This window comes from Eptesicus fuscus, chromosome 2 (genome assembly GCF_027574615.1).
Source record: "Eptesicus fuscus isolate TK198812 chromosome 2, DD_ASM_mEF_20220401, whole genome shotgun sequence".
Taxonomy (NCBI): Eukaryota; Metazoa; Chordata; class Mammalia; order Chiroptera; family Vespertilionidae; genus Eptesicus; species Eptesicus fuscus.
The window spans coordinates 109,789,262-109,933,440 of NC_072474.1; the positions used below are offsets into that span (position 1 = coordinate 109,789,262).

A 144,179-nucleotide genomic window follows, 5' to 3' on the forward strand; every position below is an offset into this window, starting at 1 on the left:
TGGAAAATGGGCATGATGCCTCTATCATTGTGGTGATGGTGAGGATTAGATGAGAGCCTGCACATGCCTGGCAGTAAGTGTTGGTTAAATGAAAGAATGGATAAGTGAATGACAGGGAGGAAGTGGTTTGTTTAGTCCTGGGTTGGGAATTTGTCCTCTGTTCTCACATTCTTTATCAAGTGTGCAGCAACTGTAGCTGGACCTTTCCTGAATGAAGAGTCTTGTGGGGTGCGGGGAGGGAGAGTGTGAGTCCAAACACACCTACTAACAAAGGCAGAAATGAAGGACAAATAAAGATGTCCCCACAGAACTCACCATCTTCTATATTTTTAATTTTATCTTATTAAAAAATTTTTTAAATATATATTTTTATTGGTTTCAGAGAGGAAGGGAGAGGTCGAGAGAGATGCAAACATCAATGATGATAGAGAATCATTGATCAGCTGCCTCCTGCATGCCCCACACTAGGGATCAAGCCCGCAACATGGGCATGTGCCCTTGACTGGAATTGAACCCGGAACCCTTCAGTCCACAGGCTGACACTCTATCCACTCAGCCAAACCAGCTAGGGCCCATCTTCTATTGAATGTGATGTATTGGCATTTTATTGTTATGGGGAAATTTGACTATGGGTGACATAAAACCTAAAACAGCAGTAGCTTAAACCCCATGGAAGTTTATTTGTCATTGGTGATCACAGTGGCGGGAGGAAGCCACAGGAGGAGATGGAGAGGAGACACTTTAACACTTGATAAGTTCACTTTGAGGAAATTAACCCATTAGTGGTTATATCCCTCTAACAGAGGGTGTCACCAAGGCAAAAGAGAGACTCCCTCAGCTCTGAACCCCTCAGGGATGCACGTGGGACCGAGGGAGAATGGGGAGGAGGTGGAGAGTAAAAAGCTGGGATGGAGACAGGAGAAAGCAGGTGGGGTAGAGACCCCGAGAGTAACACGGAGGAGCAGCCTCGGAGAAGGGGGTCAGGAGGGAATATTCATGAGCACTAATGGTGTCCACTCATAACATCCTCACAATAACTGTAAAGCAAGTGCTGTTGTTCCCATTTCGTCCATGGCAAAACTGAAAGTCTGAGAAAACGTGCCCAAACCACACTGTAGATGTGGGCTTTGCGCGGAAGTCTGTTTGGCCACAAAACCCCCATTCTTCCTCCCATGCTGGCTACACCTTCACCTGGAGCTGACCCTGCAGGGACACACTTGTCATTAAAAAAAAAAAAAAAAAAAGGCTTCTGGAACCTGCTGCTGCAGAGCAATGCCTCCTGGATGCACCATTATTGCAAAGGCCTCTGAGACGCCAGAGTCCACGCCATGCGTGGTGTGGGCTGTTCCAAGGGGCATCCAGAGGGCTGGCGCAGAACCGAAGCTGACTCAGGAGGCAGGGAGGCGGGGAGCTTACCCTAAGCGCTCATGAGCCTCTTAATGACAGCCAGACATTAGCAATGAGTGACAGCACCGGTTTCCTGGCCTTCGTGTGAGACTCAGCATGGGCTGACTCCCTCCCGGAGCTGCCCAACGGCACGGCGGTGTGTCTGTCAACAAGTAACTTAACGGTTCTTTCCTAGAGTAAAATGTTAAGCTCCCTATGAATCACAGACTTGCTCAGACACAGAGCTGACCTCAGGGGAGTAAAACGAGTCACAGCCCGTGAGACAGCCGGACGACTCTCAGAGACCCCACTCTTTGGTCAGGAAACTGAGGCCGGAGGTATGAGTTGGCTCCCTAAGCCCATGTATCTGGTAGAAGGCAGAGTCCGTTCTAAAACATCCAGCTCTTGACCCCAGTTGGCACTTAGCATTGGTCCACAGGCCCAGAGCAAAAGAGATGTCTACTTAAATGAACATGGGGACACGACCTCAGAAACAAAGCCTCTCACCTCCCCAGTCATCCCCTTTGCTCGGTGTGTAGTTCTCAGCACCACTGGGAGCGATCTGCTCGGTTGACTTGCTTTCCAGTTTTTCTGTCTATCTCCCAAACGAGCCAGTAAGCTCTGCCTTCCTGTCGTGGTCCCTGCTGTGACCTGAACACTTGAGGTGACACCTGGCACAGGAAGAGGTACTCAATAAATATTTGTAGAAGGAAGGGTGGGAGAAAGAGAGAGACGAAAGAAGGAAGAGGAAATTAGCACCTACTAGGTATCAAGACCTCTGTACATGATCACATTTCATTTTCTCTGTGTATTAATTTTATACCTCACTTCTTTCTAAAACCCCTGGAGGCAGCTATAGGCACAGTGAGGCCCATTTCCTGTGAGGAAGCAGGTCCAGAGAGACAAAGTGATGGGTCTAAAGTGACTCAGCCAACAAGTAGCAAAGCAGGATTTGAACCCAGGGGAGGATGCTTATACCACATTATTCCCTCAGTGTGTATTGATTGAGTGCCCACTCTGTGCCAGGGGGTATTGTAATGAACAAAGCAGATAAAGACCCCACCCTTGCAGAACTTATAGTTTGTGGGAATCTAAAATTTCAGTGACGTGTAATAAAGGAAGGGGCATGGAGCCTTTCTGAGGTTGCCATCTGGGGCTGAGCCATGTACTGTCTCTGTGTCTGTCTCACATTTTACCCTAAGAAGCAGGGAGCTGGGGTCTTGAGGATGGAGAAGGAGGCATGGAGCCTCTTCCCTGGCTGCCTCCATGAGACATTTCAGGGTTTGAGTCCTTTTGATCAGAGGGGATTATCTTCAATGGTAAATGAAATATTTAGAGTGATGGTGGCTTTGATGAATGGTAACTGTTAGTCTTATTATGAGACTAATAAAGATCAGCCTGGGTCTGTGAAACTCAGTTTCCTTCTCTGGAAAATGGGGTAACAGTACTCCCTCAGGAGGGTTCAATTTAATAAGAGAATGTGTGGCAAGCACTCGGCTCATAGCTTGACAGATAGTAGACAGCCAAGGGATGGCAGCAGCAAGCACATCACACTGCCCTGGTACACTTCCTCTTTCAGCACTCTCCGGCTGTTAGCACATTTATTTGTCTCCTTCTAAACTTACAGTTTCATTTTATTCCCCTGTTTTCTTTAGAGATTTATGGAAGCCCTATTAGGTGCCAGGCACTTTCTCATGAGGCCATGGGAAATACAACTGCCAGTCTCTCTATTCTGTTTTCTGAATGCTTCTGTGCTCAAGCATAGCCAGGTGCTAGGCTCGACTCAGAACAAGCCCCCAGCACAGGATGCTGGTGAATGCCCCACTGGAGGAACACAGCGAGGGGGGCTCCTTTCCTGAAATGACTCACTTTGCAATTCTTCCAGGAAAGCTGTCATTGGGGGTGACGTGGCATCAATGTGGGGACAGGTAGACAACATAAGAAGGTCAGTTGGCTTAGATGCATCGGTATGCTTCAGATCTTGACCACAGTCCTCAGTCTTTGCAGAAACTGATCCCAGAGACATCTATTTAATATCTATAATAATAAAAGTGTAATATGCTAATTAGACTGGACAGCCAAACAACCTTCCGGACAACCTTCCCGACGAAGCCAAGACTGCGAGGGCCGGGGCAAGCCAACGAGGCTGCGAGGGCCGTGCCCCTTGCACAAATTTCATGCATTGGGCCTCTAGTATCTGATACCACGCACCCAAACTCAATAATGTCGCCTGTGACTTAAAAAAAAAAAATCAAACTCTAGATTTTGAATATTTTTGGTCATCACAGTTTGGGAGGGGGTGCTGCTTATATCTGGTGGGTAGAAGTCCGGGATGCTCTCGAACATCCTACAAGGCACCCCACAACACAAAGAATTATCCAGCCCAAAACGTCAAGAGAGCTAAGGCTAAAATTCCCTGGTCTGGAACAATTGTCTCATCTCATTTGTAATTTTCTTTCCTCCCATAATGAAAACCATTTTGGAAATCTCCTTCGGATTCGGATTTACCCAGATAATGGGAAGGAAGAGATTAGTCAGCCTCTCTGTTTTATCCATCTTCAAGTACAATTACGCACAAATACTCCACCCGCCAACCCTTCATCCATGTCCCTCTCCTCCCTGCCCGCCCCTTCCTTCCTGGGTAAGGTCATTCCTTATAAATTCTCAAGATGGAGGTGAGAACCACACCTTGTAAACATTTGAGCCTACATCCCAGCCACTATGCTTGATCTTTACCACCCTTAAGACTATTAATTAAAAGGAACAAACCACTGTGTGTTCTCAGCAGGCAAAAGGTGATTGTAACCTAACTTTTGAATTATCTCCCTTTGTCCCTGGCAGTTCTTTAGAGACTCTAGTCCCAGATTGTTCTTAGTGGGGAGGGGATTGGAAGAAAACTTAACAGGAACCTTTGGGGTGAGGCTTGCAGAATCTCAGTCCCAGTGAAGGGCAGGCTTAGAGGTAACTATGCATTTCCTACTTCCAGCACTTACTTGCATTTTAATTCAAAAAAATAATGTTTAAAATTTGCTGTTTGCCTTCCTAGAGATCATAAGCTCCACTAAGGCTTCTACATTATAATTTTCAAGGAAATGAAAACATGATTCCCATGCAAATATATAGTGGACACATATCAAAGATTTTACTCAATTCATTAGTTAATGATGAACCAGTAAGATGTTATGATCGGTTCAAAGGATCCTTTGAAGAACAGACATTTATATAGGCAATCAGAAATGCTGACATGATTTTTTTTTTTAATTAATTTTAGAGAAAGGAAGGGAGGAGAGAGAAACATCAATCAGCTGCCTCCTGCACATCCCTTTCTTGGGATTGAGCCCAAAACTTGGGCATGTCCCCTGATCAGGAATCAAACCAGTGACCTCTTGGTCTGTGGGATGATGCCCAACCAACTGAGCCACACAGGCCAGGCATGACATTTTGCTAACAGTTGCAAAACTTGTCACCATCCTATAGGGCAACAAAATTTTATGCTTGGGGTCATCTTTGACCCAGTGATAGAAATAAAATGAAATGATCTCTACTGGAGAACATTCATTTTGAAAAGCTTTTACATATAAAGTAACAGTTGAGAAAAGTTCACAGAAAAGATAAAATCTTTTTTTTTTAATTTTAAAATCTTTATTGTTGAAGGTATTACATATGTCCCCCTTTTTTCCCCATTGATCCCCTTCTGGCCTGCGTCCCTCTCTACCCCCCCCCCCCACCTTCATCACACTGTTGTATGTATCCATGAATTATGCATGTATGCATACAAGTTCTTTGGTTGATCTCTTCCCAACTACTAACCTACCCCCGCCTTCCCTCTGAGATTTGACAGTCTGTTCCATGCTTCTATGTCTCTGGATCTATTTTGTTCATCAGGTTATTTTGATCATTAGATTCCACATATGAGTGAGATCATGTGATACTTGTCTTTCTCTGACTGGCTTATTTCACTTAGCATAATACTCTCCAGGTCCTTCCATTCTCTCTCAAAGGGTAAGAGATCCTTTTTTTTTTTTTTTTTTACTGCTGCATAGTATTCCATGGTATAAATACCACAGCTTTTGTATCCACTTATCTACTGATGGGCACTTGGACTGTTTCCAGATCTGAGCGATTGTAAATTGTACTGCTGTGAACATAGGGGTGCATATATTCTTTCTAATTGGTGTTTCTGGTTTCTTAGACTATATTCTTAGCAATGGGATCACTGGGTCAAATGGCATTTCCATATTTAATTTTGTGAAGAAAAAGGTAAAATCTTATTGCTGTTATATCTATAGGAAAAGATGTTCAATCTTGCTCTAGGAGAAATACAAATTAGATTTAGGCAATAGTATTTTTACTTCTCATATTGTCAAAGATCAAAGAGTTTGATGACATAACATGTGGATGAGGATGTAGGAAAGCAGGAATTCCAATATATTGCAGATAGAAGTATAAAGTAGAGGATCCCTTAAAATTATGACAATAGCCATCAAAATTACAAATGCACATGCTTTTTAGTTCTACATTCTTTTTTTAAAATATTTTTTCTATTATAGTTTATATGCAATGTCATGTTAGTTTCAGGTGTACACCCCACTAATTAGACATCATATAACTTACTCAGTGATTGTTCCAATATATCTCATACCCATCTGACACCATACATGAGCTACAGAGCAATCTGCAGATGGCTACTACTTGTGCTGGGCATGGAGGTGCCCAGGAGAGGCCAAGCTGCGAACCAAGGCTGGCTGCCACTAGTGCCAGGCCTAGGGCCACGTAGGGGGAGGTACGGGCCATGCCAAGTCCAGATGCTGCTTGTGTGAAAGGTTTTAGGAAAGTCTGAAGCATGAGCCAAGACAAGCTATTTGTATGGAAAAGCCACTGAAAATAGTTTGGATGGGCCCACAAGTTGAGTGGTATGGGGTCTCAGGGAATCACCAGGGTGGGGCCAATAGTGTTAGCCAGGTTGATGGAGACTCAGATTTGGTGCCTGCCTGCCAGCTCTGTGGAGGGAGGGCTTAGAAAAGGAACAATGGCCTATGCCAGTGCACTTCTGACCCCAGGCCAGATCTGGTTCGAAAGCCTCCCCTTCAGCCCTCATCCTGATGCTGGATAATTCAATTCCTCCCCATATATCCCTGATGCCCTTCAAACTGCTGCCCCAGCATTGCAGGTCAGAGGATATGAGTCTGAGTAAGTCTTTGTGTAGCCCTTTAAGAGGAACGCCTGGGACTCTTGCAGCCCTCCTTCTCCCTCAGCCTCAATTCTCGCTGGTTTCTACTGGCAGCAGTTGTGGGGACTTTTCTTCCTGGCACTGGAACCTGGGCTGGGACTCTCACTCCTTAGGGGGGACCCCACAGCCAAGATATCCTTCCCAATTTGTATCCTCCACATGTGGGCATGGGCCCAGTCCTTCCAAGTCTCTGCACCTCCTACCAGTCTCCATGTGGCTTCTTTAAATCTGTAGTTGTAGGACTTTCATTCAGCTAGATTTCAGATGGTTCTGAATGATGGTTGTTCTGTAGTTTACCTGTAATTTTGCTCTGGTTGTGGGAGGATGAGGGTACCGCATTTACCTCCTGCCATCTTGACTGGAAGTCCCCCAATCCTGTTTTTCTAAAGGGTCATAAACTGCTATTTTTGTTGGTCATTTTTTTTTAACATAGTTGTTTGTGGTAGGAATTGTCAGATTAATACAGCACTGTTTTTCCCTCTCCCTTCCTCTTTAAAATCAATGAAAATGTATTTTAAAAAAATATTAATCAATGCAGAATCAAGGGAGGCAGACTGAGTCCCATGCTGTCATTCCCTTAGAGTAATTAATATACTTCTAACCTACTTTGTTTTAGTCTTAGTAACTCAGATAAAAATACCCAAAGTCCTTCATAAGAAACATCTTGTCAAAGACTTCATTCAGATTGTTGAATGACCAAGCGTTGACAATAATTCACCTCAATCAACACCTCATTTTCAGTGTCATAGAACCCTGATAACTTCGTTGAAACTCAATCTTCTCATCCCTGTGGTAGTGTAATTTTCCTTTACTGTGGTTCACTATTTGACCCAGCACTACCCAGCAGACTTGTCCGTGATGACAGAGACGTCCTCTATCTGCACTGTCCTAATGGAAGCCTCCAGCCCCAGGTGGTCATTGAGCCCGGGCTCCTGGTGCAGTGAGGAATGTGAAGGCCTGGGGGTCTGTAACACTGGCAGTTAGTGATGGAACTGGAATGAATCTCTTGCCTCTTTCTGGGATGCCATGGTGCCTCATGCTTAGATTTCATTTGGGCAGGAAGAATGAGGAGCAGTTTCAGAAGGGGAGACTTAATTTTTGCATCTAATGACTGCATGTGTGTATGGACATAACATCACCCCCTTTCATCCTTGCATAGAACAGATGGCATAGAAATTCAGATGCACTAAAAATGCAGGGCTGTAGGATGAGGGCCCCAAGCCAAACTGGAACCAAACAAATCATGGGGCCCGGTCACTGTCTGACCAAGACTGCTCAGACCAGATCTTAATATTTTGCCCTGTGTTTATTATTTATTCATTCACCAATTGAACACCTACGATGGCCTAGGTAGGGTAGGCTTTGGGGGTAATGAAAATGGATTAAAAACAGCTGGAGCATACTGTCTACTTGGGAGCACAGGACTTGAGGGTTTCACCTATCTTTGGGTGTCTCATGTGTTAGGGCTCTGCAGGCCAGATGTGGGTTCGAAATTAGTGCTTCACTTACCAGCTCTGGGACTTTGGACAAATGACTGAGATGATTTTAGCCTTCTCTTTAAGATGGAGAGAGAGTGTGCTGCCGCTGTTGCTAAGATCGCATGAAATAATGCACTTAAAGCACTTAGCACAGTGCCTCCTTCATAGCAAACACCCATTAAGCCTTAGCGCTCACTACCACTACTACTACTGTTGTGGGTATGACTATTATTACAAGTAGAAATAAAAATGAGCCTGGCTCATTCTTATTCTCTTCATTTTTCAGATGAGGAAACAGTGAGATGAAGCAGCCAAAGTCACAGTGGTGAAAAGGGTCGGGACCAAAATTTGAGGCAGGTCAGAGCTGGCTGCTCTCAGGAGGGAGAATTCACCTCTGGGCCCCATCCCCAGCGGCTGCCTCTGAGCCGGGGCGCTGGGGCCTCTGACGTAGGGCCTCTGAGAAGCCTCTGGTACCACCTACCCTGCCATGCCTGTGGTGTAACTTTCAGAAGTTTCCTGAACTAGTAGTTGTTGTCCTGGAAAGGTGCATTTTCAGGATGAGTTTAAACTTTAAATCCAAGTTGCCAGCACCTGTTGTGTGTTTGTGTGTGTGTGTGTGTGTGTGTGTGTGTTTAAATCCTCATTCAAGGATATTTTTTTCTATGGATTTTTAGAGAGAGTGGAAGGGAGGAAGGAAGAGAGAGAGAGAGAGAGAGAGAGAGAGAGAGAGAGAGAGAGAGGTGAAAGTGACACATGGATTGGTGCCCCCTCTCCCCCTGTCTCCCCTCCCTGGCTCCCTGGGCTGGACATCAGCCTGCCCCCTTCTATACGCTGGCCAACTCTCTAACCACTTGGGCACAAGGGCCAGGCACCAGCATTTGTTTTGGTAGATTCTGGGGAAAGTGAAAGAGCCCTGAGTTAATGTCCCTGTCCATCATTCAGTGGGCTGTCTGTTCGTCCATCTATCTGTCCATGTTACAAACATTAAACACCTCCAGTGAACTAGCCACATCTTGAAAGTGCTTTCCTTCATGCTTCTCATGTTTCCTATCAGACAGCATTCTCACTTCAAGACAGGGGGTGGGGAGTGAGCGGAGGGGCTCAGTGGGGAGTGGGAACCTCTTGGCGGAAGGTGCCCCAGGCGCAGCCAGGCAGCAGTGAGGGCTGTGGGGGTGGCGGGCAGCTCACAGGCCGGAGACCAGCCTGAAGTGATTGATTAGGGCGCGGTGTGCTTCCTATATGCCTACATGGGAGAATGAGGCTTTGTGCTGTTTTATGGCTCTGGCCACTAGCATTGTGATTGGTACATACTAAGGGACCCAAGGATTTGGGTGTTGTTTTGTTCTGGTAAATCATTTGTTAAAAGTCTGCCACGGCTGAGGGAGTCCACAGGGCAGAGTTGGAGCCAGACACAGGCGGAGTGTGGAGAAGGGCTGAGGTACCCCGAGCCCAGCCGAGGGCTCTGCCCGGTGGAGGAGGCGTGGGTGCTGAGCGCAGGGGGGCGGGTGAGCGCGACTCCCGCCTCAGGAAACCGATGCAGTCCACGTGCCGGGGCCTCACACCGTCTGGTCCAATGGGAGCGCGTCCAGAACCCCGGGAATAGTATCTTTAAACCCCCGCAGGGTCCCCACCAGGCACCTGGCCGCACGCGCTGTCCCGGTGCAGGTGAGATCCTTTAAGGAAACTTGGACTTGAAGGCGGACTTACGGGAGCAGGGCGGGCGGCAACAGGTCCCCAGACCCCCGGCCTCGCTAGCGCCCCCCGCCCCCTGGGGCAGACGTCTTTCCTGTCCTGCTGCCTCCTCCCTAGCCTCTCCGGAAGCCTCCCCGGTGGTCCCCACACAAACCATTCCTGAGCCGGCTGGAGAGCAGGGCGGAGGGGGCAGGGCGGCGCGGGCGGTGCTGGCTAAAGCGGAGCGGCCCGGGTGCCCGGTGAGTGGCCAAGTCCTTCACCGGAGCCTGGGAACCATCTGCGGACTGGGGGGGGGGGGGGGGGGGGGGTTCGGGTTGGGTTGGGGGTGGGTGGAGGGGTGCGCGCATCCCCTTCTAGAAAACTGGGGTGGAGAATGGGGAACTGAGCAGATCTTTCTGCGCCTCTCACCTCCCAGCTCCCCAAGACCCTGTGCCCTGACACCTAGGCAGGGGATGGGAACCCCCAAAGCGGCCAGGGAACCAGAGGGGCCACAAGGCGGGCGAGGTGGTCCTGGCACCCCGCCAGGGCGTGGACGCGCACAAACTTTGCAGCCTGCCTGGCGGGTCTTCTCTCCATCCCCGGAGGCAAGCCTGCAGCTGTGGTCCCTGGTCCGGGCGAGCAGGCGGGGGGAGCGTGAACAGAACCAGGACCCGGACCCCCAAGGCCACAGAGTGGATCTCGGGAGGGCAGCAGGCCCCGGGAGGCTCCTCAGGGGCTTGGGCGCTGTTCTGCGGCGAGGGGGTGCTGGGACGGGCGGGGAGGGGGGGCTCGGGGAGACGCGGGGCACTGATCCTTCTTGCGGGTACGGGAAGGGGTCACCTTTCTCTGGTTTGCCACTTGGAATGCGCTGTGCAAGCGCCCATAGCAGGGGGAGCTCTGGGGTGCAGTGGGACCCGTCTCCAGCCTCCGCGGGGAGCTCACTAACCCGGGACTTGCAGCCTCCCCCTGCCCCCCCTTGGGTTGCTCCACGCGCAGGGCCCCACAGCTGTCTGGGGATGGGAACGAGGTGCTGGGGCGCCCCCGGCGGTGTGGCGCGGCCGGGACAACAAAGGGACGCGTGGACGGAGGAAGCGCGCGGCGGTGAGGGAGAGGCGGAGAGTCGGGCGGAGGTCAGTTTCTCCGAAAGCCCACCTTCAGAGGGGCCAGGGATCCCATGCCTGGGCGGGGGGGGCGCACCGCTCCGGGCCCCTTTCTTCTTGGCGACCCCGATCTGTGCCAACCGGGGCTGCGGAGCCACGCGCTCGCTCGGGGCAGCCAAGTTACTCGGGCAACCCCCTCCCCCAGGAGGCGGCGGATTCCTGGAGTAGCTTCCCCAACGCGCCCTGCAGTCCTGTCTTTTGGGTCCTGCAGCCTAGTCTTCTGAGGCCCCCGGGGAGGCGGGAGCGGGACGCAGGGGGCCGGCCAGGCTGCGTTGGAGGGGGGCGCGGGGCCCCAGGCTTCCTGCAGAAACTGGTTGCGCCGGCAGCCCCCGGGCTGCTGACGGTCCCTGCCCTCCCTGCCCGGCTCCTATAAGGCTTTTCCAGGCTCCTGTGGACGGTGGGTGCCCTTGAAGGATAAGGTGTGCGATTGGGGTCCTTAAACCTACCCCTTGCCCTGTGCTGCAACAGACCCGTGGAGACTCACGCAACTGTGGTCATGCGTTCGGTTGAACTATATGAAATTGCATTTTGGGGTGTGTGTGTGTGTGTGTGTGTGTCTCCAAGACTGGAATATGGGCAACTTAATATTTATTTTTCTTTTCTCACTTACTTGGGAATGTTCTCGTTCAATATCCTTGGAGCTGCCCTGTCTTGTTAGGTGAGAGTCTTGATGCTGGCAGGAGCAGTACAGACCCACCACTGACTGCCAGCTGTGTGCCCGGTGCCAGGCCTGCTGTGTCTTTAACCCTCCGGCACCATTCCCAATCCTGTTTCACAGAGGAGCGAAGGGAGCCGCTGCTGAGAGGGTAAGCAGCCGCCTGGGAGCTAATAAGTCGGACTCCAGCCTCCAGCCCCACTGTCTCCTCAGCGGTGCCCTCTAATTTTGTTTTGTTTCCTTAATGCGTCTCATAATGTTTTTTATGAGCTTCCTTATGATTCCACGCTGGGCTGTTTTGTGAGTCTCGGGCAATGACGCAAACAAGTGCATCAGCGGGCAGGTTAAATAATAAAACTTTAAACCAAAGACTGTTTTGTTAACCATTTAAAATATGACGAAGATAGGTTTGGCTCCCTCGGAGATTTGCTTTGTTACAAATGATAGAAGCCACTCAGCCAGCGTGGCTCAGTGGTGGAGCATCGACCTATGAACCAGGAGGCCACAGTTCAATTCCCGGTCAGAACACATGCCCAGGTTGCAGGCTCGATCCCCAGTGTGGGGTGTGCGGGAGGCAGCCGATCAGTGATTCTCTCTCTTTGTTGATGTTTCTGTCTCTGTCTCCCTCTCCCTTCCTCTCTGATATCAATACAAATATATAGTTTTAAAAAATGATAGAAGCCAACTCTGGATAACTATATTGAGGGGATCTGAGAAGTGACATGAAGAGCCCCCGGTTGGTATATGGCCGTGGCTCTCACCACGATGAGGCTCTGAAGGTGGCTGCTGGCACTGCAGAATGGGCTAGAAACATCTCTGCCTCCATGCACCGCTCCATGTGCAAACCCAGGAGTAAGCATCTGGTTGGCTGAGCCTGACTGACGCGGGGGCCAGTGCACAGTTTGGGGGCCTCAGCTGGCCTTGCAGTGAGAGACTGGCAAAGGTGGGCTCAGAAGGTGGGCAGTTCCCACCACACCCGTTCCCACCCCCAAACCCCAGATGGCAAACATCTATACAGAGATCCTTTTAACAGACATCCCAGCAAACGTTCCAGCAAAAGAAAGAATGAAGCTGGATGGTCACCATGTCTGCTTTTATTTTGTTTTGTTTCCTTGTTAATCCTCGCCTGAGGATGCTTTCCCATTGATTTTTAGGGAGAACGGAAGAGAGAGGGAAAGACAGAAACATCTATGTGAGAGAAACATATCGATTGGTTGCCTCCTGCATGAGCCCTGGCCAGGTCCCAGGCCGGGGAGGAGCCTGCAACCAAGGTATGTGCCCTTGACCAGAATCGAACTTGGGACCCTTTTGGCCCACAGGCCGACGCTCTATCCACTAAGCAAAACCAGCTAGGGCCTTGCTTGCTTTTAAACCAGGGTTTGTGGTCGTGCCCAACTCTGGACGCCAGGCTCATAGTCATGGGAGGTGTTTGCTCAACATTCACATTCTGGGGCGCCTTCCCCAGTTTGCACTCAGTGCATTTGGAGTGAAAACTAGGAATCTCCAACCCGTTTATTGGTCAGCCTGGTGCCTAGGCAAGGAGAGAGCACCCCAGAGAGCAGTGCCCAAAGCCTGTAAAGGTGAGGATCCCAGCAGGAAGTATGGCCCCCAGGAGGGCAGACCAGTTCTCCCGTTGGTAACGCCAGTGAGGACACCGTGGCTGCCTGTGTTGCAGGAAGTAGCCACACGCAACCCAGCGCCTCCCTTCCAGAGGCCACAGGACTGCTCATAAGCAAGTGGTTGGCATGATTTCAAAACAGGGAAAACGATCATGTTGTGAGTCCATTTGATTTCAGCAGTCCTTATTGAGCACCTACTGTGTGCCTGACTCCATGGGTGGGCACAGAGATAAGGAAGTCAGACACCCCACACAGCAGCCGGTCAGTTCCATGCACTGTGAGCCGGGCGGTTGGGAGCTTTTGCCTTTTTTCCTGTTGTCCTGAGGTTGCGTTTGGGACAGAGGCAGGAATGAGCCAGGCAGCTGTCAGAGACAGTGCTGGCTTTCAAACCTGAGAGGTTTTAAGACTCGTTCGCCCGGGGAGCTTTTAAATATGCAGATCAATGGCCCCATCTCTAGGAATTAGTTCTGAACGTCTGCGTTTTGAATAAACACCCCCTTTATGTGGATGCAGCTGTTGGTCCATGGAGGTTTTCCTGGGTTTTCGGCGGGCAGTTCCGGGAGCTGCTCTCAGGCTACATGTGGTTTGATAGGCACGCACCGGGCCTCTTGGCACAGCTGATGAAAACGGGGGTGGAAACGTTTCCTCTTGAACTTGGCTTTTATCGGTTGTCTAGTGTTTCAGGCGTAGTGAGATTTTAATTTTATTTTTCTTCAAATGTATTCTGAACTTTAAGAGGAACCTCCACTTTGGATCAAGGAGTAAAGACACCCACCCACACCCCTACCTCCCAGCAGCGAGAAGCAGCTTCTCCTTTGGGACCTCCCTTTCCTGTGCTTCATGGACGGAGCCTGCAAGTCTGCTTATTCCTGGCTCTCCCACGGGCCCCCTGCCACTTCCCTCCTGCCGTGTCTCTCCCTGGCAGAGGCTGGTGGCATTACCAGGAAGCCAGCCTTTCTTAGCAGCTGAGCCCTTAATCCTTCCAGCTGCTCTGCTCCCTGCCTGTCCTTTAGCAGAAAACAAGATGCGATTGTGGGGGTGTGTGCGTAGTGTGTATATTGTGTGGTATGTGTCCATATGTGTACATGTGTTGTGTGCTAGTGTGTGCTGTGTGTATGGTGTGTTAGTATGTGTGGGGTCTGTGTATGTAGGGTGTTAATGTGTGGTGCATATGTACATGGTGTGTGTTAGTGTGTGTACATGTGTGGTGCGTGTGATATATGTATGTGGTGTGTGTATTCTGTGTGTCCATATCTGTATAGGGTAGGGCAAAAGTAGGTTTACAGTTGGTTATATGGAAAATAATACAATAATTCTATATAATAAAAAGCTAATATGCAAATCAACAGAACGGCAGAACGACTGGTCGCTATGATGTACACTGACCACCAGGGGGAAGATGCTCAATGCAGGAGCTGCCCCCTGGTGGTAAGTGCGCTCCCACAGGGGGAACACTGCTCAGCCAGAAGCTGGGCTCACGGCTGGCGAGTGCAGCGGCAGTGGTGGATGTCAGAAGCCTCTCCCACCTCCACGGCATCGCTAAGAATGTCCGACTGACGGCTTAGACCTAAGCTGTCAGTCGGACATCCCCTGCGGGCTCCTGGACTACGAGAGGGCACAGGCTGGGCTGAGGAACTCCCCCCCCCTCCCTGCCACCACCAAGTGCACAAATTTCTTGCACTGGGCCTCTAAGCAAGCGTTAAGACCGGACGATCAGCCGGTAGCTATGCCATGCACTGACCACCAGGGGGCAGATGCTCAATGCAGGAGCTGCCGCCTGGTGGTCAGTGCGCTCCCACAGCTAACCTGTGGCCAGCCAACCTCCCACGGTCCCTCCCCCTGGCCGGCCCCGATTGGCCAGGAGGGACCCCACCCATGCACAAATTCATGTACCAGGCCTCTAGTTAATAAATAATAATATAAGAATAAACTCTGTTTTATGTATTCACAACTGGAAACCTACTCTTGCCCACCCTGTATTTATGGGTATTGGTGTGTTCTGTGTGTACAGGTAGTGTGTCAGTGTGTGGTTTATGTGTACATGGTATGTGTGTGTGCAGTGTGTGTGGTGTGTGTGCATGTACACAGCTGCCTGCCTGCTTAGAGTAGCCCTTTCATGTCTGAATAACCACACACATCCCTTGTTTCATACTTTCTCCTGCCTTGTGCAACCCAGAGATTCCCAGACGAAAGGGACTTGCAAAAGCTGCCACTCTGTTTTCTTCATTCTCTCTGGAAAGGGTTTGAGGGCCAAGCAGAGCCCGGGTTCCTGTTGGAAGCAGTGCAGGCGGGGACACTGCGGAGCCTGAGGACAGGGGTTTGCAGCGGCCGTGCCTGGCAGGGAGATCGCCTTTGGGAAGCAGTTACCAGGTCCTGGTGTATCTGTGGGTGAGATGGGGAGCAGACATGGAAGCTTGGGGTTAACGAAGCTGGTACCAGAGCCACTGAGGATCTAGCAGCATTGCGTTGATAAAGGCGGAGTTTGGGGTCATTCTATTGGTGGCTCTTTGCAGAGTAATTGGAGTGGGACAGGACTTAGGCAATATCTAAGGGGGTTCCATAGGAATTCACATCTTCATTCAAATAGCTCATGAAATCCTACCTCCTCCTCTGACTTGGTGGGATGTAGGTAATGGGGCCACTGTTCGCTTGCACAGTGTGTCACGTTCTTGATGGGTGCTCTCACAGCGTGTGTTTCAAGAGCACCTGTGTGTGTCAACTGAAATGTTAAAGTCAGTGATGTGTGGGCAGGCTAAAGAGCCATCTCAGATGGTGGATAAAGAACAATTGAATTTATTTAAAGAAAAGGAGGTAGGGGATGGGAATATCTAAAGGGAAGGGCTACACTGAACTGAGCCAAAGGGTATTGGGTCCACGATGGCAGCAAAAACATACTTAGGGCAGTGAAACAAGGCATAGAAGCAGCAGCAGGAGAGCCTAGGCCAGCTGCTTTGGCTCACTGACAAGTCAGAGAAAAGGGGGCCTTGGAGACAGGTTCAGGGCAAGGACAAGCTGCCGCTGCCTGTTGCTCCCCTGGTTGCAAGTCATGTGGGGGTCCCTTAGAGGGAAGAAGGAGGAAGGGAATGGCGCTGGCATGCTCTCCTAGGGGAGAGCGTGTACTGGGTCCTTTGTCCTGAGCATATTTATCTCTCTCTTGCAGGTGGAAATCTTAGGGGAGCTCTCAGTCTTAATAGAATATTCACCAGCTTCCCAGGGGTGCTCTTTCAGGGTCACGGTCTCCACTGATTGGTCAGTGCCAGGGCAGGGGGTCATTAGTCAATGCAGCCGGTCCTGAGGCAGCCACGTGTCACTTGTCCTCAATTCTCTGGTTTTGCTGCTCTCCTGAGCCTGGAGCTGAAATATAACTGAGGCCTAGATATTATCTTTAGGGAGGAGAAGGTCAGGGGGTCTAAACTGCAGGACTGGAGATACGCTAGGGGAGGATAGGTTACCCTGAGGGTGAGGTTCTTGTTTTCCCACTTTTGCCCCTTGCTAGGCTCTCTGCCCTGGTGAGTTTCTGTACCTGGCTCCTCATCCTTGATCTAATCATGCCTATCTAACAGCTTCTATAGAAATAAAATCCGGCGTTCCTGACGCCAGAACAGAGGAGGCAAGTTCACCTGGTGGGTTCTGTTTTAGCTCACTAGCCTCACGCAATGATACAAGCAAGTCAGCTGTTCTGGCTTATTTATTTTATATTCAGCAGCACTCCCAGAGCCCCTACTGTGTGCCCTGCTTTGTGTTCAGTTCTGGGGACAGAAACAAGGAGAACAGGGGCCACACGAAGCATTGTCAGTAGACACTGGGTTGGTAGCAGCTTTTAGGATCCCTGTTTCTTTCTCCCTCTCCCAGGGGAGGGCAGGAGTCCCCTTCTGCCCTGCCTCTCATCGCCTGGACCCCTAGTTGATCAGGTGGTGATTTGGGGGCAAAGATCTCCATCAAGACTACCCGGTGAGCCTTTGAGACAGATAAATTCCAATGTCACCCAGCCTTGAAGAGTTTGGCCCATGCCCTTGAGACCCTGCTCTTCTAGTTTGGGTTGTAGGTGGACAGAGGGGGAATGTTTGAACTGAGATCAGTGAGCAAATAAGCAGAATAAAAGGCAGAGTAAGATTTATCTCCAGAGACCAGGAGAAAAAAGAAAGCATCCAGTCTGTTGCTGGGGCCTCAGCGTTTGGCTGGAGTCTGAGAGGGAGGGCTCTGTAGGGAGATCCTCGGAGTCTAGCCCAGTGGTCGGCAAACTCGTTACTCAACAGAGCCAAATATCAACAGTACAACGACTGAAGTTTCTTTTGAGAGCCAGACTTTTTAAACTTAAACTTTTTCTGACGCCACTTCTTCAAAATAGACTCGTCCAGGCCGTGGTATTTTGTGGAAGAGCCATACTCAAGGGGCCAAAGAGCCATGTGTGGCTCGAGAGCCGCAGTTTGCTTACCACTGGTCTAGCCCCTTGGGTTTAGCTGTGACCTCAGGCAAGTCACCAACGAAATCCTCAGTCAGTTTCCTTATCTGTAAAATGGGATAATGCCTTAAGCAAGATCTACCTCTAAAGCAAGGACAACAGTGTCTGGAATGTAGTAAGTGCTCAGATCTTTGCAGAGGAGGGACCTGCATGGAACTTTCAAGTCCCATGGCCCTGAGGCATCCTCTGAGCCCCGCCCCCATACAGATTAGGCTGATGGGCTTGCTCTAAAGCCTCACAGCCTCCTCCTGGGCAGCTTCTGGTGCAGGCCTGCCACTGTGTTAGTGACTGATGCCTCTTCTCCCTCTTCCAGGGATGCTGCTTTGAGTGACTGACCCCACTGGAGATTGCGCATGCCATCCAGGCCAGTCCTCCCCTCCTTGTGCCTCTTCTACGCAGAAACGCACACTCGTGGCTTATCCACGCTCCTGGCTTATCCACAGCTTCCAGAACCTCTGAGGCGAGAGGCCCCCACTTCTACCTCATGCGTGGAGCATCTGGCTAGCCATGACCCTGACACTCGGCGTCCTGCTGCTGCTGGGGCTCTGCCGGAGTACCATTTCAGAGGAGTCCTTGTCCTCCCCAGGCGGTTACGATGATGGTCTGACGTTTCTATTGCCCACGTCGAACTATGAGACCAAAGACTTTTCCTCATCTGGGTCCATCAACGATCTCTTTAAAATGGTGCGCATCTTCCTCCACGTGGTGCAGCCCTCCGCTTTCCCAAAGGGTAAGTGACCGCTGCGGGAAAGGTGGAACTGGTCTCCACACAGTGGGGTGCACACACTCAACGTTGTTCATTAATGACGAGATGACCAATATAGACTATAGTCATTTTCTATTTCTTTCCTTTTTGGCTGGATCAATGAGTTATTCTCAAGTACATACCAAAGGTAAAAATTAGGGTAAAAATGCAAATTCTCTGTCATCAACTGAGAAGTTAATAATTTCCTCGTGGCTTAAACGTTTAACTCTTCTCGGCCCACCACAAAATGCAAGTTTGGCCCTAGCCGGTTTGGCTCAGTGGATAGAGCATAGGCCTGCGGACTGAAGGGTCCCAGGTTTGATTCAGGTCAAGGGCAGGTATCTTGGTTGCAGGCTCCTCCCTGGATCCAGCCTTAGTCGGGGTACATGCATGAGGCAACCAATTGATGAGTTTCTCTCACATCTATGTTTCTTTCTGTCTTTCCCTCTCTCTTCCATTCTCTCTAAAATCCATGGAAAAATACCCTTGGGTGAGGATTAACAAAAAACAAAAAACAAAAAGCAATTTTGGTATTGCTTCAGGCAAGGAAAGGCCTGACCAAACCTTTGTACCTGAGAAAGTGTGTTTCAGTTCTAAGAGTTTGTGAGGAAAGAAGGGATGGTGCTTGCTGGGATGCTCATGGCATATAGTGCTGTTATTCTTTGTACATGTGACTACTTGGCCTTCTTACCACTGTTTACCCTCCTCGGCTATCCTCAAAGTCTTCGGGGTTTGTGTTTCCATACAAGATTATGAAAATTAAAACAGTCTGTGGAAAGAGTCTGTTACTAGGGTTTGGCAGTCTAAATTGTTATTGGCTTAATGTTAGATCTATCCTAAGCTTGTTCTTTAAACTACAAAGATGTGAACACTGTCATGATTACTAAAATTATAAAATATGCAGTAATCTTTATTGTCTTCCTTAGCTAGTCAGCTATTGTTCAAAAGAGATGAGAGAGGGAGAGAGAGAGAGAGAGAGAATGTATTTAGTAAACTTCAGCACTTGTTTATATTATGGGCAGTTTATGGATTTTCATTAAAATACATTTATATTAAAATGCTTTTACATTTATTTGTCTTAGATTAAACAAGTGAAACAGTTTTAAATGAAGCTCTCAATTTTTTGTTAAGTTTAAATTCCAATATGATGAAATAAATTAGTTTGAGCCCTATTGTCATTGAGGAGAGGTCTGAAGACTCCTTACTGTTTATGTCATTGCTCACAAGACTAAATTTGGAAATCCCAAAGACAGAAGTAGAAAATAAGCCAAGTTTATTTATTTACTTATAATACGAATTCACTGTTTTCAATAGACATCTCTTTATTTGTAGGCTTGATGTAAATATTACTGAATAAACAGTAACCTACTAGTGTTTCCACTGGCTTCCTTTTTATGTAAGAGACATAGAGTTGAGTTGTTATGAATTTGCAATGACTCCTTAAGAAAGATTGTAGGGCAGCGGTGTGTCATCATAAGACATATCATGTAATGAGTTAATCCTGTAATCTCTTTCCATATGTTATTTCATTTCACTTCCTCTAGATTTCAGAGGGAGGCTTCCTCATGCGTATTTTACAAGGGAAAGCAGTCTTTTAAGAGTCTTCATTCAAATGACCAGGTTAAAAGATACCCTATTTCCAGTGCATTCTAAGGGTCTGAACTCCAACATCGTTATTAGTCTAGAAGGAGGTGTCTGAAGAATTGAAATCCCAGTGTAATCTGAGGGAGTTAGCCTTGCTGGTCCCCTAGACCTTATTCAATACTTATGATTTCAGAGAAAGAAATTCTCAGACATTTCCACAGTAGACCAGAGCAGACCAGTACTACTCCTTTAAGAAATGGTTAGGGCTATTTAAAGAATACAATCTTGAATTTAGCAGGTAACTTCTTGGAGTGTTGATTTTTCTCCCCTACCACTCCATTATTTATATTCTTTCACCCAGTTACTAGAGTTTATAATAGTCTCAAAGTGTCCATCAGGTGCTTTGCAACATAAAGGACACACACCAGACCAGCCTGGCTTTTGCATTTGGGGCCAGTGCGTTTCGTGATTGCCAAATCATAGGTAAGTGTCGGTGTAATTGAAGATTAAAAATAATAAAGTAAAAAGAGATGGATTCCTATTTATAAACTGAACTAACTTAATATACTCACCGAAATAGAAGTCTTTAGGGTGAGGCTTCTATGGGGTAACAACTTCACGGAAGATATTATCCCATAGGTATATTCTTTCATTAGAAAGACAAGTGTTTTGAATGCCAAGTCCTAGTGCAGGAACGGAAAAGGAAGAGAGGGCCCTGGGGGCTGGCCTCCCTCTTTCTCTGCCGTCAGACTGGGGAGCTTTCTACTTTTACATCCTGTGTCCAACCAAAAGGTATACAATTTTTTTTATTTTTTATTTGGCATTTTGAACTCTCTAAATAGAAACACAATGCTATGTCCTTAAAATACAAGTTGGGAAGGTCTTTTTAGCTGGGACTTGAGACAAAGGCCTCCTTAACTTCCTGGGAGAAGAAAAGAGTAGCTTAGATAGACCAGGAAGACTTTATGTGAGGCAGAGTGTGCTCTAGAATCTGGTGTGGTTTTTTATAAAGACCTGCCCTGGTCTGAAGCTGCAAGAGTGATACAGTGTCCTGGGGGTGGCCTCACTAAGAAGAGAATCCTTTATCCACTCATTCAATTTAGAAAGGGTGTTGATGGCAGGAGGTCCGGGGGCGGGCGTTGAGGAAAAGGTATTCCAGGGAGGGAACAGCATGTCTGGAGAGTGGAGGAGACCGAGGCTCATGGTGGACCCAGGAGGTGGTTGTTCATGAAATAAGATTGGGGAGCCATAGCTGAAGGACTCTGACAGGCAGGTCATGGGGACCCCGGTGGTGCACCTGGCTGGGTGCTGTGAGCCAGGATTGAATCGGAATTGGGTTTGGGGAAAAGAATCTGACAGCTGCAGCTAGGATAGGTCACAGGGAGGTAAAGACTCCTACAGTGGGTCCAGAGGGAAGTAGTGACAAACTAACTAAAACGAGGTCAACACAATGGGGAAACGGAGGCCAGATCCGCTTTATGTTCGAATCCTAGCTCTTACCCTGTTACCTGCTGGGTGATCTGGACCAAGTTGTTTAATTCTCAGACACTGTTCTCATAGAAGTCAGGATGAGATTACACGTCCAAGGCATGCAACTAGCTAGTGGCGGACTGAGAAACCTGTCTCCAGGACTAGCTGTCTCTCCTATATTCCACAGCTTACCTTGTGGATAATTTATTTCCCTTTTATTTGATCATAGGGCTTGTAAACGGAGCATGGGTCACTGTGAAAAGAGAGTAATTTTTTGCACATTAAAAGTGTGCATTGCAGAAGATCACGTGCATGGGTGATGGCCAATGTCCTTTCCAATTGGATGTGTCTATGATGAGTTTGGCAGAAATCATGGCCCAGATCAGCCATTGTGGGCCCAGATCAGCCACTGTGGGCCCAGATCAGCCATTGTGATGAAACAAGCAAAAAAACTGTCTCATCTGCTTTGATTTTTATAGCAATTCTCTAAAATTATTCTCCACCTTGGTTTGGTATACTTTTAAATTAGATTATAGGATGGTTGGCCTGCTTCTAACTGAGTTTTAGGCTAATCTGATTTGCTTCTGGTATTTTGTGGGAGTGAGAGGAGAGCTGGGTAAGTAGGAGAGTGGAAGAGGGGAGAGGGAAGCTTGGTTTCTGTTGAATTTGAAATGCCACCAAGATGCTAGGCTACTTGGGAGCTCTCTCTGCTGCAGGTAACCGAAACCTATTAGCTAAGGCAATAAAAAGAAAAAAAAAAAAGAGTTTATCATCAGGACTGCAGCTATGTCATTCCTGCCCTCATTAAAAAGGGGTCAGCTGCCAGGGACTGGACTTCACGCTCTCTGGACTCTCCGCCTCCCACCTGGCTCCTCTCTGCATGCAGCCACTTCATCCCTCCTCCTCCTACCCCACCTCTAGGCTCCCCCACTCCTGCAGGCTCAGGTGGAGAACCAGATTGCCAGCATAAGTTTCAGGCCAGCTTCCTGGAGAGTGGCTGGGCATTTTTTTCTCTTGCAGTCCCAGTTCCCACTTCCAGTCCTTCCTGAGCCAGCCACCAGCCCCGGGCCCACTGAGTGCCTGTGGCCAAGGTCACAACTCCACATGGCATCACAGAGGGAGGTGGTTCCCAGGAAAGGATGGCCCCGGCCCACAGCCCAATAGGTGTGTCTATGCCAATATCCATGTAGAATCAGGATGTTATATTCTATCCAACACCTGTGTGCTCTTAATTCAGACAAAGCCAGCACTGTCCGCTAGACCATGTGACTCGTACTGGCATGTGACCCAGCCCGGCCATATAAGGTCACCGAGGGAAAGAACCAATATCTATCGCTGCCCCTCCCCAGGTCACTCATTATGCTGGGCAGGCCATAGTTGTCATCTCTTTTTATCCTACCGATTACAACAGCCAACAGCTATGAAGTGCTTACATTCAGGGATCTGAACACCTTAGCCCTCTATGAGCTAGGTACTGTTATTCCCATTTTACAGAAGAGAAAGTTCAGGCCGAGAGGCAGCTAAACCGGACCAGGGCCACTTGCTGTGCAGTGGCAGCGGCGGAGTTTAGAGGCCAAGCTCACAGCTGCCACTTTTATTTTGCTGAGATTCAGGGAGGTGAAGGGACTGTTCCAAAATCACACATGCTGCTGGCTAAGCGGCTGAGCCAGGTGTGACCGAGGCCCTGTGATGCCCACACGGCTCGTCCCCCAGCTCCACTCCATGTTGCCTCCCTGGAGACCTGCCCTATGGACGGCATTTACATGTCCCCAGGGACATTCTCTTAAATGAGGGACAATCTCAAATGTTCCATTCCTGAGTGGACCAGAGACCCATCGGCCAGGGACATTTTCTTTGCTTGTTCCATCACAATGGCTCTGATCTGGGTCACGATTTCTGCCAAATTCATCACAGACGCATCCAACTGGAAAGGACATTGGCCATCACCCATGCACGTGATCTTCTGCAATGCACACTTTTAATGTGCAAAAAAATTACTCTTTTTTCACAGTGACCCACGCTCAGTTTACAAGCACTATGATCAAATAAAAGGGAAATAAATTGTCCCCAAGGTAAGCCGGGGACTATAGGAGAGACAGCTAGTCCTGGAGACAGGTTTCTCAGTCCGCCACTAGCCTCGTGAGTGAGGGGTGGTGTTGCTTGAGAGGGGACAGATGTGTCAGCAGACTGTAACGGGGACTCCTCTGGTCCTCCTTACACACCTTCCACCTCACAGTACAGCTGCTTCAGCTAAACTAAGAAACTGGTCCTATCAGCTACGTTCCCTTAAGCTTGTCTGCAAGGTCCTGCTGAAGTGTGCTCCTGGCTTTTCCTTAGGTAAACAGGGCGGCAGGTGTGCCCTTCTGGGAAACGTGGGCCTGTCCCGAAAAAGACACCAGGAGAAAAGCTTCCTCTTTTCGTGGTCTCCAGCTATGTCCTTTCAGGAGGACTTCAAATACCTGCAGGAAATGAGAGATTAGTGCAAATGCAAATAAAGAGAGGCTACCCAGCAGCAGCTGGGTGAAGTCCACCGGGTATTAAATTTTGTTTGTCCTCGGTGGTTGAGTGGAGAGAAGTCCTAAAATCTGCACCTGGAGAAGTAGCTGGAAAGTGTGGTCAGCACAGGGCAGTTCTGGGTCAGAACCACAAAGGATGGACAGAACCAGGAGAAGGTGCACAGGGCAGGCCTGGCACCCTCAGCTTGGCTGGGGGCTAGATTCGGAAGTGAGCCTAACATCCCGGCCGTGGGGAGAGCTGCCTGGGTTTGAAGCCTGGCTCTGATGTTTGCTAGCCCTGTGACCTTGGGCAAGTTACTTAAACTCTTAGTGTTCTCTCTCTAAACTGGAAATAATAATAATAATTATAATAGTATTTTTTTGGTCATCATAATATTTAAATAAATATTTTTATAGAAAAATTACAACAGCATCTGATATATACAAAGTGCTATGTTAGTGCTTGTTAAATAAAATATGAATGAATACAATACATATTCATTTAAAAGACTTTACATTAACCTCTGGTCTTGGTGATCACATGGACTAAAGAATAAGTATTTCTTTGACCCCAGGCTCTATGGCTCAGTGGTTAGAGCACTGGTCTTGTATTTGACCCTCCCTGTATTGTCTTCCTAGGGCTGCCATAACAAATGATCACAAACTGGGTGATCACAAATAAATGATCACAGTTCCAAGGGCCAGAGTCCAGGGTCAAGGTTATTGGCAGGGCCATGCTCCCTTTGAGGGCTCCTGGGGAGAATCCTTCCTTGCTTCTCCCAGCCTCTGGTGGCTCCAGGAGTTCTGGTCTCTGCCTGTCGTCACAGGGCCACCGTCTGTGTCTCTGGCTCACATCTCCCCCTGCCTTTCTCTTACAGGGACAGCCGTCATTGGGTTTAGGGTCTTCCCTACATCCAGAATGATATTAATATCCTTCACTTAATTACATCTGCAAAGACCCTTTTTCCAAATCAGGTCACATTCCCAGGTTCCCAGGCTCAGGACTTAGACACATCATTTTGGGAGTCACGATTCAGCCCACCAAACCAATTACATGGCTCTTTAGTCTTCTCCAAGAGCTCGGAGGTGCTAAGTTATGTGCCCAAGGTCATGTTTCTGAAAAACAATGAAACCAGACTCAAACCTGACTGTCTAATTCCAAATGCTTGTATTTCAATCATGTAAACACGCAGTGAGCTCCCACCGAGTGCTTAGCCTGGTGCTGTTTGGCAGAGATGGCGTTGACTGGGTTTCTCTGTTCTCGAAAGGCTGACATGGAGTGAGGAGATTGTCACCTCAGCCGTGGGCTGTGATGCAGGGCAGGCTGGCCATGCTCACTATCAGGTCTGAACAGTGTGCCCAGGGCTGTCCAGAGGAAGGATTAATCACGATGGAGCAATCAAAGAAGGCAAATTTTAGGACTTCTCTTCCGCTCACCTCCAAATGCCATCACAGGTGATTAGGACTTCAACATGTGGATTTGGGAGAGACAAACATTTATTCCCCAAGAAGGGCCATTATGCATAGTGCTGCTATGAAGATTTTTGTATGTGTCTTTTGGGGACTATATATACTAATCAAATCCTTCAAACATTTAAAAAAAATTATTGAGAAGAGTTTGATTGAGTCCTCATTTACCCATCACCCAAGCTTCAGCAACTTTCAACTCAAGACAAATCTTGCTCCAGTTCTACTCCTACCCACTCCTCCTACTCACCCCCTTCATTTTGAAGCAAATCCCAGTCTTTCTATCATTCATCTGTAAATATTTCAGTATGTGTCTCTAAAAATAAAGACACAATACTATTCTACTATAGAAAGTTAACAGTAGTTCTTCAATATAGTCAAATATTCAGGTAGTGTTAATAAGTGCCATTTTTAAACAGTTTGTTTGAGTCAGGATCCAAATAATGCCCATACATTGCAATTGATTGATGTGTCTCCTATGTCTCTTTTGAATTTATAGGATGCTCCTCCACGTTTTTTCCCCTTGCAATTTATTTGTTGAAGAACCTAGTTACTTTTCCTGTAGCATTTCCTATAGACTGAACTTTGCTGATTGTATCACTGTGATGTTCTTAACATGTTCCTCTGTCCTTTGCATTTCCTGTAAATTAGTACTTAGAAAGATCAGACCTACGTTCATTTAGAGTCAAAACATAATATAGATGGTATTGCACATTTGCGTCAGGAGACATATGTTCTGGTTGTCTCTTCATAATGCAACAGCACTAATGACCACTCTACATTCATTCATTCATTCATTCATAACAGGTCTAATCCTTTGAAAATCATTTGCAAACATGCTTTCAAGTATATTGAAACTCTTCAGAAAAAGTGGGATAGTTTGCATATTCTATAACTTGAGTTTTTCACTTAGCATTATATTGTGGGCATCTCTCCAAGTCAGTTCCCATAAGGATGTTGACCAAAAATAAGCAGGTTTTTAGCAAGGACCCTAAGGCATTCTTTCACCAATCTTTTGATGTAGGGCCAAGGGCTTAAAATTATTTTTATTGTGAGTTAATTGTTTGAAGTTTTACGATTAATGTTTCTGATATAAACAGCACCCACCCAAAAGGCATCCTCTCTAATTTTGGCTTCTTTGTTTTGCTTTCTTTGAAATGCAGCAGAATACTTGGAGCTCAGTGTTCTAGATCTGTAGTCTGTTGCTTTCTCCCCGGGCTTTTACCATTTACCCACATGTAATTTCATCCAATTGACTGGCTTTTATTAAGTCTTAATAGACCATTTGACTTCATTTTCAATGCTCATTCTTTTTATGTTTTTATTTCTTCAGTTTGTGTAATATTTAATTACTTATTATACATAGAGAAGCAGGAAGAAGCCTGGGAACAAACCCAGAGTTATGGGTTGAATTGTTCCCCTTCCCATCCCTGAAATTCACATATTGAAATCCTAACCCCCAGTACCTTTGAACACGACCATATTTGGAGATAGGATTGTTGCAAATTCAATTAGTTAAGATGAGGTCATACTGGAGTAGGGCGGGCCCCTAATCTGATATGACTAGTGTCCTCATAAAAGAGGGAATTTGGAGAATGCCACAGCAACAGTGGAGTTAAGCTGCCACAATCCAAGGAACTACCAGAAGCTAGGAGAGACCCAGAACTTCCTTCCCTGGGGCCTTCAGCGGGAGCGTGGCTCTGTCAACACGTCAATCTTGGCCTTCGTGCCCCCAGGATTATGAGACAATAAATTTCTGTTGGTTAAGCCACTCCATTTGTGGTTCTCCATTAGGGCAGATCCAGCAAGTGAATCCATCCAGTAAGTGTACAATGAAAAGAAAACACGTGTAGACGGCCAAGGGCACATCCCATTAGGGACTGTGTGCAGCCATGTCTTCTAGGGAAGGAACTGGTGGCCAGGTAACCTGATCAGCTGGAAAGTAGAGTCTTTGCTGTAGTACATTTATATACCTGAGTCACGTCATCCATTCATTGAACTGATGGATTCAACTGTGTGTGCTGAAGAGTAAAATAAATGAGAAAGAAATAATACAAATGATTTTTTCCACCTTTCTACAATTGTATCATGTAGCCTTCCCCTTCATCAACACGCAAAAGGAAAAGTGCTTGACACTAGAGATTTCAGGGGTTTGCACGGACAATTCCTGGTTTTTGTTCACTGCAGTCCCTGTCTGATGTGAGGACCTAGGTTTGCTCAAGACGCGACTCCTTGTTCTGTTGCCTCTTGTCCTTCACTCTCCTCCTGGCAAACTGTTATTTCTGAAAACTTGGCTCATGTGACACATACTCTGGAAGTCTGGTCCCTCTTATCTCACTGTTTTGTCTGTACCATTTCAGTTTCATTTACACAGTTTTACTTCTGCATGCTTCACGCTGCCTTTCGATAGTTTGCAGTCTCAGCTTATCAACTTACTGGTGCCAGCCGTGCCTGGCACATCCCAGATCCTTCATAGTTGCTGGCTTTAGTTGTAGTATTTTTGAATTTTTATAGAGATTGACTCTCCCACTCCACCAAATTTCTCTCTCTATTACTCAACAAAGGTTGAGTATTTGCAGTGTGTGCCTTCCTGAAATACTGGTGTCACGATGATACCACTGAGCCATCAAAACAGTAACACCCTCAGGGCCGTGAGCCTTTCCAGAGCGTGTTGCTCTGCTTTTACATGTTCTTCTAAAACTTCCCTTACTGTCAGGTTTTCAATTACTTTTAATTTCCCTATTGTCAGCTGTCAGAGCATCTCTGCTTTCTTCAAATCCCAATGCTTCGTGTTACACCCTTCACTTTATACATCTGGGGCGCTGCCATGGGCGGCTCCATTTCTCCTGTAGAATTAAAAGTGTATGGAGTTTGTGATCGCTATTTATGTTTCCAAGACTTGAGATTTTATTTCCAAGATTATTGATTTTTTTTTTTTACTTTCATGGCAAAACTCAAGCTTATACTATTTTAGCCAACAAGATTCCTGGACTCCACAATAATTAAGTATCTGTGAGGAGCTCAGGGGCAGGAACAGCTGTGAGGTGAGGACCATCTGGTGGGCTCACAGGAAAGGGGACCAGCGCTCCTGAGGATGCCTGAACTGAGAAGGACTAAGTATTGAATTAAATACAAATCATCTCAATAGTTATAAAGATAACTAAGTTTTTAAATTTTTTAAAGTATGAAAGCAATACATGTACATAAAAGGCAAATAACACTGAACGGTAATAACTGCTAACAAGGTTTTCGTATAGCCATTTGTTCACTCATGGATAGAAAGCGTGTGCTTTCCAAGTGCCAGACTCTGTTCTAGGTTCTGGGGAATGAACACCACAAATATATTTTTTTAAATATATTTTATTGATTTTTCACAGAGAGGAAGGGAGAGGGATAGAGAGTTAGAAACATCGATGAGAAAGAAACATCAATCAGCTGCCTCCTGTACACCTCCTACTGGGGATGTGCCCACAACCAAGGTACATGCCCTTGACCGGAATCGAACCTGGGACCCTTCAGTCCGCAGGCCGACGCTCTATCCACTGAGCCAAACCAGTCAGGGCACCACAAATGTTTTACACACACACACACACACACACACACACACACACACACACACACACACACACGTTTTTCCCCCAAAGGAATTATTTGACATGCGCTTCTGCCCCTTACTTTTATTTTATTTTATTTTATTTTATTTTTTTATATTTTATTGATTTTTTACAGAGAGGAGGGAAGAGGGATAAAGAGTCAGAAACATTGATGGGAGAGAAACATCGATCAGCTGCCTCCTGCACACGCCCCACTGGGGATGTGCCCGCAACCAAGGTACATGCCCCTGACCGGAATCGAACCCAGGACCCCTCAGTCCACAGGCCGACGCTCTATCCACTGAGCCAAACCGGTCAGGGCATGCCCCTTACTTTTAAAACCTAACATATCTGATAGATTATTCTTGACATCCATTTTATTTCTCTTTAGTTTCACAAAATGCAGAGGAATACAGAGAAAAAAAAATACATAAACCACCCATAGTGTATTTATTCTCCCACAATGAACGTGTAGTGATATTGCTTTACTCTTTGTAATACTTTAAGCAATAAAATAAAATTAAAAAAGAAAGAAAGAAAGGAACAAAGAAACAAATAAATGAAGAAAGAAAACCTTAGTGACGAAACTGGAATCCCCATTCCCACGTTCCTGCTCCTGGTTTCCCTCCTGCCTTCCCTCCATCCCTCCTTCCCTGATCCACAGAAGCTCGGGTTCTCTCATGCACGTTTTCATGTACTCACTGTATATCGAGAGAACACTGTTTTGTGTCTGTTTTTTTAACTCACTGTTATATTTTTGTTTTCTATCCATGTTGAAACCCAGGGTTTCTAACCCATTCATTTTAACTGCGCTCTGATGTTCCTTTGTATGAGTAAGCCACATTGTTTATCCCATTCCCTAGCAATGGCATTTTAGTTCTTTTCCTGCATCTTTGTTACTGCTAAGCATTGCTCCATTGATAAGACAATGCACTTCACTGGTATATTGGTGGGTATTTGGGTTTCCAGTTTTGTTTTTCAAACATATTACAGAGACCACTCTTGAATGCATAGCTTTGCATAGTTGGGCAAGTTCAACCAATTAGAGGGACCCTAGAAAAGGAATTACTGTGGCAAGTGGTGTGTGTCTGCAGAGTTTTAATTGATTTACCAAATTGCTGTCTGATTTGTGCACCAATTTGTAGTCCCAGTATTAAAACATGAAAATAATTGTTTTCCCACACTTTTTCCAATGCTGGTGATTAAGTTTTTTTAGTGTTGACATGTTACAGGAAAAAAATGTCATGTTTTAATTTATGTATCTTTAATCACAAGTGAGTCATACCTTTCTTCCATTTGAATTTCTTTTTTTTTTTTTTCAAAGAAACTTCCTGTTCTTGTCTTTGCTTATTTTTCAGTTGAATTTTTGGCATTTTCCACTTTGATTTGTTAAAGTAGCTCACCCAATTTAAAATACTTAATTCCTTGAGTACGTAACATACTTGCATCACTCAGAAGTTAAAAGTACAGAATGGTATGCAGTGTGACACTCCATTCCCTTCCTGACTTTCAGCCAGCCAGCCACGGTTTTCAGGTTTCCTGTGTGCATTCGTGGGTCTGTGTCTTTTCAGACATATTTTCTACAAGCAAATATGTGTACATGGTCTTTTCTCCACACATGACAATATGTTGTCTATATTATTTGACATGTGGCTTTCTTTTCAAACGTACACATTGGTCCTTATTTTATATTAGTACATAGAGAGCTTCCCCGATATTTATTTTTTTATTGCTGCATGGTCGTTCATTACTTGTTAACCAGTGTTCACCATTTTGCTGTCACACGCGCTGTTATAAAGAACGTCAGTAATGCCACACATTTGCAAGTCTGTATGTAGGATAAATTCCTAGAAATAGCATTGCCAGGTCAGTTTATAATTTTGTGAATTTCCACTTTTAACAGCTATTGCCTCGTTGCACTCCATAGGGATTGAACCAGTTTAATCCTACAATAGCAATGCAGAGATATCTCACTGAATTTTGCCCAGTGTTTTGTGAGGTGGGCATTGTCTCTATATTATCTACGTGGAAACAGAGGCTCAGAGAGAGGGGAGCTCCCTTAGCCAGGGCCACACAGCTTGTGCGTGGGCAGAGCAGGGATTTGAATTCAGATCTGTCTGATTTCAGCATCATTCTCATGTCATGTGTGCTCCTTACACTAGGCTATTGCACAACGCCTTGTAGTGGGATTGGACAGTGCACCTCGTGGGAAATGCTTTGTAAATTCTTCTACTTCCTAGAAGTCCAGGAAGAGAATCAAGTAGAAAGATTGGGAACGTTTGATAGAAAGGTTTAGTCCAGGTGTTGCTCATGGATCTTAGACCATTTCCAAGGTGCCTCTTCAGACACTGTACTGCTTGTTTTATAAATAAGTCTTCCCCACGGGAACAGGAATGAGTTCCAGAATTAAGGGCTGGCCTTTACCGGCTGCTAATGTGCTTTTTAACAAAAAATTATGTTCATTTTGTTCAATCTATCTTTAGTAATTCTTCCCTTCTACACCTGGAAGTCTATTTCATTTTCTTTTGTAACGCTTAGAGTTAAACATTTGATTACATCTCCCTCAATTTTTTATCATTACGAGTTTGGCTTATAATTTATTGGTGGACTTCTCTTCCCAGCGCTTTTGTGAATTTAAGTCCCAGAATGTAATAAGACAGAATTGTTGGTGACAGAGTATTTATCTCGGAAATATCAGGCGATTTCTATTTTTTATTTTATTTTGTATTGGTCAGGTGTACAGTATAATGATTAGACAATCATATACTTTACAAAATGTCCCCCCCCCCATATTTGCAGTACCCATTTTTATCTTCATTTCCTAATAAATGCATTTAAGTGTATAAAATTTCTTCTGAGAATAGTTTGGCTGTATCCTGTAGATTTTTGAAATGTGGTGTTTTCTAATAGTTTATACTTTCTATTTTGTTTTACCCAGTTGGACTACTGTCAACTGAGTAAATGTTACCTTTTGGAAAGGATTGAATGACAGAGATTAAGCGTGAGCTGTTATAGTTTGTTTCTTTAACACTTCCCAGTCTCATGTCCGCATGCATCCTCTGGCCCTCTCCTGAGCTGGGAGCTGCACCCCCGGGGTGATTCCCAAGGAGCCCTCCTTCTCACCCCTCACCCTTGCTTTCTGAAATTGCACAATGTTCCCTCAGCTACCGTTTTAGCATGTTGTTGAAACAGTTGTTGATTATGTCTCAGAGTTTCCTTTTGGTGAGAGCACGTGGAAAAACCCTTGTTTCTAGTCTTAACACTTTTCCTGGACCACGGGCCTGAGCAGTCAGTTCTAAATGGCTTCTGGAAAATTTTAGAACAGTGGCTTCCCCTCTAAGCAGCGGACACAGAATGGCCCTTGCTTCCTGTGTTCTTTTGCTGCAAAAGCCAACACTGTGGGGATGGAGCCAGGAGCCAGGTAGTTCCTGCGTGGAGCACAGGAGTTTCATCTTCTGTCCCTGGCCTTGCTTTTCTTTTGTCTTTCTTCTTATCCTTGTTATCTTAATTTTATACATATCCCTGTTAGCGTAGGTAGAATAGGAATAAAACTTGAGCCCGGCTGGCGCGTCTCAGTGGTTGAGCATTGACCTATGAACCAGGAGGTCACGGTTCCAACCTGGTCAGGGCACATGCCCGGGTTATGGGCTCGATCCCCACTGTGGAGTGTGCAGGAGGCAGCCGATGGATGATTCTCTCTCATCATTGATGTTTCTGTCTCTCTCTCCCTCTCCCTTCCTCTCTGAAATCAATAAAAATACATTAAAACATTTAAACATCCTAAAAGCCCAATTTGTATTGAGTGGGATTGGAAAAAGAATGAATTTAGAACGAGAGGGGGGGAGGGAGAGGACTCCCAGGGCAGCAGTCCAGGGGAAAGCAGTCCATAGCCTTGCAAGGACAGGAGGGGCGGCTGGCTTACAGAGAGCAGCTGCAGACACAGGCTTCTGTTTAGTAACTCTGTGGGGAGCAAGCCTCTTAGTCAACACTCGAGCCAAAAGGTGGTGAAACAACTGTTTATTGGTGTGTGGCATTTCTTTACCAGTTATGGCCTCCGGTGGGAATCTATAAGTTCCTGGATTATCATTTTAAAATATTTTAAATGGACGGCATCACTGATTCAATAGGACATGTTGATTAATTGAGACGAAGGCTCTCTCCGAACCTGATCGGAAGTAAATCGCCTTGAATCCCGGGGAGGAGGAGGGTGTATGGGTTTTAATACCCTCCTGGAAACTGGCTGACCCAGAAACTCAGCCTAATGAGATTTGGATAGCAGGCTTCCAAGAAGGAGATCGATCGTGACGTGCAGTGCTTAATGCAGCCAAGTCTAGGGGGGTGCAAAATGAATGGGTGCCCGGGATGCCTGCGTTGCAGGGAATTGCATTTCTTTCATTGAGAGCCATTGCAGATATAACTTGTGCGATAGAAATAAAGCTGAGTGGAAAGGAACATCTACTCTGAAATTGAAGTTAATAGCAACTTCCAAAACGAGTGTCTCCCAGTATTGCACTGCAATAACAGGGAGCAGACCAGTCTTCTTAAAGACCGCTTTGCTTGCAGGTAAATCCAGATGTTCTACCGGGAGGTGTCTACTGGTATCAAATCTGCCCGCTTCTCTCAGTCAGTACTGTCCTCCCTGAGGCAGCCCATCACCTGGACCATCGCAGTGGCCTCCTAACTTAATAGAGACACCAGCTGGCCTCCCTGCTCTTCCTGGAATATGTCACACGATGTCCTGCCTCAGACCCTTAGCATCTGACTGTTCCCTTTGCTTGGACCCTTCTGCATGGCTTTTCATATCATCTGACTCTTTGCTCAAGTGTCATCTCAGAGAGAGCGTCTCTGGCCACACTGTCAATTTCAGGACCCCGGTCCCCACGCCCTTACTTCATTTTTCTTTGTAGCACATATCCTGGCATTAGAGTAAATATTGGTTTGTCTTGCTTATTGGACTCTAAACATCTTGAGAGGTGGGGCTGTATTTTGTTGTCCTCCTCAATACCATGTCCCCAGAGCCTGGGACAGTGCAGTGCTCACTCACTATTGTTGGGTGCATTGGTGGATACACTCGGGCACACTCCACGTGCTCACTGCGCTGCAGTCACAAGGCCTCTTAGCTCCTAGAATCTCTCCAAGCTCCTTCCTGACCCTGGTGCCTTTGCACGTGCTGTGCCTTCCTTCTTTATGGTCTGCATCCTGTCAGTGGGCAGCTGGCTCCTTCGTATCTCCAAGTCTCTGCATAGGTTTCCTCCTCAGATGGTGGCCTTCCCCGGCAAAATGTAACAAGCTGCCTCCTAGCCTGTTCTTCTCCAACTCAGCGTCCCTGATCGCACTCAGAGCGCCCCCTCATCTTCACTCTGTCGGCACCCACAGTCCTCTGTTATAAACATCGCCTTGCCCTCCTTTCTCACTGATTTTCTTCTGGCAAAATCCCAAACCTCCTTGCCCCATTTTCTCATTTCTATCTCGGAGCAACTGAACGCGCCTAGAAAAGATTGCTGTGGTTCCCACAGACTCGCTTTAGATGGGTATCCACAGATCCAGGATGCTTCCACTCCTGACAGTTCTGACCTGTTTCTCAATCAATCTCCATTTCCACTTCTTTTTAAAAAATACTTCATTCTTTTGTAAATATTTTTAAAAATTGATTTCAGAGAGGAAGGGAGAGGGAGATAGAAACATCAATGATGAGAATCACTGATTGGCTGCCTCTTGCACGCCCCCTACTGGGGATGGAGCCTGCAACCAGGGCATGTGCCCTGACCGGGAATGGAACCGTGACCTCCTGGTTCATAGGTCAATGCTCACTGAGCCACACTGGCTGGGTTGTTTCAACTTCTTACTTGCATTCTTTCTCTTCTCAAATTCTACACTGAACCCTCCACCAGCCAGTGACCTCATACTTCACCACGCGAATGGATGGAATCACATGGAAACTGACTCATTGCTCCCTATTTTTATTTCCAGTTTCTCTGTAGGGCTAGTCATGCATTTAGAATTCTTTTCCCTGGATAGAGTTATTAATGAAAAGATGTGATTCTTTAACAAATGACAAATGCTGGCACAGGATGTGGAGAAAAGGGAACCCTAGTATAATGCTGGTGGGAATGCAGACTGGTGCAGCCATTATGGAAAACAGTATGGAGTTTCCTCAAAAAATTAAAAGTGGAAATAAATATTTATTTCCATTTTATAAATAGTATGTGTTAATGCAAAGTGCACAGAAACAAGTAAAAAAGGGTCTGTTCTCCACCCAAAGGTAACCTATGTTTACATTTTGCTCTACTGCATTTTAGATATTTTTTTTCCCAGGACCAACAGTTATTTTTTGGTGTTTTTTATTTAGTTAAAATCACATTATATTCTCAAATAGAATCTAAACATAAAGACATGGCCTATAAGAAAAACAGAAGATACTTACCCACTGGTCTGTGTATGCAGATTATCTAAGATTAACTGTGCTTGAGGGTTTAATAATTTTTTAAAATTATGATAAATGAGACTTAAAAAAAATAAAAGGTTGCCCACTTAAAAATCAGACTGAATTAAGGACTTAGAGCTATAAGAAAATCAGATTTTAATGTACCACTAGAAAGGCTGGGGTTTTCAAAGTCAACAATTATGGTGATTTTGGATTCTTTTTTTGTTTATAAGAGGTCTGATTTCTCAACTCCACCCCCTTTGGGGCTTAATAAAGAAGCTGAGGTGCAGAACTTCTTAAAACAAAAAAGATGAAGCTTCTTTTTTTTATTTTTAATCTTTTAAAAATTTATTGATTGATTTTGAGAGAGAGAGAGAGAAAGACACATTGATTTGTTGTTCCACTTATCTATACATTTTGTAGTTGATTCTTGTATGTGCCCTGATCAGGATTGAAGCCCAAAATTTGGTGTATTAGGATGACACTATAGCCAACTGAGCTACCTGGCCAGGGCCAAAAATGAAACTTCTTAAGAATACTACCACGTTTGTATCTCTAGATTTTTTTCCCCCAAGGAAAATATTCTGGCCTTATGGTATCTTCTGGGATCTCATTTAATTGTCTTGTTTAGGACATGCAAGTTTTACTCACACTTACCACAGATTCATAGCACTGGGTTAGAGATTATGAGATTTATGTGGGAGAGTGAACATTTTCTGCCTTAAGGAATGGACAGTCTCCAGATGAGGAAAAAAAAAAAGTGTTTACACAGAAGAAAGAGTCCAGGCAGTGTGTAAGCCAGAGATCATTAAATGTCACATGTGAATGATAACTTGTAAGGGTTTATCAACGAGGGAAGTCAGCTGAGGACCTCAAGTTTTAACTTAGAAGGATAGAGTGGGGGCTTTGGTAGGTGGTGGAAGAGTCACCAAAGGAGGAATGCACGAGGCCAAAAGTGGTAAGGTATTACAAATTTGTTAGGTCATCTGGAGACAAGATGGGCTGAGTCCCAAAATGGTGCCAGCACCCAGGGATGGGAGTCAGAGGTTTTAACGGACTCTAGGTGGGGTTTCCCAGTGGGGAACTCTCTGGGAAGGTCCGGAGGGGAAAGATAATGGTCTTATCAAGTGGAATGTGGCCTTAGCAAGTGAAATATGGTCTAAGCGAAAGGGAATGTTGGTTGTGAAGTGGCCTAAAGGTCAGTTCCCAGGGGAGGGGTATTGATTCAATTATTTGATCAAACCTAACATTCCAGTATTTTTATTTTATGGAATAGGGACAGAGGTCATCGTTACTTCCTGCTGAGGGGGGACGTCGAGATCATAGGGGAATGGACTTTGATTTTAGTTGGCCGGAACACTGTATAGATTCCTCATGGTTGGAGCAAGGGCTTACAGGAGCATGATTTCCCCAAGAGACTGGTTGGTGAAGACTCAAAAGTGGTCCTGAAGCAAAGATGAAAAATGACACAAAATATATGGGCCAAAAACGAGGATGAGGAATGGGAACGTTAATAGTCCTATGAAGGGAAATAGCCAGGTATACCACTTTGATTGGTAGGTGGTGTTAAGGTCACCAAAGGAGGAATGCATGAGGTCAAACGCTTGCCTGGAGTCTGCATTGTCTTGGGGAGGAGAGAGTTTTCTGCCCAGATCACAATGGTGGCATGCCGGCCTCTGCTTTCCCTCCCCAGACGCAGAGGGGTTTTGCTTCCCCAGCAGCCGTGGGTCTTTCCCTGTGTCCTACAGGCAGGAGGGTTTCCAACCTCTTCCCCACAGACGGCTTTTGCATGTACCCCCACCTTAGAAGCAATAGGGTTTTGCCTTGTCTAGGGGGCACATAGGATTCACTGCTTCTCTCCCAGTGGCTTTAGGGCTTTAGGGCTTTTGCTTCATCTGAGAATATCCAGAGGGAAAGTAGGAGGTATGATTCTGCAAAACAACGTTCCTCCCACCAGCAAGAATTACCCAGACGGGGGCTTCATGCCTTCTCTCAGCTGCAACCCATCACCCTCTTCATATCCTTACCATGCAGGGACTTTCTCCCGGCATCTGCCCTGCCCCAGTGTCTCTTATGAGCACTCAGTGGAGGCTTGCAAGCAAATGCAAAATCATTGTTTCTGGGACTTCCAGAACCTTCCACATGGACATGTCAGCCCACAGTTGGCCTTTAAGAGCTTGTGAACATTTTTAGTGATTTCTTCTTTCCTGCTTGGCACTCTTTGGAATTAGTTGCTTCACAGCCTCAGCTCTTGGGTGGCCCAGGAAAAGCGACAATGTCACTTGTTATCTGGATAGTTCTCCTTGCTAGTGGAAGGAACGTTGTTTTGCAGAATCTTAACCTCCTAATTCAGTGTTGGTTAGTGTAAGTCTCTGGATAGGATTTCCCCAGCAACACAACTTTCATGGTTTCCAGTTTGGGTTTTATTCATGTAACAGGGCTTTGTGCTGTGAACTCAGGCTGATTTCCCCCCCACCCTAGTTTTTCCTTGTTTTCTTTCTGAGCTTTTCGAGTTATTCCCCCTTCCCCCCACCCCACCTCTCCTCCCAAACAAAGAGTTGAATCCAACAAGTTTTTAATTTATTTAAATATTTTTATTGATTTCAGAGAGGAAGGGAGAGGAGAGAGAGATAGAAACATCAATGATGAGAGAGAATCATTGATCAACTGCCTCCTGCACACCCCACATTGGGGATCGAGCCCGCAACCCAGGCATGTGCCCTGACAGGGACTCGAACTGTGATCTCTGGTTCATAGGTCAATGCTCAACCACTGAGCCATGAAGGCTGGGCAATTCCAGAAACTCTTTTTAGCTTTTAAAAACAATGCCTCTTTACTGAGTTTTAAAAACATTCAACGTGGAATTTATATAAACAACAACTTTGGCTTTGGGTAGTCATGCTTTATCTGTTTTCATGATCTTTATGTAAATTGTATAATTGCATCAACAAGTACAACCAGCAGAAAGTGGTTTGGAGACAAACAGGAGAGACTGGGAGAGAGCAGAGCTCAGCTGGCCAAGTGGGAGGGATGAACACAGGGCCGCTGTAAGCTGGTTCTGGGGCATTAACAAAACACTAGAGGGGTGTATTTTGTCTGAACTAAACACTTCTTGGGGAAAAACTGAGTTTCTTCCAGATATTGAATACTTCATTATTTCTTTTCTGATGATTACTTATTGGGTAGCATCTAAATTTTTGCAGATTTCAGTCTCTTTTTTTCCCCAGTGTTCTTTTTTCTTTCTTTCTTTTTAAATGATAAATACTAAAAACTGAAATAGTCTAAAAATGGCTCCGGGTCACATATCCTACACAAGATATAAAATCTGATGAATACTTACAGGCAGTGGAATTTGTAACTTGAAAGTGTTAGAACTATGTCTTCTTTTTGTTCTTTTTTTTGGGGGGGGAGGGGAGCATAGAGAAGTACGTCAATAAAAGTTCCTTATTTACAAAACTTCATTCTTTTAAAAATTAAAAGTAAGCTCCAAGTATCCCCAGAAGAAGAGGTTCCCCTTCCCTCTGTTCCTAGTCCCACTTTCTGTTCCCTGTTGGGGGTGGTGACAGTCAGTAGCTGACAGTCAGCAGCTGAGAATGGCATTCAGCTGATCCCCATTCTCACAGGAATGTGTGTGAGATCACGTGGACCTGGGACAGACCAAGAAATAATGTGATTCAAGCCACATTCCTTTCAGAGATCCTCCAGGCGAATTTTCCACAGAAACAATTACACTTTCCAGGAATGTCTTCGGGGAGGAAACCAAACACCACGGGAACCCATGGATGTTTTGGCCGTGTTCCCTGCCCCCTCCCTGGATTCATCACTGGTGGCAAGGCTGCCCTGCCTGTCCCAGGTCCTGGGCCCCTTCCCGGCCCTTAGGGAGGTTCTTGGGCCCTGAGCCCTCATGGAACACACAGTGTCAAGGATTCTAAGCCCCAGGAGACTCTAGAAGTCTCCCTTACCTGTGCGACTGAGGGAGCACCTGCTCCCATTGAAAGACTCTATGAGGTGCTTTAAGGGCAGCCTTGCCAGCAACAGGTTTGGTTACCTGCTATGAAGGTAAAATGAAATCCCAGCTCACGATTGGTGGATTGGTGTGGACATGTGTCTGGAGAAAGCTAGGAGGACCAAACTGGTCCCAGATGTTTTCACAAGAATAGCTTCCCTAGCAGAGTTTTTTTCCGAGCATTTTTCTCTGAGAGAGAGTCAGCACCGTGGTCAATTCTGGGACAAGCCCATGCACACCCATGCATCAGTCCTCTAGGGAGGAGGCTCGCACAGCCACGTGTTGACAGCTGTCACGGAGGAATAAAGCACGCCAAGGTGCCTGGTTGCATCTTAAGTAAAGGAATACTTGATGAGACACTTGGAGGCATGCGGATACTTTTGACAAGTTCTAACAAACTCGGCGTGGCTTCTAAAGGTCTGAAGCATCCATCTCTTTATTGCAAACCAAACCAAAGAGCTCAGTCATGTTGACAGAGAATTCGAACTGCAGGATGAAGGGCTCCGTGAAACTGAGAGTGCAGGACGGTGGCTGCGTGAGGAGCAGGTCAAAAGTGCATGTCCCTCGAGCACTAGATTCAGACAGGCTCGCCAGCCAGGCCTGCAGGAAAGAGGCTGCTCGGGGGATCGGTGGACTCTAGGACCCAAGGTAGTTGCATCATATTGGGTCCCCAGAATCACTTCTTCACGCTCAGCCTCACCCACATTAGCCACAGGAGACTGTGAGCCAAGGAGCGGGCAGAGGGTGTTCACCCCAACGCCAAGGACAGAGAGCGCTCTTCACGAAACGGGGCTGCTGGAAGATGGGCTTGCTGAGTGCATTCTCCGAGAAGAGCCACCGAACCTTACAAGTGACAGGTTAGAGTAGTTCTGCCATTTTCAGCTGGGAATCTTTTCAAAAGCCATTTAATTGCCTCTCTTTTAACTCAGAACACTTAAGTCAGTTTTGGGGGGTGGTTAAGGGCCACCATTCAAGATTAGTTGTCCTCAGAGACTATGTGTGGTCCCGCTCTTGCACTAATTGGCCCCCAAATATGTCCCTTTGTTCGGCGGGGGCTTGGGTGATCAGGAGTGGACCTTGATGGTGGTTGAGTCTGCCTGGTCATAGGTACTGACCAGGGGTGCTCAGGTGCGCTCTGCTCCAGCTGGTTTACTGGGCATCCCTGTTCTGTGGGGAACAATGCCAGCCTTGGTGGAGCCCTGGTGATGTTGTGGAGCGGATGCGAGTGAATGACCACTGGAGCCCAGACCAAATTAAAATTTAGGGAGCCTTTATTAGCCGGGTGGCCGGGCGACCCGGCGACTGCTCTGCCATTCTCCACGCAGGGAGACCAGAGAGCAGCAGCGACCCTTTGTGTAGGACCGCTTTTAAGCACATTAACCACATTCGGTTTTTGCAGAACAAGTAACCCAAGACAAAACCGTTTTTCCCAAGCAACGTCAGGATCATGCCAATCACGACCATGTTATTCACAGGGTCATCCTGTTCTCCAGAAAGCTGACAGTGATCTATGAAAGAAGGCCTACGTGCTGGGAAGGGGCCATGAGACCATATCTCAAGGCCTGGCCTAGTGTCAGCACTGACAACTCTATCTGGGGCATAGTCTACGGCCTCAGTAGTGCTCAAAAATCCCCACTCTCTAACAGTGAGATCTCTGTGTCTACCTGGCCAGGCTGTAGTTCTCAACGAGTTAATGAAACTCTAATCCAGGTGTTGCTGTGGAAGTATTTTGTAGATCTGGTTGACACCTCTAATTAGTTGACTTGAAGTGAAGGATATTGCTTTTTATACTGAGTGGGTATCATCCAAATCAGCTGAAAGTCTTAAAGAGAAAAAGCTGAGATTTCTGGCAGAAGAAATTCGGCCTCAAGACTATAGCATCAACTCCTGCCTGAGTTTCCAGCCAGCCAGCCTGCCCTAAAGATTTCATCCCCCACAGCTCCTTAAAATAAAGCTTTCTATATGTATCTCTAGCTCTAGCTTACCTGTAGCTCTATACTTGTCTCCATCTCTGTCTCTTACTGGTTCTGTTTCTTTACAGAGCCCTGACTTACACAGTGATCCCAATGTTTGGAGATTAGGGTGGGGAGGAGTGTTTAGTTAGAGAAAAGCCTAGCCCTCTCCCCATTCCTATCACTGAAGAATCAAATAAGCCAGGTTCCATTGTACCTTGAGGGAGGCTCTATGATCACCCAGTGCTTTCTCTGAAATACTGATGCTGTGTGTAGGTGGTGTGACTTTGTCAGCCGATGACACCATTTTCATCAACCTTACGCTTGTGTATTGGAAATGGGGTGGTTGGCCCAAGTCAGCCTTTAAATAAGTGAGGAGCTTTCTTTTACCATAGATGCCATTTTAATTCACCTCCATTCTAGCCAGAGAACTCATACTCAAAAAAGGACCCTGCTTCTCTTCAAATGATGGGCTAACAGATGTGTATTGATTGTTATGCCTTAGGTTAAAATAAAGTGTCTAAGGCATGATTCCCTGCTTTTTCTTTTTCAACTAACCTCTTAGCTTCAGAACTGATCACACCTACTGGGCTGATTCAATCAGATTAAAACAGTTTTATGCAATGAGTTGGCTCCTTAAACATTTTTCTTGATAAAAGGTAAACTAAGTCAAATTATCCAAATAACCAGATATTTCCAAATTTGTTTGACTTAGTGAGATATATTTCCCATTGATTTTCAGAGAGAGTGAAAAGTAGGGAACAAGGTGGGGAGAGAGAGAGGAGAGACACATCAATTGATTGCCTCCTGCACTTGCCCCAGGGGGTGGGGTAAGAGGGGTAGGGATGGAACCTGCAACATAGGTACATGCCCTTGACCGGGAATCAAACCTGCAACTCTTCGGTGTACAGGCCGGCACTCTAACCACTGAGTCACACCAGCAGGGGACAGTTGTGCATATTATTACCAGATTGGTGAACTAGAAGAAGAAGTGGCTCTTAGCCTATGTGAGAATTTGAAAATGCCCAAAATGAACATGCATGGAAAAGTCCAGTTTTGTGTAGCTGAAATTTCCAGGGTCCCACGCAGTGTTTGAAGATGAGATGGGAGGTATGTCTCATGTGATTTGGAACTCTTGGGTTAGGTTCATGATAAAAATCCTTTCATTTGTAAAATATTATTTATGTGAAATTATTAAAAAAGAAATTGCATTTGTGGTTCCAAATAATGAAGAATCTGTAACATTTTATCAGTGACTTTTCATAAAGTATTTGTGGTTTTTGCTGATAAATATTAAGGTGTATTGTGAGAAACTGAAAACTCTTAAAAATAGCAGCCTTCTATTTTGCCACTGGCAAAGTAGTAAGTCAAGTGTATTTGCCCTTCAGTCTTTGCTATGGTTTAAAGCCCCATCAGCTCAATTATTTACGCATTATGAAATAGGAATAAAATTCTAAGACTACAGTAATATAGAGAGATACAATAATTTGTGAATATATGTAGACTTTTATTCTCTAAATATACATTTTATACTTTTATTGAAAAATTAATCTTGGTACTGTTCTGTGTCTCCCCCCCTCCGCCAGATATTATAAGAAAAATAATACAAAAGAAGTTTGATCTGTCAATGGATTATGGGAAGGTAATTTTTATTGATGTATTTGTTATTAAAATAAGTGTGAACAAATTTTGACTGACTTAAAAAGTAAAACTTTAAGCAACTGGTTATGTAATCTGTGAATTTAGAAACCTTTTTTGATAAAGAACTTTTGTGGAATATTGGAGCACCTTATAAATCTCGTTTGAACTACAGCAAAAATGACAAAAGGAGCATTGAAAGAAACCTTCACCTTTCAAATTGTATGTTATTTAAAAACTAAATTTTCCTTAAAGGCAGTACTATGCTACTTCCTTAGCTAAGAGAGAAGAAGTTCCTTGAGCAATGTGGCGGTTGGGGCACCAACCCCCATGTAGTCAAATTCGGGTATAGCTTTTGACTCCCTAAATCCTTAATTGCCAATAGCTGCTGAACAAACTAAAAAAAAAAAAAAAAAAAAAAGAGCCTGGAGTTTTGCTAGAAATAAATGACAAAGATGTATTCATGGGTCTTAGAGTCTGCAGACTGAACACAGCTAGCAAAACCCAGAAGTGTTCCAAAGGAGAGAGCCAAGGTCAGAGTTGTTACAGTAGAGTCACGTTCCTGAGACGACTAACCCCGTGTCCTTGGCCTCTGGGTTGGTCTGCGGTCCTGATCTTCTCCATGACCTGGTGGTCTGGATGCTGGATGTCAGGCGGTCTGGATACGTGGACATTCTCACCTTAGCCCTACAGGGGGTAACTAGAGATTTGATGTACAGTCTAACCTCCTTTCTTAAATGTCTCCCATCTCGAACAGTTCAGTTCTCAACCAAGTTGTTCACAGGAAAAAAATTCTTGGTTGTGGACTAAAACTTTAGTTTTCAACCTGACAACCCTTTCATGCTGATAGATGACAAAAAGCATCTTGCCTACAAGCAAAGAGAGAATGCTTTTGTTGCTGGCGATGAACACAATTTTAAAACATAAAGAGACCGCCAAGAGTGCTAATGTTGCTAAGGGTGTGAAAGTGCTCACGGAACAGCAATCACAGGCGATAGAATAGATAGAAAAACAGTTGTTGATTTGGATAAAGGAAAAGCAGCTAACTGGTGATAGCATTTCCCAGGCAGCGATATGTGAAAATTTCTTTAAGATTAGTAGGGTGGTTCCATAAATTGAAAAAAAGAAGTGTTTATTTATAAGTTAGACAATACATTAGACATGCACTGTATATAAGAAAGGTTGAAACAGAATCATTTGAGGGTCTGGAACAGATTAATTCAATTTACATTATTTCTAATGGGAAAAAAAATGATTCAGTTTTTGAACAAATCGCTTCTCAAACAGCCTTCTGGAACGAATTAAGTTTGAGAAACGAGGTTCTACTGTATATCTAGACATTGACACAGGAAATTTAAGGAAAATTTAGTTTTGAAATTTAGCTTGAAAGTTCAAACGTTTAAGTTCCCAGCCTACTTACAAAAATAACATCGCTTCCTCATACCTCAACCTACTTGATTTCAGTCATTTCACAGCTCGACTATTTGTATCTTCACTCTATTCCCCATCGTCCACTGTTGGCCTTGCCGATAACATAAGCAATTGAGTAACACATGTTCTATATGTTATATGTATTGTTACTGTGTTCTTACAATAAAGGAAGCTAGAAAAAGTGCTATTAAAAAGTCGTAAGGAAGAAAAATATCCTACCTAATAAAAGAGTAATATGCAAATTGACCATACCTCTGCTATACCCAGAAGCCACCCCACACGCCACGCCCACAAGCCAATCAGGAGCAAATATGCAAATAAACCCAACCAAGATGGCTGTGGCCACAGAGAGCAGGAGGAAGGCTTGGATTTCCCCAGCAATGGAGGAAGACAAGCTTTCTGCCTGCCCTTGCTGGCCTAAGCCTCCACTCAAGGCTACAAAGTTTCAATTTTAGAAGGTAAACATATCCAAACAGAAATGGCAGCAGCCACGGAGCTGGAAAGAGCAGGAGACTTGGGTTTCCCCGGCGATAGAGGAAGCCAAGCTTCTGCAGCCCTGGCTGGCCTAGGCCTCCGCTTAAGGCTACAAAGTTTCAATTACAGAAGATACATAAGTCCCAAACAGAAATGGCTGCCACCTCGGAGTAAGCAAGAAGCTTGGCTGTGCTCCAGGCTACAAAGTTTCAATTGTAGAAGATAAATAAATCCCAGATCCCAGGGCCTCCGCTTGGGTCGCCAGGGGGCGTGGCTGGCCTGCAAACCACCACAGGCCCCTAGCCCAGGCCACCCCATACCCCAAGGGAAGCCCACCCTGATCCAGGACACCCTTCAGGGTAAACCAGCTGGCCCCTACCCATGTACCAGGCCTCTATCCTATCTAATAAAAGAGTAATATGCAGATTGACCATCACTCCAACACACAAGATGGCTGCCCCCATGTGGTCAAAGATCTTGCCCCCATGTGGACAAAAGATGGCCAGCAGGGGAGGGTTCTTGGGAGGGACCAGGCCTGCAAGGGAGGGCAGTTGGGGGTGATCAAGCCTGCAGGGGAGGGCAGTTAGGGGTTACCAGGCTGGCAGAGGAGGGAAGTTGGGAGTGACCAGGCCTGCAAGGAAAGGCAGTTGGGGGGGACCCAGGCCTGCAGTGGAGAGCAGTTGGGGGGGACCAGGCCTGCAGGGGAGGGTAGTTAGGGGAAAACAGGCTGGCAGGCAGAAGCAGTTAGGGGCAATCAGGAAGGCAGGCAGGCAGGCGAGCAGTTGGGAGCCAGCAGTCCTAGATTGTGAGAGGGATGTCCAACTGCCCATTTAAATGGGCAGTCGGACATCCCTTGAGGGGTCCCAGATTGGAGAGGGTGCAGGCTGGGCTGAGGGACACATCCCCCTCCATGCACGAATTTCGTGCACTGGGCCTCTAGTATATTATAATACTTTGCATATTTATTGAAAAAAATCTGGGTATGAGCAGACCTGTTCTGTTCAAACCCATGTTGTTTTTAGGAGCAACTTAAGAGCGTGATGATGCGCTGCCTATAGGAACATGCTCTCCTTCCCAAATAAGGAAAGTGTCTTCTAGGGATCACAGAAGGCAGTGCAAGAATGGATAGAAAGCGGTGCAAGAAAGCCCTTGACTGGATCATCATCGGAGGCTCACTGGAGCTCGGGCATGAGAGCGATGCTGATGTGCATTGATTACTACTTCTTATTGTTACTGATTGAGCATTGCACTGGCAGGCTCTGGTCTAAGTGTTGCACATGAACTAACCCACTTACCATGCACTAAATAGTACATGCAAAGCACTTAGAACAGAAGGATGCAGAAAATGGGTTCCTCCTCACTGCTTCTCAGGTTGCCTTTGCAGTAACCATACAGAATAGGAAAACACAGACACGCAGTGGGAGGGCTGAGCTGCAAACCATCAGACATGACAGACAGGCTGATGTGGGGGGTGGGTGGGAGGGAGGGAGTTAAACATGAACAATCAGCTGCCTGCTGTAGCTCACAGGCTGTGCTGCCCTGTCTGCAGCCCAACGTGGGAGCCTAGAGCCGGTTTCCTACTCACAGCCACGACCAGGCCCATTTTACAGGTTCCTGCTCTTTCCCAAATCGCCTGACACCCTCTTCAGGGGAGGAGCCTGAAGTCAGTGTTTAACATACACTGTGGGGTGCCGGGGGTAGTGAGTTTGGGAGGAATCAAGCCTGGGGGGCCCCCACCCAGGAAGCCGGGCTGGGATCATTCAGCATGCCCCATGTGACCCTGGAGGCAAAGGTATCTGAACTGCCCACGCCAACATTTTGGATATCTCATTTAAAAGTTAATAATATCACATTCTTCTCTCCCATCTGTGGAAATCTGCCATCTAAAACAATAGTTCCTATACTTGGATTTCTTGGACCAGACAGTTTGAAAAAAGTAAACTGGGGAATGACCTAGAGCCACCTCATTTCATTTTGCCACATAAGGACATTTATTAAGTCAACCATAATAACTTTTGTTTCCCTTTATACACATTTTGCCTCCCCCGCCGCCCTCCCCCCCCCCCAAAAAAAAAAAGGATAGTCTTATGAATTGAGCGAATTTTGCTTTATGGAAAACTCATTACATCTTTATTTTTCAACTTCCCTGAGGGTTGGTCCATCCTCATCGCTGACCAGCCACTGTCTCTGGGCCACTGTTCAGAAATCGTTGGTCTTAGGCAGTGGCTCCTAGTCCCTCAACTCATCATTTATCTGATTGTGACTAGGCAACTATTGTATGCCAGGTCCCGGGCTGGGCGCTGGGGAGAGGATGGCAGATGTGACTGTCATTGTCCTCCATGGCCCGGAGCGTACAGCCAGTCACCCCAAGTGGGGTGAGTGCTGTGAAAGGCCAAGTACAGGACTCCAAGGCAGCATGGAGGAGGGATGGGCAGCAGTCCCAGTCTATCAAGACGAGGAGGAACATACCACTAAGGATGTTGAGTTTCATGGGGGGGGAGGGCAGGGGAGTGTAATGGGAACAATATCCTGGACAAGGAGGCAACATGAGGGAGCCCAGAGTGAGGAAGGGGAGAGAGCAGGTGCTTTCTGGAGACTGCAGTGGTCAGGACGAGTGGGCCGTGAAGCCAGGGGTAGTACTGTTGGGCCACATTAAGAAGTCTGAATGAAACACGGTGAGACCCACGGGATGCTATTAGGCAAGGCAATGACACCATCGGGTTTTCATTTTAGAGAGGACACTTTGGGAGGTGTTGCCTTTGGCTCCGGGGTTCTAGGCAGCTGCCGCTTCCCTATTTCACGAAGGCCACATGGGTAGCAGGTTAAGCATTTGCATCTTTCCTTCCCAGTCCCCTGTCCATACCTGATCAGCATACCGATTCAAAACCTTCCCAGAAATCCAAATGTGATTCAAATGTAAGTTCTAAATTTGATTCTACCCAAAGCACTCTGCCTCTAGCAAGCACTCAAGGTTTTTTTTGTTTTTGTTTTTTTATTGATTGTGGTATCACATATTTGTCCTTATCCCCCCATTCCCACCCCAAACCCCTCCCCACGTATGCCCCCACTCCCCTGTTGTCCGTGACCACTGGTTTAGCTTATATGCATGCATACAAGTCCTTTGGTTGATCTCTCCCCCTTTCCCCTACCCTCCCCTACCTTCCCTTTGAGGTTTGACAGTCTGATCAATGCTTCCCTGTCTCCGGGTCTGTTTTTGTTCATCAGTTTATGTTGTTCATTATTTCCCCTAGATGAAGCACTCAAGGTTTCTGTGTCTGCCTTGTGTTGGTCTTTCTCTCACCTGACTTTCTCTGCTGCTGACCTCTCATGCAACTTTTTCTGTTTTCTTGCTGCACGCTGCCTCCGCCTCCCACAAACTCCTCTGCTGTGGCCTCCACAGCCAGAAAGCGTGGTGTTGACTCTGCAGGTAAAGTCCTCGTCTGCTCCTCCCCATTACTCTGTCTAAAGCCAGCGAGTTGGGTCAATGTAATGCTTTTTCCAGAACTTTCTGTCCTTCACTGTCATGTCTACTGTGATGGTCTTTAGATCATTGGTTTCACTTTGGTCTCTGCCATCATCTTTAATCGTCCTTTAGTTGTAGTAGTTCAGGGGAGAAAAGAGACCCATCTTGGCAAATTCGGATCCAGATCTTCCCTTCAAGGCAGTCCACAAAGCGCCCCAGAGATTCTGGTGTTTCAGAATGTCATTGAGGCCCATGAAATGACATCTGTCCTTATGCTGTCTGACCTAACATAGGAAAGCTTGTGTATCAAAAATAAAATTTGTGTTTGGAGCTAAGGAGAGGGTATTTAAAACATCTCAATACACTTTCTCTACTGGGTTTGGGTTCAGTGTTTCTTAAGACTCAGAAAGGATTTTAAATTCCTTGAAAAAATAGTAAATAATTTAGAATATTTGCTGAGAAATATAGCAAAATGTATAAATAAGAGTTTGGGGTGCCCAGGGCTGGTTTCTCAATTGGCCAATGATGTAAATCCTCAAGGGAGCCAATGAAGACTCTCCCTGTCCATGGGCCTTAGTTTAAGAAGGACCATGTACTTGATGAATACGCCAAAATTCTGCCACTTTTTTTTCCTTTTAGCATCCTAACCTTAATATCTAAGTAGATAATATTCAAGTGCCATGTGCCTCTGACTTAATTAATACTCTTAAGCATTTGCCCCCAGAGTTAACCAATAGGAATTGAGTATTTGCTGTATGCTGGGCAGTTGGCTAGTTGTTTTCCCATTAAACCATTTCACTGTGTGTCCCTCACACTGTGCTTATGAAGTCGGTGCTACTGTAACATTTTCCAGTTGAGGGAACCAGAAGCCCCTGCCGGGATTGAAGGCCCCTCTTCTGACTCCAAGCTCAGCTTTCTCTCTAAAAACATCACGTTGGCTCCTAGGACCAGCACTTACGTTTTGTTTCCCTTGGCTCAGCTCGGCTCTAGAATCTGTTGCTAAGTGGCTAGCTGGCTCCTTGGTTGCAAACTGCCAACCTGTAATTTTCTGCCACTCTTTAAAAATGTCTTGTTTTATGGAAACGTAACTGCATGTGAGTTGGAATGAGATGAAGTTTCGTCATGCAGTTGCACAAATTTTTATTTCTCCTAGAATAAAGTCAGGAGCGATTATGAAAACATAGTTTGGTCACATGCTTGTATCTAGAAGTTGTGCCAGTTGCTAAGCATCCAGGCATCTAGTAACTGTCTGAGACCCAGGCAGCTGTGCCCAGCCTCATGAGAGCAGCCACTTAGTAGGCTCTTCGTGAGAGCAGCCACTTAGTAGGTGTCCACCCCATGCCTGGTACTGTACTTGGCACGTTATTGCTACTCCTACATTAACCGCAATGGTCACAATGACCATACAAGGTATGTTATTCCCAGTGTGTGGGTGGGGAAACCGAACGGCCACATCTGTCAGAAAGTCTGAGCCTGTTTTCTAAATTTCAGTGTATTCCAGATTCTTTTGTAACTGACCATGAACTTGACATTAATTGATTCAATCCAAACTGCTTTGAACCCTTGATAACTTCCACTGGTCCTATATTTTTCTGGTTAAAAAAAAAAACACCCTCTATGTCTTCATTATGCAAGCACTTCTGCCAACATTGGTTACACCACTTAAAAACAATATGTCTGGGGTTGAAATAAAACCATTCGCAACTTGACCCTGCATTTGGACATTTTTCTCGGGAGTTGAAAGAGGATAGTAACGGCTGACCTCGTGTTCCCGTCACTCAAATCTCTGCTTCCTCTGTTTCAAGAGGAGCTTCAAAGTGGGACTATATGGTCAGTGTCAAACAGATGAGAGAAAATTAACCGTGTTCACGAGGGGGGGGGATGTTCCCCTTGTTCTGGGTTGCGGCCCATGCTGATTCTTTTGCTTGACTTGCAGGTCGTCCAGTATGAGCTCGGGATTCTTCTCCTTGCCCTCCTGGGACTGCTCTTTGTCATCCTCATGCCGCTGGCGGGGCTGTGCTTCGGTCTGTGCCGCTGCTGCAACAGGTGCGGCGGAGAAATGCACCAGCGACAGAGGGCGAACGAGCCCTTCCTGAGGAAGTACTACGCCCTCGCCCTCCTGGTCCTCTGTGTGCTTATGAGGCGAGTAGCATCTCGGGCAGCCGCTGCCTGGCTTTGGGGTGGATGAGGACTGTCTCGGGTTTTACCTGTTAAGCCCGTAAGTTTAAAAATGAAACAACAGCAAAACCCTCCAGAAACAGAAGAGAGAGAACAAAAATGTTGGTGCAGGATGGCTTAGACAGATGTCACTGTGACCAGAAGTTAGCCTTGTCCTCAGGCTGCCCTAACCTACGTGCTCAGCCAGCCCTTCCGAGCTTCTGCACTTTGGAGACATTGTGATGAACCTTAGACTGCAGGAAGCATTTGCCTCCTAGAAAGGCGGCTCCCTCCCCCACTTTTTCTCTTAAAACAACGTTTTTATTGATTTCAGAGAGGAAGAGAGGAGAGAGAGAGAGAGAGAGAGAGAGAGAGAGAGAGAGAGAGACAGACATCAATGATGAGAGAGAATCATGGATTGACTGCCTCCTGCACACTTCCTACTGGGAATTGAGCCCACAACCCAGGCATGTGCCCTGACTGCGAATCGAACTGTGACCTCCTGGTTCTTCGGTCCATGCTCAACCACTGAGCCCTCTCCCTTCTCTGAAATGGCTATTGGGGACAGGCAGCCTGCAGGAAGCAGAGCAAGTATTTGCTAATTGATTGGGATGTCCAAGGAGATCTTAAAGGATGGGCACAGTCCCTGAATTTTGCAATTGGAGAATGGAATGCACTTTCTAACAATATATCTAGTTTCTTAAGTTTGCAATTAAGCTGCTACCCTCTCTTGAAGTCTGGAGCACACGTCGCAATTGAGGATGTTTCTTCTGTGGCTTGTACTGCTGAAAGTTTTCCAACTGACTAGCAGATCTGAAGTATCCTGCTTTTATTTTAGGATGGTGACGTTTTGTTAAGAGTTTAAATCAGATTCCTCAGCTGAGGAATGTGCTCTGTGTCATTCACATTTCCTCATTCATTCAACCAGCCTGCCAGCCACAGAAATCAAGTACAGTCAAACATCGGTTCTCGAACATCTCCCATCTCAAACAATTCGGTTCTCGACCAAGTTGTTCACAGAAAAAATGTCTTGGTTGTCAACTAAAACTTCAGCTTTCTTTTTTTTTTAACATTTTTTTTTTTTTTATTGATTTCAGAGAGAAAGGGAGAGGGAGAGAGAGATAGAAACATCAATGATGAGAGAGAATCATTGATTGGCTGCCTCCTGCATGCCCCCCACTGGGGATCAAACCCACAACCTGGGCATGTGCCCTTGACCCGGATCAGAATCGAACCTGGGACCCTTCAGCTGCAGGCTGACGCTCTATCCTCTGAGCCAAATCAGCTAGGGCTAAAACTTGAGCTTTCAACCTGACAACCCTCTCATGTTTGTTTGAAAACAAACAAAGGAGAGAATGTTTTGTTTGTTTGTTTTTGCTAATCCATGATTGACATAATTTTAAAATATAAAGAGGCCATCAAGAGTGCTAATGTGCTAAGGGTGTGAAGGTGCTCACAAAACAACAATCCCAGGCGATTGAATAGGTAGAAAAACTGTTGCTGATTGGATAAAAGAACAGCAGTTAGCAGGTGATAGAGTGATAGTATTTCAGAGACAGTGATGTATGAAAAATTCAGTTACGGCTAGTAGGGGGTGGTTTAATAAATTTCAGAAAAGAAGTGTATTATTTGTAGCTTAAACAGTACATTAGTCATGTATTGTATATAAGAAAGGTTAAAACAGGGAATCATTTGGGGATCTGGAACGAATTAATTCAATTTACATTATTTCTAATGGGGGGAAGAAATGATTCGGAGTTCAAACAAATCGCTTCTTGAACAGCCTTCTGGGATGAATTAAGTTTGAGAAACGAGATTCCAGGGAGCCCCAATTACTTGAGGCTAAGTGACATTTTTAAAACTTTTATTTCACAGAACACATTGAACTTATAGATGAATTATAAATAGAAAAGTAGTATTTGAGATAGTTTTGTTTAATGAAGTGCAGACTAGAAGTTTAAACTTCTTTGCCTTGAATGTTTAAATCTAAAAAAGCTATTTTGATGTCTTCCTTTTTAAACCCCTTTTAGTTTGCAAGTCTCTTCAACACCATGAGTTGAATAATAGCTATGTGTTATTTATAAGTAATCAAAGTTATCCCAGAAGCGTGCAGACCAGGGGAACACAGAGATTTCTGCGTTATGATTAGGTAGGAAGGAGAGGAAAGTGCGTCCCAACAGCAGAAGATGAGATAAGAGGGGAAGGCATGTAAACCAAAGCAGGAGGCAGAAAAGGACTGAGAAGCGGCTGTTAGCCACGGGCCTACATGGCCTCAGCAGAGACGGGTACTGCTGATAATTAATATTTTTAAAAATATATATATTTTATTGATTTTAGAGAGGAAGGGAGAGGGAGAGAGAGATGGAAACATCAATGATGAGAGAGAATCATTGATTGGCTGCCTCCTGCCTGCCCCCCACTGGGGATCAAGCCCGCAACCCAGGCATGTGCCCTTGGCCAGAATCAAACCTGGGACCCTTCAGTCCACAGGCTGACGCTCTCTATCCACTGAGCCAAACCAGCTAGGGCATGATAATTAATCTTTATATGTGATTTTTTTTTTTAATTCAGAAACCCCAGCATGGTCGTTCACTTGCCTTTTATCAGGTTCAATTCTATTTTGTGTCTCTATAGGAAGTGTTACAATTAAAAATGGAGTTGGTTTGTACATTAGTGCTGAGTGCTCTAATTTTTCATCCACCCTTTTTTTATTAAAAAAAATTAGGTTTTTTTTTCTTTTTTAATTGAAAAAGGGATAGGTGTCAAGGAGAAGGAACCCCTATTAATATGGAATATATGTGGTGAGCTTCTCCCTGTGTGTGACTTTTTACAAAGGCATGCTAGCATTCCACACACGCCGACATGTGTTTACTAAGTCTGTGTGACCATCAGCCAGAGATGGAATTTCCACCTCTCGCTGCAAACTGTTTAAGCAGATGTGCCTCGCTGCAGACAAAGCCAAGTTTCCCCTTCTTTCTTTCCCTTGTACTTGGTTGGCATCGCTGCATTTTTCAGAATTTCAAGAAAGGTTATAGACAACCAAAAGGAGCACCCAGGCCTGTATTTCTCCAGTACACATCTAAGTTTCTGAGTGTGATAAATCAGCTCTTGCCAATGACCGTGGCGAAAATGGAATCCCAGTCTCTTTCAGGAAGATGGCCATTTTTCAAAGTTCATTTTTCATAAGGATGTGACTGTCAGTTCCTGGCTTGGAGGCCACAAGGTTCCAGAAAAGAAATTGAACCAGCATGTCTGAAAATCACGAGATTTTTTCTTAACGTGAATGAGAAGGCTAGTTATTTACATTTTAAATTTAATAATTATCTTTAAAAAAATAAGAGATCAGTTACAGACTGAAAACATTGACTTGGCTTTCATTGGCTAATTTCATTAAGCCAGTAGAAATTGGTAGAAAAAAAATTACTACGAGTTTCAAAGGTGTGGCCTTACTCTTTAAAAGCTTTAAGTATTTACTTTTAAGTGTATATGTGACAAAATTGGTCTGTCCATTACAAAATTCAGAAGATATAATGCTAATTTGCCACAAAAAGTAGTATGTCTATCTTCTGTTAAACATTTCAAGAGATTTTATTGTACTGCATAAAAAAAGTGCATGTTTTGATAGCTTTTGTGTTTAGATAGAAGTTTCAAATTAGAGATTACAAATGGAAACCAGTTGTTTTTCCTGGTATTTAAAGTTTCTTTTTTCTTTGAATAGTTGATAATATTTAAAATGGGATATTTTTACATGATAATGCAGATTTCTACATTTTGAAGATCTGGCAGTACTGGTCTGCCATCTTGGGGGCACGTGATAGGACCGCAGGGCAGCTGCCCCATCCCCACCTCCCACCTTTAGCTCCCATAGGTCTCTGCCACACTCCTTGCCTTCCTGCTTCCTGCCTGCCCAGGTAGGCATCTGAATTTTCCATGCTTAATTTAAATGTAAAATTTACAACGTGGCATGGGTCTAAAAATCAGCTTTGACAGTTGCTGAATTCTATTCCAGAGTTCTGTTTAGTACAGTTTTTTAAAAATGACCAATGCTTTCATTTTAATTGGATCCATAATTGATCAGCAGAAATGTGGGTCTTTTGAAATACTGCATGCTGCATTGAAATTCAGTGTCATACTGCAACTCGTTTTACTGACTGATGACCTTGTAAGTAAAGGCGTTTATTCAATAAAGGATCAAAGACAGTTTCTGACTTGGACACTCCAGACCTATGGCTAATCTTCTAAATGGACCACATGAAACAAAGTCCAGTCTCTAAAACCGCCTTCACTGAGCACCCATCACAAGTCAGAGACCCCCGTGTTATGTGAAATTGACAAAGCAGTTTTCATCTCTTTTTAGAGAGATTAAGCACAGGTAGAAATAAAGACAAAATAGAGTATGAAGTGAGAAACACCATCAGAATTTCCGAAGAGCCCTCTGGGAGGTCCAGGTTCCATGGGGGTGGGGGGCCAGGGAAAGCCAAGAGGACTTGGACTTGCTATTGTTTCTCAAGTCCTCTTTGACTTCTTGTATGGCACGCTGGGTCTGGAGCATGATGAATGACCAATGATTTGGACATGCTGGGGAGAGACAGCAAGGCCCTGGTAGGAAATCATGTTGTGGGCAGGTGTATGTAGGTGATGACCCTGACTTGTCATGGATGTTTGGAATTTGGCATGATAAGTAAAGCTCCAAATACATTGTTATGACTCAACTTGTTTTCCCCTTCTGTCCACGCTGCTCCAAAGTCATTATTTTGGGTCATTTGACTTTATTTGGCATGAGTGCACCACTTAACTGTTATTGCTATGGTATTAAGTAGGTCTCATAAATACCAATGCAGACTTGAGATTGACAGAAATGGATGATAAGGTGGTCATTCCAAATGGCACCGAATATATATATATCTATAATAATAAAAGTGTAATATGCTAATTAGACTGGACAGCTGAACGACCTTCCAGACATCCTTTCAGACGTCCTTCCAGACAAAGCAGTGGAGGCAAGCTGCCGCAGCTGGGAGGGCCGAGGCAAACCGCCATGGCTGTGAGGGCCGAGCCCCTTGCATGAATTTCATGCATCGGGCCTCTAGTATAAATAAATATATATATCCTCCTATATAATAAAAAGGTAATATGCAAATTGATCCTAACAGCAGAATGACCGGTTGCTATGATGCGCACTGACCACCAGGGGGAAGACACTCAATGCAGGAGCTGCCCCCTGGTGGTTAGTGTGCTTCCACAGGGGGAGTGCTGTTCAGCCAGAAGCCGGCTCATGGCTGGCCAGCGCAGCGGTGGTGGAGGGAGCCTCTCCCGCCTCCACAGAAGCACTAAAGATGTCCAACTAATGGCAAGGAGCAGGCCTAAGCCAGCAGGTGGACATCCCTGAGGGCTTCCGGACAGCGAGAGGGATGTCTGACTGCCAGCTTAGGCCCAATCCCCAGGGGAGTGGGCCTAAGCGGGCAGGTGGACATCCACTGAGAGGTCTCAGACTGTGAGAGGGTGCAGGCCGGGCTGAGGGACCCCCACCCCCACCCCCAGTGCATGAATTTTCATGCACCGGGCCTCTAGTGTGTGTGTGTGTGTGTGTGTGTGTTTAAAGATTACCATCAGCACGAACCCACACTTAATTCATAGACATCCAGTACCCCTCTCTCTTGTGGCTTGACAAGCACTTACCTAATTTTCAATTTTATGATACCAACTGAAGCTCACAGGAGAGTGGCTTTCTCTAGTTCACACAGTAAGAGTTAATGGTAATAGTGGCAAAATCTTGTTTCTACTCTAGCACACATTCCACTGGGACTCAGTAAACCTGAGAAATATCTTTCAATATTGTGCATTACAGACTTTTTTGGGTTAGTTTGGGGAACCTCATGCTTCTGTATGATACTGCTATCGGGAAATGTTTTAAGTGAGACGGGCAATGAACGGATGTTCCTTGGAATGAATGATGACTGTAAATTGGGTTAATTACTGTCTCCATTTTCCCAAGACTGAGAGGTCCCCTGAGAACACAGAACTTTTGATGCAAAAACAGACACCTGGCCATCCTACCTGTAAATATATGAATGCATAAAGCCGGAGACATTACTTTTGGTGCAGACTCAGGGTATTGATATTCTGCCTCAGAATTTTCTCCCCAAAGTTTGCCTATTATTTGCAAAACTTTGTACTATCAAGACTTTGTTCTATCCTTACCTTCTCTTTTGAACGGTTGCAAACTTAACAGTTTTGTTACTGACTTCTGTAGGTAAATTGGTCTGTTGTTATGTTTATGTAATTCTTTACTGCCACCTAGTGGCTAAGTTTCGCAAAGCCTTGGCAATTAGCCATTTTTAAATGTGACATTTCCATGTTCTAAGGTTTTGACATAAAAACAAACTGATTGGTCAAATTAATTTAAGTCAGGAGATTGTTAGTAACTAGTCAACATTAAAATCCCCCAGAATGATTAAATGTAGACCATTTTTTGGCTTGAAAAATGTGTTGTATTTTCATGTAGCGGAGACTTTTGGATAGTGTTTTTGAAAGCCTTTATTGAAGTATATTTTCCATGATGAAAAGTGCCCCTGGCATAAATACATATTCATGAGTTTCTATGAAGTGAACACACCAATTACATCATTATCTACCTCTCCCGAAATATAACCACGACTTTAAGCAGCATCACTCTGCATGGTTCTGTGCTTTATGTAAAATGGCATGGCACGGCAGCTTTTATACAGCATTGTACGGCTAAAGTGACTCATGTTTCTTTTCAAACCAGACAATACAAAAACTAACAGAGACAATTAGAGGAACCACAACTGATAGAAAGCCCAAAGCGGTCTTATCATTTTGGTATTTTGCCTAATAGTCTTTTTTGGGGGGAGCAGAGGTATGTGTGTGTGTGTGTGTGTGTGTGAGCTGCACGGGAGGGTGTGTACCTGCAATCACATCTGTACGGAACACAACTATTGCACACGCTGCTGCCTTGTACCCTTGGTCAGTTACTGTTTCCCTCGCAGTTTATCATGAACATTGTTCCATTTATTCGATTCACTATTTACCAGAACAGTGCATCTTACCTGGCTCTGTGTCTTCCCTGAGCAGACGGGGTCCTGCTCTGTGGCCCATGTGGTGGTGGTGGTGGGTGGATCATGGGATCAGGGCCGGAGGCTGCAGCAGTGGAGGGAGGGGTTGCCTGGGAAGGAGGGTCCTGTCCCTCCCTGTCAGCGTGCTGCCTGCACCTGGCCATCCACCGCGGGCACCCGGAAATGCTCTTCCTTCTCCTGTGCTTCCCCCACAGCATTGGTATCATCTATGGTTTTGCGGCAAACCACTACCTCAGGACTCACATCAGAGAGGCCAATAAACTGGCCGACAGCAATTTCAGAGACCTGAGGACTCTCCTGAATGAGACTGGACCGGTAAGAGCCCAGTCTGTGTATCCCATGGTGTTTGGTGTTTGGGGCCTTTCGGAGTTCCTGTGTCTATTTGAAATCTCAGTCAGACCTTCTGGAAACCCACGAATCAATGTAGACAGGTGTCATCTTTCAATGTTGTAGATGAAGAAATAGACGCCAAGCACGTGATGTCTAAAACAGTTCAGAAGCATGATTTCAAAATTGATGTCATTTTATTTTATTTTATTAAGGTAACATAAAATATACTAGTAGTACACATCATAAAAGTGCTTAACCATTCTAAGGGTCTCATGATTTTTTTTTTATAGAAAAAAAATCTTTGGGTGCCATTATCCTTCACTTTTTGGCAGTGTAGTTAACGCTCCACTGTTTTGCATGAAGTTACCTTTGTCATGAAAGCTTTGTTCTTTATAAATATCTATTTGCTAATATCTATATAGATTAGGGAATGGACCCACACGTGCACCTGCACACACACACACACACACACACACACACACACACACACACGTTGTCTTTGGGGACCGGGAACATGATGCCGGAAGGCACCTTTTTCTATGCCCCAGTAACACACTGATGACTTGCCTGTTCAGAACGTTGATTTACAAAATGTCTGAGCAGACATTAGCCCGCAAATACGTCGCTGAGCTCAGGTCCCAGCTGGAGAGAAGCGTGCGCACATTGGATTCGGTCATAGGAGCCGGCGGAACCCACCGTGTCCTCACACAGCACGCGGTCTCCACCTGCAGCGCAGCCTGAAAAGCACTCACGTTAAATATTGTACTAGTTTTGAAATATGCGGCTGGAACTCAAAGGCACTTTTAAATGTGGAGATGAGAGAAGCTCATTTTATCCATCGCTTGACAGCATGGCACGGAGGGAAGTGTTTCGTTTCCCCAATCTGTGAATAAAAATTCATAACGTTTTCACCTGTCACTCTAAAGACTCCAAAGGGAACCCCTTTTTCCCTAAAATGTTGGCAAAATGAAATAGGTAGCAGTCGTGGCTGGTGTACGTTGGGGCTGCTTTCATAAAGTTGGGAGGGTAGTGAACTGTTACGACTTTCGGGGAAGTGTGTCTACTTCAGAATACACGAGGAGCTTCAAGGAAGGCTTTACAAAACAGAGCAGAAATGTATACAGTCATTTTGCAGAGAAAACAGGCCTGGCCCCGAGCAACGAGCTATTTACCCTTCCCCTGGCAGCTGGAGGAGGTTGGCGGCAGTTATTGACCACAGAGGCATGGGGTGAGGGTGTGGGGAGGCCACCAGGACCAAGACGGCAGAGCAAGCAGCCCCCACAGGCAGCTCAGGACCAGGCCTGGATACAGGGGCCCGCTGGTGGCCCCAGATTCTCTGCCATCCCTCCCTTCCAGAGGCGGGTCTGTCCACACCCATCGAACCCGGGCTGTCTCCGTGACTTGCTTTGACCAAAAGAACTCAGCAGACGGACAGACGTGGCCTTGTGCTAGTGTCGGGCTTAAGCTTCCCACGGCCCTGAGCCTCCAGCCCTGTTCTCTCACTGCCCGGACCACAGTGAAAACACCCAGGCTGGACCCTTGGGAAACGAGAGGCCACGTGGAGGGAGCAGCCCCTGTGTCCCAGCCACGCGGTCTCCGCCCGACCAGCCACAGAGCCACTGCCCAGCATCCTGAGAAATAAGGAATCCTGTTTCTTAAGCCAACACGCTGTGGGGTACTGTTAAGAAGTCTGGGTGTCAGAAAACATAGACATCTCCAAGAACCTACTTCCTTTTTAAAAATGTTCTGGTTCGAGATAATTTTTTAAAAATATTTTTGTTCATTTCAGAGAGGAAAGGAGAGGGAGAGAGAGAGAGAGAAAACATCCATGATGAGAGAGAATCATTGATTGGCTGCCTCCTGCAAGCCCCACACTGGGGATGGAGCCCGAAACCTGGGCATGTGCCCTGACCAGGAATTGAACCTGTGACCTCCTGGTTCATAGGTTGATGCTCAACCACTGAGCCACACCCGCCAGATTGGGGATAATTTTTGTGTGTTAGATCTCTTTTTTTATTGTGGCTTTGGACTTTAGATGAGACAGTTTCATGTTATTTTATTTATTTTTACTGAATTTATTGGGGCAGTCTTGTTTAATAAAAGTATAGAGGTTTCAGGTGTACAATTCTAGAACACATCATCTGTATTTTATTTATTTTGTTTTAGCAATTGAACTACGTGCTGGCCCAGTACACCACCACGAAGAAAAGGGCCTTCTCAGATCTGGACAGTAAGTGACATTGCCAGTTGCCTCGAGTTTTTCGTGTGGGCTTGTTTTGGCTGGGGGTTGTGACGGCCACCTCCCCTAAAACACTGACTCAGGTGAACGATGCTATTTCTACCATTTCTGTGTGAAAGGAGGGGAAAACAGGAAAGTCCTTCCCTAGAGTTAGTGCCAGTTTGCAGTGTGTTGCTCAGGACGGAAACGTAGCCTTCATGGTGAGAATGCTTTTATTTCGTTGTAGTCACAAGGGCCTGTCCTCCATGGCCCAGGAGCAGGAGGAGTGGGTCTCTGTCAGGTTCCTTGTTGAAGACAGAAATAAGCCCCAGAGAAGCCAGGGGACTTTGGAAGCCGTGGGGGAGGCGGGGGGGGGGGGGAGGGAAAGGGGAGCTGATCCTCCCTGCGGGCCCACAAGCAGCTCCCATGCAGCCTTGCGCAGCGGTTCTCAGCCTGGGCCTGTGTGCTCCCTGGCCACGTTTGGCAATATCCAGGGACATTTCTGGTTGTCCAGCTGGGTGAGGGGTCGGCAGGGGTACTGGCCTCTGTTGGTAGAGACCAAGGATGCCACTAAAAATTCCACAATACACAGGACCAACAGCCTCCTCAGCAAAGAATTAGGCAGCCCCTCATGGCAATGGTGCCACGGTTGAGGGACCCTGGTCTGGCCAGAGGCATCAGGGCCACCAGCACTCGCAGCTCAAGATGCTGAAGGCCGTGCTCCTAGTGTCGGGAAATACTGAGTCTCTGCCGATTCATTTCTCACGGGTCACAGTAGGTGCGGGGACTTTGAAAAGACGCAACACCCAACCCAGGTCTAGAATAAAAGTGGGATTTCACAGCGGGAGAGACCAAAGGTGATTCTCTAGGCACAACACCCTGCGTGGCCAAGAGCAGGAATGGGACACGGGCAGGAAGGACACGGGGTACCCCTCACATTCCCTTATGCCTGTTTTGCATTTAGATATTAAGATGTTGCTAGGAGGCGACATTCAGGATCACCTAATACCTCAGGGGTTCATCGTTCTTGATGACGTCAAGCACATGGCAAAAGGTGAGTGCTGGGACAGGCAGAAGTGCTGGAGGGAATGTTCCCCCGAAGGCTCTGGCTTCCCAGGCTCCCATCCCTCTCCTGGGTTTCCCTCTGGTTGCCGGGGCGACCGCCACCGCCTATGCTCTTGCAAAGGGGCGGGCAGGGCATACTAGTGGCAGATTGGGCATAATAATAGTGTTTATTTTTTCCTCTTTTTTTTTTTTCCTTCTTTTAAATCTCTGTTGTTGAACGTATCACATATGTCCCCCTGCCCCTTTATTTACTCATTGACCTCTTCTCTATATAGTGCTTTTTTTAAAGCTTGTGTCACAGTCGTCATACTGATGGTCTACAGGCCACTTGAAACAATAGTGGCAAATGGACAGGAGCAGGCACCTGTTTCTGTTGGTGACGTGATTGGCACGCAGGCGAGCTCACCGGTTTGGGCGACATCAGTGGCTGCGTTCACTCTAGGATGGCAGAGGTGGTTACAGCAGGGACACGGCGCCCACAGAGCCGGGGATGTTTACTGTCTAACCTTCCCAGCAAAGCTAGTTGGCTACTGCTATCAACGATGAGTAGCCGATGGAATTTTAGGTTTTGGGGTCTATTGATGACTCCTTTTTTAAAACAAAACAAGTTTTTATTGATTTTTAGAGAGAGGGGAAGGGAGAAAGATAGACAGATAGAAACATCATCAATAAGCTGCCTCCCGCAGGCCCCCCACTGGGAATCAAGCCCAAAACCCAGGCATGTGCCTTGACTGGGAATTGAACTGTGAACTTCTGGTTCATAGGCCGGTGTTTAACCACTGAGCTACACCCGCCAGGCTTGATTACTCTTTCCTTTGCCCCCGGAAGAACAAGTTCTGTAAAGTGAAAATATTCATAATATATTCAAAGTCACCACAGTCGACGGTGTAAGTGAACAGATATACTGATTTGAATAAACTGCAACTTAAAAAACAACCTCCCAGGCCCTTCCAGATGTTGAGAAACTGTCTGTGCTATGTGCCAGGTGCTCACAACTCTGTGGGTGGGTGCCGTCACCTGCCTTTTACCAGCCCAGTACAGTAAGGCCCAGAGACGATTCATCTAGTTCAAGGTCAGGGCGCTGGGAAGAGGTGGAGCTGGGACTCAGACCCCAGTCTGGTGACAAAGCCTGCGTTGCCCGGACCAGCCCAGACGGCGTTCGGGTCCACTCGGGAGTGTGAAGATGTAGGGCTGCCCCATGCCGTCCAAGGCGAGACCTCACAGTGTCACGGGAGGAAGAGTTAGGAATGTGGGGTCAAGAACCGGTGTGCCCAGGGGAGGACACCCGGCGGGTGTCCCACGCCCCTTGTGAGTTGTGCACTTGGAATATTTATCTGTCAAGATCTCTTCCAGCTCCCAGACTCTGAGTGGCCCAGTCGGCGTGGTTCAGTGGTTGAGCGTCAACCTATGAATCAGGAGGTCACAGTTTGATTCCTGCTCAGGGTGATTCTCCAGACGCCACACCCTGAGTGGCCGAGAGCAGGAGTGGGACAAGGGCAGGAGGACATGGGATACCCCTCCTTGATATATCTGAAATCAATAATAATAATATATATATATTATTATTATTGATTTCAGATATATCATATATATGTGATGTGCAGGACGTGAAAGGCGACCTGGAACGGTCCCTCAAGGACCCCTTGTGCAACCAATCCTCTGATATATCATATATATGTGTGTGTGTGTGTGTGTGTGTGTGTGTGTATATATGTGTGTATATATATATATATATATATATATATTTATATATACATATATTTTTTTTTAACAAGTGGATGCCATGTGGCTGGTGAGGAACCCGACTTTTGCCCCATGGTTTGGCCAAGTTTTAATATTTGAATTGTAATTCTCTTTGGATCAAAGGCAATTAAAACACATTCATTTTCCTCTCCAGTGCCTCCTGCGTTGGTGTTAAAGTCCTATTATTGTGTAGCCGGGCCAAATAAGTGAACCTTTAGCCTCGGGTGTTGCCTGGGCTGTTTAAAATGTGCTTAATAAACTGCTTCAGCAATATTTTTTCTAAACATTCTCAGCAGCCTTACGCGTTCAGTAGCCTCTGGAGAGAGCAGGAACATGCAAAGTTATTGGCGCAAATCACCTCTGAGCTGCCCGTCGGGATCTGTAAAGGCAGTGCGCTGTGAGCTGGCAAAATGTTAATGAACTAAAGTGGAGAACCTGAAATCTCTTTCACTGACTTCAGACACACGATGCGGGTGATCTTGGCAGGCCTGGCATGACTCCCAGTGTTTCTAACCCACTGGATGTTTTACAGACAGAAAAATGCCTGGAAACCCTGGGAAAAAAATATGTATATTTATACCTCAGTCCTCAGAATGGTACCCATAACCCAGAATGTCTATAGATGGTGCCCAGCTGGACATGTGTTCTCTGGGCCACCCGTTTATGTTACCATCCATCACTTTTTGTTGTTGCCGTTGGTTTCTAGCCTTAAAATAACTTTCCTTGAAGTCCAAGTGCACAGGTAAACCGTGAGAGTTAACCACACACCGTGAAGACGAGAGGTGTGTGTGTGTTGTGTGATGTGAGTGTGTTCGGGTGTGCTCTTGTGCTTTCTGTTGTGTGTTTCTAGTGGCAGCCGTGTTCTCTGCTTCTTGTTTTGCTATGGTAGCTGTTTATTGAATCTCTAATGTGAGCGGGTACCAGCTCCATCCTTTGCTGATCATTCTGGGAGGGAGGTGGAAGTCACGAGACACCAAGGCCCAGAGATGAGAAACCGGTAAAGCCTTGAATATTGTGATGGCCTCAAATGTTGTTCCGCTACACCCGCTACATCGATCAGCTGCCTCCTTCATTCAAGAGAGAAGATTATTTGGAGCAGACGTTAAGATTTGCTGTGCAGACGAGAAGATGGAATTTGGGACCCAGGGTCATACAGTCCCACCCCGGGGAGTCTCCCAGGTCTCATCAAAGCTGAGGTTCCAACGTGGAGACATGGGCAATGCCATCTCCTGAGGGCAAACCTGCTAGGCGCAGCCTAGAACGACAGACTCTCCTAAGGACCAGGAGACGACCCAACCAGCTTTCTCCGTTACAGATGAGGAAAAAGAGGCCCCCAGAGGTGGGGGAGTTGGCCAGGGGTGCTGTTACACGGTAGGAGCAGAACTGGGATCAGATGAGACCTCAAACTACTTTTGATTCCACCACATGGAACTATTAAAGTGTGTGTGTGTGTGTGTGTGTGTGTGTGTGTGTGTGTGTGTGTTGTTGTTGTTGTTGTGTTAACACTCACGCTCATGTGGTAGCCCAGGAAAGTTGGGGAAACGCATTTTCAAGGGCATTCCCCCTTTCCTAGCAACACCCGCACTCCGCCAGGTGTTTTGTGAGCCGGGAAGACCTACTCGCTCAGAAGAAGAGCCTGCCCTCTATTTAAATTCCCCACCATGTCCTGCTGGGGCTGTAAGTCACTGTGAAAAGACCTGTCATCTGCTGCTTCCCTCGTCATGCGTGTGGAGCCCTATGCACCAGAGAAGTCAGGCTTGCAAACAAGTATTCGGGATTTCTGTGTCTAAGGATGTGTTCCAGGCTGCGGGGTCCCCAAAATAAGACAGATGGTCTCCCTGCCCTCGAGGAGGCTCAGTCGGGTCCTTCTCATCTCCACATTTCCTGATGAGCATTGGTGGTGGTGTCAGCATTTGAGGAAACTGCCGGCAAAATGTTCAGGATTCAGCCCTGACAGGTTTGGCTCAGTGGATAGAGCGTCGGCCTGCGGACTGAAGTGTCCCAGGTTTGATTCAGTCAAGGGCATGTACCCTGGTTGTGGGCACATTCCCAGTAGGGGGTGTGCAGGAGGCAGCTGATAGATGTTTCTCTCTCATTGATGTTTCCAACTCTCTATCCCTCTCTCTTCTTCTCTGTAAAAAAATCAATAAAATATATAGTTAAAAAAATGTTCAGGATTCAGCTTCTAGTTACATGGCCTGTGCATAGGGAAGCCTGGGTCTGTACCCAGACCTGCCTGAATCCAAAACCATGCTCTTCCCTGTTTCTCTGTGCTTACTTCCAGCTCTTTGAATAGCCACAGCGAAAGGTAGGTGAAAACTGCTTGGGGGTGGAGATGCTAGCTGGTCTGGGCTGGCCTCTTTAAAAAAAAAAATTTTTTTTTTTTAATTGGTTTCAGAGAGAGGAAGGGCGAGGGAGAGGTAGAAACATCAATGACGAGAGAGAATCATCGATCAGCTGCCTCCTGCACACCCCACACTGGGGATCGAGCCTGCAACCCGGGCATGTGCCCTGACTGGGAATTGAACCGTGACCTCTTGGTTCATAGGTCGATGGTTAACCACTGAGCCAGGTCGGCTGGGGCTGGGCTGGCCTCTTCAAGGCCTGGTGATGCTGGGGCAGCAACACCTTTTCCTGAGGTTGCCACGCCCTGTCCAGTGGTTACCGCCACACCCAGGTGTCCCCATCGAGTTCCCCAAGTGTGAAGGCTGAGCTGGTTGCAGGGGCTGGCAGAGGAGCCAGCAGTGGCAGGCTCTCCCGCGGGCTGGGGGGCAGGGGGGGGGGGGGGGGGGCGGGATCCCAGGAGCACTTCTGAGATCTGTAGATGGGAAGTGTACTGCCGCAGCAGCTTGTGGGTGCCTCTGCCCTGAAGCAGACTATGTTCCCGCAGAGATCAAAGAGACCAGTGAACTCCTGATGATCGTGAACAAAGAGTTATGGGAGTTGACGAAATTGTTGGAAGAGGTCTACAAAAGCCTGCAGGACGTGAAAGGCGACCTGGAACGGTCCCTCAAGGACCCCGTGTGCAACCAATCCTCTGAGAGTGCCAAGTGCAATTTCGTCAGAATGTCTCTGGGCCAGCTGGACAACAACATCAACCTGCGCCAGGTGAGGGGGCGACCTCGTCGCGTGCGGGGCAGGGTCTTTGGGCAGCTGGGCAGGGCTCCGTGTGGGTGCCCGCGCCGGTGCACAGCGCCTGGGCTCTGTCCGCCTTCCCAGCACCTAATCACCACTGGAACGGCCGCAGTGGGGGGAGAAGTAGTAGGAAGCCCCTTCTTGAGAGTTGTCCAATTGGACAAAACAGCAAAATGAACTCAACTTAAAAAAAGAAGAAAAGGAAGCAGAATGCATTTTTTAAAAAATTCTTTATTTTTTAAAGTATTACATAAATCTCCTTTTTCCCCCATTGACCTCTCCCTAGCCGCTCCTACCCTCCAGCACATGCCCTCACCCCCCTACTGTCTGTGTCCATTGGTTATGCTCATATGTATGCATGCAAGTCCTTTAGTTGATCTCTCACCCCCTGCCTTTCCTCTTGGGTTGGACGGTCTGTTCGATGCTTCTATGACTCTGGCTCTATTTTTGTTCATCACTTTATGTTGTTCATTATATTCCACAAATGAGTGAGATCATGTGATAAATATCTTTCTCTGACTGGCTTATTTCGCTTAGCATAATGTTCTTCAGTTCTATTCATGCTGTTGCAAATGGTAAGAATTCCTTCTTTTTTACCTCAGCATACTATTCCATTGTGTAGATGTACCACAGTTTTTTAATCCACTCATCTGCTGATGGGCACTTAGGCTGTTTCCAAATCTTAGCTGTTGTAAATTGTGCTATGAATATAGGAGTGCATATATCCTTTCTGACTGGTGTTTCTGATTTCTTGGGATATATTCCTACAAGTGGGATCACAGGGTCAAATGGGAGATCCATTTTTAATTTTTTGAGGAAACTCCATATTTTTTTCCATAGTGGCTGCACCAGTCTGCATTCCCACCAGCAGTGCATGAGGGTTCCTTTTTCTCCACATCCTCACCAGCACTTGTCCAGAATGCATTTTTATAAACCTTTAAAAGCTAAACTGTATTTTGGGATGATGTGCCTGGTATAGTGACTACATGTGCCTAAATATAAAGTAATTTCTCATATTCCCAAAGAAAAGATTAGGTAAAAGAATTTGGAGCATCTTGAATTTACAGAGTTCTGGAATATAGATAAAATAATCATATCTGCTCATGGTCTTTTCTTTATCGAGATATTGATATAGATACACACCACATTGGCATAAATCAGTATTTTAATTTAGCTGCATTTTTCTCATTTTCATATTTCATGCATCAGTTTTACTTCACATCCAGCATCTGTGTCTTCACATCCAGCATCTGTGTCTTCACATCCACCATCTGTGTTTTCATAACTACTACAGTCACTTTCGTCATCATCAGTCTTTTAGAGCTCACGATCTGCACTGGCACTTAAATTGAGTCCTTTTTGGGAAATGTTTTATTCTGGCAAATTTCCAAACATGCAGAAAGTCTGCTAGAGTGGTACCAGGAACCCCTGTCTACACCCTTTACCCAGATGATCCACCACTTGTCAACATTTGCTTGATCATATTATTTTATCCACTTATCTACTTACTAGAATCCTGGTGCACGAAATTCATGCACTGGGGGCGAGGGGGAGGGGTGGTTCCCTCAGCCCGGCCTGCACCCTCTCCAATCTGGGACCCCTTAGGGGATGTCTGACTGCCCCCACAGGAATGGGGCCTAAACCGGCAGTTGGACATCCCTCTCGCAATCCGAGACCGCTGGCTCCTAACCACTTGCCTGCCTACCAGCTGGATTGCTGCCTAACTGCTCCCCTGCCAGCCTGATGGCCCCCAACTGCCCTCCTCTGCCGGCCTTATGGCCCCCAACTGCCCTTCCCTGCTGGCCTGATCACCCCTAACCACCTCTGCCTCGGCCCCCACCACCATGGCTTTGTCCGGAAGGAAGTCAGATGGTAGGAAGATGTTTGGTCTTCCGGTCTAATTAGCATATTACCCTTTTATTAGTATAGATGTATCTATCATCTGTCTAGGTATATTGTCATATATATGCATAAAATGATGGGCATTTTGTTCTTTTCTCAGTTGTTTGCAGGAAAGTAGCAGGCATTATGTCCTTTTACCCCTAAATATTTCTTGACCTTACATAGTAAATAAGACCATTATCAATGTGAGGACATATACCATTGACCTACTCCTACCATCTAACCCACAGTGTATATTCAGATTTTGCCAATTTTCCTCAGAATGCCTCTTTTTCTCATTCAGTCTAAGGTCCAGTCCAGGATCACATGTGGTCTTTGGTTTTCATGTTTCTTTAGTTTCTTCAATCTGAGACAGTGTCTGAGTCTATCTTTTTCTTATGACGTTAACCTTTTAAAAAAGATATATTTGTAATGATTTCAGAGAGGAAGGGAGAAGGAGAGAGAGAGAGATAGAAACATCAGTGATGAGAGAGAATCATTGATCGGCTGCCTTCTGCACGCCCCCTACTGGGGATCAGCCCACAACCGGGCATGTGCCCTTGACTAGAAGTGAACCCAGGATCCTTCAGTCCACAGGCCAATGCTCTATCCACTGAGCCACACCAGCTCAGACTACATTGACATTTTTTAAGACTACAGGCATTTATTATACAGAATGACCTTCAATTTATGTTTGTCTGATGTTCCCTCATGATTATATTTAAAGTATGTACATTTGTCAAGATATCACAAAAGCGAGACTGTGTTCTCGGTAGACCGTGTCGGGAGGCATGGGATATTTGTCTCGGTATTGGTAAGACACAGGACCCTTTAAATCCATGCATGATATAAAATGAAAAATTTATTCCAGACCATGCACCAAGAGAACCACGGACTGTATTAGTTTTAAATGTGTTTTTGAAAAGGTTGTTTATTCAACAGTATTCACTACCTGAAATCTGAGGTCACACCTATTCAGTCTGTGTTAAATTTCTCTCCCTCCTGAGGCAGGAGACCTCCCCCATCTAAAATTAGTGCTTTATACAGGCCATTCTGAGCTAAATGTGTTTTCCCCACACAGTACTCTGTTGTTCACAAGAAATATAGATCATACCCTACAATATAGAGGCCTTGGAACGTGGATATAAGATGACAAGAGATTTGGCGGGTAACCATCTTGCCTTGTGTTTTGTTTTACACATTTCAGCTCCAAATTTTGGATAAAGAAGTTGATCGCGTTAAAGCTGTTCTTCAGACAAATCTATCCAGCCTGGTCCAAATGGTATGTTATCTGGGAAACACACAGTTGCTTATTTTAAAGAGTAGACTAATGCGTACGAAAACAGGTAACAGCAGAAAAGCAGTGAGATTCTGGAGAGGGGTTGCCAAGAAGGATGGGCAGGCAGCTTGGTCACCTCTGAGGAGACAGTTGGGATGTTTTATGTCATCGATGCTGCTAGGCTGCAGTGGAACCTGGGGGCACCCTAAACCTCACCAAGTTTACAACTTGGATTGCACTGCCATAAAAGAGTATCATAGGCTGGGCGGCTGTTCACAGCAGACATTTACGTATTTCTCCCAGTTCCAGTGGCGGAAATTCTGCCATCAGGACGCCAGCATGTCCGGGATCCGGTGAGAGACCCCATCCGGGTGGCAGGCAGTCATTTCCCACTGGGTCCTTGTCACCCGATCCTTCTCCTCACCTGGCAGGGAGCTCCCTGGGGCTCCTGTATAAGGGCCCCAACCTCATTCACCAGGCTTCACTCTCCTGACTTCATCACCCCCAGAGGTCTACCTCCTAATACTATCACTCTGGGGGGTGGGATTTCAGCATTTGCATTTTAGGGGGGACGCAGACCTTGCGTTTAGTACAGGTTACAATCGCTGCAGTGTTCCCAGGCAGGTGGCAACACACACCATCTGACACACAGAAACACAAGTGAAGCCCCTTCCAGGGAAGAGGCTGGATATTTCCTTGAGTGACTTGGGAAAGAAGGACATTTTCCTGCCACGGATTTGGCCTCCAAGCGACCTGGCTGGGCAAGGCTGTCTTTGTTTTTTCGTTTATGCCTCACTACAATGTGTATTCTCCAGAAGCTGGGCTTTAGGACATTATTGTTTCCTGTGAGCCTAGATCCCCAATTTCACGTGGTGATTGCATTGGAAAAGAAGATGCTATTTTAGAAATGCGTGGGTATGGGTTATCCATGAATTTACATCTGCACATGGTACATTGTATGGATCAGGGTTTCCTAACCTCAGCGTCCGGACGCGTGGGGCTGGGTAATCCCTTGCAGTGGGGGCTGTCCTATGCATTGCAAGGTATTTTTGAGCACCCCTCACCCCGCCCTGCACAATGCCAGCAGCACCCCGCAGCTGTGATAACCAAAATGTCTCTACACACTGCCAAATGTCTCCCTGGGGGACAGAATTGTCCCCACTTGAGAGACACTGGTATAGTGTAAATACATATAAACTTTTAACACGAGTTAAAAGTGAAAAGGTAAAAACTTTTAGCATGATCTTCAATGGATACAGTTGGAAGCAAGTCCCCTCTACGGGGAATTTTTTGAGACTTTTAATGGCCACATAATGATAATTTCCACCTTAAGGGAAATGTTACATTTGTGTTTTGCTTTTCTGCTCTGTGCTAAATGAGTAGCGGGTCCCTGCTGTTCTACTTACTATGCACATCAATTTATTTTGAACTGGTTTTTTTTTAGGGCTATAACTCCATTGCTGACATACCTGACAAAGTGGGAAACCAAACCAAGGACATAGTAGCAGGTGAGTCACAGACTGAAATAATTTTGTATCTCTCCTTGTTAAGCATTGGGTGGTTAGCACCATGAAATCTAAGAATTCCATTGTTCTCTTTCCCTCTCACTAAGACCTAGAAAACTAAAGGATTATCAGAGTTTTTTTTTGATGGTGCCAAATTCACAATTGACATTGATTTAAAAAATAATAATCCTATGCGCACAGATTGACATCGCCCCCTGCTGGCGGGAAGCTGCCTGGCTGAGGGCCACACTGCAGTGTTGAGCCCGTAGGGTGAGCGGTCAGAGCCACTAGCAGCCAAAGCTTGAGTCACATTCTGATTGTTATCACTGGGGGGAAAGTTGTAGATTATTATATTTCCTAAAAGAACTTAAAACTGGTATATTTTTAGGAATACTATGTATAAGGATTTATTTTGTCTTTGAAGATGTTTTTTTGTCTTCTGATGCTGACGTAATGGTATTTTAGGTTCTGAAGGTTGCTCACAGTTTGGAGAGACAGACTGAGGTTGAGCAAATTCTATTGGTTGTGAATGATTGAATCACGTTGTATTGAGGTTAGGGTAGGCATAAACCTGGGTTATTTGCTAAGAGGAGACATCTCTGAAGCCGTGTAAGACTATCTTCTAATAGTGTTCTTTCAACCCATTAAGACTTGTGGCTTAAAAAATAATTTCTTTTTTGCCCCCACTACATGGTGCTTTGGATGGCCTGTGGGTTTCTTTTGTTCAGTCTAAGATTCTGCCTAAAAATACTCCAATATTCAAGACAAAGTGGCTCTTTGCTATGCCAGCATCTGAAGGCTGACCGATGCCATACCTCTGATAGCCACTTACTTACTGATCTCTGTTTACTTTCTCTGCCTCCCCTTCCTGGACCTCTTCTGCCAATCCGTGCAGCCTCCCCTGTAAGTCTGGCAAAGCGCGGTGTGTGGAGTGCATGAGCGAGGCCCATTGCACGCACCATCGTCGCCTAAACACAAGCCAGAGTTTTCCCAGGTCCAGGCGAGCGCCACTCCGTCAGCTGGAGTATTAACTGCTCATTTTCTTGTTTCTATTTCCAAAACAAATAGAAACCCTCTGGTTTGACCATTCGGTCCTGTCCTGCACACGCCTTTTAAGCGCCTACTGTGTGCCAGGTTCTGCTGGGCTCTGAGATGGGAGGTTGACTAAGGCATGGCCCCAGCTGTCCCTTTGAGCATGTGTACAGGTGCTGTTTATCACACTCTGGTGACACATTGAGGTCCGTGGGGTGGGGCAAGGCTGATGGGAGGCTTGCTGGAGGAAGCAACTTCTGAGGCCTAAAGGAGGTATTTGCTAAGAGAGGGCACCGGAGCTCACAAGGCTTGGGGAGCTATGCTGTGTGACAGGGCAGGACAGCTAGGGAGGCAGACAGGGGCCCACTTCTTAGTTTAGGGAACCATCCATAGGAGAGGGAGAGTCCACAGATCTCACCTGTTAGACTCCCAGAAATCCCAGAGGTAAAAAGGAGGCCCACAGAGTCACCTCGCCGAGGATCCCAGGGCCTTTCTAATGCAAGCTGTTTGCATTGAGCCACGTGCAGTGAGAGTTGTGAGCAACACACTTTGAAAAAAGTTCCCACCACTTTTATGTAGTTCCATTTTGGACCATGCTCCCATCTACCCAGAATTCACCAGGAGACCCAGATGGCCTCAAGAGAACTGTGCACCTTGTCTAGGCTGCTGCGGAGATTGCAGGATCAGGATTTTAAGTGGCTTGTCTGTTCTCAGCACACCTTGTGCGAATGCCGGGCCAGGGGACACCCCGCACCCCAGGTGGCCTTTATCGTGGACCTGTCGTTACAGACACTTTCCAGAAAGCTAGAACTTAATCTCCTCTCTGAAAGATTAGGATGGAGATTAAGGAGGACTGTTTGACCACTGGGGATATTCTTGCTTTTTGCATGTAGCAAACACAGATGTGCTTTGACAAGTCTCAGTTTGCATGAGCCACACAAAAATTTAACAAAAATACCACCTGGAGTCCCTTGTTCACAACCTCAGCCCCGGAGAATTGGTGTGTTTCTGATGCCGGCGCATAGTTGAAGGAATTGTTAGGTTATGAAGTTACTTTCCTGAAGTCGCTTAACAGAAGCTGTAGAGTTAGACAAACTCCATTTCCAGTGCTTTCTGAAAAAGAGACATATGGGCAAGTATTTAACATCTGTGAGCCCCCAGGGTCACTGGTATTAAATGGGAATAAGCATATCTACCTCAGTGAATAAATGAGTTCACATCGATAAAAGTGCCTGGCCTGGGGGAGGCACACAGTACATTTTAATCATCTGACCCTTAAAAAAATATAAGTTAAACAATAAAAAAATTAAAATGGGTAAAATAAAATAAGTAGGAAGAAAACTCTGGCTTGATTTCAGCACCATATCATCAAAGTCCATGCTCCTAGCCTGCTGTTTGGTTAAGTAATTGCTTTTTGATGGTCTTGGCTACATTCCTGCTTGGTACAGAACATTTCATACTTCAAGTGCATACGTAACATGGGAATAAGTGAAAGTGGTTCAAGTTTTTCCATTTTGGTGCCCAAACAAAGCTTCTGTTTCCTCTAGGAATGCATGACTGAGGTGTTTTTGTTTCCAGCTGTCAGAAGGATCTTGAATGACATTGGTTTAAATATCAAAACGATAAAACAAAAGGTTCCCATTCAGGAAAAGCTGTCAGTTTTCTTGGATCGCATCGATAACCTTGAAAGTAACATCTACCGCGAGTTACCTAGGGTGGAAAAATATGAGTCATACAGGTGAGTGCCTTCTTTGAGCTGGTAAACTAGGAGCGTGAAGCTGGCTATGAGGTAAAATTTGACCTTATAACCAGGATAATCTTGTGAGAGCAAGTTGTACAAAGAGACCATAACCCAATGTATTCATCCTAGTTGATGCTCACTCGAAAAGTTGAACTGTTCGCTTCATTGGGACATACACTAAAATGGAAATTATATGATATTTCAAGGACCCCCTGGTCCCAAACATAGTTATTACAGTATTATTGACTATATTCCCTATCTGTAATTTATATCTCTGTGACTAAACTGTAGCTACCAATTTGTACTTCTTAATCCCTTCATTGGGGGGACCACTCTGTAAAGTATATGATTGTCTAACCACTATGTTATACATCTGAAACAGATATAGAAGAATATTTTTATATACCTTAATTTTATATTTTTTAATCTAGATATAAGATTAATCAAAATTTATTATAGAAATACACAATGAACTACATAGGAAAAGTTCCCCTTAATTTCAACCTGTTGAGATTTTTATGTATATTCCTCTGTCATTTTTTCCTACACATATGCCAATGATATTAGTATAATACATCCTATATAATAAAAGGGTAATCCTATATAATAAAAGGGTAATATGCAAATAGACCAAACGGCAGAACAACCAAACAACCAATCAAAGCACAATATACTAATGATATGCTAAGGCTGCTCAACTGCTCACAATGACGTGAACTGACCACCAGAGGGCAGACAGTCAATTGGTCGACCAGGCACATGACATGCACTGACCACCAGGGGCAGATGCTATGACTGGTAGGTTAGCTTGCTGCTGGGGTCTGGCTGATTGGGACTGAGTGAGATGGGCCGGACACGCCCTGGAGCCCTCCCATAGTCCTTCCCCGGCCCAATCGTGCACCGGTGGGGTCCCTCAGCCTGTCCTGCACCCTCTCGCAATTCGGGACCCTTGGAGGGATATTGGAGAGCCAGTTTCAGCCTGATCCTGCAGGCCACTCCCCTTGGGAGGGCACCAGATATAGGGCTCATGGCTGTCGAGTGCTGCTGTGGCAGTGCAAGCCTCTCCCAATCGGGACTGATTGGGCATGAGCCCGCGGTAGGCACAGTGGGGCCGGGATGAGCGGGAGCAGCAGGTAGGAGCTGCAGGCAGCATTGGACTGCAGGTTTCGGCCTGATCCCTGCAGGCCACCCAGAGGGATCCCACCCATGCATCAATTCGTGCACTGGGCCTCTAGTATATACATATTTTGCTTGCTTTCTTTAACTTTATATATTATGGGCATTTGTCCTACATATTTGCATGTTGCTCTGATTTATCCATTTTAATGGCTGTTGGGCACTGCTGCAATGAATATTTGCATATGCATCTTTTTTGTGATGAATTTGTAGGACTATTTCTGTAGAATACATTTCTAAGGGTAGAAATACTGGGTCAGGTGGCATGAATAGTTCACCTTTGTCTCCTGACAATTGAATCCCTATTAACGGTCTTTGAGAGAGCCATTTCTACATACCTTTGTCAAGTTACTTAGCCACTGGAGCTAAACTCTTTTTTTTTTTTTTAAATAAATCTTTATTGTTCAGATTATTACAGTTGTTCCTCTTTTCCCCCCCATAGCTCCCCTCCACCTGGTTCCCACTTCATCCCCTGCCCTTACGCCCCCACCCCCCACTATCCACATCCATAGGTTTACAATTTTTGTCCAGTCTCTTCCCATACCCCCCAATCCTCTTCCCCCCGAGAATTGTCAGTCCACTCCCTTTCTATGCCCCTGATTCTATTCTATTCACCAGTTTATGTTCATCAGATTTTTTATTGACTTGATTTTTAGATTCACTTGTTGATAGATATGTATTTGTGGTCACTTTGTTGTTCATAATTTTTATCTTTACCTTTTTTTTCTTCTTCCTCTTCTGAAGGAATACCTTTCAGCATTTCATATAGTATTGGTTTGGCAGTGATGAACTCCTTTAGCTTTTTCTTGTCTGTGAAGCTCTTTATCTGACCTTCAATTCTAAATGATAGCTTTTCTGGGTAGAGTAATCTTGGTTGTAGGTCCTTGCTATTCATCACTTTGAATATTTCTTGCTACTCCCTTCTGGCCTGCATAGTTTCTGTTGAGAAATCAACTGACAGTCATATGGGTACTCCCTTGTAGATAACTAACTGTTTTTCTCTTGCTGCTTTTAATATTCTCTCTTTGTATTTAGCCCTTGGCATTTTAATTATGATGTGTCTTGGTGTGGTCCTCTTTGGATTCCTTTTGTTTGGGGTTCTCTGTGCTTCCTGGACTTGTAAGTCTATTTCTTTCACCAGGTAGGGGAAGTTTTCTGTCATTATTTCTTCAAATAGGTTTTCAGTATCTTGCTCTCTCTCTTCTTCTGGCACCCCCATAATTCTGATGTTGGTACACTTGAAGTTGTCCCAGAGGCTCCTTACCCTATCTTCATATTTTTGGATTCTTTTTTTCTTTTTGCTTTTCCAGTTGGGTGTTTTTTGCTTCTTCATATTTTAAATCTTTGACTTGATTCTTGGGATCCTCTAGTCTGCTGTTGGATCTCTGTATATTATTCTTTTTAAAAATATATATATTTTATTGATTTTTTACAGAGAGGAAGGGAGAAAGATAGAGTTATAAACATCAGTGAGAGAGAAACATCGATCAGCTGCCTCCTACACACTCCCTACTGGGTATGTGTCCACAACCAAGGTACATGCCCTTGACCAGAATCGAACCCGGGACCCTTCAGTCCTCAGGCTGACGCTCTATCCACTGAGCCAAACTGGTCTCGGCTGTATGTTATTCTTTATTTCAGTCAGTATATGCTTAATTTCTAATTGGTCCTTTTTCATATCCTTGAGGGTCTCACTAAATTTCTCGGAGGTTTCTAGAAGATTCTTGAGTAACCTTATAACCTTGGTTTTGAACTCTATATCCAGTAGTTTGCTTTCCTCCATTTCTTTCATTTTGACCTGTTTCTTTGTCTCCACATTTTGGCTACTTCCCTATGTTGATAGAGTGACTTTGTGTGCTAGGTGTCCTATAGGGCCCAGTGGCTCAGCCTCCCTAATTACCTGAGGTGGACACTCTTGGTGCACCCCTTTGTGGGCTGTGTGCACAGTCTTGTTGTAGTTGAGCCTTGATTGCTGTTGATATCACTAGGAGGAATTGACCTCCAGGCCAATTGGCTGTGAGGACCAGTTGTGTCTACAATGGGAGAACTTCTCTGCTGGAGACACTCTTATGGGGCAGGACTTACTTCAGTGGGGCTTTGGCACTCACTGAGTCTGCCCCCTGAGTATGTCTCTTATAGATGTGAAGAGTTGTAATCTGGATGGTCTCACTCTGACTGCTGCGTACACTGGCTCTTGGATCTCCAAGGAGGTGCAAAGTTAGCCACTGCCTGAGGGCACCCAGCAGGAGCTACAGAGAGATCTGCAGATTTCTCCTCTTTGTTTGGGGTTTGGAGGTGCCTGGATGAAGCCCAGCTATGAAGCAATGCAAGCTGCTGTCAAGCCTTGGGCCTTCCTTTGGAAGCTCGGGGCTCTCTGACCCAGCTTCAGTTTGTTAGGTTTTAGATTACAAAAGGCCAGGCCATTCATATGCAAAAGCCTCTGCGCACAGCTTGGGTGGGGGTCTAAATTGAGTAGGGTGGGATCTCAGGGAATCACCAGGGCAGAGCATACAGCAATAGCTGCCCGTCAGTCCTGCCCCAAAGAGTTCCCCGAGTCTCTGTGTCCCCCGGCACCATGCAGGAACAATGATCGCTGCAAGCACCTCTGAGAGAAAGCCACCCTCGTGTTCCGGCCTGATGCCAGACAGTCCAGTTTCTCCCCAAATGAGTCTGGATCCCCAGAGTCTCGCCCAGAACTCGAGTTCAGAGAAGTCAGGAGCTTGTATCTCCTTCCCGATTGAAAAAGACAACAGCGTACCCAGTTGCCAGCCCATTTCCGCACGCGCCTCTAAACCTCCACACCTCTGCACCTCCTCCTAGTCTCAGTGCGCTTTTCTCTTTCCTTCTAGTTGTATAACTTCCACTCAGCCAGCCTTCCCGTGGTTCTGGATGATATCAGTTTTGTCTTTTAGTTGTAGTTTTGATGTGGTTGTGCGAGACAGCAAGTTCAAGTGTTTACTTATGCCACCATCTTGGTCCCCTCGATACAGAATAATATTGAATGTAAACTGTAATTGAAAAAAAATCACAGCCTTGCCCAGTTTTGCTCAGTGGTTAGAGTGTCAGCCCTCAGACTAAAGGATCTTGGGTTTGATTCCCAGTCAAGGGCATATACTTTGGTTGCAGGCTCGATCCCTGGCCCTGGTCAGGGAGTGTGCAGGAGGCAACCAATTGATGTGTCTCTCTCATATCGATGTTTCTCTCTCTCTCTCCCCCTTCCTCCCTCCCTTCTACTGTCTCTCTCAAAAAAAAAAACAAAAAAAAAAAAACAATGGAAAAATATCCTCGGGTGAGGATTTAAAAAGAGAAAAAAAATCACAGATCATAAAACCTTATAAGTAAATTTATTGTGGAAATAAAAAATAAAGTATAATTGAAATTACATGAAGAACATGAGCATATCGCTGCAGAGATGACCTGCAAATTCAGGATGCATTCCATATTTTATTTAACTTGAAGACTTGAAGTTCTTGAGCCACATTTTTAATAAGTTGCACTTTCGATGTCATTAGTGACTTCTAGAATCATAGTTATAATTATCTGAGGCACATACCAGGATTTTAAAACTTTAATTAAGAAAGACAAGGGCATTTGGGTAATACTCTTTCTATTGTTGGTTTATAAAATAAATATGAAGAGGTCAGTGCTTGCAGAAAATGCATCCCTGAACCCAGTCAGTTGTTCAAAGAGCTCAGGTAAGCAGCCGTTTGCCCCATTAGAAAGTGCTAGCCATGGGGTTTGGCCCTGGGAGGTGTGGGCAGAATATCAGACCAAGGGCCAGGAGGGAAGGACGTGGCGACTTGAGGGATTCAGAGGATCAGGTGAGCTGTTGAGAACACTTCCCCCTCTGAAAGGCTCAGCCCCATGACCTGCTACTGGAAGTGTTCTCACTGCCCAAACCCAAGGACACTCCGGAGACATTCATTCCTATTTGGGTTATTTGTTATGTAAGAGTATAAGATAAATCATAACAATACTCACTAGCCATTAGGGAACGGTTACAGCATGCCCACCAAGAGCCGCATGACTTCTTGTATAATATGCACAAACGTCCCCTGGGTTGTGTTCTATTTATAGCCTCACTTTGTAGAAAACTGAGGCTCAGGGGAATGCAATGACTCAAGGCAGCAACATGTCAGAGGTGCATTTTCAACTCCATCTGACTATCTCTTTATTATTGTCCTGTAATCCACAGGCCATTTTCCTACCGTGGGGTGAGGCCACCCCAGTGGGTATCAGGGCAAACATAAGACAGACCCTTTCTCAGAGAACTTACAATCTCATTAAAGTTTCACAAATGGAAAGAAGGGTAGTTATCTGTCCACCTATCAGCTCCCCCTGCCCGGAGACCATCAGCTTATTTTTAAAAGAAATTTAACTAAGCCAATGAGGCATGCATTAACGGGAAAGGATTTCTGAGGCCACATTCCATGGCTTATTGAATTACATGTCCCCTAGGATCTGGAACAAATGCCATAGAAGGGATGCAGGTGGCTATTATTATAATTATCAAGATTGCTTTTAATCGGATGAAAAGCTTTAGTAGCGGGCTTTTGTCTCACAAGTAAATTCTTTTTTAGTGTTTTAAAGGTTGGAAAGTATTTTTACCCTCAGCTGCCAGAAAAGCTTAGTGTACACTCTAGGACTGCCAGGAAGACCTAATTGGGGATCCATTATCCTCAAATGTCACACAGGACCATTACAAAATTAATATTTGCATTCTGCAGGCATTTGATTTAGGATGCTTGTAAAATTCTAAAATATACTTACTGTGGGGAGAATTTCTGGTTCTGTGGAGAGCATAATGCCTACCAAACATTCGTACAGTCACAAAATATTTTAGAGAAATACCTGGGAAAAGAGCTCAATATTTCTTTGTCTGTTGACTAATCTTGATCTGATTATACCTCCTCATTATTCTAATAAGCACATCCAGGCTTAGGAATCTTGAAAGAACATAAAAGTCTTAAGGCTCATTGTTACCTGTAGCCCTGGAGAAGTTGAGCAAACCCTGCTTATGAGCTCCACAGAAGTGAAGCAAAGGAAGAAAATAATCCTATGACCATAGAACGAGGATGCTTCAAAGCCAAGCTAAAAATTAAGGCTTCTTATTGGTTGGGTTGGAAAACTAGCAGTGGGAAGGCATCATTTCACATCACCTTCTGAGGAATTAGCAAGGGCTTCTGATATTTCATTGCCAAGTATTATACTCAGTTGTTTCTGCCCCGGTGATGTCGCCTCTTTCATGTATGATAGCACTGTGCTTGTTTCACCAGGTGGCTGAGTTTCTTGATTATCTGCTGTTTGCTGACTCTCATCATGATTTTTTATTACCTGGGCTTGTTGTGTGGCGTGTTTGGCTATAACCCAAATGCCACCCCAACCACACGAGGCTCCGTCTCAAACACTGGAGGCATCTTCCTCATGGCGTGAGTGTTTGCTCTTCCTTGCCAGTGGAGGGGTGGAAACTCAGAGGAGAGTAGGTGACCATGGTGGTCCTCTGGACTGAGCACTGCGTTTCATCGGTGTGTTGGTTGATTATACTTTTATCAATTTGGGAAATTTCATCAAGAGTAAAAAAGTCAAATAAAATTCTAAAATAGTTGCACTTTGATAGATAAGCTTAAACAAACTGTTAATGGTGGGCTCCTTTTTAAAGCAGCTATTATAAAAATTATATCTAAGTTTGCTTTCTTTATTCCCATTGTTTTTCCTTATATTCATATCCATTCATCCACCCGTCTATTTAGCCATCCATCCATCCATCCATCCATCCATCCATCCATCCATCCATCCATCCATCCATCCATCCATCCATCCATCCATCCATCCATCCATCCATCCATCCATCCATGTATCCATCCATCCATCCATCCATCCATCCATCCATCCATCCATCCATCCATGTATCCATCCATCCATCCATCCATCCATCCATCCATCCATCCATCCATCCATCCATCCATATATTCATCAGATACTTGTTAAAGATTGACCTGTTATCAGATACTGATCTATATGGTCATCTAGCTTGTTCCCTTTGAAACTCCAGAAATTTCATGCTCTGCAAAGAGTATTCTTCTTCAAAGAGAAGTTGCATTGTGTTTCTCTTGAACGTAAAGCCCCTCAGTATCTTCCCTTCCCTGGGTCTAGCAGCCCCTTTCCAGTACACCCCTACCTGCCTCTCAAGTTGCTATTCGCCACACTCTGTGCTCTGGATGCAGAGCCATGTTGGCCCCCTTCAGACTCCCAAGGGCACATTTCCTGCTTCAGAACCTCCCCACTCACAGTGTCCTCTGCAGAAAGTCTTGGTTCACTCAGGTAACTCAGAGCTCATGTCTGAACCATGGTACTGGCTGCCAGTGGACCAGGAATAAGCCTTAAGGGTTCCCTAAGTACATATGTGCCCAGGACTGAAAGACCACTGTGCTGACCACTTTCTGTCTTCACTCCTGGGTAAGCTGACTCGTTTGACCTGCAACCAGCTGAAGATGCAGGTTCCTGTTCTACACTGAGTATAGAGTCAGTAATTACTGATAGGTAATATTGAATATTGAATAATTCCTTATAGAATTCTTAACTTTATTTCTATTTCTTTGCAGCGGGGTTGGAGTTAGTTTCCTCTTTTGTTGGATATTGATGCTCTTTGTGGTTCTTACTTTTATCCTTGGTGCAAATATGGAAAAATTGGTCTGTGAACCTTACCAAAACAAGGAGTTATTCAAGGTAAATGCAGTTTTTGTGACCATTAAGGCAGAGCTTGAGCCAAAACTTTGGTTTTTTTCAAGAGCAGTGCAAAAAAGATGAGCAGTTTGGTTTTTATTCAAAAAGTTGAGATTCCTTCTATTTATTAGAGCAAAAACATTATGCTGTTATTATTATTATTATTTTTTTGTACGTGAAATCAGTACCAGGAATTAAGGCATGTGTATCAATGGGGATGTTAATATATGGGGAGAAGAAAATTTTGCTCAGCAGTAGTTCCCAAATGCGGCTGGAAATATCAGAAGATAAATCCCTGGGTGCCTCCAGACCCCAGGAAGTTTCTGACATTTTAAAGAATTTCCCAGATGACAATCACCCACACAGATGGTTTGAGACCATATATTTGAAGTTAAGGGGATGATAAATTATATGCCTCCTGGCAAGATAGTTTGTTCTTGGCAGAAATATGATGAGGCAGTTAGAAGTGGATCTCAAGCCTCATTTTCTCCCTCAAACCCAACTTCTACACACAGTCTAGGGGGCCATTTCACATTTAGCTTCATTTAATTAGAAGGACATTTGGGTTTTCATGTTTTCCCTCTAAGTTTGGCTTTCCGATGTTTTTCCAGATTCTGATTTTTAAAAAAAAACGTATTTATGTTTCCCTGTTTTACTGTATATATTTTCCAACTCAGGATCTGTCATAAAATCAGGTGAATGCCTATTAAACTAATGAGTTGTTGTCATGGTATTATAATGATTTGGTTGGTTAAGAAAAACTGAGAGCATTGATTTGTCATATTATCCCCACATGAACTCTTGATAAAAAATAGTAACAACACATCAAACCAAACTTTATTATCTTCCATATTGTGTTAAATCGTTAAAAATAATTCTTAAAAAGTAGGGAATATTTCTAAACCATTTCCACTCCTCAAGCACATAAACAGCCATGCATGAATTAGCCCATGTTAAATATATATGATGTGAAGTCAGAGAATGTGTGAGTGTTAATTCATTTTGTCTAGAGAGAAGTAGTGAGGAGCTGGGTCAACCGCTTTGTGGCTTTCTATTAGCTACTCTGAATAAAATGGTCTGTTCTTCTTGTCATTTCTAATGTGTTCGTTTTACTAAAAAGTAGTGTTCTCCAAAGCAATTTCAATAATTTTTGTTGATGCTACCCAGTGGTGGTTTGATTTATTCCAACCACACTATTGTTTTCTAGTTTTAAATTGAACATCAATGAGGAGCATCATGACATGAAAATCCCTAAAATATACTTAACATAATATTGTTTTTATTATATGTGTATATGTTAGTATAAAACTGTCTTTTTTAAAAGTTTTAAAATTTTGTTCTAGATCATTGACACACCGTATTTACTAAATGAGAATTGGAAATACTATCTCTCTGGCATGGTACTTAACAAACCGGATATTAATCTCACTTTTGAACAAGTTTACAGGTATAAGTAATTGCATTACGTGTTTGTTTGTTTGTTTGTTTGTTTGTTTGTTTTTGCTAGTTCAAATGTTGTTTTCTTTCCAGAATGAGAATTTTATTTTCAAAGTGTCTTTAACCTTAATGATCAGACTTGCCAGTTTCAGAATTAAGCTGTTCTCTAGTCTTACCAAAGAAATAGTAGAAATAAGACCAAGAAGATGATCCTTCCCTTGAGAACCTTCTAGACCTTGGAATGGTGGTGCTTTAAGGTCCCCCTGTCCAGGGATCACTAGGACACACTGGTGAAGGTGACTTGAAAATGCATAGTGGGACCCTGTGAAAACTCTTGTTCAAGGACCACCCTGCCCCAAATAAATGCCACGTAACACAGAGCCAGTTGAGTGGGTCCAAACCACAGACGTGCGAATGGTGATGCAGCTCAAGGGCCAGGCTGTGCGGTGGGGGCTGCCTGGGCTCCAGTCCTGGCTCTGCCACTGGGCCTCTGTGACCTTGGACAGTGCACTTCCTCTCTGTGCAACAGGAAAGACATTTCAGTGTCTCTCAGCTCCTCTAGCAGAGACAGCAGATGAGTGGCACATGTGTCCACCATCCTTACACTTTGCCCCCCTGGCAGACATTGCTAATCAACTGTGGTCTTCTACTCAGCCCAGAGACCTCTCAGGAGTTTTCTCAACAGCTTGTTCTAGGCAGACATTATCAATCCACTGGTGTTTCTGTGCACGATTAAACCATCCCTATGCGGAGAGGTCAAGACTACGTTCTTTGTGATTCTGCCTCCTGCAGAACTCTAGTCTTCCTTCTGTTAGTACATCAAGCCCTCTGCTCCAGCAGCACCAGCCTACTTGGGGTTCCCTGGGGAGGACTATCACACCTCCTAGGGATGTAGAGTGTTTCTTCTCCAGGCACCTCTCAGAGCTAGAGGACTCTGGCTGCAGCACAGGGAGGACACGCCCTCAGGAAGTGGCTGTGCAGGTGGCAGAAATATGCATCAGATGAGGCTCAGGGGAGGTGGTTTTCCCATTTTAAGGAAGCACAGAGAGGTAAGGCCAAGTCAGGTTTCTACCAAAGGATCCTGACCTGTCGGTCGCCCCCTGGATGTCTCCATCCTGCCATTAGAATATGCCTCCAACCAGGTGTGTAGTGGGTGAAGCTCAGCCCTGGGGATACAGAGAGAGATGTGCTGGCAGAGGTTTGCCAGAACTGTTTAATAAAGATATGCCTTGTAACACCTAGTTATAGCAAGTGTTGTTTTGTTTCTTGTTAAGTTTAATTTTTTAATATTTTTATTGATTTCAGAGAGGAAGGGAGAGGGAGAGAGAGAAACATCAATGATGAGAGAGAATTATTGATAAGCTGCCTCCTGCATGCCCCTCACTGGGGATCGAGCCCCCAACCCGGGCACGTGCCCTGACCGGGAATCAAACCCTGACCTGGTTCATAGGTTGGCACTCAACCACTGAGCCACACCAGCTGGGCTGGGATGTTTGTAAATGAGAATTAATTTCTTCCCGATGTATCAATGTGTTATTCCGCACAGACCTGGAAAGAACACAGAGGAGACAGACAGAGAACATATTTACCAACCCTACTGAATCTGTTTCCAATGGGACATTTTGTAAAGCAGGGAACGAAGTCAGGAAAGGTGGGCGCCACAGGGGTTCAGGCCGCTGCTGGCGATGACCTGCTGCGTGGACCCCCCATTGTCCACTTTGTCAGAGACCCTTTCTCTTCCTCATTGCCAGTGGACAGAGGGAGCCACAGCTACCTCTCTGGTTCATGGTCGCTCTTCTTATCCCCACAGTGACTGCAAAGACAACAAAGGCTTCTACACCGCCCTGCAGCTGGAGAACATCTACAATGTCAGTGAGCATCTCACCGTCGAGGAGGTACGCACTCGGAGCCAGCCAGGACATTCCCGTGGCTCTTTCCCCAATCCAGTTGTCTTTGCTGTTTCAAACGGGGGTAAAATTCATATCAAATCAACCACTTTAGAGTGACACTTTGTACGTGTTCATAAGGTTGTGCAACCCTCACCTCTAATTCCAAAATAGGTGCATCCCTCCCCACCACCCCCCAATCTGGGTCTTTCTTGAGGCATGAGTACCTCCAGTTGATTGTCCCCTAACGGGGCCTCCGAGGGAAAGATTCTGTCTCCCTGAGGGTCAGTGTTCCGAAAGGAGCAAGCCCCTCTTGCTTCGCAGGGAGATTGGCTCTGTAAGACTGGCCACCATTTTCTGCCTGAGCTCTGCTGGCCCTGGGCCTGGGACAGCGTGGGAGCAAGAATGGAAGGGGACAGGATGAAATGGCCCCTTCTGACCAGCAGAGGGAGCGACAGAGTTTTAGCTGCCCAGGCCCAGGATGCCATCCTTCAAGGCCATCCCCACTCCCCCATACCTCCAAGCCCTCTGGGCTTCTCAGCTGTGAGGAGAGAATCTAAGGAGCCTTCTCTCCTCTGGACTTCCAAATCGGAAGCAGACACAAGGGGTACCAGGGACGATGTTGTTCCTCAAACCCTACAGCCTGTCCACTGAGGTGTCACAAAAGGCCCCCAGTAGCCCCATGATGTCATGTGGCCTGACAGTTTTCCTATATGAGGAGTTTATTTGAAAGCAGTATACTAGTAACCCTGGCTGGTGTTTCTCAGTGGTTAGAGTGTCAGCCCGTGTGTGTGTGTGTGTGTGTGTGTGTGTGTGTGTGTGTGTATATGTCTCAACCAAGAGGTGTGTCTCTCTCTTTCCCTCTCCCTTCTGCTCTCTCTAAATATCCTTGGGTGAGGATTTACAAAACATAAATTTAAAAAAGGAGGATTCAGTATACACATTTTGTATTGATTATCTTGCCTATGTACATAAATAAAAATGTAATTTTGTAACCAAGCCCAAAATAAATGCCCTCCACACATTTTCCCATCATGCCTGCCATCAGCCATTCTCTCTGTGTGCCAGGATGAGCAGCGGTGGGTGGGAAGGGCCCAGGATCCTTGGGCACCACACGCCACCCAGCACTACTGGCTGGCTCTTAGGACAACCCCAGGCCATCCTCCCTGTTCCCATAAACATATGCTCCCCGACCTCCTGAGTCCAATGCCTGTGCCTCCTGTCCCAAACGCAGCCTGCCTGCCCTCTTTCAGCATCTTTTTCGTTAAGACTCACTCAGAAGCCACCTCCTCTGCTTTGCCCTCCCCAGACTCCTCTCTTGGAAGGCTCTCCCCCACCCCTGGTGTCCTGGTGAGGTCCTGTGCCTTTATTATGAGACTGCCTCTGCCCTTTGAGGTCCTTGAGGCTAAAGATGTGATATTATTTTGCTTTGCACCCCACATCCTCACATAGCGCTCTGCATGGGGCATAAGGAAAGAATCAGGAAGGGGGTGGGAGGAAAGGGAAGAGGCAAGAAGAAATGCCAGTCAAGTGCCTGTGTATTTTTTTTTGTCCTGTGTAATTGTTTTTCTAAATATATTTTTATTGATATCACATCAATGATGAGAGAATCATTGATTGGCTGCCTCCTGCACACCCCCTACTGGGGATCGAGCTGCAACCAGGGCATGTGCCCTGACCGGGAAATCGAACTGTGACCTCCTGGTCTATAGGTCAACACTCAACCACTGAGCCATGCTGGTCGGGCCCCTGTAATTAAAAAAAAAAAAAGAAAAAGATTTTTTTGAGAGAGAGGAAGGGAGAAGGAGAGAAACAACGATCGACTGCTTCCTGCATGCCCCGCCTTCCCTCCCCTCCGTGGGGGATGGAGCCCGAAACCTGGGCATGTACTCTGACCAGGAATTAAACCAGAAACCTTTCGGTGCTAAAGGGATGATGCCCAAACAACTGAGCCACACCAGCCAGGGCTGTCTGGTGTAATTTCATTGCTCCTCTGTGACTTTTTTGGAGAAAGATGGACTTACTTATGACTTCTTATCGCACAGCACATCAAACACATGAACGCTGAATTTAAAAAGATGCAGCTGGACATTGACGCTGTCCTGCTCAGTAAAGAAGGAAGAAAAAACCTTCTGGATTTCAGTGTCTCAGGAGTGGAGCAAATCGATTATGACTCTTACTTGGCTGAGGTATGACCCATGTGTCCACAATTGGTCTTTGGGGGGAAATTAGAACAAAAGTCTTTTGTAGTCTGTTTTGATTTACTTTTTTTATTAAGATGAAATTCACATAATAGAAAAGCAACTATTTTTAAGTGAGCCATTCGCTAGTGTTCGGGATAATCCCACTGGGACCCAAACCCCCACCTCCATCCAGCACAAGAACACCTCCATCGCCCCCAAACAGATCCTGTGTCCCTTCAGCAGGTGCTCCTTATCCGCCCCTCCCGGCCCTTGGTTGCCTCCAACCTGTGCTCCGTTACTGTGCATCTACCTGTGCTGGGTATTTGATATGAATGGGGTCATGCAGGATGTGACCTTTGTGTTTAATGGCCTTCACTGGCCCTTCATGTAGCCCACCATTTTTGAGGTTCATCTGCATGACAGCACGTGCCAATCAGTACTTCAGTTCTCCATATGGTCGCATAGTATGGTTGCATGTGTCTAAAGACGAATGCAGATGCCATGCATGAGTGTCTGCCCGACTTTATGGACCATGTTCCGTCTGTTGCCTGTTAGATATTATTAAGATTTAAAAATCCCATAGTCATGACACAGTTCTTTCTAATCTCTCTTTTCAGACAAGTAAACCGGTAACCAAAGTGAAGCTCTTAAAATATGCAAGTGATTTAAAAGCACAAGCCGACAAGTTGGTGAGTCCTGAAGGCCCGGTTAAATTCTGAAATCCCTGTTGATGTCCAATGCCAACATGGTGTTAGGGGAGTTACTGAAGGGGTTTCTCACACCACAAGAAACCTCTTCTTCTTCTTTTTTTCTTTTTAAAAATGTATTTTAATTTATTTCAGAGAGGAAGGGAAAGGAAGGAAAGAGAGAAACATCAACGATGAGAAACTCAGAATCATTGATTGGCTGCTTCCTGTATGTCCCACACTGGGGATCAAGCCCGAAACCTGGGCATGTGCCCTGACTGGGAATCAAACCGTGACTTCCTGGTTCATAGGTCAACTCTCAACACTGAGCATCACTGGCCCAGCAGATAATCCCTTCCTGACAAGCAGTTCTCCAAGTTCCCATCAGCAGCCACAGCCATGTGGCCTGAAAGTCTGTGAGCGTGGGAAGGCTGCCAGGGTGGCCTCAGGGTACACACAGTCTTCCTGAACCCTGTGCTTGGAGCTGGTGCCCATAACGGCTTTATCACTGGCTCTGTTCTTTCCTCAGCAACCCCTCTTCTGCCAAACCCATGTACATATGTGTTCCATGCAGCGCAGGGGATAGTAACTGAGGATACGGGAGGAGATTTTGTGTGATCCTCCATATGACTAATAAGACATGGCTGAGGGGCCCAGCCGGCGTGGTTCAGGGGTTGAGTTTTGACCTATGAACCAGGAGGTCATGGTTCAATCCCTGGTCGGGGCACATGCTGGTATTGCGGGCTCATTCCCCAGTGTGGAGTGTGCAAGAGGCAGCCAATCAATGATTCTCTCTCATTGATGTTTCTATCTTTTTCCCCCTCTCCCTTCCTCTCTGAAGTCAATAAAAATACATTAAAAAAAAAAAAGAAGTGGCTGAGGGAAGGCAAAGACCCTATCTGAGCCTCCTTCATCAGCATCCTCTACATTGGCTTCTCTGCTGGCTGACGACAAAATGGTCCCTTTCGAGAAGCAGCAGAGCATGGTGGGGGAGAGGGGCGCGCACCTGGGGTCTGGAGGAAGACAAGGATGAAATCCTGACTCAGCCACTTCCTGACTGTGGGACCTTGGGCAAGACATTTCCCCGTCTGTGCCCTAATCTCCTCACCTGTCAGAGGGGGCAGGAGGACTGTTACCCCTTCACACAGTAAACCCTACTGCAGTGTGAGTTCAAGAATATGGGCTCAGTCAAGCCTTGGTTTTCTCATTGCAAAACGGGGACATGGGTACTATCAAGTGACTTATAGCTCTGTTTCGGGAGGTGGGAGAGCGGGAATACAGCCCAGGGTGCCCAGGATGGCTAATGAATGTGGGTTAAAGCTCACAGCTCACAAAGCCCTCCCGGCAGCCCCCAGGCCCACAGATATCACGGCACATGGGCTGGGCATTCAAGTGCTCCACCATCTGGAAAAACGTGGTTGATCTGTGTTTATTTCTTCTCTCTGTAGCCCCCTGGAGACTTAAGAGACTCCCTGGAATGGAATGTAAATGAGATGAAAGACATTCACTTTACCAGGGTCCTGCCTTTGGAACCGGAACTGGTAATAGCTCTGGCATCTCCCTGCAAACTGACCACGGCCCATTTCACTGGACAGCTTTCCTGTGGCCCAAGGGTCAAATTTGATTGGCCTCAGGCCAAGAAGCTGAGCTATTTGGAGAAGCACATTAGCTCACTTGACCTCAACTTCAGAAGCTACTAGAACTAGTTTTTATCATCTCTCTCTCTCTTTTTTTCTTCTAACTTTTTAATTCATTAACGTATCCCAAAAGTCCTCTTATTGAATTTTCTTAATATTTGTGCTGTGCTCTCCACAATTTTTTCTACCATACTTGTTTATGCCCAGCACAAATTTGTTCACATTTATATATATATTAGTGGCCCGGTGCACGAAATTTGTTTACGGAAAGGGGGTTCCCTCAGCCCAGCTTTCACCCTCTCCAATCGAGGACCGCAGTCGGACATCCCTCTAGCAACCTGGGACCGCTGGCTCCTAACCGCTCACCTGCCTGCCTTCCTGATAGCCCCTAACTGCCTCTGCCTGCCTGCCTGATTGCCCCTAACCCCTCTGCCTGTCTACCTGATCGCCCCTAACTGCCTCTGCCTCCTGCCTGATTGCCCCTAACCTCCCTCCCCTGCTGGTCTGGTTGCCCCCAACTGCCCTCGCCTGCAGGCCTGATCTTGCCTCCAACAGCCCTCCTCTGCCAGCCAATTTGGTTCTGATTGGTCAGTTTCCATGCCAGTCAGCATCAAAAGCTCCGCCTCTTAGGCAGCCATTGGTTCCTCACACTTCCCCTAGATTTGGTTCTGATTGTTCAGTTTCTATGCCAGTCATCATCTCTGGGCCTATCAACAGGGCCTGATCAGAAGGCAGGGCTGATCAGCAGCCCCAGTGGAGGCCTGGAGAGAAATGGAGGCACGGCTGCTGACCAGACTGGGAGAGAAAGAGAGAGGCAAGTCCTCATCAAAAGCTGCCACAAAGGCAACAAACTAGTCCCTGCTTCTTTCTTCAGGCCTCTCTCTGGCCCTGATTCACAGCCCCCTCAGAAGTCAGTTTTGGGGCACCACGCTTGCAGCACTGACTGCAGGACTAACTTCTGGTTGGTCATGCCTCGATCATTACCAGATATTACAACCCAGGATTTTTATGTATTAGGACTAGAGGCCTGGTGCATGAAATTCGTGCACGGAGGGGGAGTGTCCCTCAGCCCAGCCTCTACCTTCTCCAATCTGGGATCCCTCTCACAATCCAGGACTGCTGGCTCCCAACTGCTCGCCTGCCTGCCTTCCTGATTGCCCTTAACCGCTTCTGCCTGCCAGCCTGATCACCCCCTAACCACTCCCCTGCTAGCCTGATTGATGCCTAACTGCTCCCCTGCCAGCCGGTTTGCCCCTAACTTCCCTCCTCTGCCGGCCTGGTCACCCCTAACTGCCCTCCCCTGCAGGGTTGATCACTTCCAACTGCCCTCCCTTGCTGGCCATCTTGTGGTGGCCATCTTGTGTTCACATGGGGGCATGATCTTTGACCACATGGGGCAGCCATATTGTGTATTGGAATGATGGTCAATCTGCATATTACTCTTTTATTAGATAGGATAGAGGCCTGGTGCATGGGTGGGGGCCAGCTGGTTTGCCCTGAAGGGTGTCCCGGATCAGGATGGGGGTTCCCTTGGGGCATGGGGCGGCCTGAGCAAGGGGCCTGTGGTGGTTTGCAGGCCAGCCACGCCCCCTGGCGACCCAAGCAGAGGCCCTGGTATCTGGAATTTATTTACCTTCTACAATTGAAACTTTGTAGCCTGGAGCAGAGTCAAGCTTCCTGCTCGCTCCATGGCCGGCAGCCATTTCTGTTGGGGTTAATTCACCTTCTATAATTGAAACTTTGTAGTCTGGAGTGGAGGCCTAGGCCAGCCAGGGCAGGTGGAAAGCTTGGCTTCCTCCATTGCCGGGGGCAACCCTGGCCTGCTCTCTCCAGCTCCGTGGATGCCATCATTTCTGTTTGGATTTGTTTACCTTCTATAATTGAAACTTTGTAGCTAGAGTGGAGGCGTAGGCCTGCAAGGGCAGGCGGAAAGCTTGGCTTCCTCCATTGCCTGGGAAACCTTGCTCTCTGTGGCAGTAGCCATCTTGGTTGGGTTTATTTGCATATCTGCTCATGATTGGCTGGTGGGTGTGGCTTGTGGGCGTGGTTTGTGGTGTAGCAAAGTTAGGGTCAATTTGCATATTACTCTTCTATTAGGTAGGATATATACAGCACTGACTGCAGGACTGACTTCCGGTTGGTCATGCCTCGGTCATTACTGGATGTTACAACCCAGGATTTTTATATATTAGGATATATATAATTGATTTCAAAGAGGAAGGGAGAGGGAGAGTGAGAGATAGAAACATCAATGATGAGGAGAATCATTGATTGGCTGCCTCCTGCATGCCCCACACTGTGGACTGAGCACAGCACCTAGGCATGTGCCCTGACCAGGAATCGAACCATGACCTCCTGGTTCATAGGTCGATGCTCAACCACTGAGCCACACTGGCTGGGCCAGATTTGTTCACATTAAAAGCTGTGTTTTGCATGTCCCTTAAATGCCTTCTTTCAAGCAGACTCAGGGCTCCATGGTCTTTTCAGAGCTGGAACAACCTGTCTACAAATAGGCAAGTTATTCTGTACTCATGACCCACAGTTTAAACCAGAGGTTAGCTAACTCTGGCCCTGGAAACCACAGTCTGTGGGACAAAGCTGGCCCGCTGCCTGCTGCCTGCTTTTACAAATAAAGTTTTACTGGGACTCAGCTGTGCTCACTCATTCACAGATGATCTATGGCTGCTCTTGGCTGCAAGAGCAGAGTAGAGTGGTTGGGAGAGGGCATGGGCCGCAAAGCCTCAACTCTTTACTGTCTGGTCTGAAACTGATAACATTTGCCAGTCCCTGCTTTAAACCATACACATTAAGCCACTCTTGTTGGGCAGCTTTACTTTAAGTAATGGCCTTGTATGCGATGTGCTGCCCTTTGCGGCTCTAGAATACGCATCCTGATTTTCCAGTTTCCCAACAGTAGAGGTGTATGCGGTGTACACGATTACTGGAGATTGGTGTTTTTACACCCATTTCAGAGTAAAGTTGGATTTGATGGCCAAGTTGTGGGGAGGAGAGGACACAAGGTGTGTGATCTTGCTGCTTTGTGTCATAAGCTGGAAACTGTTGCCTCTTTATTTACCAGAGAGAACTACACGATAGCATTCAGAAGCTTCAACAAAAAGCCAGTGGATTGAAGGTAAGGATGTGTTTTCTTTTTCAGTCACGGGTCTTATTATAAAGCACATACAGACTTTTAGAGATGTTGGTTTTGCAGGTACTTTACATTTTTAAAAAGTCTCAACGGTTCACTCATTTTAAATGCCAAACTGGGTTTTCCTACCATAATTTTTTCAGTAAGTACTTCTATCAGTACAGATCTCATCTGGGCACGTGGTTAGGCCCATGGGAAAGCTGCTCTTTGATGTGTAGGATGCAGACTTAGAAGATGCACCAGTCACTTTCACCAAGATAATGCTGCCTAACAAACAGCCCCCAGGTCTCAGTGCCTTCTGACCACAGACTTTCACTGTTGGGTGGACTGTAGGCTTCTCCATATATTGCCCTCCCTAGAAACCAGCCTGGAGGAGCAGTTTCTGTCTGCGTCACCTCATGTCCTCCGAGTGCAGAACAGGAATTTAGAGGATGAATGGGAACACAGGTTGCCCTTTAAGCCATTTCTTAGAACCTGCACACAGCCACTTCCTCTACGTCCATTGGCCAAGGCATGCCCCACGAACAAGGCCGTCATCACCAGGCAGCTGTGCCTGGGAAGGTGTCAGTCATCATTACAGCTAATACAGTTTACCACAGGGGCTCTCTGAGTTGGAAACATTCCCACAACGGAAACTGAGCTCCCGGGCTATGTTGAATTCAGCTATAGCCACAATGTCAATGGGCAGCTCAGGAATATTTCTCATTGAATGCAATGGGCTGCCCTGAAGGTTTTGAAGGTCAACCCCAACCACAGAAAACTCCATGTCCTTCCCTGGGCTTTCCTCAGAGTTCTGTACATTCACCTTCATCATAGGAATTCTTGCCATATTTGACTGGGTCTCACCTGCCCGGCCCACTGCTCCAGTAAACCATGAGCTCCTTAGATGGCTCTTGGGCTTCTCCCTGGGCATCACTGAGCCTGCCTCTTGGTTGATGTACCAAGGTCTGACTTAGTTCCTCTGAAGACTATAAGGTTTGCTCTGCTCTGGACCGTCCCTGTACCTTCAGTCACGGTTGCCATTTCCTAAGTGTATGTCCCATGCCAAGGGAATCTGAGACAGACTGGTGGCTTCGTGCAGGTCCTGTGCCACCCCAACACACCTCAGAATTGAGGGTGACAACATGCAGCTATGCACTGCCCTTCAAGAGGGGAGAGTGGGGGCAGAGATCATCCCTTGACTCACTGGCTAGGCTGTGTGCCCTGAGGTCTCTGGGCACCCTAATTTGCAACAAGCTTCCCTGCGGGTGGGCAGTGATCTTGTTCTTATTTGTGTGACAGTGGAAAGCATGTGGACTTTGGAGTGAAAGTTCAAATTCCAGGTCTTAGGCTTCCCGGCTTGTTGACTGGGTAGAGTCAGCCCCCTTGCCTGTGAAGGAGGCATAGCAATACCTTCCTTTCAGCCTTGTGAGTATTCAGTGATGTGATTCAGATCAAGGGCCTAGCCCAGTATCTGGCTCAAAGGAAATGCTTGCTACATAGCTGTGTCCTTCCCCCTGCCCTCGGAGCGTTGAGCTGGTTCTATGGTCCCCTTGCCTTACAAGCTATGGTGGTGTGGGATTGAATTAATAGCACTTACATCGATACTCAAACTGTCTGATGAAACCCTCTTATCAGTTTATACCATGTCGGTTGTTGCTGTGTTTTCCAGGTGAAAGTGACCAATATTGTTGACTCTTTGGATTCTAATCAGAAATTCATCACCTACAATCTTCCAGCTATTATTATTCGAGTAAGACTTTTTAAAAAATAGTTTTTCTTTTTTTTTTCTTCCTTTTTTTTTTTTTTTGTGTTAATCCTCACCCAAGGATATTTTTCCATTGATTTTTTTAGAGAGAGTAGAAGGAATGGGGAGACACACAGAGAGAGAAACATTGATGTGAGAGAGACACATCGATTTGTTGCCTCCTGCAAACACACCAACCAGGACCAGGGATCGAGCCTGTAACCCAGGTACATGCCCTTGACTGGCCGAGGACTGACACTCTAATCACTGAGCCACACTGGCTGGGGCCAAAGAAAATGTAAAAAAAAAAAAAAAAATCAGTATGCCAATAAGTAGATATGTGACCACAACTACCTGGCTCAGTAGTTCATCCTAACAGCTTTCCTCCCTTTTGATTTCTTTCCAGGAAAGTGAGGAGTACGCAGATATAATCGTTGCATATTTTGAACATTATCTGAGCTGGGCCAAGATGTCTGTAAGTAGTTTCTCTTTTATGAACATAAGGAGGTCATGTGTTAGAACAGTCATTTTCTAGGTTAAAATCAGAAGGAAAAAAAAAATCAAATTCAAATAATTTGGTGGGAGATAAAGAAAAAGACCTTGAATGCGGGGACCACAACTGGGGGCTCCATGAGACTCAGTACAAGTGCCATCCACACTGGGTGGCTCCTCAGGCCTCCCACCAGGTTGGAGAATATCCCCCTCCTTGATTCTCCCGGCTTCCTGGGCTCACCTTCCTCACAGGGATTCTTGCCACACTTGACTGTGTCTCCCCAAGTGAACCATGAGCTCCCTAAGTTCATTTGGAGTCCATTTGGAGCTTGGTTTGTACACAACCATGGGCAGCACTGAGTCTATGACATTGTTGGGTAGTCAGCCAGGTGTGGTTTAAACAGCAGATATTTATCGTATCACAATTCTGGAGACCAGAAGTCCAAGATCAAGGTTTTGGTTAGCCTCTCTTCTTGGATTGTAGATAACAGTCTTCTTTTTGTGTCTTTACTTGTTCTTTCCTGTGTGAGTGTCTGTCCATATTTCTTCTTCTTTTGTAAGGGCACCCATCATGTTGGATTAAGGTCCACCCTAATGATCTCATTTGAACTGACTTGTCTCTTCAAAGACCATATCTCCAAATACAGTTTTGAGGTACTGGGGTTGGGAGTTCAACATGTGAGCTTTTGGGGAGTGCAATTCAGTCCATAATGGTTGTATCTCCATGAATATATCGGAAAAGTTGAAGAGCAAAGTTTCCAGGGGTTTTAAGGTAGCACATTGCTCCCAGCACCCAACTTTTGTGGAATATGGTGTCTTGGAAAATGCCTTTTGTCATCTTGAGTTCTGAGTTGGCTCCCCTCGAGGATTATCCCATTGAGGGGAAGGTGATGCTTGCAGCTGACTAACTTGGGTGGGTGCTGCCAGCCAAATGGGCTTGAAGAAGTTTAGTGACTCAGGAAAATTTGGGCTAACCCTGAGCAGCCCTGGGCTTCTCAAATCCTATCCCTGGCCCTTCACTATGTGAGCCCAAACTGCCTGGCCATCTTCTTCTTTTCTGCCCCACCCCATATTCCAGCCACACTCAGCTGCTTGATTCCCTGAAACTTCCACATTTCTTTTGGTAAAATATATTTTGATTGATATCAGAGAAGAAGAGAGAGGGAGAGATAGAAACATCAATGATGAGGGAGAATCATTGATCAACTGCCTTCTGCATGCCCTCCACTGGAGATTGAGCCTTGACTGGGAATTGAACCATGACCTATCTTTGATAGGTTGATTGATACTCAACAACTAAGCCATGCTGGCCAGGCAAACTTTCACATTTCTCCATGCAATTCCTTCTGCATATCATATCCCCCTTGCCAATCCCTGCCTCTAGTCCCCACTGTCCTTCAGCTGGTGGGTCATGCACCTAGTCCTTTAAGAGCCAGCTTCTTGATGTGTGTGCTGACAACTCCTCCCACGCCCCAGGTATGAGGGCCTCAGGATCTTCTCAGTGCCAGCATCCGAGTGAGTAGTGGTGGAGGAAATGCATTGTTATCACCACCATCGCCACTGCACATGTCCTCCACTAGACCAAGGGACCACATTTGGGTCACATTCATACCTGGGATACAAAGCAAACACTCTGGAACCAAAGCGAGTCTAGACAGGAATGGCTGTGTTATACACAAGCCACACTGTGGGAATATTAAGTGGCCATTTGTACAAAATGACCAGAGCCACACCATATGACTTAGAGAGAAAAGTAAGATGCAGAAAAACATACAGAATCTGAGCCCCTACCCCGCTTTCTGTAAAACTAACAGAAGCCTATACAGAGAGTGTGTAACATCGTTTGAACTTGGAGAGACATAAGGTTATTAACATGAGTTGCCTTGTAAGGTCTATAGGTGAGCCAACCAATGATGGAAGAGAAATAAGACACACTCTATTGTCCATACTCCAAAGTTATTGTTTTTTTAAATAAATCTTTATTGTTCAGATTATTATAGGTGTTACTCTTTCCCCCCCCATACTTCCCCTCCACCTGATTCCCCACCCCACCCATGCCCTCACCCCCCGCCATTGTCTTTATCCATAGGTGTAAGACCTTTGTCCAATCTCTTCTCACACCCTTCAGACCCCCTTCCCCCTGAGAATTGTCATTCCACTCCCTTTCTATATCTCTGATTCCATTATATTCACCAGTCCATTCTGTTCTTCAGACTTTTTATTCACTTGCTTTTTAGATTCACTCGTTGGTAGGTATGTATTTGATGTCTTTTTGTTCATAATTTTTATCTTTACCTTTTTCTTCTTCTTCTTCTTCTTAAAAAATACCCTTCAGCATTTCATGTAATCCTGGTTTGGTGGTGAAGAACTCCTTTAGCTTTTTCTTATCTGTGAAGCTCTTTATCTGACATTCAATTCTGAATGATAGCTTTGCTGGGTAGAGTAATCTTGGTTGTAGGTTCTTGCTGTTCATCACTTTGAATATTTCTTGCCACTCCCGTCTGGCCTGCATAGTTTCTGTTGAGAAATCAGCTGACAGTCATATGGGTACTCCCTTGTAGGTAACTAACTATTTTTCTCTTGCTGCTTTCAAGATTCTCTCTTTGTCTTTTGCCCTTGGCATTTTGATTATGATGTGTCTTGGTGTGGTCCTCTTTGGATTCCTCTTGTTTGGGGTTCTGTGCGCTTCCTGAACCTGTAAGTCTATTTCTTTCACCAGGTGGGGAAAGTTTTCTGTCATTATTTCTTCTAATAGGTTTTCAATATTCTGCTCTCTCTCTTCTTCTGGCACCCCAAAAATTCAGATATTGGTACACTTAAAGTTGTCCCAGAGGCTCCTTACATTATCTTCATATTTTTGGATCTTTTTTACTTTTTGGTTGGGTGGTTTTTTTTTTTCCTCGTATTTTTTGATTTCTCTGGTTGGGTGCTTTTTGTTTCCTCATATTTCAGATCTTTGGTTTGATTCTTGGGGTACGTTGATCTACAGTTGAGTTTCTGTATATTCTTTATTTCAGACAATGTATGCTTAATTTCTGACTGGTCCTTTTCCATTTTTTTGACATTCTCATTGAGGTCCTTGAAGTCCTCATCAAGTTTCTCCACAGTTTTTAGAAGATTCTTGAGTAACCTTATAAATGTGGTTTTGAACTCTATATCGTCCCGTAGTTTACTTTCCTCCATTTCTTTCATTCATGACATGTTTCTGTGCCTCCGCATTTTGGCTGCTTCCCTGTGTTGATGGAGCAGCTTTGTGTTGTAGGTGACCTATAGGGCCAGTAGCTCAGCCTCCCCAATCACCTGAGGTAGACGGTCTTGCTGCACCCCTTTATGAGCTGAGTGCAAAGTCTTGGTGTAGTTAAGCCTTGATTGCTGTTGGTACACTGGGAGGAATTGTCCTCCAGGCCAATTGGCTGTGGGGACCTGCTGTGTTTATAACTGCTGCGCTGGAGACACACTTCTGGTGCAGGACTTGTTTCAGTGGGGCTTTGGTGCTCTCTGAGTCCGCCTCCTGAATGTGTCACTTATGGATGTGAGGAGTTGAAGTCTGTGTCTCACACTGACCTCTAGGTTCACTGGCTTCTGGATCTCCAATGAGGTGCAGGTCAGCTACTGTCTGAGGCCACTCTGCAGGAGCTACAAGAGAATTCCAGTCCTCTCCTCCCTGCTTGGGATTTGGAGATTTTGGAGCTGTCTGAACTGGTTGCTAGGTTAAGTGGCAATCCATTCATATGCAAAAGCCGCTGCTTGGAGCTTGGGTGAGTTTGTAGGTTGTCTGGGGCGGGGTCTCAGGGCGTCACTAGGCTAAGGCGTGGCAAACAGCAATGGCTGGGAGCCAGCCTTCCTGCGTCTCCGAGTGCGACCCCGCGTCTCATGCCCCAGTGCAGCCAACAATTATTTCTCCGCACAGCTCTGCAAACAAGCCACCCTCACTTTCCGACCTGATGGCAGACAGTCCAGAGATAGAGAAGCATTGAGGATGCTTCTCCCCATAAGAGTTTGGGTCCCGCGCATTTCCCCTTCAGGTTGAAGGAAGCAACGCCCGCTGCCAGCTGGGATCCGCCACCAGCCTGTATGGTGCGTGTGCCCGAGTACCTCAGCTTTTCAGCGTTTGTGTCCTGAACGCTCCTCTCTCTTTCCGTCTAGTTGTGGGGCTTCCATTCAGCCAGCCCTCCCGTGGCTCTGGGTGATAGAGGTTTTGTCTTTTAGTTGTAGTTATTGAAATTGTTGTGCACAGCCACTGTTTAGGTGTTTACCTACGCCACCATCTTGGGTTCCCTCTCCAAAGTTTTTTGAGTGAATGAATGAATGTAGCACTTTTAAGTCAATGGGATTGGAGCAACTGTCTGGGATTCACCGAACTTATTTACTTTCACCTCATTAATGAGTACATTGTTTTCTGTTTTCTAGAACAGGGTCAGCAGGTACTGCTGTTTTTGTAAATAAAACTTTATTGGCACACAGCCACACCCATGTCTGGATATCATCTGTGGTTGCCTTTGCCATAGCAGAGTCGGGCAGTCTCACCTGCAAATCTAAATTATTTACTCTCTGGCCCTTTATAGGAAAAGTTTGCTGGCCCCGGTTCTAAAATGTGCACTTATTACTTAACCAGCTTTCCATTTTTCTTCCCCCATCCTTTGTCAGATCCCAAAGGGGTAAGGTAAGAATTCAGACTGAGACACTTTTCTGGATAGGTGTACTTTTTTATTCTCTCAGGGGTCTGGTGGGATGGGTCCTGTTCTTCCAAATGACAAGTGAGGAAACTGGAAACCGAGAATCAAGGTCTTGCTTTCTAACACATACTTTTATACATCTTAGAACTCACCCATAGAAACCAGCTCTCAGCTCTGAATCTCAGCGGACAAAGATCGTTCTTGTGAAAACAGGCAGGAGGAACACGGCATGCCTGGCTCTCATGAATCCACGGCTCTGGCTCAGAGTCTGCCTGTGTTTCTTTACCCCTCAGGTCACGAAGGAAGTCGCAGCCTGCAAACCTGTGGCCACTGCTTTAGATTCTGCAGTTGATGTCTTTCTGTGCAAGTTCATTACCAAACCCATGGTAAGAATTTCCTCTTTCAAAATAAGGACAGGCGACAACCTCATTACCTTTGATTCTCCTCCCCCCAAGATTGTGCTACACACTGTAACATAAAATAGTTTTCTGCTCAGATGTGTTACATTTAGAACTAAAATCTAAAATGGAAATGAATGTGCTCTGGTACCTAATTCACTAGAAAAGTCAAAGACTTAGCTGCGATTCTCCGTTCCTTACTAGAATTGTATTCATAGAAGGTAGGAGACCCTCGTGAAGAAAACTATTTGTCCAGAATAGTTGGAAAGGAATAGTCATTGGTGGCTTTTGGCGGTTGTTGTTTAATCCAAGCTGCCTTTGCCTCACAGTGGACTGGGGAGGACTGCTCTAGAGTTGCCTACAGGATTAACCTAAGGCACAGGACGAACATTTGAACCTCTCCTGGGACCTGGCAGGTTGTAGATTTACAAAGCAGGACACGTGTAAGACCCTGGCTGGGCACACACAGCATCATCTGGTGGGGCAGCTCATTTGGCTCTGATTGCTGAGCAAGTTTAAACAATGTTGAATGGCAGACTGTGGCTGACACCCTCTGGAAGGAAGAATCAGCGCTCAGCCCCAGCCGATGCTGCTGTGCAGGAGGAAGGGCTTGAGGTTATGAGACCTGACTTCAGACTTTTCAAGAAAAGACATAAATCTAGATTTCTCTATGAAATCTGACTTGGGAATATTGGCAACTATTTTACAAAATACTTTAACATTGCTTTTTAGATAAAACAGGACTGAATCCAGCCTACGAGCTACCTTAAAGATTGGCTCAATTAAACATGGGCCGTTTGTTACCCTGATGGAGTAGCTCAGTTAGAGCATTGTCCTGATACACCAAGGTTGTGGGTTCATTCCTCGATCAGGGCACATGCAAGAACCAACCAATATGTACGTGGATAGTCCTAGCCAGTTTGGCTCAGTGGACAGAGGATCAACCTATGAACCAAAGGGGATGTACCAGTCAAAGGCACGTACCTCAGTTGCAGGCTCCTCCCCAGCCCAGGCCAGGTTGAGGGGTGTACAGGAGGCAACCCATTAATGTTTTTTTCTCACATCAATATTTCTCTCTGTCTTTCCATGTCTCTTTCACTCTAAAAATCAATGGAAAAATATCTTTGGGTAAAGATTTTTTAAAAATGAAAAAATGTAGGTGGATAGGTGGAACAACAAATCAATGTTTCTCTCTCTCTCCCCCTCTTCCTCTCTCTCCCTTCCTCTTCCTCTCTAGAATCAATAAAAGTTAAAAAAGATAAATATGGACTGTTTGTTGAGAACCTAGTACACACTATGCATTTGCTTGTCTTCTTCACACAGTGATGTCATAGGGTGAGGATGCTGCTGTCCACGGTTCAGAGGCAGGACAAAGCCCGGAGGTTCTAGTCACTGTAACATCAGAACAACTCACCGAGGGGCCTGGAGCCCCTGCCAGTGGCTGTCCATGTCGCATCCGTGGCAGCACAGGGGGCTGGCTCACAGCTATTTTGCATGTCCTAGAAGCCAACCTGGCTCCCTCACTTACAATAATTTGTAGCGTGTTACCCAGTGGCTGGCTCCTATCAAGTTCACCAGTGGTTTCAATGAATGAAATTAGAGCTCTTTTCTAAAAACTGCAAAATAGAATTCTTTTTTGCCAAGTAACTGTTGTTTCCCATTTCCCATCTTCATGCATGTAATCCTCCCGGTTTTCTTCTTTTCCCTAGAATTTGTTTTGGTTTGGCATAGGAAAAGCTACCATACTGCTACTTCCGGCTATAATTATTGCTGTGAAGCTGGCCAAGTTCTATCGGAGGATGGACTCGGAGGATATCTACGAAGAGTAAGTAGGAGCAGGCGACTTGCAGAGGCCGGGGGTCACTGCCTCTGCTGCTGCCCATACAGAGCTTGCTAAAGACAAGCTCTGATGAGATGAAACTTGTTTCTTTTTCTTTTCTTTTCTTTTTTTAAAATTACTGGGTCATCTCTGTTCAGCTATTTTCTTTGTACCAACTTTCTCAGGCTTGATTTAACTATTTTCTCCTGCTTGCTTACTCTCCTCAGCTTCCTTAACCAGCCTTCTGATTTCTTGTTTGCAGTTCCGTCTCGGGGACTTGGCACTTGACTTTGTAGCTGTTTTCACTAGTTTGCATTTGGACCCTGTGGTCTGCCCTTCACTCTGAGTTCCGCGACCTTGTACACTTTATTTTCACATCACTCATCTCCTTCTCAACCTGAATTTCTCCTGAACTGGCTCTGTCAACATCGTATTAGACTAAAAATGTGGGGCGGGAGGTGCAGCTGTTGAGCTATGATAGTAATTTAAAAGAAATAATTGTATATTTTTTTTGTATTTTGTAGTGCTGAAAATATGCCCATGAAAAAGTAAGCCTTTTCTTTTTTAAACCATGTTCATAGAATGGGACTGGGGGCGGAGGGGGAGTGGGAGAGTGTCTTTATTATTATGTCGTGGACTTTTTAAGCTAAATTAATAATGTCTTAAAATTACATAACAACAATAGATATGTCCAGATAAAAATAAATGCTGATGGCTCTTAAAAATGAGGACTGGCATATGGATGCTGAAGAAATACTTGCTGAATTAATGAAAATTGTATGTTAAATGCATTAATACATAAAACGGTTGCTTTGCTATTTGGTTCTTAAAGGGAGCACCTTTGCCTTTGTAGATTTAACAAGTGGTCACATGACTGTTTACATATTGTCTCTGTAATCCATGATGTCACTACTTAGTCTTAGAGATAATGCGGTGTTTGGGGGATGTTTGTTTGTGTTACAGTATGCACAAGTCAGCCTCTGAGCCTCTCTGAGCAAAGCCGGTGAACAGGTCAACTGCACAGTTCTCGGTCTGCAGCGTCTCCAAGTATTGGAAGAGAAGCCGCCCCTTTAGGAGTTTACAGATTCGGTGGTAGCGTCTGGAGCATGCCCTCATGGGCCCAGGGGGCAAAGTGTGCCCCTGCTTTCCACCTTTCGAAGTGGGGCTCTCACCATCTGAGCCTTCCCTAAGAGTTTCAATGTGTAACACATTCATTCATTTTCAGTTTAGTCTTTGAAACCAGACAGGAATTTTGTCACATTTCATTGCACAGGAAGTTAGATTTGTAGTTGAAGGAAGTTCAGCAAATAGCAGATATGATTTGAACAATAAAAGAATGGTTTCCAAAATATGACTCCAATCTTCTTATTGAAAAATATCTTCTTGAAAAAAAATAGTTATTTAAGGCACTATTATTTTTTTAGGGTGGTTATAACAAAGTACACAAACTGAGTGGCTTAAAGCAACAGGAACGCATTCTCTCTTGATTGTGGAGATCTGAAGTCTGAGATCAACATGTGATCAGAGTTGGTTTCCCCTAGAGGGCCCGAGGGAATCCATGCCTGTCTCCGAGAGTCTGATGATCTAGGGCAGTCCATGGCGTTCCTTGGTTTGTGGACTTAGCAATCCGATTTCTGCTTCTGCCTTCACATTTGCTTCTTATGAAAGACCTCATGCCTTTCACCTGCCCCCTCATATAATCTTCACCACATCCCTATGAGGTCAGCAGTTGTATTCCTATTGATAAACAAGTGCCTAAAGCTGACAGAGGCGAGTGGTCCAACATCACACAACCCTTAAGTGTCCAGGCAGGAAGAGAATCCAAGTCCCCCATCTCATGGCTCTGGGTTCCTAGTACATGGACAGTAGAGGCTAGGGTGGGTTTGGCACAGACCATTTCCTAACGTTTCAATCTAAAACCACCATATGGGTGTCCAGTGTTTTCTGATGATGAAATTCAATGTGAATCAGCACTGTTCAAAGTGTGGCCTGAGGACACAAAGCATCTGGACCATGTGGGGAGCTCTAGAAATACTAATTCTTGGACTCCAACCCAGACACACTGAGGGTAAGGCCCAGGAATGTGTATTTTTTTAAATATGGTCTTAGGCGACCCACAGGTTGAGAACCACTAGCAGGGTCGCCTAAGACCATCAGAAAACACAGATATTTACATTACGATTCATAACAGTAGCAAAATTACAGTTATGAAGTAGCAACGAAAATAATGTTCTAGTTGGGGGTCGCCACAACATGAGGAACTGTGTTAAAGGGTCGCGGCATTAGAAAGGTTGAGAACCACTGCCCTAGGTCCAATCAGTGATTTTCACCACGTATCTGTTCTTCTAAATGAGCATTTATTGCATTGCTATCTCCCAGCTAGATCGCAAACACTTGTGCACAAAGCTCCTATCTTGATTTCCTTTGGTTCCCCACCAAGTGTTAGAGGAAAACTGGACCTCAGTTCAATGTGGCTCTCCCTTGAGAAGCAACATGAGCTCCCTTAGCCTCATCCCCTCTTGTAAATGGGGCAGGGATTGCCCCCACCTCATTGGATGGGTGTGATGATCAGAATGGTGCCTGGCACTGATAGGCTCAAAGTGGAGCCCATGTCACTCACCCATGATAGGCTTCCAATAAATAGCAGGTCAAGTTTCTTTGTGAGGCGGTGAACTCCTGGTCAGTAGGGCTTCAAGCAAAGGCTAGTCAGCTTATATGTGTGATGTCCAGAAGGGGGGTCTCCATTTGGTTCCAAAAGAAAAGGAAAGGGAAGAGGTAGAGTAGAAAGCATCTCTGTCTGCCACTTGGACAAGAATGGCACTGGCAGAATCTGTCTGAGGTAACTATTTTTGGAACTCTGGTATCTAGCAAAGGCTTGACAATTCCAGGGGAAGGCTTGCATGGTAAATGGTTAACTTTGCTCAATTTCAACCCTTAGCTCTGCAGCTCCTACCCGTCCCCGACCCCAGTCCATGTGTTCCCAGAGTATCTTGCACACAGACTTTGAGTGCCAGGATGGGTGGTGAGGACCCTGTCGCTCACCTATGAAAGATGTGTGTTCACATCACTGATTGCTGCTTCCCATCACAGAGGTGCATACACAGAAGTGGGCAGCCACTGTTGCAGCCCCTCTGAGAATCAGCTGCCGTAATGCTCACAGCTGCCATAATGCTCACATGTCTGGCTATATAGATAGTCCCCAACTCTGCCCACACGGTCTATAACAATCAGGCCAGCAACACTATCTATCCCAGTCACGCTTTCAAAGTCCTCTCCACCTCTTGCTTATGTCACCAGCTGAAAATGAGAGGGAATATGAAATGTCTGTTGAATGACATGTTTATTAGCCCTTTGCAGGGAATGGTGTGACATCATGTGGCTGTAATTGATCCTGACACCCAAAAATATGGCAGAGCTCAGTCTCAAGTGCTACTTTGCTGTGACCAAAATCTGTCACACCTGCTACCCAGGTAGTTTGTTACAAATTGTGGTCAGTTTATATACAGGGCTCAAAACACCTAGATGAGGCACATATTGTCTCCTGTCCCCAAATAGTCCAACTCAGTCAGGGCTTCCCTTTTTGGTCATGTGACTTTTCCTTTACTGTCTCAGGAATCAATATTTGAGCCTCAGTCCTTAGTACCCTCAAGAATTGACTTGGGTGGCTGACCCCAGATCTGCTCAGGACTCAAAACCCCTGCTTTTATATGAGTCAGAATCTGCTCCTAAGCTGCTGTCCCCTGCTCTCCGGAGTCTATTAGCAGATATCATCAGTGTAGTCACCACCTGGAAAGAAGGCTCGTGCCACTACTTTGCCATCCACTGGTGGCAAATGGGAGAATTCAGGACAGTGTTTGCAGGTCCAGGTGATCTTCGAGGCAAACTGATCTTTGATACTTTGTGCCAAAGAGATTGAGAAAAAACTATTAGTCATGCCCAGGACAGAAAACTGCCAAAATGTGTAAACAATTTAGCTACAGTCACAAAGTCTGGCGAGACTGGGGTTATAGAGTCAACAACTGAATTTTGTTGGTGATATTCCACTATGGAAACACCCATTTGGGGCTTTAGGTGAAGTAGAAACAACTTTCCAGTATATTCAACCCCTAAGTTGGGGCTTTATTGTTATAGCAACTGGCATCACCCAGCTAATACAATTCCACTACTTTAGAGGCTGTAAGACCTAGTCAATGACACATATCCTGTCTGAACTCATGTAGGCACTCAGTCAATAATTGTCAAATTAATTGAATTTATACATTTAAATAGATTGCATTGAACTATAACATCATTCCTAATAAATTTCTTCCTCTCACACTCAAAGACCTAAAGATTATTTCAACGTTGGGCCAATTTGGGCACTGGGGCAATTACTGACTTTTTCAACAACCATCCCACTCCCTGCAGGAAGGATTTAAGAAATGCCTGCGATGCATATAAGCATAACCAACGGATGCAAAACTCTGGGGGGTGAGGGCATATATGGGAGTGGGGTGGTGGGTGGCAATGGTAAGATATGTACGCATATATTACCTTAATAAAAAAATTGAAAATAAAATAAAATAACAATGGAATACTAAAAAAAAAAGAAAAGAAAAGAAATGCCTGCGAGATGCATCTGGCTCAGTTAGATGACCCCACCTTAAGCACCGTAGCCTTTCCTCCCACATAGTCATTACCTCTATATTGTCATGGTTGACATCCTTGTCTCTCTCCCTGTTGTCTGCCTTCTCTTTGAGGGCAAGGATCATGTCTCCTTGACTGCATTCTAGTCCATTACAGAAAGACCCTGGGACACGCTCATTGCTTCATGAGTGCTTTTTAAATGAATAGAATAATGAATGAATGACAGCAGAATGAGAGAGTGCATGCAGAATGAATGAGTCTGGTTAGAGGCCACCCCAGTTCCTCTGGTAGTCTCCTGCCTCCCTTTCTTCCCTAAACAGCCCACAGCATGTGCTAGTCCTTTCCTCTCTGGGCCTGGTGCCATTCTCCCTGGATTCCCTCCCAGGCCTTTGTAGAGCTTGTTTCTGGTGCCTTTCATCTACTCATCTTCACCTCTTCATATGAGGTGAAGTTGCAAGTCACAAATTGACATGCGTGGTGGCTCACAACATTGACAGAGAAAGGACAGATTGTCTCTACTTTTCCAGCTTTCTAGGGTAGCAACCAGCACTTTTGATAAAGTACGTAAGTTAGAGACTGAAAATTCCAAAGGGACACTCTTCAATATTTTCTTCTGCTTCAAATAGGTGGTGTGCGTGCACAAGTGTGATGTACCTGCACAAGAGTACAAGAGTGTATGTATGTAAGTGCATGTGTGTGTGTATGTGTGTGTGTGTGTGTGTGTGTGTGTGTGTGTGTGTGTGTCTAGAGGGGCACAGCCATCTGTGTGCTTCAGAATTTTATCCAAAAGGAGCAGATAGCTTTAAATCTTGTCTGACCTGTTTCAAAATGATTTCCTTTTTAAAAAAGGTATGAAAAACCTGAAGATGATAAATAAACTTATCTTGTATGATTCCAACCATATGTCGTTCTGGAAGAGGCACAGCTATGGAGACAGGAAAAAGGTCAGTGATTACCAAGGGTTAGGAAGAGGGGGGCATGCATAGGTGGAGCACATATGATTTTAGGACAGTGAAAATACTCTCTATGATATGATGATGATGAGTATATGTCTTGTACATTTGTGAAAATCCACAGATTGAACAACACCAAGAGTGAACTGTTAGAAGAAGCATGGACTTTATATAATTGTGCTATGTCAGGAAGGCTCACCCCCTGCTACAACTGTACCACTCTGGTGGATGATGCAGAAAGCAGTGTCAATGAGCAACAGGGTATGGGGGCGAGTATACTTCCTGTACTTTCTGCTCAATTGTGCTGGAAACCAAGAACCATTCTTAAAAATAAAGTCTAAAAACATTTTTTAAAAGAACATTAGATAAAAAGCAAGGAAGTCTAAATAAAATATGGACTTCAGTAATACTTATCAACATTGCTGCAATCCTACCTAATAAAAGAGTAATGTGCAAATTGACCATACCTTCGCTACACCCATAAGCCATGCCCACCAGCCAATCAGGAGCAAATATGCAAATAAGTCCAACCAAGATGGCTTCAGCCACAGAGAGCAGGAGGGAGGCTTGGGTTTCCCCAGCAACAGAGGAAGACAAGCTTCACGCCTGCCCTTGCAGGTCTATGCCTCCACTCAAGGATACAAAGTTTCAATTATAGAAGGTAAACAAATCCAAACAGAAATGGTGGCAGCCACTGAGCTGGAAATAGCAGGAGGCAAGGGTTGCCCCCGGCAATGGAGGAAGCTAAGCTTCTGCAGCCCTGGCCAACCCAGGCCTCCACTTAAGGCTACAAAGTTTCAATTATATTAGATACATAAGTCCCAACAGAAATGGCTGCATCCATGGAGTGAGCAGAAGGCTTGGCTCCACTCCAGGCTACAAAGTTTCAATTGTAGAAGGTAAATAAATCCCAGATACCAGGGCCTCTGCTTGGGTCACCAGGGGGCGTGGCCAGCCTGCAAACCACCACAGGCCCCTCGCCCAAGCTGCCCCCCGCCCCAAGGGAACCCCCACCCTGATCCAGGACACCCTTCAGGGAAAACCAGCTGGCCCTCACCCATGCACCAGGGCTCTATCCTATCTAATAAAAGAGTAATATGCAGATTGACCATCACTCTAACACACAAGATGGCTGCCCCCATGTGGTCAAAGATCCTGACCCCATGAGGACACAAGATGGCCAGCATGGGAGGGCAGTTGGAGGTGACCAGGCCTGAAGGGGAGGGCAGTTAGGGGTGACCAGGCCTGAAGGGGAGGGCAGTTAGGGGTGACCAGGCCTGAAGGGGAGGGCAGTTAGGGGCCAATAGGCTGGCAGGGGAGCAGTTAGGCATCAATCAGGCTGGCAGGGTAGTGGTTAGGGGGTGATTAGGCTGGCAGGTGGAAGCGGTTAGGGGCAATCAGGAAGGCAGGCGGGCGAGCAGTTGAGAAAGCGATGCCTAAACAGGCAGTTGGACATCCCTCGAGGGGTCCCAGATTGGAGAGGGTGTAGGATGGGCTGAGGGAAACCCCCCCCTCGTGCACAAATTTCGTGCACCGGGCCTCTAGTAGTTTTATAAATATTATATTATAATGTGAGAGGTTATCCCCAGGAAATCCTGGGTGAGATGTGGACACAGCGGAACTATCTTGCAAATATTTTGTAAAACTAATATATATATATAAAATGAATGAGAGGATGAGAAAGGAGAGAGAGGGAAGAAGAAAGAAGAGTTTATAATTTATCCAAGAATGACCCTTACTTTCTTTTTAATACAAATATTAGAAGGCCTTAATTTAATTCTTCTTGAATTGTGTGTCAGGCATGTTCTTGGGTGACCTGAGCCTCAGCTCCACATCTGTACCACAAGGATCCAGGCTGGACTTTCCTTCAAGGATTCTTGTGAAAAAAGTGAGGCACCTTTATGTAATCCATTCTCCATGAGTCAGTGATGCCCTGGATCATGGGGGTATAGGGACGTTGTGGGAACCTGCTGTGAACAGTCATGCTGGGGCTCCAACCCTCTCCAGTTTCCCCAGTGTCCTGTAGTAAAAGTATAGAATTTTCTCAGTGTACCCAGATGTGAAATAGTATGGGGAAAACACATTAGCACAATGTCAGTGTGCTGTAAGCACTTACTGGGAGTGACAGTCTATTTCTCTCCATGAACATCCATGAAAAGGTGGAGGCATGGGCAAGATCAGGGACCAATGACACCAACAGAAAGAATATCTGTATATGAAGTCACTATTTGAGCTGGATCCTGAAGGATGAGCCAATGTGAGCCTAGCAAAGTAAGACTGGAAGAGCATTCCAAGTATGGGGAACAGAAGGAGCAAAGGCAGGAAGTGGGCAAGTGAACTGAGTATTCAGAAAGTGGTGGATGAGTATCCTAGTATGGCCAGATTGTTGTTGTTGTTGTTGTTGTTGTTGTTGTTGTTGTGTGTAAATGAGTTTGGAATGACAGGCTGAGCCAACAGGGAAAGGTCTACATAGCTTGGCCTAATACTGTGCCCCTCTTGCTTGAAGTAGAAAGATAAAGGCAGAAGTTGGGATGGGATCACAAGAAGCCATGGGAAGCCAGAGGGGGAAGTCCCATGTTCCCTGCCAAAGCTTAGAGAAGCATTCTCAGAAAAGATCCTGGAGTTCAAGTGTTTCCTTTAAATACGCTTTGTGTTCTGACTTACAATCTTCCTCCAGAAAAAAAAGCTGGCTGCGTCCTGAGGATCAAGATGAATTCCTCATTATTTCAGAGGACACCTTGATCTATATCTCGCTGTGGAACAAAGCTGCTTTATCTTGTCTATGTCCAAATGATTTCCTAAAACACCACACTGTGAGTGCCTATTTGGGGAGGGTGTGTTCTATAAGATGGTGGTCGGAACAATGGGGATGGATCTCTCCATGAGCTGATTTTATAAGAGGCTTAGAACTTGGGGAAATGGCCACCTCTGATGGCATTTATGAAAAGGCCCTTTGAACCTCTGAGTAAACCAGTCGACATCCACAGCTTGAGTGGAATCCAACCACAATTAGGACTTTTGATGCCTCTATTATGGGCCAGGCCAGCACTTATAGAAAATTTCAATTAGATGGCAGCTCAATTTCATATACTCACATCTGGATGTTGGGGCATTTCTTAAAAGTTCAAGAACTCTCCATTTGTTTCAAAAAATGTATATACAAAAAAAAATATGACTTCTGAAAATACCAACCCCAAGACCACATGTTCTCAGCCAACTGGAGCTAAGTGCTGATCTTACCACCAGGACCTACCCGGATTGCCGCAGTCCCCCCTGCTCTTTAGTGTCTCAGTCCCAAAGGCAGGTCGGTTGCCATTTATTACCATTTGTGTACTATTGTTCTTCATATGGCTGAGTTAAGAAGAGAAGTACAACTTCTTGTGCCCAGATATGAAAAGGGAGGTGGCAAAATATAATGAGGTCCACATCTTCTTTTGGGAAGTGAGTCTCCTCCATGTTTAACATCAAAACAAAATATGTGTTTTTAAAGAATACAGATGGAGTCCCCATTATGAACCAAATCGTCCTCCTTTACATTATGCCCATAAATAATTTAGTAGGAAAACCTAAGGGAGGTACTGTGATTGTCCTCAATCTGTAGATGCACACACAGAGGTTAGGAAAGGTTATGTGACAGCTGTGACAGGGGTTAAGTGAAAGTTCTGTCATTCCGGTACGAGGCTGCCTATCAAAGGTTGACCAGAATGAGGTTCCCATGCATGACCCGAAGTTGAATATTTTCAGCAGAAATCCCAAGATCAGGAACTTGCTCCCTACCAGCCATTCGGAGCCCCTGCATTCCTCTGCCCAACAGTCACTTCAGGTGCCTCAGTGAAAACAGGGACTCAGACACTGAGATGTGTTCTCTAGATCATCCACTCATAAACCCAACATTTTCTGAGAATGGCAGGTAGGAAAAGATCAGACAATGGATGCAGGGAGTCCCAGATTTAACTTTGGGCTCCTCATCCTCCTGGCTGTGTGACCTTGGACAAACCCTGAATATCGCCATGCTTCAGTTTTCCATCAGTAAAATGGGGTGAATCACAGCTTCCCATATCATAGAATGGATGTGATGAGAACGAATGGAGATATTTCGGTAAAATGGACCTAGCACAGTGCTTGGCAGCTATGATTATTTTTGTTGTTTATAACTTTCCCCAGAGATATTGCTGCATCAAAGAGTCCCATCAAAGAGGGTCTTTGCGAGGCTGAGCTGTCCTCCCAAACTGGCTGCTGGGGAAAGAGGAAGGGCTTGGAGTGCGCAGTCTAATGCCCTGTGCGTAACCCTCCACCCACTTTACACCAACCACTTTCCCTGCAGGCGCTGGCTCCCTCCAAGGGGGTGTGGCTGGGAGGAGTGTAAAGAGAGCTGCACAGGTGTATGCCCTGTCTGCCTGGGCTCCTATAAAAAGGGCCTCCCCTGCCTTGCACTGCAGACGAGACAGCTGTAAGCCTGCAAGCTTGCTCTGGCACCCGGGATTGCACTGCACCTGCATACTCAGACAAAGGTAAGAACCTGGATCTTTAAGAGTATGATTGCCTGCCCCACTTCCAGCTTCCCCAAGGACTTCATGTTTCTGGGGTCTGGATCCCAGCAGGGGTCTCAATGCTGTGAGGAATGAGGGGGTCTTTGTCTGGTATACCTAACCTCACACCCCACCTTTCTTTGGGACCCCACATGCCTATGACTGTCTTCCCCTTTCTCAATCCTAATAGCAGGTCAAAATGCCTAGTCTGGAAATGAGATCAGGGCCATTTCCTAGGCCAGCCTTTTTGTTTGTTTGTTTGTTTGTTTGTTTGTTTAAATAAAATTCAGTATTTTCTTTTAAAATGGAGCACTGATAATATGAATCATCTTGTCATCGTGAATTAAGCCAAACCAAACCCTGAGCTGTTCATGATTGCTCTTTTATTTCTTGCCAATATTTTTGAAAGGCAGAGTAAGGTGAAGGTGAGGAGGGTGGTATAAAGGACCAGAGATATAAGTTCTGGCTGCCTGTCCCAGCTTTGTCACTTGCCCTTCATGGGATCTTAAACAATTTATTTGTTGTTCTGAGCCTTAGCTGTCACATCTGTTAACTGGAGAGATTTATTACCTGCCAGGGAGCACTCTTGTGTGGATCAACAAGGTAGTCAGGCACTGGTCAAGTGCACAGAAATGCTATTTTTCTTCTCCTTTCCAGAGTAGTTTTGTTGTCTACCTGACAGAATCCATGTAGGTTGGCGTAGCATTTAAGGTCATCCTATTAATTCAATTATTTTTTTAAAGAATTGATTAAGGGCATTCTATATGCCCAGTTTAAATGCTCTGGTGGAAATTCACTCCTATCTACCTAGGTTCACTTTGCCCAGTCAAGTTGAATGATCTCCCCTTCTTTATGCATTTTCTTGGGTTCTTATTTCATCCCAATTGCCCCTCCTCACAAACCCACCCATCCCAGAGTGTGCAAATCTCATGCATGTTTAACCTTGGGTCAAACATCACTTTGCATGTCACTTCCCATGTCCTTTCTCATAGTATGGTCATCTGAGCCCATGTAGAACTGTGATATAGAAACCCAGCACATCAGAGCTGGAGGAGTGGGCAGATATCTCATGCAACACATTGATTTCCAGATAAAATAACTGAGACCCAGAGAGGGAGGGTGATTTGTCCAAGATCAAGCGGGGACACAATTTAGACAGACTTCTGGTCAATACTATTGAGAATCCCCAAAGAGTTGCCTCTAAGTTTTTAAGATGTGAAATTTTCTTATTTACCTTGGTATATTCAACATCTAGTCTAGTATGTGGCATACAACAGGTCCTCCATAAATTCCTGTTGAATGAGTGAATAAAAGCATGAGTGAAAGAGCAAATGAAGGCATAAATGAGTGAATGAATGGGGCTCAGAGAGTGGGGAAGGATGGAATGAAGGGTAGGAAATTTTCACATTCAAGACTCCAGTCAAGCAGAAATGTGAATAGACAGACTGCTTCTCTTGTAATTCCAGAATCAGAAGGATTCTTGAACTTACTCCTAGGCAGGCAGGCATGTGCCAGGGTGGGAGGCGGGGGGGCTGCCCAGCATTGACTCACCTGCTTTTGTCAAACAGGTTTCCACCAAACTAAAGACATGAGGATCCACAGCCTCACCTTGCTGTCCTTCCTCCTTCTGGCCGCTCAGGTGTTCTCGGTGGAGGGCAAAAAGGAAGTAAAGAATAGAGGTGGCAGCAAAGCCACCACGGATAAAACACAGATGCTGGGCAAGCCCTCGAATGAGCAGAAAAGCCAGCCACCCACGCACCTGGCCAAAGGCAAGTTTGTCACCCAAGACCAGGCCGACTGCAGATGGGTGGTGACTGAGAAAGAGGAGGGCATTGTCCTGAAGGTCGATTGCACCCGACAGGATAACAAGTTTTCCTGTTCCTTTACGGGCAATCCAACCTCATGCCTAGAGTCAACCAAAAAGGGTGTCTATTGGAAACAAATTGGCCGGAGCCTGCGCACTCAGAAAGTCATCTGTGGGGACTCCAAGAGCATCCTGAAGACCAGGGTGTGCAGAAAGAAGTTCCCAGAATCCAATCTCAAGTTGGTGAGCTCTACTCTAATTGGAAAGAAACCCAGCCAGGAGACAATGGAGCCCTCTCCCAGGGAGCAGAGCATGACCAATGAGGCCTCCCTCATGGAGCCTAACAAGGTCAAAGAGAACACCCTCGCTGGCCCAGCAGAGTCCTCCATCAATCCCGAGTGTCTGGAGGACCCAGACATGATGAACAAGAATAAGGCAGCCCTGGAATACTGTGGGGAGTCCTGGAGCTCTTTCTGCAAATTCTTCTTCACCATGGTGCAGAGTGAATCATGCTAAGGAGGTCAAAAGAGAACAGACCTCCATTAGGTACATGTCCAAGCCTTCAGGATGCTGTAAAGCTCTCCAAGTTCCCAGTAAAACGAACATTTCTATGAGCGCGCAGGGAATTATTTAAACAGAATTTGTAATTTTTTGTTTTTGAGTTTTGGAATTTGCTTTATATTCATTTCCTTAGGTGTGATTTTCAGAGGTTGTTGACTGCAATGTTTCCATGGCCCACAAAGCTGTGTGCATCTGAGCAGTAACAACCACTCTTGGAGCTGAATGAGCCAGAGGGGATGATTTTAGTGCAATGCAGTTCTGCTTCATTAACAAAATCAATAAAGCTCTGTGCATTTTTCAAAAATGTTCAACCATTGTTTGTGTCTCTGCGTCTAGTTCCAATAAACTCATAAGCAGGCCTCCATGTGTCAATGCAAAAAAAATATCTAAGGAACAATTTCCTGTTCCCCATTCATCCCAAGTCATCCCATAAGATGACCCACTCCAAACTCCTATCTTTACACGTTCATGCCTTGCTCTGTGGTATTTGATGCTCACTGTACTGATTTCAAGTGGGACACCTTGGGCATGAGGTGAGACACCTGTCAGGGTCTCACAGATAGTAGGTAGGATTAGAACCTAAGGGGTCTCCAAGCCAAGTCCACGTGCTGGATAAACACCCTCGACTGGAAAAGTCAGAGCTGCACATTGCCAGCCACCATATGCAGGACCCCTGATCTTGAGTAGCTCATTTCTAGCCTGAGGGAGAGAGGTCTGCATAAGAACAGTGCCCTGTGATAAAGGTTCCAATGGAAAGGATGAAAAGGAAAAAAGCAGAGAGAAGAGGAAGAAACTGCTGGAAGAACTCAGCTTGAGCTTCACAAAGGGGATGATACTGGAGCTGGAATTTGGAGGGAGTATCTTTAGGTAGGAAACAGGGCAGAATGGAGGCACTATAGGATGATAACAGCATGTATAAAAGCAAAGATAGGAGAAAATCATAGAGGATGGGAGAGGCTACATGGCTGGAATATAGTGGGGCTCAGGGATGACACTGCTGTTAATCATTTACATGTTAGTATGAAGAATCTTAAAAGTTTTTTTACTGCAATAGCTGGGAATAGAGAATAAACTATCCCTAATGCCTTGTCACAATTCCACAAAGAACAAAAAGTGAGGAGTCGAAGTTGGTAAAAACACTGTTCTTTAGAGCTTCTTTAGGATTGGTGGCAAGGAGGAATGGTCAGTGGAGTGGAAGAATGTCATTTTACCAGGACCTACCCTGAGCATTGTCAGTGGCCAGTCCAGAGTTGACAGCCTCAGAGTCCGTTTGATTATCATCATCAACATCATCAACTCGACACTTATCTCTCACTTTCTATATCCAGGCACCATACTAACTTTTCCCCATGGAGTATACATGCATTTATTCATTTACTCACTCAATTAACACATAATTTATTAAGCACAGACTATCAGACTCTTGTAGGAGCTCAGGATACAGTGATCTACAAGAGATGAATGCTCTGCCCCCATGGGGCTACCAGTGGGGAAACTAATGGTAAACTCACAAATGCACAAGCATCAAAGAGGAAAAGTAAAGAAGGAGGAGGGGGTAGAAGTGATGGAAGACAACCTGTCTTAGATGAGATGGTTAGGGGAGGTCTATCTTTGGAGGTAACTTTTGAGTCTAGATCTAAATTAAGTGAGGCGTTAAATCAGGTGACGCTTTTGGGTAAGGATGTTCTAAATAGTGGGGACAGTCAGTACACATGCCCTGACATTAATTAATAAGCTATGAGCTCCTACTGTGTGCCAGGCATTGTTCTAGAGGAAGGAAATAATAGCAAACTAAAAAGAAAATTATCCCTCTTTTTATGGTGTTTATATTCCAACTAGAGGCCTGGTGCATGAAATTTGTGCACAGGAGGGGCGGGGGGAGGGAGGGAGTGTCCCTAAGCCCAGCCTGCACCCTCTTACAATCCAGGACTGCTGGCTCACAACCACTCACCTGCCTGCCTGCCTGATTGCCCCTAACTGCTTCTGCCTGCCAGCCTGATCACCCTCTAACCACTCCCCTGCCAGTCTGATTGACACCTAACTGCTCCCCTGCTGGCCTGATTGCCCCTAACTGCCATCCCCTGACAGCCTTGTCACCCCTAACTGCCCTCCCCTGCTGGCCTAGTAGCCCCTAACTGTCCTCCCTGCAGGCTTGGTCACTGCCAACTGCCCTCCCCTGCAGGCCTGGTCACCCCTAACTGTCCTCCCCTGCTGGCCTGGTCACCCCTAACTGTCCACCCTGCAGGCTTGGTCACTGTCAACTGCCTTCCTCTGCCAGCCTGTTCCCCCCCAACTGCCTTCCCCTACAGGCCTGGTTGCCCCCAACTGCCCTCCTCTGCCAGCCCGGTCACCTCTAACTGCCCTCCCTTGCCAGCCTGGTTGCCCCTAACTGCCCTCCCCTGCCAGCCTCGTCAACCCCAACTACCCTCCCCTGCAGGCCTGGTCCCCCCCAACTGCCCTTCCCTGCAGGCCTGGTTGCCCTCAACTGCCCTCCTCTGCCAGCCTGATCACCCCCAGTTACCCTCACCTTTAGGCCTGGTCCCGCCCAACTGCCCTCCCCTGCTGGCCTAATCACCCACAACTGCCCTCCCCTGCTGGACATCTTGTGGCAGTCATCTTGTGTCCACATGGGCGTGGCCATCTTTGGCCAGATGGGGGCAGCCATCTTGTGTGTTGGAGTGATGGTCAATTTGCATATTACCTCTTTATTATATAGGATAGTTGGGTCATGCTTGACATGTTCAGAAATATCAAACATTACAGACTCACTCTAGGACACAACTGACATATAAACCTTATCCCCACACCCAAGAGTATGGACCCAACATCAGAGGTCCTCTTCGTGGTCCTCCTGGCCACACAACAGGAGCATTTCCCTTAAAGTCTACACAGATTGTCAGCCCTTTGCCCCCCTGCCACTCATACATATCAATTCTACATAGTCTTGAAATAGGAAAACATTTCCAGGGGTCATTAAACAATAACACTGCTCTGGTCTGGATGATATAAACATTGGACAACAGACCAGACCAAACAGAAAGCCCTCTTAAGGTCCTTCCAGCCCATAAAGCTAATGGTTCTTCTAAGTCACTCATGGCTCTGGCCGATGGCAGAACTGGGAGGAGCCTTGTTTCCAGCATAGTGGAGTCGGCAGGATCTGGGTTACAGGTTTCTCTCTGATGCTTCTGAACCAAGATCCCTGGGTCAATTACTTAAATCTTTTGAGCTCCATTGAGCTCATCTTAACAATGGGGATAATGAAACCATCTTTAAAGGTTGTTGTAAGACACATATTGGTCAATACATCTTGAGCACCTAGAGCCACACCTAGTGCTCACATAGTAGGTTTTCAACACAAATGATAGTCTGAAGTCCAGAGCGCAAGACTGGTTTTGGAGGGAGACCAAAAAATTATGTAAACTTTAAAAGTGTGAGGTTTTTTTCTCTAATACAAAAAGCAACAAGGAACAGCCATTATTGATCACCTATTATGTGCCAGAGGCTTTGCCCGTTTTCTTATTTAATCCCTCGACAATTCTGTCTATAGATATTATCATCCTCATTTTCTAGATAAGAAAACTGAAGCTCAGAGAAGCTGAGCAACTTGCCGGGGTCACAGAGCCTATAAGAGGCACAGCCTGTACCTGGGAAACCTAGGTCTGTAGATCTCCAAGCCCATTATGCCTACACAACTCACATCTTCTTCCCTTGATGAGAGAAGAGTGGCATGTGTGGTCTTCAGGCAGGAACCCAGCCATTAAGTAAACAGGGTGCTTCAGTACCTTTTATGTTCTTTTTAAAAAATATATTTTTATTGATTTCAGAGAGGAGTTTTGAGAGGGACGGAGAGATAGAAACATCAATGCTGAGAGAGAGTCATTGATTGGCTGCCTTCTGTATACCCCCTACTCAGGATTGAGCCCAAAACCCAGTTGATGAAGCTCCTTAGGGATTTTAGCCCGTGGGTCAATTGGTTATTTATCTTTATTATTAAGCAATGTGGCCAAAAATGAATCAACAGCTGGGACTCGCAGATGTGGAGAAGAGAGCAACATAAATTAACGTAGGATCATCCCACTGTTGGAAAATTAGATTGTTAAGTGTTTTTTATTATAAACAATGCTGTTAAGAACCATCCTTAAAGATAAATCTTTTCTAACATTGGGATTTTTTTCTTTAGGGAAAATTCCTAGAAAGAAGACTGCAAGGCCCAACACTGTGCTTCTGAAAGAAGCTTTTTATTATTTTAAAACTCAAACATTTGTAAGTAAAGAGATGAGTAGTAAATGTCTAAGTATCCTTCACTCAGTTTAAACAACTACCCACTCATGGCCAATCTCACTTCACCTAGAAAGGTCCCAATTATCCTCTCCCCTGGATTGTTTTGAAACAAATCTCAGACACACATCATTTCATTTGTAAATATTTCAACTTGTACCTCTAAGAGATAGGGCAAGAGCATGCACGTTTTTAAAGCTCTTGACACATATTGCCAAACTGCCTGCCAAAAAAAATGTTACAAAACTTATATTCCTGCCAACAGTATAAGAATGTGGCCCTGTCTCCTCATTTTTATCAACCTCAGTGCTACCAGTTCAGGTGGTGGGGGTGGGGGTGGGAATTAAATACACAAAGTTCAATAGTGGTGATTGTAGATAGGGAACCAGTTACAATAATATTGGAAAAGCTAAAAGGGTCCAGTGAGGCAGCCCCAAGCCAGGGGCTTCCTACTCACAGCCCTGGGCTCAAAAGACAAAGGAAACAGGTGTGTGACTGATCCCAGGGCCAGGCACCCAGCTGGAGCCAGGACACTGGAGGGAGGAACCGTCTGGGGGAACAAGAGTCACAGAGGCTAGAAATGTCACCAGACACAGAATGTCCTGGCTTCCTCCCTCCCACTGTTCTGCGGGCTAATCCTAACCTGAAGCCAATGACCTAGGGCAGTGGTCGGCAAACCGCGGCTCACAAGCCACATGCAGCTCTTTGGCCCCTTGAGTGTGGCTCTTCCGCAAAATACCACGGCCTGGGCGAGTCTATTTTGAAGAAGTGGCATTAGAAGAAGTTTAAGTTTAAAAAATTTGGCTCTCAAAGAAATTTCAATCGTTGTACTGTTGACATTTGGCTCTGTTGACGAATGAGTTTGCCGACCACTGACCTAGGGAGTCTGGGAAATGAGTTTACATCAGCACCCCCACCGCCACCCAACACACGCAATGGCAATGCAGAAGAGATGGGGCATGATCTGAGGGCCAGCAGCCACTGGAAGCACTCTGAGCATCACCATTTTGTTCAGCTTTGTTCATTGATAGGAGCTATTTAGAGCCCCCAAATGTCTGCAAGTCATGAGCTAAGGCATGAGATTGACACATATAAAGTGTCAACTACAGAGCGAGAAGAACGCGTTTGTTGAAGAGAATGTAAATTAGTGCGACCCATTTTGAGGGGAAACTTGTCAATACTTCTCAGAATTTACAATCTCAAGCCCTTCAGCCTATTCATTCCCCTTGTAGAGATTTATGGACATATACTCGCACATAACAAAGATGTATGCTGAGGATACTCAATATGGTATTATTTATAGCAGCAAAACACTGGAAACAACAGGCATATACATAAGGACTGGTTGTAACCATGAAGGGGTTAGTTGGAATGATTCTAAGAAATGCAGTTAAAGAAATGTGTTTTTAAAAAGTGTGCATAGCATGCTTCCATATGATTATACATTAATATATGCATAAAATATGTCTCAAATTGTATAGAATTGTTTTTCAAATCACTGGCAGTAGCTATTGCCTTTGGGGAGAGAAAACAGAAGATTGAATGAGATAGGAGAGAGACCTATGTACCCTTTGTACATTTAATATTTGTTCTCTATGCTTTGTGTTAGGGTGAACCATATAAAATTGTCAACTTGGTATCATTTTGATCCATAAAAAGGTAATTTCATATGTTCTCAAATTAACATTGCTTTTTTCTTAATTTATTTTTTATTGTTGACAGTATTATGGATGTCCTCCATCCCCCCACTATGCCCCTCTCCCCACCAAGCCCCTGCCCCACCTAACATTTCTTTATCAATGAAAGAAGTAACTAATTTTTAAAAGACCAGCCAGGGATCTATTCCATTGGGATGTGAATTTGGAGTTGGCATTTTCAGTAAAGTAAGAAGGTGACCCATGATATGTCCTCCACTGAGTGTCAGGGTGATTTCATGTCTTCTTGGAATTAAATGAGAAAAGCCAGAGTGGTGTCTCATGAACTTGAATCTAGCAGGAGAGTTGACTAGAACGGCTCCTTGATTCTCAAGACAATATTGACTTTTTAAGAGGCTTCAAATGAAGACAAGTTGGGAGGCAGCTTGGGGCTATGCACACGTCTCTGTCAGCTCTGAATGCTGCCTGAGGCATAAGGCAAACCAAACTAGGAAGCAAATTATCCCCTTGCCAAGGGTTGAGGAGTCATGTAACTACCTGTTCCCAGAGCCTCAGTACAGATTTCCTCACTTTGAAAGAGAAAAAGCCCCTTAAGCAAATCTGACAGCTTCTATGAAAAACATCCCAAAGCCCTTCACATTCAGAGCCTGACAGGGACTGGAAGTCCTTGGACAGATGACTGGGTTTGTTCTTGGGAGCATACATCTCTTCAGTTGACTGATGCTGCAATTCTACAAAGTAGGGACGTCTGTGTTTCAAAAAAGGAAACTGAGGCAGAATCAGGGTTTAAAACCAAGCCATGGGTGAATAATCATAACACCCTTTCTTCAGAACGTGTTCCGAAGTAAATGAGATAATGCATATGAATTACCTGGTGACAATCCATGCAAGGTGCTGAGTCAGATGTACCTGCAAGAATGATGGTGCTTCTCATACATACACAGAAAATAATGATGCAACAATGTGCGAGAAGAGAAGCATTGACAGAATGATCGCTGAATGTCTCTCATGTCAGCTAGTCTGTGAGCTCCTCAATTATCTCTGAATCCCTAGCACAGTCCCTCGCACGTACATATCTGGCTATTATTTATAAATCATTCTCAACCTACTGTTGCCAATTGAGCTGCTGAATCCCTCCAAAGTTGGTGTTCTTCCTCTGCAAACACCCCATGTCCTTGGTTCCTGACACTAGAGAAAATGCCAGGTACTGGATGCAATGCCAGGTCCATAGGGCTGCTCAGGAAACCCAACCATTCTCACGGGTAACTTCCTATTTGCAGTTGAATTCATTCACCCAGTGTTCATGAATGGGGCAGCCTTCTGAGCTCCCCCATTTATTCCCCACATGCTGAATTAGGTCCAGTGATGTGTCCAGAGCCACTCACTTAATAAGAGACAGAACCAGGGCTGGGCCAAGCTCAGGGAAGAATGCAAGAGGCATGAGGCTGGTCAATGCCCTCTGTGTCTAATATATTTAGGGAGATAAGCACTCGGCTGGAGAAACAGTTAAAAGTGGGTGGCTAATTAAATGTCAGGGGCTGATGGAATTCCAAGGTTGAGGGAAAGAATGTGAGCAGGAATGCATGCAGGAGGAGACAGTGCAAAAGCTGGGCTTTGGGAGTGGTAAGAGGAGGAGATGGAGAGGGATTTATAATTAGCGGTGAGGTCAGGTGTGGTCAATCCAGGGGCAAAGAGGAGAGCCAATCTGTGGGAAACAGACAAGCTGAGCTGACCTATGTCGAGTCCCTCTTGCCGGCCTGCCAGGGTTCTCCATCCTTCCCATATGCGAATGAGACAGGCTGTTGTTGTTGTTGTTGCCATTTTATTGATGGGGAAGTTGGGAGTCATTGGTATATGGCAAAGCTGGCATTTGAACCAGGTCTGACAACAAAAATTCTGTGTTTTTCACTCTGCCTATGTCTTCCTAGATGAACCAAATGGGTCTACACTGGTGACGAGGTCTCCCACCGCAACTGGGGAGACCTTGGTTCTATCCTTGAAGAGCAGGGTGACTTGAGCAAGTGATTTGGCCTCTCAGTCTCCTTCCTTCCTTGGTCATATGAAGTGGTGATGGGGATAGCCACTTCTACCATGCACCTCTCTCAGATCAGTCCAGGGGGTTTTCCTTCAAGGATGGGCTGACAAAGTATCATTGTCACTTTACTCACAAAAAAGAAGGAGCATGACAAACCAGGTATAGCTTTTTAAAGGTTCCACCCAGTGAAACACTCATTCCCATTTCCTTGGCAAATGCAAATTCAGTCTCTGCACCCAAGCTTAAGGGAGCAGAAAAATGCCCTCTTACTGTGCATATGTGAGTGGGAGAATACTAGAAAGAGTAATGACTATCACAGGTGACTAATAACTGTATCCTTGTGAATGTTCTGCAAAAGCTTTCCACAAACCTGAATTCTTTTCATCCTTAGAACTCCATGTGACTTTGAATCTCAGGATGAAGAATGTAGACATGATTCTAGGCAGTGGGAGCCCTTTAAGGTTTCCAAGGAGGGAAAAATAGAAGAGTTAAAGTTTGATAAGTCAATGCAAGCTACCACCAAAGTGGTGCTAATATATTTAGGGGGATAAGCTAATATATTTAGGGGATCAATGACTACGGTGATTGAATGCAAGGTGCATTTGCAATGGGAGAACCTGAAAAGATGGAGAGCTGGGGAGCTGTGGAAAAGACACTGGAATAGTCCAGGTACAGTCTGGACTTAGGATAGCAGTGATGGAAAGATAAGGCAAATCTGCAGAGATGCCTTTATGCAATAAACGCTAATCAAGTACCCTCTCTGTGCTAAGTGTGGCGCAAGAGACTAGAGGCACTGAGATAGATAGGAACCACCTACCTGTGGAGGCTTCCAGTCCTCGCAGGTGACATGAATGTGAACAACTCATACCCTTGGGAAACAAGTAGAAATAACAAACTTTGAACTTGGATGTGGCCACTGGACTTTCTTTGGCCAAAGAAGTGGAAATGAGCATGTTATTGGGCAGCCTCTGTTCTCACTCCTGTGCCCACCTCATAGTAGGACTCAATACTTAGCTGTATCTCCAAAAAAGTCAACCTGCAACATCCCATTCACGAGGGTCTCCATTTTACTGAGGATGTCATGGAGAGGGAGAGTCATGGCATCGCATACCACATGGCAAAATGCATTCCCAATCCATATTCAAGGACAGGCCCTTTCCTTTCCCCTTCCTTGGACCATAACCTGCACTTCTTTGTTCTATGGCTCCAACCCGTTCTTGCCCCCCACTTCATATTTCTAAAGCTCTCCCTTTTCTTTTTGCAAAGCAACTTAGTTCTTTCTGTTAGCATCTCAGAATTTCATTCTGGCACACAGCATGGTTTTAGGCAGATGATCATTCCCCTACTCCCCACACACACACCCTGCCCCCGTCCTTTAGAAATCACCCTTTTTCCAAGAGGAAGCAGGTGGTGAAAATAATCATCCATGTTTTTTTGTCTCAGTCCTGCTGCCTTTCCTGCCACTCTTCATAGAGCGGGTAATTGTGGCTTCAGCCAATCTGTTACCTAACCTTCTCCCAGAGGACAAAGCAGGTCATTCACTCTGTGTTCCTCACACTCCTAGTCAGACACCCTCCCCACTTCCTACTGGCGCTGCCCTGTCATTTAGAGCAGAGACATGCTTGCCTGTTTTCCCACCTGGGCCAGGCCAGCCTCCCCAAGGGAGCATGGCATCTCTAGTGAACTTGCCAGCCTTGGGGATTTGTAACTTTCTCTGCTTCTACACACCAGGTGCCCATGCTACAAATCAGAGGTTCCCATGACCCCTTCCTCGGGGTCTATTAATTTGCTAGCACATCTCATAGAATTCACTGAAACACTTACGTTTGCCCGTTTATTAAGGGATATAATAAGGGACACAGAGGAACAGCCAAGTTAAGGAGATACATAAGGCAAGGTCTGGGAAAGTCCCTAGTGTAGGAGGTTCTATCCCCATGAAGTTGGGGTGTATCACCACCACCACCCCGCCCCATGTGGATGTGATCCCCCACCTGGAAATTCTCCAGACCCCATATTGTTGGAATTTCAGGGAAGCTTCCACACATAGCTTGATTGATCATTAACTCCATTCTCAGCCCCTTTTCCCCTTCTGGAGAATAGGGAGGGAAGGGATTTGAAAATTCCAAGTTTCTAATCCTGGCTTGGTTTTTCTGGTGACTGGCCCCCATCCAGGAGTCCACTTCATTAGAAGAAAAGACACTCCTATAACCCAGGAAATCCCAAGGGATTTAGGAGCCCTGTGCCAGGAACTGGGGTAAAAAACAAATATTAGAGCAAAAAAATGCTCTTAATGCTCTTTCACTTAGAAATTTACAAGTCTTAGGAGCTCTGAGCTAGGAACTGAGGGCAGAAACCAATATGCATTTTTTCCTATTATTTCACAGGATACAATCTATGAAGTTTGAATCCATTTGAATAAATTAATTTGAAAATAGATTACACATATCCCTGCTTTATTTGATTGATTGATTGATATGAGAGAGAGAGAGAGAGAGAGAGAGAGAGAGAGAGAGAGTTGATTTGTTGTTCCACTTATTTGATTCATTGTTTGATTCTTGTATGTGCCCTGACCAGGGAACAAACCCCCAACCTTGGCATATTGGGATGATATTTAACCAACTGAACTACCCAGACAGGGTCCTTGCTTTCTTTCTTTCTTTTTTCTTTTTTTTTTTTAAATATATTTTATTGATTTTTTCCAGAGAGGAAGAGAGAGGGATAGAGAGTTAGAAACATCGATGAGAGAGATACATAGATCAGCTGCCTCCTGCACACCCCCTACTGGGGATGTGCCTGCAACCAAGGTACACGCCCCCGACCAGAATCGAACCTGAGACCCTTGAGTCCGCAGGCCGACGCTCCATCCACTGAGCCAAACCGGTTTCGGCGAGAGTCCTTGCTTTCTTAAGTGAAGTTAATTCAAAAGGGACATGTGGGCCATATACTAGGCAACCGAAATAAGAGCATTTAGGCTTTTAGTGAAGGCCAGAAACATGTCCTCATCTGCCAATAGGACATATGAACTTTAGTGTCCAGATAATACTTATTTTGGTGATTTAAGGGACATTTGTTTTATGTCTTTTCAGCTTTTTGGAAACTTACACAGGGTGGGATCACATCCGGCACAGAGGGCCTGGTGAGGACTGGCTGGTCCTGGCTTGTTCACTCAGGTGGGAGAGGCAGTGGGAGGGGGGGCGATAAGTGGTGAAGAGTGATCCCCCAGCCTACCAAGCAAAACCCCCAAGGTGGTCTAGAGAATGGTTTTATAAGCCCCATTCTCTCTGCCCCAGAACAGTCTGGAGGGGGTGGGCTGTGAGGACACTTCCTAAATTTCTGACTTGCTGATTCCATGACAAAGAATTCAAAAGAAGCGGCTTTGGGTAGAATGACCCAAAGTGGAGGTGGAGGTGGAGGTGGAGGTGTGTGTGGGCTCCCTTGTCACTACCTACAATGAGGGAAATTGGTTCCGGGTTCCTCGGGAAATCTGGGATAAATTGGGTCCCTCAGCAAATCTGGGATAGATGAGAAGATGCTTAAGAGAGTAGATCTTAAAAAGTTCTCATCATTAGAAAACAATTGTAATTGTCTGTGGTGATGGATGTTAACTAGACTTATTGTGATCATTTCACAATACATACAAGTGTGAAATCATGTTGTATACCTGAAGTTAATATGTTATATGTCAATTATATTTCAATTTTAAAATGCTTTATTGATGGAAACTAAAAATATCTACACTAATAAAAGAGAAACATGCAAATTGACCATCACTCCACCATGCTCACCAGCCTATCAGAGTGAGTATGCAAATTAACCCAACAAAGATGGCAGTTAATTTGCATATGCAGGCGTAGGGCGAAGACTGAAGACAGCTTAGAAGGAAAAGGGAGGGAACGCAGTGGCGGGGGGAGGGAAGTCCACCTCTATGGGCTTCGCTTCCTTCTCTGCTTCGCTCCCTTCTCTGCTTCGCTCAGGCCACAGGAAGCCCTATTCTTGTAAGAATAGGCCTGAGGAAGCCCTATTCTTGCAAGAATCTTCCTGCAACGGGCCTCTAGTGTGTGTGTGTGTGTGTGTTTATATATATAAATATATATATATATATTAGCGTTCCCGTTGCAGGAAAAATCCTGCAATAGGATTTCCTGCTGCACTCTACCCCGCCTCTGTTCCTCCCTTGTCGCCCGCCCCGCCTTCTCCTCCAGCCCTCCTGCTTTTCCCTTTGCCCCCGGCCCTGACTTCGCTCCTCCCTTCTCTCCCCCGCTCCCTTCTGCAGCTCTTGGCTTCTTTCGACGCTGTCTTGATATGCAAATTAGCCGCCATCTTTGTTGGGGTAATTTGCATACTCGTCCTGATTGGTTGGTGGGCGTGGCTTGGCTGGTGGGCGTGGCTTGGGTGTAGCGAAGGTGCGGTCAATTTGCATATTTGTCTATTATTAGATTTTATATATATATGGTATAGTGGTTCTGTCCCTTTAGAGGCAATGTGCTGTGGGTTGGAAGTTTGACGTTGCTACTACTGGCTTATAGTGGTTGGGCAGTTCTTACCCTCTCTGATCCTCCATTTCTCATCTATAAAATGGGAATACAAATAGCCCCTACTTCTTAAAGCTGTTGTGAAAATGGGTTAGGGGTACAGGGTCAAGAAACCTTTATCATTCCTCAGTCAGGAAACTAAATTCCCTTTCCCTCTTCTGCCTGGGTCACCCACTTGGTATCAGCCTGGGTTTTGTGGTTTACACACTTGCCTAAAGCACTGGAGGAAAGGAAGACTAGTCCTTCCTGCCCTTCCCATCCCCAGGCCCCTTTCCACTGCCAGCCTGATGTTGCCCCATTTGCTCCAGCCAATCAGCACAGCTGCTGCCCTCACCAGGTACCTGGTTCTCACCTGCTCCAGGGAGCCCAGCCCACTGTGGGATGCAAGAGGATGATCTTCCCGCCGTCACCTCTACCCTCACCTATTACCAGCCTTCACTGACTCTTAACCTCCACCTTTGCCTTCATCTCACCCATCTCCTTCTTTTCGAAGCCCCTCCCCTTAAAAGGAGGTACCTTAATTCCTTAAGGGGGTAAGGGGAGGAGAAAGGAGTCAATAGGCAAGAGGGCATGTCTTACAAGGTTGGCCTTGAGCCCAGCTTTTTTTTGTTCCCTAAGACCCAAGCTGGCTTTTTCTCCTTTGCTGGCAAAGATTGTCATAAGGAGACAACTGCAAGAGAGGAAATGGAAACCTGGGGAAATTGCTGGTTTGGTGTGGAAATGGTGGAGGAGCGTGTCCGGGCAAGGGCCTTCAGGGTGACTGCCAGGCCACCCCACCAATTCCACCATTGACTTCCTTGGAGCCAGGAGCTCCATCTGACCTTGAAGGCCCCCCTCCCCGGCCCCCACTTAAGATGATTCTAGGGGAAGACCCGATGTTTCTGTTAAATAATATCCATAATTAATTAGGGTGTCTTGAACTCTTATAAAATGGGAAGCATCCTTCTAAAATGCTTTTCACATTGTTATCACATTTAATCTTCTCTCCTGGGAAGTTTGTAGTATTTCCAATAATTTTCAAAAGAGAAAAGTTAGGTCTCAGGAGAATGATGTACACAAATGGTGAGTGACAGAGGCAAGGAGCAAAGCTCTTGGTCTAACCACTCTGCTTTTCTGCTTCTCATACTCCATTACAGATTGGTTGACATCAGCTGAGAGTAAAATAGAACATTCTAGTTTCCTTGACAGAGAGCAAAACAAGATGAGGGAAAATACCTACTGTGATGAAAATGTCGAGCCTATTTTCTTTTCATAGCAGTTCATCAGAAAATCCCATGATTTTTTCATTCATTCATTCATTCATTCATTCGTTCATTCATTCATTCAACAAACATGTATTGAGTTTATCTATGAGTTGGCTGAGGATTTAAAAAAAAGGTCAAGGCTCAGGCTTTATCCTTTGTATCTCAAGGAGCTGACAATCTAGTGGGTGGGGAGGTGGAGAGAGAGGCAATGAACAATAAATGTAAGAAAATAACAATTTAATTATATAGTAAAATAAGTACTATGAGAAAAAGAACAGCATGATACGAGGGATTGAGAGTTCAGAGAGTGCAACAATAATAGGATTTTCAGGTTAGGTTATTGAGAAGATAGCAAGGGTATTGTTATTGGTGGAAGTAGGCTATCCCTTTCCCCACTGAGTGCTGGGGGTGAAGGCCTTATGATATCTCAAGAAAATGAATTTTCTGGGAGTCACGTGGGGGGGAATGAGTGATTTTTATTTGCCTGGAATTACATCCCTGAGTTTTCAAAGTCCCATTTTCTTTAATCCAGTCCTGGAAGTAGTGTAATTGGGGTTTCAAAAGAGCTAAAAGCAAAACCAGTGTCCAGAGTTTCCATCCATGTTGCAGCTGGGTCCAGTTCAGCATCAGACTAGTTACAGTCCATTAGTCTATTGTGGCAGTGGGCCATGTGGGTGAATGCAGGAAGCAGGAGTGTGAGATTCCTGCAAGCCAGGAGTCAACCAAGAGCGCAAAAGCCAAAAGAGCTAACTACTTTGTTTAGGGGATTAAATATATCAAATCATCATGCACTTGCAGTGGCCATGCCCATTCTGGCCAATGACCTGTTCTCAGGTGTGACTGAAGCAAGCAAGTTTGCCAATCCCCCCCAACTTTATTGGTCATGCATTTATCGCCGCCCCCTGGTCCATTCCCAGGGACTGTGGGGCTCCTTGGGGAGTGTAAAGCTGAAGCTTCCTGGCAAAGCTGCCCAAATGACATGCCTCTAGTATTTGGCCTTCCCTTTGCTTACAACAGTATCAGTATGAGCTTGCAGCTCTTAGGAAAGAGTTTTCTAGGAAGAGGAAATGGCCAGTGCAATGGTTCTGAGGCTGGAGTGTACCTGGAGCAGCTAGGAAGCTGGTAGGCTGGAGAGAAGAGGTGTAAGTGAAGGGGGAAGAATGACAAGATATGAGATCTGAAGGAGGGGAATGGAGGGTCATGTTCTATAGGATCTAATAGGTTATTGTAAGGTCTGACTCTCATACTGGGTGGTATGGGAGGCCATTGGAGGAGTGATCTGATTGGACTTCCATTTTATCAGGATCGCTCTACCCCCATGCTGAGATCAGCATGCAGGGGATCATGGTGGAAGCAGAGGACCAGGTAAGAGGCATGCCTGGCAATGCAGCTGACAGATGATGGTGACTAAGGACCTGCATGACAGCAGTGAAAGTAGGAAGAAGGACTTGGATTTTGGATCTCTTTTGTAGAGTCAATAGGATTTGGTGATGACCTGGATATGGGTCATGAACAAGAGAAGTCAAAGGTGATTTGAAGGTTAAACTGAAAGAATAGAGTCACCATTATCTGAGATTAAAGAGGAATATTGGTGGTGGGGATTAGGGGTTCACTTTTGTTTCTTGGCAATCGTGCAAAAAGAGATAAGGCACAGCCACATTTGCCATGGGGGTTTCCCCGTGTCCCAGAGCTCTGTTCTATTATGCCCCCAGCTTCCCTTCTAGCAACACTGCCTGATGAATTTCTACTTACCTTTAAAATCTTAGGTAAATGGCACCTTTCTGTGAATCCTATGATGACACCAAGTACATAGTATCAGGCCTCCCTCCTCTGAACAATTTTAGCCCCTATGGTCCATGCCTCCCAATGTGACATTGATTATATGCTGTAATTTGTGGTTCACTACTTCTTTGAGGCTTGCTAGCTACTGATCTCCAAAAGGTCAAAGCTTGCCCTGGCTGGTGTGGCTCAGTTGGTTGGAGAGTTGTCCTGTACACTGAAAGGTTGTGGGTTTGGTTCCTGGTCATGGTGAGTGTGGGAGGTAACCGATTGATATTTCACTCTCACAAAGATGTTTCTCTCTCTCTCTCTTTTACTTTCTCTAAAATCAGTAAAAAGCATGTCCTCAGGTGAGGATTTAAAAAAAAGGTCAAGGCACAGGTTTTATCCTCTGTAGCTCACAGGCACATACCTAATACATGGAGCTTGGCTCTGAATGGGACTTCATCAGAGCTTGTTGATTGAGTTGCTTTTATACACTGTGGTGAATGACCATTGTCATACCAGATAGAAATCACAAATTTGGGATCATGGAGCCAGTACTTCTCTAGTTCAAAGGACTTGTCATCAGATGGGAAACTTGGCTCCCACTGAGGGGAAGAAACTGGTTCACGGTCTTTTAGGGCATTACAGAGGCAGAACTAGGACATAGTGGCTCTGATTTTTAGACTGGTGATCATTCCCCCACTCTCAAAAACTGGGCCTTGGAAATCTCCTATAACAGACTCCAAATGAGACTCTAATTGCTTAAGAGTGGATACAAAAGAAGGTGTTTCGAAACAGACATTCTCACACTCTCTTACTCATATTATCATTGCTACAGCAATTTGGCAATATCCAATAAAACTGGTCAGTGAACAAACCCTTTAACCCCAAAAATCTATTTCTAGATATTTGCCTTATAATAGACTCAGATGTATGGGAAACAGCATTTACCCAAGATTAGTCATTACATCAAAATAATGAATGATTGCTGTTGTAGTGAAATCTGGAAGCAACCTGAAAGGGAAGCGAAAAGGTATATCATAGTCATCTGCTCAAGGTATGCATTGTGAAAAGGAATGCAATCATGTTGTGTGCTGATTTGAAATCAGGTCCAAGGGAGAAAGGCAACAGTGTGTGTGCGCAAGATGGTCTCATTTGCATAAGAAAAAATGGACATGTCTACATAAATATGTTTGTATATGCATAATATGTCTCTGGAAGGATACATAAGAAAGTGATAGCAGCAATTATATCTGAGGGGGACAACAGAGGATGGAGGATTACTTATATATACATAGATGAATTTTTTCTATTACTTTTTTAATTGACAAAGTTAGTCAACAAAATATATTCATATAATTTAAATACTAAATATTGCAACAAAATTGCAAGGAGGTCTTGTCACCCTCTTTTTCTTGCAGATGACCTGGGTGAATAAGTCTGTTGTACCCCAAGGAAGGAAATTTGTCAGGGACCACTTCCCTGAGGAAGCTCACCCATTCAGACTGTTACTGCCTGCATGTTCATTCTTGCTGGCGACTGTTGACAAATTGGGAAATGTCTCCACCACCTAGGTGTCCTTGAGAGGCCAGACCTCAGAAGGAGATTAAGAAAACGAACTTCCACCTGTTATCTCTCAACTGTTTCCTGAAGGGCTGGGTTCCAAACTTGGGCAAGTAAGAGTCACCCATTTTTCTATAAAGAAAGAGGACAGACTATTTGAAAATGTTCATAACAAAACTTGAGTGATGGAGAATATGAAGATAGAAAGTGGATCCTGAGTCACCTGCTCCGGCAAATACTGTAGATGGATTGATCCATGTGTGATGTGTTTTGCAGTGTCTTCTATTCATGTGTCATCCACATGTTTATTTCTCCATTTATATATCATCAAACATGCATTAAGTGTCTCCTCGTTTTAGGTCCTGATTTAAGGTGCAAGAGATCACAGAGAGAGAACTCCTCTTGGGGGAAGAGAATGCTGGGGTTGAAATTTCCCACTGAGCTCTGAGCAATTGGCTAACCTGGAGTAAGGAAGACCCATTTTTGAATGAGGCAAAAAGAGATCTTTACAATATTGCCTTCCCTGGCAAAGGAGAAAGGAAAGGAATGAGAAAGAGCTCCTCACCCTTATCCCCACAACTGTGAAATGCAAAGTTGGAAAATTGCACTCTCTCTCATTCCTAGTAGCATCAAGCAGGTCACTTGACCCAAAGGCCATCGTCTGTCAGAGCTAGGAAAATATTTACTCTTCCATTCAACTAATGTTTCTTGAACTCCTACCATGTGTCAGGAGCTGATCTAGATGCTATGGGTCCACAGTGGTGAAAACCTGCCTTCATGGAATTTATATCCTTTGTGAGGATGGAGATGATAAACAAGTGGAAAAGTGTCTATAAGAATGTCAGGCAGTGCCCTGACAAGTGTGGTACAGCGGTCAGGGCACGTGCCAGAGGCAAACGATGAGTCTCTCTCACATGGATGTCTCTCTCTCTCTCTCTCTCCCCTTCTCTGTCTCTCTTGTTTCCTCCTTCTCTTCCTCTCACCCTTCTCCTCCTCTCCTCCCTCCCTCCCTTCCTATCTCTCTAAAAAATAACTACAGTCCTAGCTGACTTGGCTCAGTGGATAGAGCGTTGGCCTGAGGACTGAAGGATCCCGGGTTTGATGGTTCACTTCCAGTTGGGGGCACATGCTCAGGTTGCAGGATCAATCCCCAGTGGGGTGGGGCTTGTGGGAGGCAGCCAATCAATGATTCTCTCTCATCATTGATGTTTCTGTCTCTCTCTCTCTTTCCCTTCTTCTCTGAAATCAATAAAAATATACATATATTTTTTAAAAGAATAACCAAAGAACTTATATACATATAGGCATAAACCATGGACACAGAAAATAGTACGGTGAAGGCCTGGGAGTGTGGTGCAGAATGGAGGGGGTCAATGGGACATTTTAATACTTTCAACAATAAAGATAAATTTTAAAAAATCAATGGAAAAATATCCTTGGGTAAGAATTAGCAAAATATAAAAATAAAAAATAATAATTTAAAAAATAAAAAAAAGAATGTCAGGCAGTGATAATTGCTACAAAGACAAATAGAGTGAAGTGAGGGGGCTAGAGAGCATAGGTGGTCATAGGTTAACTTCAGAATGGCCTCCTGTGAAGTTAACCTTTGAGCAGAGACCAGGGTGATGTGAGGGAACACACCTGCGCACCTCTGAGAAAGGAAAGCGCTTGATCAGAGTCTCTGATGCAATTCGGCTGGAGGGGAAGATGGCAGAGAGAGGCTGTACTACTAATTATTATTAGTAGTAATAGTACTACTAATAATTTGGTATTTGTCCTTGGTTCCTGGCACAGAGCTTATACATTTCTTGGAATTTCCTTAGTGATAGAGGTGATAGGAATCTTTGTTATTCATAAGAAGTCCTTTCCTCCATAACTGAGTTCGTACTAATGAGGTGATGGGGACTGTTTGATGGGGAATTGAAGGGTGAAATGCTGACTGCTCTGTAAGGTAAATAATTTTCCTTATTTTCCCTAAAAACCTCTCAATAAAATCTAATGCAGTGTCTTCTTACGAATGTAAAAATATGCTGAGTTGTGCTTCAAAGTTGCTGCAGAGCAAACACAAAATCTGCAGTCAGAGACAGCCAATGTATGGGTGAGAAATGCCGTTTCATTCAGACAATTATTGGACATCTAGTAGACCCAGGCACTGGCCCACACCTTGGGAAAGTATAGACAGGGAAGATGGGTTTCATCCCTTTCACAGTTCATACTAGTGGGTGGGTAATGGGGGCAGGGGGGGGTCAGTGGTCTCCCACAGGAAAAATAAAAGCATTTTGCTTGTTTTAATTTATTCACTTCCTTTTTAAAAATAATTTTTTAGTAAGAAACTTATTTTACAATAATAGCATGTTCTTAAAACAACTATAATGAAAGTTTTACTAACAGATCATTTTCTCTCAACCAATCTCGATTCTTTGAAGTTGGAGAAATCAAGCTGACAGCTCTGTCTGGGTCATGGATTCAAGGTTTCATCTTCGTGTTTTAGTCCAACATCACTGGTATTGGTTGGCAACTGCTTCAGAGAAGTGTTTCTGAAGTCTGGCTGATAGGTCCATCCATCAATACTGTTTAGTCTGGAGCCAATCATTGTTTATTGTTCAATAAGAATCACGGTGCTATGACATTTAAAGATGAATCAGAGGACCCATTGGCAGCCCACTGTTCCATAGACGATTCTTGGATTATGAGAGCTCCCCTGTTTAAGAAATCTGGAGGGAAACATTAAGTGATCAAACGTGTATTGACAATGTTTTAGCCTGAAGACAGCTGTGAGGACATCAGACTCTCTGCCCACCAGATCATCAGGGCAGGGTTGAAACAACTTCTCACTGAACCCAGTAGTGACTCATCTGTTTCATCCTTTTTCTGTGGCCACCGAGTAACTGCTGTGATTAAGGGAATTCATCTGTACATTGGCCTGGAGCATCGTTCAATATCCTTTCAACACTGGATGTTCTGAATGAAGAATGTGCTGTGCTTTCCAGAACTAACCCTTTGCCAGATGAGCAAAAGGAGACACAGGAAATTATTTTTAAAAAAATTATTGAAGTATAGTTGGCATACAATACTATATTATTGTCAAGTATTATTGTTGTTGGTGGTAAAAATCCCTCTTAGATAAATACCACCCCCTCTTGGCTAAATACCATAGTCAAATCTGTTTGCTCCCATTCCAAAAATCTTTTAAAATTTTCAATTCTCTTTAAAAACTTGAAGATAATAAACAATGCCACAGGGAGCATGGCAACAATGGACTGGAACAGAGTATGGCTGCCCCCACTTTGCCACAGTCCCCACTGCCTGTGCCACCCATTCATATCGCCCACCCCTGCAGGCATCTGAAGGTGTGACAATGGGTCTGCTGCTTCGAGTACTCACAGAAACCTGGGTTTTATCCCCTTTGCACTGCCTTCACCCTACAAGGCCACGTCATTTAGCCCAAATGGACCATGATGCCTGTAAAGTGGAGGTAATGCATATCTGGCTTGCCTGAAGGCAGGGGACTAGACCCTATAATACCCTGCAGTCCTTTTCCAATGTGAAGACCTCTTATTCTTGCCTCATTTCCACTTTTCCTCATGCAACGCTAGACTGGAGGCTTTGGAGAAATGGGTCTAAAAACGCTTCCTTTCTTACCTCTGGCTGCACAGTTCATGTAGAATAATCTGGGAGAACACTCTTAAATCCCTGGGATCTGACACAAGCCCAAGTCCATCTCAGGTGGTCTGTACATAAGGTCTTCCTTTCATCCACCAAGTACATTTAGATGTTTTGGATCCAAAGGAGAAAGCCTGTTAGAATGTAGGAAAGCCCCAATGGTGGAAGCCATGTTGAAAGGGTTTTAATCGCTGTTGCTTATTGAATACATACACTGGAACAGCACCAAGAAGGGCATTTTACATAGGTTTCCTCATTTAACCTATGCAAAAACTCGATGAGATAGAAAATTTTATTCCCACTTTGCAGATGAGGAAATTGGCTGTGAGTGGCTAAATAAGCCCAAAGTTACATGACTAGGAAACAAGGCTTTTCAATGTTCATTTTTCTAAATGGTTTTGGCTACTGAACAATGTCAATGCCCTATCTATTCCAAGAGAGGAAATCCCATCACCCAAGAACAAACTAAATTTCAAAAATCAAAGATAAGTCCTATGTCATTACCTATGTCATAACACTATATCATAAATGGAAATATCAAGAGTATTAGTATCTACCTCACAGAATCATTTTTAGGATCAAAAGAGATAGAGAATGCACTTTCAGTACTGCCTGGGCTGTAGCAAACTGAACTGTGAGCACTATGGCAAAGTGAAAAGTACAAGTACATTGAAGATGAGTAGACTAGGATTCAATACTTACTACTGAGAATGCAACTGATAACAAGAACAATTGATTTCATTTATCTATTCAACCAAGGCTTACTGAGCACCTACTATGTGCCCTGCCCTGTTCCAGAAGTTGGAGTACATTAGAGAACTAAACAGACAAGAGTCACATCACAGCCTTTGAAGAGCTTGCATCCCAGTGGGAGCAGGGTGACAATAAATATCATAATAAATAAATAAATTATACTTCCCTGATAAATACATAAAGAAAAATAAAGTATTGAATAATTAGGTGAGGGAAATGAGGACTTGAGTTGCACTTCTAGAAAGAGTTATCAGGGTAGGCCTCAGTGGGAAGGTGACATTTTGGGAAAAACTTGAACATGGAAGAAACTTAATTGGGGGAAAGAATTTCAGGGAAGGATTTCAATCCAATTGAGGGAAGAGCTGGTGTCAAGGCCCTGAGGCAGGACCTTGTGTACTAAGGATAGTACAGAGCTCAGTGAAACTGGAGAAGGGACAAGCATGAAGAAGGAAGAAACAAGGTCCAAGAGAACATCGGTGCCTTGAGACCCTCAGCAAGGCTTTCAGCTTCTATTTGAGAGAGATGAGGAGTTAATGGAGTGTTTTGAGCCAAGGAGTGTCCTGCTCTGATTTATATTTTAAAAGGACATCTTTGGCTATTTTGTGAAAGATATACTATAAAGCAGCAAGAGCAAAAGGGGGAGACTAGGTAGGAGATTGTTGCCAGAATCCCAATAAGGGATGAGAGTATCTTGGATCATGGGGACAACAGGAAAAATGAAAAAATATATGCAAATTCTATGTATATTTTGAAAGTACAACTGATTGTACTTCCTGATGTAGGGTATAGTATGTAAAGAGAAAGCCAAAGGTTTGGGCCTGACCCACTGGAAGGAGAAAGTTGCCAACAACTGAGAGAGGTAAAACCTGAGAATTAAGTTTTGTGGAACATGGATAAGGATCAGTCCATTTGGAATACATCAAATTTTGAAATAGCTCTTCAATAGACAAGTGGAGATTTCAAGAGACAGATGCATATTTGAGCCTAAAGTTCAGGAAAGAGGTCTGGGAAGGAGAACTAATTGTGTGAATCATCAGTATATGGATGGTATCCAACCATGAGATTAGAGGCAAACAGGGGAGCAGATGGAGTTCAAGGACGGAGACCTGGGCCTCCAACGTGAAGAAGTCTGGGTGAAAGATAGGAAGCAGCAAAGGAGACAGAGAGGAGTGGGCAATAAGGCAGGACATAAACCAAAGGAATATGGTGTCCTGGAAGACAAGTGAAGAAGGTATATCACTGAGAACACAGTGATCAACTGTGTCAAATGCAAGGAAGGTAAAGGACCAGTGGATTTAGCAACATGGGGGTTGTTATGTCCTTGGCAAGAGCTCTCTCTTGGTAGAGAAATGGACCAAAAGGCAGATGGGATGAGTTCAAGAGAGAATAGGAGGAAAGGAATAGGAATCATTAAGTTTAGTCAACTCTTCCATTGTTGCAAAGGGGAGTTAAGAAGTGAGGTCACCAATGCAAGAGTCCAGAAAAGAATGTTTCTGTTTATATGTCAGTTTTTGATTAAGTGGAAAAATTGACTGTATGTTTGGGTGCTGATAAAAATAATCTGGCAAAAAGCAAAACAAACAAAAAATGATGTTAGAATTGAGGGTTATTATTATTTATTTTTTTTGCGGGGGAGGGGAATGAAAGGATGTCCCTGAATAGGCTAGAGGAGTAGGATCTGGTGCACAAGTGAGTGGTTTTCTATATCATCTATGGTGAAAGTTGGGAAAGAACTGTGTGGGTACAGATGCTGGTAGATGGAAAACCTCTCTTGATTTCATTTCCTTATTTGTAACTGAGGCTTGTAATGCTCATCTCACCCAGATTTTGTAAAGGCTAAATGAGTTAGGTGGGCGAGTGCTCAGTTCCCAATAGTACTCAAAAATGACAATCTCTGACTGGTCTCCTTGTCCGATAGTTACAATTTTCAGAAATTGAAACCTCTCTATTGTAAGGTTGCACTTCTAATAGATAAAATTAGCTTCTAATAGAGAAGCTAGTGAAGTTATATTTATCCATAAATACTCATCAGATTAAAAAAAACATTTTATTCCTTTCTTGTTGTTGTTAATCCTCACCCAAGAATATTTTTCCATTAATTTTTTACAGAGAGGCAGGGAGGGGGAGAGACAGAGAGAGAAACATCTATGTGAAAGAGACACATCAATTGGTTGCCTCCCACATGCACCCAAACTGGGGCCAGGGATGGAGCCTGCAACTGAGGCATGTGTCCTTGACTGGAATTGAACCCCTTCCCTTCAGTCCTTGGGCTGATGCTCTATCCACTGAGCCAAACTGGCTAGGGCAAAAACATTTTATTCTTAATAAAATGCTACAGGTACTGCATGGAATGCCTATTAAAATATTACAACAAAGGCAGTAACAAAATTTGTCACAGTGATATATTTCACATCCTGTTTGAATAAACCAATTTTAAACCTAAAGATTTATTTAAATGTTCCACAGCCTTTATCACAGAATTGAGGTACAGGGGCCACTTCAGGCTGTGGGGCAGTATCCATGAGAAACGACTTGATTTCAGAGCACAGATCAGCCAAGTGGATGAGCCAAAGGTGTGAAGTTGGCCAGGTTGCATTGGTTCACTCCACTGAAACTGAGGTAAAGGTCAATTCCCTAGGAATCAGGAGCCCTGGGCTCTAACCCTGAAGTTAACCTGTCCAGTTGGACTTGACCATTGGAAAGACCTTTAATTCTCTGAACCTCTGTTTCCTAACCTATAAAACAAAGCTTTGGACTTGATGACATCACTTCAGCTTTCAGGGCCTGTGATTCTGAGAGTTTGAGATCATGCAAGGCTTTATGGGCAGTAGAAAGAGATTGGTTGGGCCCACCATTATCCTATCGTAGAATTTGAGCAAATTGTTCAACTTTTTCTAATCTCAATTTCCTCATCTTTCAGCTGTGTTGTGAAAACTGAGTGCAGTCCTGTAGGAGAACCACTTTATTAAGAGTACTCAGCAAGTCCAAGCTCCGGGGCTGAAGCAGTGACCTCCATCTAGGAGAGGGCAGGGAGTATCAGGATCAACCTGTGGAGTGTATTGAAAATAGTCACCTCTCCCCTCAGCAGGTGGGCCAGTGTGGGCAATAGGTTTCTTCTCTTTTTCAAACCATTAGATCAGCAATGGTTGCCTACAGCCTTGACTTGAGAAGAAAGTAAGGACGTGCATGAACTTCATTAGAAAGTTAGGGGTTGATTAGCACTGTTCGTGATGGATATGGGATTAGTGACAGGTAGCTGTGGCTGTTTGCAATCCCAGGTTTAAATGTGCACAAGCCTGTCAGAATTGTTTTTCCGTTCCATTTCTTTTTCTTTCATTATCCCTTTTCTCCTCGTTAAGTCCCTGTCCTCTCCTTAGATAGCCTTGAGTTTCTTTAATTTTAAACTTTAACACAGAGAGAAGACAGGTTGGTAGAGAAGTGTGGCAAAGGCTGGCTTCCCATCATGGTTTCTGTGGCAGATTGCCCACAAAGATGATCACTGGGCTCCCTCTTCCCATCAGGACAGGGGTCAGTTTTCCCAACCCTGAAACTAGGGCTGGCTTTGTGACTTGGTATGACCCACAGAATGCAGCCAGTGCGATGCTCTGAGACTCCTGGGCCTGGACCTAAGAAGCCACATAGATTCTTCTTGCATTCAGAGGGGAATCCAGCCGACCACAGAAAGGGCCCAGGTGTTCTGTGTGGACAGAAAAGACCACCTGGAGGAGAATCTAGATTTCAGACATTTGAGTGATTCCAGCTGACACCACAGGGAGAGGGAGGTCCACTCACCTTAATAGTCCTCAGACATTCAATCCCTTCCAGCTAAGGACCAGACGAGGCCATCTTGAATCTTCAGTCCCTGCTGAGACCACAGGGGGCCAGTCAGAAGCTGTTCCAGTGGCCCCTGCTCAGATCCCCAGCCCACAGAATCGTGCCCAATAAAATGCTTACTTTTCTAAAGCACTAAATTTGGGGAGGAAAAGTACACACAAAGAAAACAGGGTTAGGATGAGTTAATTACCTTACCCAAGCTCACAAAAAGAGTGAAGAGCAGAGCTGAGGTTAGAACACAATCCCAGGTTCTCCCAAATTGATAATGAAATTCTTATTCCTTCTCTTCATACTCTATTCTAGTTGCATATAGAACTTGAATTTCTAGATTTTAATTCAGACATATAGACTTCAAAGCACAGTGATATTTAGTTAGTACCAAACAATTCAGCATACAATTATATACCAACTCTTACTCTGCTCCCTAATTACTTGGCCAAACATATTTCAATTGATAATTTCTCAGAAGTCAGTAAAAGGAAACATGCTTCCTGACAGAAGTAGACCGTATATTCATTAACTTTATTATAAGTGGGCCTTACTGTTCACAATAGAGCCCATCTTTTAAAGTTTTATGTAAATAACACTTGTGTAAATCAAATCCTATCTGAACCAAACAGAAGTCTCCACTTTAAGAAAATCAGCAGTGAACTTTTATAGAGCTTAAGTCATTTTTAAGATTATGAGTCACTTCAAAGTCATGTTCTATCTCAGAAGCTGAGATTTTTATGTTATATTTTCTTAAAATTTGGCACAACTTTAAAAGATGAAATTCTCTGCAGGGCATAGAATCGTCCTTGACACAAATTAAGTGCTGGGGGGGGGAGGGGGAGAAAAAGGTAACAATTACACGCATGCTATGGGTTGAACTGTGTTCCCTTCATAATGTTGAAATCAGAATCCCCAGTACTTAAGAATGTGACCTTATTTGGAAACAGGGTCTTTGCAGATGCTATCAAATTCAGATGTCATTAGTGTGAGCCCTAATCCAATGTGCCTGATGGCCTTATAAGAAGAGGAAAATGCCGTGTGATTACAGAGTCAGAGTTTGGAGTGCTGAAGCCAAGGAACACCGAGGATCCCCGCCATCACCAGGAACGGGGAAAAGGCAAGGAAGGGTTCTACCCAGAGTCTCAGAGGGAGCATGGCTCTGCTGACGCTTTGATTTTGCACTTCCGGCCTCCAGAGCTGTGAGAGAACAGATTTCTGTTGTTTTCAGCCTCCCAGTTTATTGTAATTTGTTATAGGGGCTCTAAAAAAAATGAGCAGAAGAAAATATATCAACTGTAGTCCTTGTTTGGTGAAATTATGGATGTTATTTCTTTTGTGTGCTTCTCTGAAGTTTCCAAATTTCCTCTATAAACATGTCTTAAAGCTTTAAGGGCCTGAGAAATAGCACCCAAGTTGAGAATATTCAAAGAATTAAGGCAGATGAAGAATAAAATATTATTCTTATAATTGGTAAACACTGGTTTGCTCAAAAATCAGATTTCGTCCTTTCTTATGGCTGAGTAGCATTCCTCAGCGAGACTTCTCCTTTTGCCCAATCCTGATTCTTTTGCCTCCCTCCCAAGTATTGATCTGATCTCAAGAGCACCCCAATAAACTTTCTGCTCTCAAATCACCTTCTCAAATCCATTTCCCAGGGAACCTGACCTACAGCACACATATGCCTTAGGTTGGTTCAAAGCAAAACATCTACCAACTTGTTTTAAGTCATTAAAGTATTTCCGAGGGCACTGTTTTGAAACAGATAACTCATCTTGGCTTGTAATTTAAGGTATATGTTAGCTCGATGGTTACAAAACAGTGCACATGCTATGATTGCAATTAAAAACATATTTATAAGTACGTACATTTCATAATAATAAAGACTTCAGGACATAGTCAATGAACTAATACTTTGCATGTAATGACTTGCTTTCAGGCATTAAGTTCAACATTACATCAAAAATATAAAAATGGCAATTAACTCTAAGTGATGGAATTAGAAGTGATTTTTATTTTCTTCTTTCTCTTATTAGCATATTTTCCAAATTTTATTTTGTTAATCCTCATCCAAGGATATTTTTCCATTGATTTTTAGAGAGAGTAGAAGGTGGAAGGGAGGAGCAGGGACAGAGAGAGAGAGAGAGAGAGAGAGAGAGAGAGAGAGAAATATCGATGCGAGATAGATACACTGATTGGTAGCCTCCTGCATACTCCCTGATCAGGGCCAAGGATGGAGCCTGCAACCCAGGTCTGTGACTTTGATGTGAATCAAACGCAGGACCTTTCAGTTTGGGGGTTGATGCTCTATCCACTGAGCCAAATAGGCTAGGGCTGTTCTGTGATTCTATACAAAGTTATAAAAATTATTTTATAAATAAGTAGATGTTTATTTTACCAAGTATTTCAAAAAACATTTGCTATAATATTTATATTACATGTAACCTCGAATTTTTCTCTCCACACTCTGCAAAGTCCCGGGCATTCAAGAATAAGATATATCAGTTCAACAGAAGTTTAAAAAGAAAGTTTTGAATTTCAAGATTTGGGATATGCAAAGTTGTTATTTAATTCTTTTGTACTGAAAAAAAAAAAGATAGCTTGAGTATTTGAATCATTTTCATTTTGAAACTGAGAAAAGGGAACTCTGAGGTACTTCTCACTGACCTCAGATAGATTACACAACAAAAGGAACTTACAGTTTTCCCAGAATTGAGTCTGACAAAATCACCATAGACATCAAGAAACGCAGAGCCTGGACTTGAGAGTTCGGGACCAAATCCTGATGTTTTATTTACTCCAATCTAGAATCTGTCATCCAAAAATTATATCCATTACTTTTTCTTTGCCACATGTTTATTTAGAATTCATTCTTAACTGACTATATTTGGTCTTCAATCTGGAGAGAAAAAAAATCAATATGTTGTCACTCTCAGGCTAAAAGGACAAATTACAGGCCAGATATTTTACAATATTATTCCTTCCCCCAAAACATATTTGTTTGGCTTTTTACTATTTTGGCTGAAATAAATATATTTAACTACCTCTCTCTGGCAAACACGTCTAACTGAATTCAAACAAGGGTACTTGAAAGTTAATTGAAATGGGACATTTTAATGTAAACATCTCCAGTTGCTAATAAATTTCTGCAAAGCCAAGATAATGTGTGAGATGTAAAGATAAGTTGATGCCTTCCAAATTATGAGTCTGGCCATTGTGGTGATTCCATGCCAAATCACATCCAGAGTGGCACTGTTTGACCTAATTGAACACGGTATAACTAAGGAGATGGGCCATGAGAAGCCAGGAGAGTTAATCCCTTTCAACAGTGTTTTCAACTTTCTCTGATCTTGGAACAAACAAAATCACAGCAAAGACTTCCGGGAAAATAGCGAATGTTCATCACTTTCAAAGAAATCCTAGAATATTCATTAGAAAATTGCTTAAGTTTGGCAGCCCTTATTAGGGAAGGTGGAAATAATTACCATGAATTGCTGGAAGCTAACTGGGTATCAGATGGCATGTGGTGGGGAAGGGGAGGCATTGGGTACTTGGGTCTCTCAGATTGTGGTCAAAACAAAGGTCACCTTTCTTGATCCTAATGGCTTTCTACATGGTTTTCTCTTTTACGGGGTTTCCTAGATTCCTCAGTCTATCCTACAATCTGTTGCTAGACTAATCTCCCTAAAACAGCATTGCTTTCCACACATGGATGATTTATTGACTCTATGGTTTAAGGAGGAGAGAGAGAGAGAGAGAGAGAGAGAGAGAGAGAGAGAGAGAGAGAGATCAGAATACAGCCAAAAGGTTGTGTATATATATCCTATTGGTCTGTTTCTCTGGAAAATCCCGACTAATATGACTAATACAATTGAAATGATTTATGAAAAATCTCTGACATTTAATGGGTGCTCAATATATGTTAGCACCAGTCTCTCATCCCCAGAGGCCACTTCATTCTACAGGTAAGAAGGTGTTGGCCCAAGAGGTGTTGTCCCAGGACTTGTCCACTATTCAAATGAAACCTTGAAAAGTTCGAGAAGATAAACCAGATAATTGCATTTGAGCGTCACAATTTAAGAGACCATTTTGTTTTCTACAACTAATCTTTAAAGGGACTTCAGAGTTCATCTGATCTAAAAAAATCATAAGGTATTGGATTGAGGGCCACATACTGGTATGTCATGATGTCATGGTTTTTTAATTTAAGATTTGAGAAGAGTCACATAGGTCTGTATTTCTGGCTTCTCTTGAGGAGTTGCAAGATCAGATGACCTCAGACCTACACACCTGCCTGGTAGCATTGGGCTGGAGGTGAGGGGTCACTGCTTCCACAGACAGGACACAGGTCATCAGGCCACTTTCCTCTTTTGTGTCACCTGTCAACTCCTGTAGACATCTGAGTCTGTGCTTCTCGGTGTCGCCCAGCTCCTTTAGTTTAGAAAAGAAGGAAGAAATGCATGCAGAGAGCCTAGTGTGCTTGTACAAGGTTGTGCAGCTGGGATGGGCAGAGGAGGGTCTCAAACCAGGTTTCTTGCCTCCCAGGCAACTTAGAATATGCTCTATACCAAATGGCACAAATACTTTTATTGACAAATTAAGTGATTCCAGTGAGTTTTCCCCCCAACCCCCATAAGCTTATTTATTTCAGAAGTCAGATCTCGTTCAGGTCACAAATGAATGAGAGTGCTTTAATATGGGGTTAAAAGGTTTTAATATTAACTTGTCTTACTGTGATTATAAGCACAATTCTGGAGTCAGCCCAAACCCATTTCTGCCATGACCTTGGGCAAGCTTCTCATTGCTTTGATAGCAAGTGTACAT

At 45.1% G+C, this 144,179-nt stretch overlaps 2 protein-coding genes across 2 annotated transcripts; both read left to right on the forward strand.

Moving 5' to 3' along the window:
- Positions 1-18,136: 18,136 nt before the first annotated feature.
- On the forward strand, positions 18,137-102,883 carry PROM1 (prominin 1). Its single transcript, XM_028159602.2, has 24 exons — positions 18,137-18,391; positions 42,984-43,039; positions 50,340-50,545; positions 57,852-57,972; positions 60,154-60,217; positions 61,170-61,259; positions 65,904-66,121; positions 69,237-69,311; positions 70,753-70,816; positions 73,424-73,583; positions 80,039-80,191; positions 81,365-81,488; positions 82,829-82,932; positions 84,733-84,817; positions 86,854-86,997; positions 87,609-87,680; positions 89,126-89,218; positions 92,394-92,447; positions 94,114-94,194; positions 94,595-94,663; positions 99,650-99,742; positions 101,464-101,579; positions 102,098-102,121; positions 102,537-102,883. The coding sequence occupies exons 1-24, from the start codon at positions 18,169-18,171 to the stop codon at positions 102,565-102,567; spliced, it is 2,520 nt and encodes an 839-aa protein (XP_028015403.2). The 5' UTR covers positions 18,137-18,168; the 3' UTR covers positions 102,568-102,883.
- An 8,695-nt stretch (positions 102,884-111,578) lies between these two features.
- On the forward strand, positions 111,579-114,357 carry FGFBP1 (fibroblast growth factor binding protein 1). Its single transcript, XM_054724090.1, has 2 exons — positions 111,579-111,663; positions 113,250-114,357. Exon 2 carries the CDS (start codon positions 113,270-113,272, stop codon positions 113,999-114,001), a length of 732 nt encoding a protein of 243 aa, XP_054580065.1. The 5' UTR covers positions 111,579-111,663; positions 113,250-113,269; the 3' UTR covers positions 114,002-114,357.
- Positions 114,358-144,179: the final 29,822 nt, after the last annotated feature.

Excerpts from the sequence above, each read along its gene's own strand:
- PROM1 (XM_028159602.2), top strand. The coding sequence starts at position 18,169 with ATGACCCTGACACTCGGCGTCCTGCTGCTGCTGGGGCTCTGCCGGAGT. Across the intron at positions 18,392-42,983 it reads GCCCTCCGCTTTCCCAAAGG|ATATTATAAGAAAAATAATA; the intron begins GTAAGTGACCGC and ends CCCCTCCGCCAG. Across the intron at positions 92,448-94,113 it reads AAAAAGCCAGTGGATTGAAG|GTGAAAGTGACCAATATTGT; the intron begins GTAAGGATGTGT and ends TGTGTTTTCCAG.
- FGFBP1 (XM_054724090.1), top strand. The coding sequence starts at position 113,270 with ATGAGGATCCACAGCCTCACCTTGCTGTCCTTCCTCCTTCTGGCCGCT.